This window comes from Chenopodium album, chromosome 20 (assembly GCF_948465745.1).
Source record: "Chenopodium album chromosome 20, dcCheAlbu1.1, whole genome shotgun sequence".
NCBI lineage: Eukaryota > Viridiplantae > Streptophyta > Magnoliopsida > Caryophyllales > Amaranthaceae > Chenopodium > Chenopodium album.
The window spans coordinates 28,928,373-29,044,854 of record NC_137853.1 but is presented as its reverse complement, the minus strand read 5'-3'; the positions used below and the strand labels follow the sequence as shown (position 1 = coordinate 29,044,854).

Genomic DNA, 116,482 nt, shown 5'->3' with positions numbered 1-116,482 from the left:
AGGTTTTAAAAAGGGCCCTAAAAGGGTCAGCCTTATAGGCTTTTAATCCTCAATATACTTTCAGTCATGTTGATTTTCTGATTCTCTATCTTCTAATTCTCTCTCCTCACTAAAATATAAATCCCCAAAATATACCCAAATTATAAACCCTAAAATTCGAGCATAACACTTCATACTAAATTTTACTCCCGAATTCCAACAAAATTCCACTCTAATCTGAGCAATTATCCCAGGTTTATCTCTTCACAATTCTTCAATTTTTATCAGTTTAATCTACATTGCGCAATTTTTTTTAAAAAATTTTAAAATTTCGATTCAATTGATTTAATAAAATTGCAATTGATGCCTAAAATGTCTTGTTATTGATGTTGATTGATTTGTAATTCCTTCGATTTTATGCTCTTTGTTAGTCTTTGAAATTTTATTAGGTTTTTGATGATGATATGAGTTGTATTGATTGAATCTCATGAAATTGAAGTATTATCTTTCTTTGATTTGCAGAAATTTTGATTGTTGACCTTGTTTGACCATGTCGAACAAACCTCAAATCCCTAATAAGAATTCTGCACTCATTGCTGTTTTTCCTTCTGTCTTTTACCATAAAGTTTCAATCTTTCCTTTGTTGTTATTAGCATTTTTGTTTTTTTTTGTGGGAAATTTCTGGGTTTTATAATGTTGGATTTTGGATGATATTGGGTTTTATAATGTTGGAAACAACTTGACAGGGGGACAATGGCCACCACTTGGTCAATCTTTGGCAGAAAATAATGAGTTTTTAATATATATATTTTTTTGATCATTTTATTGGCTGGAAATAGTGAGCTAGTTATTTTTAAACAATGCAAATACTCATTTTGGATGAATAACATCAAACTTTTACCTACTTTTGCAGTTTTTTTAACCATGGAAAGTGAAGCAACTACAATGTCAATGCCGGTAGATGATGAGGTTGATGAATCTAATGCCGCCCGTAAGCGTAAAAGGAGTAGGAAATCTAAAGTTTGGCGAGAAATGACGGAAGGAACGAATGCACAAGGTGAGCGAATCGCTATTTGTAAGCATTGTAAAGTGGAGTTAATTGCCCACAATAAAAGTGGCACATCTCATTTAATACGTCATTTGCTTGATGTGTGTAAAAAACGAACTAAGGGGCTTCCACTCGGTGAGGCGGTTGAGGATGAGGAAGAATTTGTTTTTTATATGAGTGAATTAAGAAAAGAGATTTTATTATATGTTGTTGAAGGTTCTCATTCTTTTTCGACTGTAGAAGAAAAAGGTTTTAGGCGGATGATGTTAAAGGCTAATTCTAAATTTAAACCATTTAGTCAAGCAACTTTAACTAGAGACCTTTTTTCTTTGTATGCCTCTTATAGAGAGAAAATTAAAAAAATTTTGAGGAATGCACCCGGACGAATATGTTTGACAACTGATAATTGGAAATCATCACATACTTGGCAACATTACATTTGCATAACAGCCCATTTTATTGATCATGATTGGAAACTTCATAAAAGGATTATTAAGTTCACATCATTGTCACCCCCCTTTGATGGACAAAGCATCTCCGAAGAGATTTTTATGTTTCTTAATCAATGGCATTTAGATGACAAAGTGCTTAGCTTAACGGTTGACAATGCAAGTTACAATGATGTGATGGTTAAGCACATGAAAAATCGTCTTGGGTCAAGGGGTATGTTGGTTAGTGGTGGTTGTTTTTTTCATATAAGATGTTGTGCTCATATCATCAATCTTATTGTCCAATCCGGTCTATCTTGTATTGAGAACATATTAGATAAGATTAGAAACTTGGTAAAATTTGTTACAAGATCATCTTCTAGAAGCAAGGACTTTTATGATACCGCTCAAAAGCATTTTCATTTAGAGGCTAAGAGGAAACTTCGCATGGACATGCAAGTTCGTTGGAACTCTACATATATGATGCTTGATAATGTGCTTTATTACAAAGATGTTTTTATTCATTTGGGGTCATTACATGGATCTTTCAAGAGTAATGTGCCTTTGGAGGATGAATGGGAAAATTTGAGTGTTGTTCACAAGTTTTTGAAACTCTTTTATGATGTTACATGTATGTTCTCGGCCAATAAGTCTCCAACTTCTAACATGTATTTTAAGGGAGCATGTTGGTGCATCGTCGTTTACTTGAGACATCTAAAGGTCCACATGAATTTTTAGCTCAAATGGTGTTACCTATGTTGGAAAAATTTGACAAATATTGGTCCGAGTATAACATATATCTAGCTTGTGCGGCAATTCTTGATCCAAGGTTTAAGTTAAAGTTTGTGGAGTATTGTTTTGACAAGATATATGGTTTGGATGAGGCTATGTGTAAAGTTGAAAAAGTGTTAAACACTTTAAGATCTTTGTATAATGAGTATAAGTCAACATTTTCGACTTCCCCAATTGTTGCTCCCTCTACTACAAGTAGTAGGATTGAAGATGAAAACTTCTTTGATGATTATCAAAGCTATAGTTCAAGAATTACAAGGACTCAAACAAAAAAGTCCCAACTTGAGTCATATTTGGAGGAATCGGAGCTTGATTTGAACATGGAGCTAGATATTTTAGAGTATTGGCAACAAAATGCCGTGAGATTTCCGGAGCTTGCAATATTGGCACGAGATCTTCTAACAATTCCGGTTAGTACGGTGGCTTCCGAGTCGGCTTTTAGTGTAGGGGGGAAAACTATATCTCCTAATCGTAGCTCATTGAAACCCTCAACGGTTCAAGCCCTAGTTTGTGTTCAAGATTGGCGTCGTGATGAATATAACATCCCTTCCAATTTGGATTGTGATTCTAGCTCGGATGATGATGAGGCCGTTGATGATGGAGATGATGATGATGATGATGATGAGGTTGATGATAGTTTCCTATACTAGGTAATTGTTTTTATTTTGCTTTTTATTGCTTTTATTTTCATTTTTCCTTTATGAATATTCTTTAATGAATTATGACATACTTAAAATTATATACACCTTAAAATTATAAACTTGATATATAATGAATATTGGCTGTTGAGAAATTAGATTTTTTTTCTTAGTTTTGTGATTTGACCTCTTAACATTATTACTTTTTGTTATGATACTTTCTTTGATGTGCTAGATATTGACATACTGTTAGATCTATGTTAATATTTAGAAAATATTGTCATACATCTGAAAGACTTGTCAAAGTTTCACATTATATGTATATTATATTCTGGTTCTGTTTGAGGAAGTTGGTTCAGTTAATACGTTCCCTTTCCTGTTCCTTTGCATATTCTGCATTATCTCTTGATTAATAATGCATATCAACAAGTAAAGCCATGGTTTTGCATTTATGTGTTATGGTTGTTGACTTCAAGCTGGAATCTGCAGGTGTAATTGAAGTGGAAGGTCTGAGAATAATTGATGCAGAGGCAACTGGAAGCTGCCAGTATGGTCTTGGTGCCGCAAATTCTAAGATCAAATTAACTCTTATCTTTAATAGTTTAGCATATCGATGATACTCTTTTATGTTAGTGTACTAAATGTGACTTAGAGACACTTTGAGTTTTAGTTAAGTATGTATGTTTTCAATTAATTGTTATTTGATTTGGACAAAGAAACATTATATTAGTAAGATTGTAGTTCAGTACTACATAATTCAATTTTAATTCTTCATAAGCATCTTTTAGGTAACAAAACCTTTCCTCTACTGATTTAAATGGGCCGGGCCGGGCCGGGCTTAATGGCCCATGGACAATATTGGCCCATTTTGGATTAGGCTTGGCCCGGCCCGGCCCGATCCATTTTAGATAAAGCCCTGTCCGGCCCGGCCCGTTGAACAGGTTTACTTGAGACCCATTGGACTGTCAGAAAAAAGAAAAAACATTAGAACACCTTCCTCACGAAGATAGTTTTTAATGCATCCGAAGAGAGGGTAGGAATTAAAGAACATTTGTTATAAGGACTAATATCCGTACCACTAAGGCACTAATATCCATTCTATCAATAACTAAACGACTAAGGGCTTGTTCTCTTACGTTGAAATTCAGTTCAGTTCAGCTGAGTTCAATTCAGTTCAGTTCAGTCAGTTCAGCTCAATTCAGTTCAGCTGAGTTCAGTTCAGTTCAGCTCAATTCAGTTTAGTTCAGTTCAGTTCAGCTCCTAATTTCCTTCTCTTATAAAATATTCAGTTCAGTTCAGCTGAGTTTAGTTCAGCTGAGTTCAGTCAATGAGAACAGGCCCTAAGTGATAATAAGTTGAACTAATATACATACCACTAAGTGATTAGAAGTTGAATTAAACAAGGCCTTAGCTACTTTGTATGGTCATGTTCACTTCACCTTTAAAAATAACTTTAAAGAAGAAATAGGAATTATTATCGCTTGTGATTAGGTAATCCCGCCAATCAACTTCCCAAGCCTTCAAGCTAAATTGCATTGATTTATCCAGTTGCTTGTTAATGGATAATCTATAAAAATGTTTTAAGTTCAACAAATAATTTCGATCACTAAAATTAATTTTAGTTTAAATAAAAATTAATTTCAGTTTAGGAATAAGGTGATTGAACAGGGCCTAATGAAGCCATATTAGTCATAAGAGCAACTCCAATGGTAAGCTAATTGTCAAATTAGCTTGCTATGCCACATAAGCTTCTAAGCTAATTGTCATATTAGCTCCAATGGCTAGCTAATAGCTTACTATTTAAATGGATCACACTTCCTTAATTTATGTTGATAAATTTCATTTAATTTATTCTAATTTGTTTTATTTAAGCAAGTTTTTTTCCAAGCAAATTAGCTTAACAAAGCAAATTGCATATTCTAGCTCCAATGGTTAAGCTAGTAGCTAGGGATTATTTAATATTGCAAGCAAGTCCCTAGTTACAACCATTGGAGTTGCTCTAAGTTGTATATGAGGTTTTTTTTTTGAACAAAGAATCGCAAGGACAAATGAGACTTGTACCTATGCGTTGATCAGTGTCGCCCCTCAAAAAATTTCACCGATAAGCTAGTTGATAATTCATGTCAAAAATGAATATGACATGGACTGACATCAGGTCACCCTATAAATGAGTAATAATGACATGTGGAGTAGTACAAATTCAAACTTATTTGAAAAAAAAAAATTTGAATATATATATATATATATATATATATATATATATATATATATATATATATATATATATATATATATATATATATATATATATATATATATATATATATATATAAATGAAAAATCACTAGTTTGGAGAGTATGGTTTTATGTGAACAAGATAAAACAAATGAATTAAGCACAACAACAATTGGTTTTGGCATCAATTTTCAATCATCTTCTAACATAGAGATGTGCCAAAATCAATTTTTGATGTGCCTAAATCAGCTTTTCAATTTTTCCACTCCCCCCCTACTTGGCTTCTTATACTGTAGATATTAAAGTCATATGATTTACGGTACATTATTTTGCTAAAAGTATAGCACTTAAAAAAATACAAGGAATAGGCAAAAATAAAATTATTTGACTAGAATGATGGGGAAAATGAGAAATGTCCATTGGTGGACAGATGATGGCCCTATTTAACGTTAATATGTCATGCCCCACATTTTAAAATTAATTGATTGACATATAAATAGGGAAAATTGGGAGGGTTTTTTGGTTCCCTCTAGGGTTTCTCCCTTGGGAGGGTTTTTCTAGCCTCCATTGCTAGATTTTCTCTACTTTTTTTTGAAGGTTTTCCTTTTATCTTCTTCTTCTCTCTCTTTCTCTTTCATCTCTTTTTTTCTGGTCTCAATTGTAAATTTTGTAGGGGCTTCCATCGGTTTTTTTACCGGTGGTAAGCCCCAAAAAACTTTTTAATTGCTTACAATAAAGGATTACATTTTTATGATGGAGTTTATTCTATTAGGTTTAATTTATTTGTTTGTTCATCAATCAAAGTTTGAAGATTTAGGGTTTCACAATCTCCAAAAGTGTCTAGAAGGCCGTATGAATTTTTTCACCCAAACAACTATTCATATGTGGATCTCAAGCCGAATTAGTGCTAACTCACAGATTGTATTGCTCCAGATGAAGATTTTTATAAAGGCGATCGTTGATCAAATCTGCGATGTAACTAGTTCTAAGGTGAATTGTATTTGTATTGGAATTTTAGATTTCCTCGGAATTGTTTGTAAGTGCCGTCTGGCTATCTTTCATTAACGAAATCCTTTTCTTCTTGTAAAAAAAAAAAAAAAAAAATAGGGAAAATTGATTTTCCTAACTTTGCTCGATATTCTTTTAGTAATTCTAAATTTGGATTATTCTGGAATAATTGGAACTTTGGGGGTGTTTACTATCTTCAATTCTGTAGTACTAGCATCAAGTATTTAATGGTATCGGAATTAAGTGTAAGTTCCAACCCTTTACCATACTACCCTAATCTCATTCCTGATTTTAAACTCATACCACTTTACAAAACCAAATACCTCGCACTTCATATTTGAATAGTGTCCATTTTGAACATTTATATATTCTAAGGCGGCTAATGCGTACGCAAGAGCTAGCCATGTCCGAGGCTAGTCATGTCCAAGGAGCTAGTTTAGTTTAGCCTTATACCACACGTTTAGTTATTGCCAATTATTCAATTAACATTAATTAGGAAAAATATAGTCTAAAATAGTTTTAGAGGTATCACACTTTAAGAATCCCAAACAAAAGAAGCGTTGTTAAAAAAAAAAAAAAAAAAAAAAAAAAAAAAAAGATGGTGGCAAATAAGTTTACAAACAATTTTAGGGTATGTGCTTTCATAAAAAAATATATATATAAAAAAAAAAAAACAAAACAAAAAAACAATTTCAGGGTAATGTATATTGTATAAGACTCTGCTTTGAACGCTGTGATAGTTAGGAATAGGAAAGAAAAAAAAAAAAAAAATTAACCTTCAACATTTATAAATTTCATTAATTTGTTTTTCACATTTTAGGGTTTACAAAAATCCCAAATCTTAGGATTACTTATCTATTTGTGGTGCGAGAGCATGCATGAGTGAAATGAAGGTGGTTAGTTTCTCTCATCATCTCTCTCTATTTTGGTCTTTTTATTCATTCTTATTTATTACTGTTTTTTATGGAATTATATGACTTATGATGTTATAAATTGTAGTGCAACCTAATTTATGAGCATTTTTCTTACAGATTTTGATTTAGAAAATTTAACCTAATTTATGAGCATTTTTAGTGCAAATTTGATTAGGATTATTGATGAGTTAGACCAATTGCAACGCCAATTTCTTGCCATTGGGTTCAAATTGGAACCTAAATTCTGTTGATTAATTTATACATGGTACACAATTGTTAGACAGTCGTTATTATTATTATTATTATTTTTTTTTATTCTGGATTGATATAAATAAGAGGTTAATTTGATATTCTAGGTATTTTATGAATGAATTTATATCAAATACAAATAAAATTTTATGAGTTGAGATATGTTGGGGTTAGTTTATTAGCAGTAATTGTATTCCAATTTCGTTTTCGAACGGAGTTAACATGTAATCAGAGGATATCGAGCTATAACAATCACACCGGCGCTAACCTTATTGATAATAGCTCAAATATTGTTATGAATAGCTTTCAATCATCGAGTTATTTATGTAATACACTAAAAGTGAGTTTGAAGAAGAACTGTTTTTGTTTCGGTTCGTTCCATCTGAAATCATAATATACACTAGTTAAGCTATTATGAAAATTAAGATATATGAAGGACCAATATTAGCTAAACCGATTTTCCGTGAGATAGCTACCCAACAACCCAAGCAAATGGAAGAAAAGGGTTCAAACTTCTTGTGTAGTTACATTACACCTGCAGAAGTGCAGAGCATAAGACACAAGATTCAATTGATTCTTTGGGAACCCTGAAATTTACTGACCTTGGAGTAATTTATGACTTACCTTATATCACATGAGAAACTTTAATATATGAGGTTTTCTGTTTTTCCTTTATATATGGAAGTTAGTTGATTTAGTTGCAACACTACATTTCCTTCTAGAGCCCTCCTGACGAAATGCGAACAAGATTTAAAACTTTCTTCTAATCAATAGCTGACTATTACTTTAACACTTGTTGGAACCTTATAAATCATGTGGAACATTTTCAACAGGAGGATAAACAAGCTAACCGTGGTGAAAATCCAGCTCGGTTTCAACGTACAGATCAGTGGCGTCTGTAATGAACTGACTTAGGGGAGGGTATTATGGGTAGTTTAGTATGTTAGTAGTTATCAAATGTAGTATGGGCAATATAGGAAGTCTAGTATTATTAGGTTTGTAGTTGTTAGCCTTAGTATAAATAGGTAAAGGAGAGAAGGAAGCAGTAGGCAGAAATTTGGTATGAACCCTTTAGAGAGTTGTGGCCTAAAGCCATTTTGGAGAGTTGTGAGCTAAACTCACTTTCGAAGATTGATAGCCTTAAGCTATTAAATTATCGTTTGTAACCCTTTTACTATTATTAATCAATTTAAAGCTTTCACCTTTATTAATTTGCTGTTTAAAATCTGAAATCACTAGGTGACCGAACTCAGTCCATTACACTACTCAGTCCATTACAGCGTCCTGTTTATTCTTGGTTGGAAGCATTGGATTTGGATGAGGTTATTAAGTCCAAAGACATTTCTGACTGGTTGGCTGCAAATCCTGAGGTCAATGAAGAGTTGGGCTCAAGACATTCTCGTTATCATTTGATGCACTACATCAAAAAATGTCATATGAAGATTCTGAAGAAACGGAATGTAATTATTTCATTTCTTGCTTTCATTTTTTAATCAGCTCATGCATGTGTAACTTTAAGCTATTTGCTCATGTGTGTGTACTTGTTTATGAAATTTGTTGGATAGGGTGGGCTGCAGAAGCCTAGTGAATCAGCTCCCTTGAGTGTTGAGCATCCCAATGTGCCAAAACTGGCAGCCACAATTACGTGTATGTTTCTCCTAGTAAGCACATAGTTCTTTTTATATTGCTTAAATTATATTTTTTGAGGATGCCTCTGTCTTCTATGATTCATGTTTGGGATTTTTTTATGAATTAACAGATTGAAGATGGATTGAGAACTTGTTATTCCATTTCTGATATATGCTCTTGGATTCTCTGTTCCTCCCGTACTTTTGATCATCATCTCTCATAAGCTATTGTTATTCTTCTGATTTAAGGTTGCAAGGAACTGATGGATTAGTTTTCCTCTGTATGTTTATCTAAACTTTTAGGCACAGAGACCTCAGACCTGTATGCAGTAGATTTTAAAGGCCAATTTCCCTCATTGATATTCCTCAGCCCCTGAGATTGACCTATCAATGGTTTCAAATTTAAATATAATTGAAGACTTATAAAGATCCTATAATCTTCGGATAGTGTTAATTTGTTATGGCAATTGAACACTTCTTATGCACTCCACTCCATTACAGCTTCTTTGCTTGAATAAGACTAATTATCAGTCTGAGAATTATTCGAGTCTATGCTAGATTCCTAAAGATGTTGATCAAATTTCTTTCATTGTTGACTCTCTAGGCTTTAGGCGAGCAAGAGCTTCTTATTAAGTTCCTGAGATTGGTGGTTGCTCAATAGCCCCTTCTTACTTTTTATTTACTCGAAGCATGACAGCTTCACTTGCTGGCTGCTTGAAGATTAATTTATTTTCAATTCTCAATCAATCTAAGTTTTTGCTTCCTGTGGTCTGCAAGTGATTATCTTGCCCCTTTCTGTGTTTTTGGGATTCTGCAACTCTGCATGTTGCATTAACTATCTACCACTTTTATTTATCTAAGCTTTACTGATATTGGAGGGATCGGGAAGACAGGAACTCTAAATGGAGATCGTGGTTAAAGTTTCCTTGTCAATTATGACTATTTGTTTTTCGCTTATCTTATATATATATTTTTTTTTTATTTGTTCATCTCTAAGTCTCTAACACCCCCGTGATTATAGTAAAGGTCATCACAGTTATGAATTGGGCAAAGCTAGGATCATATACGGCCGATTCTTTCAAGTTACTTATTATCTATGCTGATTACTTTCTTCTTGTTATCATTTGACAGCTAATCCTTTGCCAAACGTCCCTGAAGACAGTGACCTTTATCATGTGAAACGACTGGAAGCTTTGCGCAAATATGAGATGTTAGTACTGTTGCTTGTCTTGCTTGATTGTTATCATGCATGTGTCCATCTCCACTAAGTATTATGATATCCAGTGTATATGCATTTTTAATACTCACCCTTTTTCTCTCTGTATATACTGACATTTCTGCAGTCTGGTGGAATTTGAGAAGCAACTTTCTTCCATCGTTGCAGAACAGAACACTGCTCAGGAGTCTTGATCAAGCTGGATGAACCCGCAATTGTTTTCTCCTTTTGAGCACAAATTCAATGGATAACGTGGAGCGGATCCTTGGAAATCTCTGACAATCGGGGGCTCCCTTTTCTCATGATGTTCCTGTAAAAATTATGGTAACAAAAATACAAAATGTGGCCATACCTGTGTATGCTTTAGAGTGTTTAGACACCTTCACCACATTCTATTTATGAATCTGAATCCATGTACAGATTAGAATTGCCAATTTCATTTTTCTATGCTTTTTTAATACACGAAGTATGGAGTATCATAATTTAAATTGTAATGAAAAGAAGGTTGTGAGAACTAACTTCAGCAGCTGTTTTGATGGTAGGATAATACTAACTACCTGATTTCAGGAGATACTAAAGTCCCAATTCCTAGTTGAAACTTATAAATAGAGTTTGTACACTATTATTAGATACTAAATAGTCGATTAAATATGCTCTTATTAGATATTGGAGTAAACGATTTAACGGTTCTTTGTACACCTAGGATATTTTTTAGTTATTACATTACATACATAATTGAAATTTCTTATTACTCCTTAGTTGAAAATTCTTACATGCACAAAGTACACGGTGCACTTAACAGTATATTTTTTTGCTCATTTGATAAAGAATACTCCCTCTATTTCTTTTTGTCCCAATTTGACTATGCATGATCATTGACTCTTTGAGATGCACTTTTGATCATTGATATATTTATGTATTACTAAAAATTATTAAAACAATACATCTAGAGAAATCTAATAACAAAATATTACATGACTATTTTTTCATATACTGGGAAAGCTAACGCGGCCGACGGATTCTCACATATTGACAATTTGACATAGTTCTAGTCCTCGATTTGCACGCTTCTACAGTTTTACGTACACATTTTATTTTGGGCTCACGTGTGTTTAATGTTACTGGCTATCCTTTCACCACGTTGGATCACAAAACAATCATAATGCAATAGATATCTTTTAGGTGTACTAAAACAAAAACAGTCCTCATATTTGAGGAAAATTGAAGAGAATGAAAATTGGAATAGTCCTAAAAATGGAGAACATTAATTACAAGTTAATCCAAGTTTTGCTGCTGACAATCTTATTCTTGAAATCTCCAAACTATAGTTATGGTCACAAGCATGGTGATGGTGTACAACCATTGTCTCAGATTAATATTCTCGGCACAACTCTTGATCTTCACAAACAAGTTCATGTTGACGTTTCTCATACTCTTTTGGACTCCAAGGTAATCATTTTCTTCTTAATCTTAGTATATACGAAGTACTCCGTATGTCACTTCCTAGAGTAGACATTGCAATTAAGGTTGGATATTATACCCGTACTTATTTACAAGTATAAAATTGTGTGTATGGCGAATAACCCGGGTAGTCACTTCCTGCTTCACCCCTACCTTGTGTCCTTGTATCGCAGTTTTTGTTTAAATTAGATTATTTTATTTGTGAAAACATCAAGTAGTTAAATACTACCTCCGTTACAAGTTATGTGCAACGATTAGACATTTTCCCTCTCTGCTTTATGTCAAATCGTTGCACATAACCTGTAACGGAGGTAGTAATTTTTGCGCTATTCATACTACGTTTTTTATAATTTCCTAATCTCTAATACTCCATAATGATGTTATATAAAGTAGTCAAATATGCTTAAATAATATCATTGTGGCATTGATCGTTGACAATTTTTGTTAAACATTAAGCAATTTTTTAGGACTCCAATGGGAATTCAATCATGACATATTAGACTAGAATAATTCTTTTTCTATTGATAGTTAAAGAATGTATATATATTCATGTAATACACTCCCAAATTTGTTTTGTATAAGGGAAATGAGGGTAAAACACCTAGTAGACGTGCATCCCTGGCCGAGGCCGAAATTAAGTTACCAGTTCAAACAAAGGAGAAGACCAAGCTGAACGTCTTAAAGAATGAAGGAGATGAAGTTCAAAGTATAACCACCAAAGAGGTAGTTTTTTGCAACTGAGATACCTCTGAGTTACTGTTGAGATTTTTTTTTTTTTTTTTTTTTTTTTTTTCTTTTTGACAAGTACTATTGAGATATTCTTCACCATATACGTTTTATTTATGACATGTGTTGGGTATAATGTTGGTTTTTTGAGTTTGTATGATATATGACGCTCCAAATGGTATATATAACACCTTCTTATGTTAGGACATTCTGCCTACAATTCTATTACGAGTATCTGTTTCTATGTGAACTTTTTCCTTACTAGAAGAGTACACGTGGTAAAGCAATTATACAAGGGTCTTTTATGCTTTTAACGTAGATGCCAACTAACTTAGTTGATTATAGTCTTGAGGATTGTAGTCATTAGTCAAAAACCTGAGATCAAGTCCTGTTTTCATCACGGCCCTTAATGACTATCTGTACACTTTGAACTGTTACAAACTCTTAGCATTTGCACACATTGGCTCAGAGACTGCAAAGCAAGATTAAACGTAGTTTGAGTGAAGCGATTAAACCTCTACTATAAGCATCTAAAATGAGTTAAATTGTGGGAGTAGTGTCCCTTTTCAGCTCAAAGTTCTGTACTTTTGTGTTTAATACTGCGTAGTACGAGTATATATGGAAGGGTTGGAAGCTGATTTTGATGTTGTATACACTCATATGATCTTGAGAAGGCTTGAGAGTTTTTCGAACAGACAGTTTAAGAGAATAAATCAGGAATCAGAATATTGTGAGTTGAAAAGAAGATTGAACCATTATGCAAAAAACCACTTAGTATTCCCTCTTAAATGACTTGATTGTTTCACCTCAGGACTACTTTAACTGTTTGTTTTTTTAATGCAATCAGCTAAGAGACTTTTAACTTCCTAATCTGTTTATACTGGTGTTCTGTTGTAACATTAAGCGCCTGTTCTCTTCAGCTTAAGTTCAGTTCAATTCAGTTCAGTTCAGTTCCTAATTTTCTCCTCTTATAAAATATTTAGTTCAGCTCAGCTCAGCTCAGTTTAGTAAATCAGAACAGGCCCTAAGCTTAAAACTAAGGTGAATAGGAATAAAAAGGTGCAACAAACTTCAATCGAGTTTTTGTAATAATTTCACATGAACTGAGCTTTGAGACTTGTTAGCCTTGAGTTTAGAACTTGGATATCAATTATTCACGGTTAAAATATACACAACTGTCCTACAATTTGTTCTGTTCTATAACTAACACGATCTTATTGAGTTAAGCAGTTGAGCAATTATTTTATTAATAATTTGCAGATTACAATGTAAATTGTACAACAGGCTGTCCAACACTTCTTTCGTATACTCTTAATATGCAATACAGATTTCGTTGTAATTTGACAGACTTATGGCCATCTTGCAAGGGCAACTGTGAATATCAACACCGACCATCCATCTCCAGATGATTGGGTTGGAGTTTTCTCCCCTTCTAATTTCAAGTAAGGCAACAAATGTCCAACCACAATTACATAGAAAGTCTTATATACTGTATATATAGATGTAACAATGTAAATTTGAAACTTAGTAACTCGAGAGCACAAGAACTATGAAACAAGTATTTTGATTTTTGTAAGACTAGACTTGCTTAACAATATGTAATTGGTTTCTGTGATTGGGTAGTGTATCTGCATCTTGTCAAGAAGTTGGTAACAAAAGAGTCGAGGAGCCATATATATGCACCGCGCCCATAAAGGTTAGCATTATGTAATACTACAAGTCTTACACGAACATGAGGTACATACCAATAACTTATTGAGAGACATAAGAAGTTTAAGACTAAAATCATAAAAAGTCATTGAACTACTCTCACAAGTTATTGGTAAGTTAGCCTCATACAAGATGATGCAAAATAACAAGGCGACAAGATAACAATAGGCTTAATCTTTCTGTCTTTCAGTATAAGTATGTAAATTACTCCAGTCCTAATTATCTCAAAACTGGAAAAGCAACTGTGGAATTTGAATTGATCAACCAACGAGCTGATTTTGCATTTGCAGTATTTTCTGGAGGATTGTCTAATGTAAGTTCAACATATCCTCTTTTCAAATTGTTACAACTTTGCCTATCATATTTTTATTGTGTGTGACAGATATTTTGCCTATCATACTAATACATTACTATTTGAGTTTTGAAGCCAAAACTTGTGAAGATTACAAAACCTGTATCACCTTTTCCAAATCCTAAAGCGCCACTTTACCCACGCCTTGCTATGGGAGAGACTTGGGATGTGGTAAGTTTCAATCAACCTACTGTTTTCTTGCACATATGACAGGCAATCAGAATTATTATTTCTATATATTGTTGTTGTATGCTAGTAATTTTTGGTGGTTAAAGGCAACTCAGGGTCAGGCTATTCATTTCACCTCAAGTACTTACATTAGATTTTTAGCACTTCAACATGAGTATGGACACTTGACACTTCATCTTGGACCTAAAATGATGAAGTAAAAATACAATAGCCAAGTTTGACAATTGACATGTATACTCGATTTTGAATGACATAGAGTACAACAGCATATCGTGACTTTCATCACTATTGTTTGAGTAAATTTTTTCTTAGATGGTTCACTCCTATGGTCCTATACTGTAATTGATCTCCTAAATCCCAAGATTCAATATTAGTCTTATATATCACTCGTGTGATTTTTACAGATGACAGTAACATGGACAAGTGGTTATAACATAGATGAAGCAGTCCCTTTTGTGGAGTGGGGGCGTCCTGGTGGTGCTACCATGCAATCACCTGCTGGAACTTTCACATATATTCGCAATCAAATGTGTGGTATGCAAATTTTATCTATAACATCACCTTGATCTTTATCTTCTTGGTTTATATTTTGTCATGTTAATATTGATACATAAGTTAATCATGTTTTATCATCCTACTTGTTCTGTTTAGTTCTGTCTGAGTTTTCTTGTCTTGTAACCTTTTCATAATTTGTGCATTCTTGTATACTGTTACAAAGTTATTTGGTTGTAAATGTGATGAAGGTTCACCTGCACGAACTGTTGGATGGCGTGATCCTGGGTTTATACACACTAGCTTTCTAAAGGATCTGTGGCCAAACACAGTGTAAGAATTGACAAATGCTATTCATTCAGCTGAGCTATAGTACTAAAAGTCGTAGAAGATAAACTACCACTATAAACTCTCACCTTCACAAACGATTATGTTCTTTGGTTATTTTTCAGATACACATATAGGATGGGCCATCTCATATTATCTGATGGCTCATATGTTTGGAGCAAAAAGTATAAGTTCAAATCCCCTCCAGTTCCCGGAGAGAGCTCATTACAACGTGTTGTTATCTTCGGTGACATGGGAAAGGTACAATACATTAGTTCAATGTAAACATAAAGTATATAGCACAGGGATAACAGTCAGGCATGTAAAATACCTTCCTGCTCCTGCTCTACGTGAGAAGTTATGTTGGAGTTTGATAGACGAATGAATTAACTGCATATTTCCTGTCTTAGGGAGAACGAGATGGATCAAATGAGTATGCTAACTACCAACCAGGAGCATTGAATACCACAGATCAACTTATTAAAGATATTGACAACATTGATGCTGTTTTTCTTATCGGAGACTTGCCTTATGCCAATGGATATGTCTCGCAGTGGGATCAATTTACTGCACAAGTAGAGCCTATTGCATCCTCTGTACCTTTTATGGTTGCAAGGTTTGTGTGCTGTATCATTTGAATCTTTGTACGATTTGTCATGTGAAAAAGGTGATGTACATCAACATACACGAAAGAATGCTAATTTGCCTAGTAACTGACTGTTTTTCAGTGGTAATCATGAACGCGATTCACCAGATTCAGGATCATTTTATGCAAATAATGACTCAGGTGGTGAATGTGGTGTTCCTGCAGAAACAACATTCTATGTTCCTGCTAAAAACAGGGCAAAATTTTGGTACGCGAAAAATATAGAAATGGCTTTATTTGTCACACAAGATGTGGCCTATTCACATCATTTGGAAGACCGAAAGTATGACAACAAAAATAACACTTTATACGTGCATACAGGTACTCAGCAGATTACGGAATGTTCCACTTCTGCATAGCTGACACTGAGCACGACTGGAGAGCCGGCACTGAACAATACAAATTCCTTGAGGAATGCCTTGCATCAGTAAACAGGCACAAACAACCCTGGCTGATCTTTGCTGGTCATCGCCCCCTCGGTTACTCCTCTAATAAATGGTTTGGCCAAGAAGGCTCTTTCGAAGAGCCCATGGGTAGAGATGACCTACAAAGACTATGGCAGAAGTACAGGGTTGATATTGCATTTTGGGGGCATGTCCATAATTATGAGAGAACATGCCCTATATATCAGGTACGTAATTCTTGTTTAGTATCTGTTAAACGACCATATCAACCAAAAATTTAAGCTGATGGTTGAAGCCCTAGAATATGTTTTATACGTATGTAAATGCACACACTTTAAGTTACTTGATTTTAAAATTGCGGTCATTTGTTGAGTGCAGAATCAATGTGTGAAGAGTACAGATGAGACATCTCATTACTCTGGTGTGGTAAATGGTACCATTCATGTTGTTGCTGGTGGAGGCGGTGCTCACTTGAACGAATTTAGTCCTATAAAAACTATCTGGAGTATTTACAGAGACTACGATTTTGGATTTGTTAAGCTCACTGCATACAACTACTCGCATCTAAATTTCGAGTACAAGAAGAGCAGTGATGGCAAGGTTTATGATTCCTTCACTATATCTAGAGATTACAAAGATGTCTTGTCTTGTGTTCATGATAGTTGTGCACCGTATACATTGGCTAGTTAAGATGAACGAAAAATCTTGGACAATAGTGGGCTAGACAACTAGACAAGAATTCCCTCAGTACATAGTTGGTTGTTCGTACATTATACTATCAACGTGACAATCAATTTTAGACGGAAGAAATATGATTTCACTTGGACCACTTTGTAATTTGCTTTAGCTGGCTTGTTAGTCAATCTATGTAGATATATTCTTAATGCATGCGTCAATGTTCAAACATTTTATGTAGGTTAAACAAATAAAGCATACATCACAATCAAACGTCGGGGAAAAAATTGTTCAACAATTAAAGTATATTCTTAATAAACTTGCTTATGCCTTTCATTTCGGTAAAACTTATGTATTTTACTTTGGTAAAAATGTAAAATTATAATGGCCCGTTTAATAGCCGATAATAAATAGTGCTCTCAAAAGTATATACTTAGAAATACTTTTCACCAAAGTAGTGATATCCTAGACATTTGATACACTTATTGGTTTTAATACTTTGGATTATAGTGTGGGCCTCTTTTTTATTGACATAGTATTTGTAAATAATTGCTGGATTTACTTTTTTTGATAATCATGAGTCATAAGCATCATGGTTTGTGAATATACTAATACACATTATTGCAAAAACATCAAACTTTACTTTGAGTATTATTACACTGTAGCTTTTGTCTAAGTAGTGGATGCCCACTGAGGTCGAAAGAACAGCACCCTCGTGATTCATGCTAAACTGCTAATTTTAGACGTGTTTCATTTAGCAAGATCTATTATAGTATTATGTACTTGGAAATTTTGGATAATGGAACGAATATCGCTTTCATATTGAATATCCAAAAAATAAAAACGTTGATAATGATAATATTGATAAATAGTGATCAATGAATTGAATTAGCGAATTTTGATGATCAATTATAATAACTCGAATATATTCCCATCTTTTTTAAATAATTGAAATATTTGACTTTTTTTTTCACTATTTATATACTAATTTTGACCATTAATTTCATATAATCATATAAAAAACGAATTTTATCATAAAAATTGTTAAATATGTATTATATTATAAACTTTAATAATATTAAAATTTTATTATATTTACTTAATGTTAAGTACTACGTGTCTATGTATATGTTTAAGTTCAATATTAATAGTGCAATAACATGTGTGTCAAGTTTGACTATATTAATTAACGAGAAATGAAGAGAGTATATTGGCATCATGAGTATCATACTATCATAGCATAGTGTTTTTTTTTTTTTTTTTTTTTTTTTTTTTTTAAATTTTATTTTATTTTTATTTTATTTTTATTTTTAATTGAAATATTTATCCATCTCTAAAAATGGGTAATGAAAAGCATAACTACAAAGAAATGATATTTGCTCAAAAAAGGTAACTAATAAAATTCTTGTAAAAAAAAAAAAAAAGGTAACTAATAAAATACTCAATGATACCACATGTTTTATATTGCTATATAAAATTAATACAAATGTTAAATATTAGGTGCACTTTACTATAAAGATTGAATTTATATATTCCTGATTAGGTAGTTGTAAAATAGTTTTACACATGAATGCGCATAGATCTTGTAATAATCCATCCATGAGCCAAGAATAATAGACGACATTTGGGCGTTACAACTTAGAGTAGTGAATTACAACTTGCAACAATGTGTCTATCATACGTGGAAGGAATATATGTGTAGCAATAACTAATAACTTCTATTTAAATATTTGATCATTTTTAACCAAAAGTATTTAGTTACTATAAGTTGAATAGTAAGTATAAGATTAATCAATCAATTACATACTACTAAAGCGAATTTAAAGGGACACTTTATCAAAAAAATTCCAACCAAAATTACTTTTTTTAAAAATAAAACCATCGCTATATAAAGATAAGGTTACATTTAGATTATGACTTTTTTTTTTAATTTTTTTTATTTTTTTTAATCGAAATATATATATATATATATATATATATATATATATATATATATATATATATATATATATATATATATATATATATATATATATATATATATATATATATATATATATATATATATATATAAAAAGTCATAATCTATTTTTTAAAATATCAACTTGCACATTATTACCATTACATATTTAAAGATTTTTTTCAACTCTATAACATGTATGTTTTTATTGATTAAAATTTATTTAATGCGTTTTAATATTGGGTTAATCGATTAAATTATTTTTTTTATTATTATATTTTATTATAATTATTCAACATCCATGCAATAACGGAATTTAATCTAGTGAACAATTAAGCATGAGAACTAACAAAGTACGCTGCGAGAACTGTTATTATTGTTAACAAATCTTATAACTAGGGACTTGTTCTCATTGACTGAACTCATCTGAACTGAACTGAAATGAACTTATTAGAGCTGAACTGAACTTAAAATAATCGTATGAGAACATGCCCCAGCTTTTGGTGTCTAGTCATCAAGTTTAGGAAGGAGGTTGAGGTGTTACAGTCACAAATAACGTAAATCATTTTAAAGGTCTTGATGATTATCAGTGGCGGAGCTAGGATTTCTAATGCGGGGACAAATTTCGGAAGTTTAATGTTTCAACAAAGATTTCAAGAAAAAATTTAATCACATAAATTGTTTAATTAATATTTATTTGAAATCACATTGACAAGTATTCTTATAGGGTAAAAGAGGTATACAGAAATTTCATTATATATTAAGAAAATTATCCAACAAATGAATAAATTTATGTTTGTAATAAACCCAATTTCAAGTTATATCTAATCCAATAATTGATGAATTTTAATCAATTACTTTACCATTAATTCAAATAGATAGCCTTTAAACTTAAACTAATTGATAGGTATGAATGAGTTTGGGTTACATTAATCGAAAAAAGAGAAAAAAAAACACAACTTTCTCAAATCTATCATATTATTACAATTGTACTATGTATATATAAAAAGTAAATTAAAACTTAGTTGCAAAAAATCAATTAACGTTAATTTATTAATTATAAAATAAATGTATAAAAAAATTAAAGCACACTTAAATAGTTAAAGAGAATACGAAGTGTATATATATATATATAACTATGGAGATACGTATACGTACGTATGTAACCCATCAATAATCATCATCATCAATAATCAATAACTTAATACTAAAACAGACACCGGGAGTGACACGTGTCATATCCAGGTGCTGTTTTTTCCCTCCAAAACTTCCCTTCCCTTTTTAACCAAATTCTTTTTGTGAATAATATTTGATACAATTATAATAATATCATTCTAAATATTTTTTTATTTGGTTTTCATTATTATCCACATACTACATTTACCAAAAATATTATCCAACTCTTTTTTAATTATCTGATAAACGGAGTAATATTAGATTTTGCTAAAAAAAGTAATATTCCGTAATAAAATTGATTCATAATATCGATATTAAAGAAATTACTTTGAAGCATCACTTTTATTTGTTAGTTATAATGATTTTTTACAAAACAAATTACACTTACCGTGCATGGCACGGGGCCTAAGCTGGTTAATAATCAATTAATCACTATTAACAAAGTAGTACTTTATATAAACTATAAAAGTAAAAATAAAATGAAATCCTAAAACAAGAAATAAAAACAAAACTCTATCTATCTATCTATATCTTAATACTAAATGCGAACTTAGAGATGACATGTGTCATCTTCTGATTAAAAAATTTCCCCCCTAAATGTATATTTATACATGTTCTCAAAAAAAAAAAAAAAAAAAATGACCATGTATTTTTTTTTTATTTAATACTATAGGGAAATTAGATATAGATACACATTGACTATAATCATAACAATATACTAATAGAACAAAAATTAAATTCTCCACTATCCACTAAAAACGAAATAAGTAATCAATTAAATTACGCACGTGTCTATCAAAGTGTGGGACTAAAAATGTATGTATCGCACGGGTATTGACCTTGGATTTTATTGTTATAATGTATTCTATCTAATGAAGTTATTTAAAGATATTTAGTAATTCATTTTTTAAATTAATTATTGTAGTAACAAGTATGTTGTAATTTGTAATTAAATTTTGTAAAAACCGTGCATTGCACGGGAATACTAGCAAATAAATAAAAGCTATTAAACATTATAGTAATCCGAAAACATTAAAAAGGAAGGGAAAAAAAAAGCTATAAAACCTCAAAGTCAGGATTCAAACCTCAAACCAAGTGTATACCTTATTCAAAACTCAACCAGTAAACCATATTCATATTTCTTATTTTTATTGTAAGTGTATTTTATTTATATCTTGTTACTATATTTGCTTAAATTTAAAAAAAAAAAAAATGAAATTGGGGGGACAGTTGTCCCCCCATGTTCTAATGATTACACTTTAGTTTACATAATGTTATCAAAATTGATAACTCTAGCTTCACTAGGGACGTGTTCTTTAGAGTTACTCTCCTCTGCTTTGCTAAGTCCTGCTGTGCTTAAAAATAATAATTAATAATAATAATAATTAATATATATACAATAATTAATATTTATTAATAATAGTTAATATTTAATAATAATAACTAATATTTAAAGATAATAATAATAAATATATAATAATTAATATTTAATAGTGTAATAATTAATAATTATTAATACTAAATAATAATAATAATAATAATAATCTGCCTTGTCCTACTCTGCTCTACTCCGTTGAAATTTGCTCTACTCTGCTAATCCTACTTTGCCCAGAAACTCAAAAGAAAAGGGTCTTAGTAGTCAATAGTATTCGTTGATTTTTTTATAAGCTCGGCGGCATTTGGTAAATTTGTTACCTTTCGTATTTGGTAAATTTGTTACCTTTGATAAATTTTTAAAAGTTAATTAAATACATTTGGTGAAATCGTCGTAGTATATCATTATACCTATCTAGCGGAATAAAATGAATACCATAAGCTTTACTTCTTATTTCCGTCATCTGTGGTTTTTACCCCTTACCACCATCTCCATCTTTGTCGTCATCCCCCTCCCCTCGTGTGTTTTTATTCTCGTCTTTTTCCCTTCTCTTTTTATCTATTTTTATGAAGGTAAGTATTCTTGTGAACCTCAAATTCATCATATCTAATCTTGACGAATTTCGAAACACCAAGAATTATCTCGCATTTCTCAACAGTGTCAATGCCTAATTTTTTCATACCACCGTAAGCGTCCCATCTTTCACCAATAAAATAGAGAAAAAAAGTCCTACAAATACCTTTCCAATTTCTAATTAGAATTATTAAATTGGCTGATAATTAAAATTCTCTATTCATCTAATCAAAACTATCTGTCATAATTAAATGTTAAAGTGACTTGATCTTATATATATTTATTACGAGAACTTTTAATAAAATGTTCAAAAATATCAAGAAAAACATTAGAAAAACTTAAAACACATTCCCAACCTCCCTCATTTTTAAACCACATCCCGTATAAATTCCTTTTCACACTAAAATGGAAACCTAAACTTAAGAGGAAAATCAATCTCTCGTAAAAAACTAAAAATTAACACTATTATTTTTACAATTTGTTTATTCATAATGAATTCACATAATTTGTTAATGCACGTATATATATTTTACGGTTTCATTTTTATATGTATTTGACACATGTAAATGTATATTATCAGTTAATGTATTATTATTATTATATATACTTGCATAATGTTGAGTAATTCAATTTTAATCCAATTATAATTTCAATGATATTTACAATTTTTATTACAAAAATAAAATTAAATAGAATATGCATTGAAATATCTTGAAACACATTGTAATTCTTATTATTTTCATAATACAAGCCACAAAATTTTCTTTAAAAAATTATAAGCTCAACTTATAAAATTACATAATTATTATCTCAAATTTAAATATAAAATAGATTAAATTTTATTTTTTTTATTGATTTTTTAATTTTATTTTTCTTAAGATCAACTAAGTTACATTATCATTATATGAAATATAAATATATGTAGAATTTTATCAATTTTTCTTTTTCCATTCAATATCAGACAGTATCGATGTGCTTAAGAAAAAATATTTCGAAGGGTAACAATGGTTTCAAATTACCGAAAATGCATCCAATTGTGAATGTCATATGAAAATCGTTCATATATATTATCTTTTTCAAAAATTATCTATTTAAGATACTGATTCGGCTTTAAATTCATTTTGAAATTTATGTATCTCTATTATTATTCCATAAGATTTATCTATTGTAAAATTTATCTCTAAAGCATATGTACACTACAATTCGCACAAAAAAGTTAGGCTTATCATAAAATAGTTTTGTGCCCGGGCGATGCCCGGGTGGTTTATTGAATTTTAAAATAAAACTTTTTATGTTATTTGTATCTTCTACACAGGGATTAATAAATCACATAGATAATCATACTTGTAAAATAATAAAAAAAACAGATATATAGTACTACCTCTCATAAAGATATGGGTGGTTTTAGGAAAGAGTTTGGGGTATCCAACAGTTCTTGAAAGTGATGCAAGTAACATGCTCAGAATTATTAGAAGATTTAGTTTGGATTTGTACCTATTTTCACATTAATGGATGAAATTTCTAGGAAAAATTGTGATTTTAATATATACTATGGTTATCAGCAACACTATTTTCCCCTGTCAAAAAAAAATAAATAAATAAATAAAAAATACAGCCATATTTTCACAACTTCATACAACAGTGATCACAACTAAAAAGAACTATTGTCTAAAGTTGTGTTCTCCTTTTCATTTTGTTTTGGTTGCATTTTTAGGTTTAAGATATCGGTTATATACTTGTATGTAATATCATGTCTCTTTGATTTTTCCCCTTTTTGAGGGAGGAGAATGAGAGTACAATTGTACCTCTATATACTGTCCTTTTGGATTCATCACTTGTACATACTACGTATAAAATAGTGATATTTTATTGAAAATAAAATTCTTAACCAAAACTTTTATTTTTATAGACTCTATTCAAATTTTATTGAAAATAAAATTCTAAGATGATTCATCACTTGTGCATACGTGTAAAATATTGATGTTTTTATTGAAAATAAAATTCTAAACCAAAAGTTCAACCTTTAAACTCTATCCAAATTTATTGAAACTAAAACTCTAAAATAATTTTTTATCCTACAAAATCTATTTATATTTATCCCTTTTTTTTTCCTATTTTAAAAAAATATTATTTAAATCCTATATGTCATACTGATATCCAATTGTCGCCTATGTGACATGACACTTGGCGAACAATAGATACGCCAAGTGTCAATGTCTTGTGGCATGGCTAAAAGGCTAAAATAAAATATCTTTATAGTAGCAAACTAGTTTGAAGCCGTGCTATGCACGGTTTTACATTACAAAAGTAATTTCATTATTTGTTTATTAAACAACTTATAAAACGAAATGATTGTTAGTAAAAAAAAACATAAAAAATGTATAATAAACATTATATTGTGATATTTTATTGTACAAGTAATATGAGAAGGTAGGAGTACGAAATTATAATACTTTTAGTATAATATTATTCATAATTTTAAAACTTACTCTTATTCTCAACTAGGTTAGTTCCCGTGCCATGCACGGTTATTTTAATTACCCATATTTTCCTTTGATAAATTAATTTATTTATAGCATAAAATATAAAAATTGTTTAAAATATCTTGAACAAAATTGAATAAGAATGGTAAATATTATTGCTCATTTTATATATTTGACAAAAACAAACATCTTTTTAAAAATAGTTTCCTTAAATAAACTATACTTCGTAGTAATTAATTATTAAAAAAATAATATACTAAGGACACACCAGAAATTGACATGTGTCATTGCTAGTGTGTCTATTGACCTTTTATTATATATTACTAGATTAGGTCCCGTGCCATGCACGGTTATTATAATTACTCCATATTTTCTTTTTATAAATTACTTTATGCATTTATGGCATATAAAATAAAAAGTTAATATCTTTGTAGAATAAATTATATTCCACCATAATTACACTTTGTAAAAAGATTATTTATTTCCTTTTTAATCCGTACTTAATTGAGTAATAACATAAGAAAGGTAAATATATTATTGTTTGTTTATTTGGTTGACAAAAAAAACTTTTCTTTTAAATAACTTCTTTAAATAAAATTTTCTACATTAAAAAAAAAAAATACTAAGGACACACCAGGAGATGACACATGTCATTGCTGGTGTGTCTTTTAGTATATAGTTACTAGATAAGCCCCGTGCGATGCACGACATAAAAAAATTCATTGAAATAAATATATATTTTATATATGTCCCTCATATGATATAAATTATAGAAACATAACCATTAATTGCCATTTGCAATGATATTTAGATCTTATTAATTTTGTAGAAGAGAAAAAAACTTAAGCAAACTATGCATTACGGGGTACCCTATAACCGAGAGTAATTATATTTTGAAGCCAGATAGTCACTCATAAATTCATAATATAAAATATGGAGTATAATATAATATAATAATAAAAATAATTGTCTTACAAAAATATTGTTATAATTTAAGGTAAAAAAAATAAATAAGAATATGATGTCAGCAATTAATTTAGGCGGGAAAAATTTTAACAACAGCTTGACATGTGTACAATTTTAAAAAGTGATGATGTTAGCGGTCGTTGTTTTAGTTTATTTATAGATTGATTATTATTATTATTTTTTATTTTAATCTTTGTTAAGTCTTTTTATTAAAGGGTATCCTTCTTAATAAGTCTGCAAATTTAAAATTAAATTTTCCTTATTTGTGTTAAATCAAAGATTTTTTTAAGGGAAAAATTACATAATTATATATCACTGTATATATGTTAGGATAATCATGGTATATTTAGTAAATATTTCCTTTGTGATTATTATTGTTTCTTAATTCTGTGAGATAATTGATGGTGGGAATATATAGTCATATCTTTGTCATTATTGTATCTTTGTCATATTATTTGTTTCTTTAAATAAATTTTTATTTTTTTAAAAAAAAATATACTATGGACACACCAGGAGATGACACGTGTCATGGCTGGTGTGTCTTTTAGTATATAGTTATTGATTATTGATTGATTGATTAAGTAGTATTACGTAATAAATTTTATTCTTTACTACTACACTTTTTAATTTTATTTAAATGATTATGGTTGTGCACTTGTGCATCATTCCCTTTCCTAAATATAAGGCTGAAACTTAATAAACTACTTTCAAAAAAAAAAAAAAAGTAACAAACTTTTAGGCGGGAAATTTTTTTATGAGGTAACGACACGTGTATTTTGGGATAATTATGGGGATTACTTTAGTATCGAGTAATAGATAGATAGATATGCAACTCTTCATTAGTAAATTTTTCACCTAATAATTTGTCGTAACATTAGGAATTTTTATAATGCAAGCCATTAAAACAAAAACAATTATGGGAAAAAAATAAACCATTTCAAAATGTGTAAGATGACTAAGATCTAATAATGCCATTCAATTTCCAATGAATGACTATATGTTTCGAGCAAGTTCGTGCCGAAGACTAGTATTTTTTATTTTAATTTATTTTTTTAAATTTTTTTGAATGGAAGACTGGTAATTTTTTTTTTTTTTTGAAACAAATGGAAGACTGGTAATTGAATACGCATCAATAATCAAAGGGTATAGTAGGTGGTAGAAAGAAGTTTCATATTTGTAAATTCTATTTCTTTTCCTTTTACTTTTTCTTCTTTATTCCCTTTTCCTTCTTATAAGTTTACAACCTTTTCAGTTCGTCAAATTTAAAAAAAAAAAAAAAAGTTGTATTGTTTGAATATTTCATTCCCTTTTTTACAACTTTAATTTTTCCAGATTGTTTGCATAAATCATGTGCTTTATTTTTTTTTTTTTTTTTTTTTTTTTTTTTTTTTTTGTAATTCTATAAGTTAATTACATTGTCTTTTCTAAAAGATACGAATTATATGTATGTATTATTTTATTTCACCTTTTCTTTGTAAAGCATAATTCATTTCACAAAGTATTGGGTGTGGCAAGCTCAATGTTTCGTCAGTCCAGAAGTATTATCGTCATCTTCTTGCGACGATAAAGAACAAGTTTCCATCGATGAGAAGTTGGTGGTAGTTACGGCGAAAGAGTGGAGTGATGAGGTCATCCATGGCGGAAGAGAGAAAAAGTTTAATTGCTTGACATTCTCGGATTTTTCAAAAAAATGCCCAAAAAATCAAATTGGGGCTTTCTTATGTGATGTATAATTGTTGAAATTGATTATCCCAGATGATTTTATGTTGAATTGTGAGCATATTGATAACATATGCATGTATTTTGGTTTAGAAATTAACAAGTTATATTATACTCATGAATTCATGATCTTGAATATGAGATCTTCAATGGAGGTTCTGCCATTGTTACACATATCATCAAACAAATTATACATATCCTCAAACAAGTTATATATCCTCCGATAATTTATACATATCCTCTACTAGCTAGATGATATTTTTACTGGGTGGATGATATTCTCTATTGGCCGGATGATATCCTTTATTGACTATATGATATCATGGTAATTATGATTGTGTCGATATCCTTTATTGGCTGGATGATATCCTCTATTGGCTATATGATATGATGGCTGGATGATATTCTCTATTGGCTATATGATATCATCTAGCTAATAGAGGATATCATCTAGAAAATAGAGGATATCATCAAGCTAATAGAGAAAATCATAATAAAATTATCATCCAACCAATAAAGGATATCATCTAGTTAGTAGAGAATATCATTTACCCAATAGAGGATATCATTCAGCCAATAGAAAATATCATCTCACCAATTGATGATATCAAAAATCCGCATTTCGTCAGTCTGGGTAGACGAAACATTTCGTCAGTCCAGACTAACACAATACTTTCTCATTTGATTTTTATTTTATACTTCCTCCATTTTTTTAATACTTGTAATACTTTTCTAAGACAAAAAAGTAATTTTACATGTAACACTTTTTTTTACTTTTTTATTTTTTTATTTTTATTTTATTTTTATTATATTTTTTTAATTTTGCCTTATTTAATCTCATAGCCCATGAAATTATACTCTTAACAATCTCTCACCCTCATTTTTACATTTTAAATGCATTTTTTTAAATAAAAAAACAAAAATTTAAATGTATTTGATAATTTGAATTCCACTTTTTTAAAAATATTGTGAAAAAATGTGTGTAGAAACTCTAACAAGTATTAATAAATGGTGGAAATATCATCCTTAATACTATTTTTTTTCTAGTCATCAAGTGTACATATTTTCAAAATGAAGTTCAATCACAAATAAAAGGAACATGAATCACTTTCATACTGTAAAATCTCCTGTCACACACGGTAATTTTTAACGAAAAAAATTGAGTGAGCTGGACTCACGGTGAGTCCAATATATCTGACATTGATAATCTAATATCCGACATTAATAATCTAATATACTCATGTCGTATATTAGATTACTATTGTCAAGTTTTAGATTACTAATGTTAGATTACTATTGTTAGATATTAGATTATTAATTCCAGAATATTATTAAGTTAGATATATTGGACTCACCGTGAGTCCAGTCTCACGCACAACGTTTCTAATTTTTTAATATTTATTTTCAATTTAGCATAATTTAATCTTCTATCTTTAAACTTATATTAAAGGCTTAAACTTTCCTCTCTTCTAAGGTTTTCTAAATTATTGCGGTTTTTTAGTTGAAAACAACTTTCTTCGAAAAGTAGACTATTTCCTATCCTTTTCCCTTACTTTTAATCAGTTTTGCAATTTAGGTTTTAATAAATCTACACATGTAGTGAAGATATTCACCCGTCAACCTGTGGCACAGAGTGTCTCCCTATGGTGGATTGGAGTAGTTAGTTTTGTTAGTTTAGTCGTTTATTTTTGTTTATTGTTTTTTTAGTGTTAGGGCTAATCAAAATAGTAATTAACTTTTGCCCTATTATCGGTTGATTAATAAAGAATTGTTTGAGATTGCAACGGTTGTCAAATTTTCATATATGTTCTAGTTAATTAAATGAAATAATCACATTAGTGTGCGCAACTACTGTAGGGGCTATAGGGCGTGTAACGGTGTAAGTACATTCAATTTACTTTTTCTTTGTAAAAAGTAAATATAGTTACACACTTGCACCATGGATAACTTGTAAACAACTTATCATTTGCTTTCATCAAGTTTGCTAGGTGTAGACATTGTACATAGTTGACTAGGGATTATGCACCTTATAACCTTGAGGTCATATATAAGGTTGAATCCTCCCAATTACGGTATGTTGTATGTTCCTTGGGGTGAGGATTTCTTACTCTTCATTCGCTCTCAATTCCAAATGGCTAGCTCGCAAAAATATATGAAGAAGAAAAAAAAATCAAATGCAATTTGATATATATATCATATAACTAATATATAAAGCTAAACTTTTAGCCAGGCGATGAGACAACGACACTTGGGCGTTCCAACTTTTCGCCAAGTGTCACGCCACGTAAGATAGAGTTATATAGAATTCAATTTGTAGGATAAAAAAGTTAGTTTAGAATTTTATTTTCAATCAAATTTGATAGAATTTTATGATAAAACTGTTAATTGGATGGTGCGAAATTGGAGGAGTGCAATGCTTTGTCTTTGGAGTTAGAGGCCTTGTACAGAATGGAGGAATCATATTGGTATGCTAGAGCAAGGGCTAATGAGCTCTGGGATGGTGACAAAAATACAAAATATTTCCATCAGAAGGTGAGTCAGAGGAAAGCACAAAACAGAATTAAGGGTCTTTTTGATGATTCCGGAGAATGGTTTGAGCAACGTGTGGACTTGGAAAGGCTGATCTCGGCTTACTTCTCGAATCTTTTTGCCACTAGTTCTCCGACGGGATTTCAGGATGCCTTAGAGGGAATCGAGAGGGTGGTTTTGGATGACATGAACACCATGCTTGACTGTGAGCCGACTGCAGAGGAAATCAGAGCTGCTCTTTTCCAAATGCACCCTAATAAAGCCCCCGGTCCGAACGGTATGCATGCTCTTTTTTTCCAAAAAGTTTGGCATATTGTTGGTCCTGATATCATAGCTTTTGTGAAGGGTTGGTGGAGGGGTGACGTGAATTTATCGGATGTTAATAATACTTGCATTGTTCTTATTCCGAAGTGTGATTCTCCATCTCATCTTACGGAATTCCGACCTATTAGTTGCTGTAATGTATTTATAAAATTGTGTCGAAAACAGTGGCTAATAAATTGAAGGGTATTTTGGATAAGGTGATTTCCCTTAATTAGAGTGCATTCATTCCGGGTCGGTCTGACAATGCTCTTGTTGCATTTGAAATATTTCATGCTATGAAGCGTGGAGGGGAGGGGAAGGATGGTAGTATTGCTTTGAAGCTTGATATGAGTAAGGCGTATGATCGGGTGGAATGGGTCTTTTTGGAGAAAGTTATGTGTAAGATGGGTTTTTCGTTGGCATGGGTTAGTAGAATTATGAGCTGCCTACAAAGTGTTCAGTTTGCTTTCAAGATTAATGGGCAAATTTCGGGTTCGGTGACTCCTACTAGGGGCCTTCGTCAAGGTGATCCGATTTCCCCATAATTTTTTTTATTATGTGCTGACGCTTTTTCGTGTCTGATTAATAAGGCGGCTAGTGATGGTGTTATTCATGGGGCCAAGGTTTGTAGAGGTGCTCCTCGGGTGTCTCATTTATTCTTTGCCGATGACAGTATTCTTTTTGCTAGAGCTAATACTCAAGAGTGCTCTGTGATAGCTAATATTATTAGCAAGTATGAGAGAGCGTCGGGCCAGAAAATTAATTTAAACAAAACTAAAGTGGCTTTTAGTAAAAAAGTTTGCGTAAATCGTCGGAAAGAAATTGTTGATACTCTGGAGGTGCGGGAAGTTGAGAAACATGAGAAATGAAGCGTGCTATTTTTGCCGGGTTGAAGGAACGCCTATGGAATAGATTGCAGGGTTGGAAAGAGAAGCTTTTGTCTATGCCGGGGAAGGAAATGTTAATCAAAGCGGTGGCTCAAGCAATTCCAACTTATATGATGAGCATTTTGAGGATCCCGGATGGTATTATTGATGAAATTCATTCACTTTTGGCTCGTTTTTGGTGGGGTTCTACGGCTTCGAGGAAGAAACTCCATTGGCAAAAATGGGAGGACTTGTGCAAACCGAAACGTCTTGGTGGAATGGGCTTTCGTGATCTAAAGTGTTTCAACCAAGCTCTTTTGGCGAAACAATGTTGGCGTTTACATCATAACAAATGTACTTTCTTACACTCTAATTTGAAAGCAAAGTACTTTAAAAATTGTGACGTATTGGAGGCTAGTAGGGGTTTCGACCCTAGCTATACTTGGAGGAGTATGTGGGGTGCTAAGTCTTTACTTCTTGATGGATTGAAATGGAGGGTCGGGAATGGTTGTTGTATTTCGGTTTGGGACTCGGCATGGCTGCCAAGTCGTTCTTCTGTGTGTGTGCCAACTCCGTTGAATCATAGCAATATGGAGCTGCGTGTGTGTGATTTAATAGACCATAATGCTATGGTTTGGCGTGAGGAAGTGTTAATTGAGAACTTCAATGCTGTAGATCAGTCTCTAATTATATCAATTCCATTATCTTTGAGAGCTGTGAATGATGTTATGTTTTGGTGGCCGTCAAAGAGTGGGGAGTATTCGGTGAAATCGGGTTATTGGTTGGCTAAGCAAGGGGTTGTTGGTGCTCATTCACAGCCTCTTGTTGATGTTTGGAGATTAATTTGGAGGATTAAGGGCCCTCCGAAGCTCACTTCCTTTGGAGGGCCTGCAAAGGGTTCTTAGCAGTCCGGGAAAGGTTGTTCTTTCGACATATGGTGGACAATGCAACGTGCTCATTTGCTGGGGTGGGGACGAATCTGTGATTCACACTCTCTTTGAGTGTAGTGCTGCGAAGAGTATTTGGGCAGCAAGCAACTTTCCCTCCCTTATCTCCAATGCCCCGTCTTCTGGTTTTTGTGATAGGCTCCTTTGGATAGCTTCGCAAGTCAGCTGCGATGAACTAAGAACCATTGTGACACTTGCTTGGGCTGCTTTATGGTGCCGTAACACGGTAATTTTTGAGAATGCAAGTGTGTGCCCAGTGAGCGTTGCTTCAAACCTCGTGAAAAATGTTGCTGAGTATGGTGTGTACGCTAAAAATGTGTTCATGGGGCAAGCTGGGCCGAGACAACAATCTTCTAGTTCGTGGTCTAGGCCTTGCTCTGGAACGGTCAAGATTAATTGTGATGCCCATGTTGGTAGTGTGACTGGTTTGGGGGTGGTGTTTAGAGACGAGCATGGCAGTCTCCTTGCTGCTGCTGTGCGTAGGGAGAAGGCAGGTTGGTCGTCTGATGATGCTGAGGCTGCGGCATGCCGTTTTGGTCTTCAATTGGCTGCAAGATTGGGCTACAATTCGGTTGTTCTCGAGAGTGATTCTGCCAATGTCATTGATGGAGTGAAGAAGAATTCTGCAAATTTCACTCCCTTCTCGTTGATTGTGGAGGATATTTGTTCCCTTTCTTATAGTTTTAATGCTTTCTCGTGTTCACATGTTAAACGTGCGGGTAATACTTTAGCCCACAATGTTGCTAGGTGGGACTCTAATGGTTGTAATGAAAGAGTTTGTGTAGGTCATTTCCCTCAAAGCCTCTTATCTTTGGCGGAAATTGATCTCCTTTAATAATAATATCCGCAGGTGCTTTAAAAAAAAAAAAAAAAAACTGTTAATTTAGAGTTTTATTTTCTATAAAGTACTAATATTGCATATGTATAAATTGAATTATAATTTTATTCAAAAAATAATTAGATTTTAACGACTCTCATAAATTATCATAAAAATTTATTTTTTGTATCATAATTTTTTTTGGAGCGAAGGAATCAATTCAAAATGTACCACATCCATTGTTTATACCTGTCAATCGGGTCGGGTCATGAGTCATTTTGGACAAGGTCATTATTTCAGTTTACGAGTCAAGAAATGTTTTTCATTAATATTATTATTATTAGTCATTACATGCCTACTACATTGTTTATTTTTCACCAATATTATTATTATTAGTCATTACATGCCTACTACATTGTTTAAATCGTGACAAAAACAAATCAATTCCTAACTAATTTTGTATCAATATGTTTTAAAATTTGACATATAAATTAAAAATTTATTTTAAAACAATAAATAACCCGGGCATCGCACGGGTACAAAACTAGTTTGTAGTTAAATGCAATTAGTGTCGCCACCTTAAGCCCTCTATATAAACGACTATTTGTTAAGAACGACATTAATGCTTCTTGGAGAATCTGGCAATCACTTTGGATCTTACAACAACGCTATTACAAAAAGACATCCACTAGCTCGATTGTCAGCAGTGAGCACCAAAATATAAAGTAATCATAAAAAAAAATTTGATCCAAATGAAATTAATTAAGTTCATATTAGTACATTAATACCAAGTACTATATACAAGTAATATTCTTTACTATTCCCAAAGTTCTTTTTCGACATATTTGGTAATAAGTCATAAAATTTCAAGAATGGTGATGAATTTTTTTTTTTTGAGGGGAATGGTGATGAATTTGTATGTAATTTTACAAGGAGATAAATCAAGTCACCATGTCAATAAACACTCCTTTTTTTTTTTTTTTTTTTTTTCTTCTTCTTTTCGGATGGCATTCTATAACAGAAATTCATCAACATAAGGTATTTGGGAAGTACGGAGTAATTAGTTTTATTTTATATAGACTTGGTTCACACTAATTTATTGTGTACCATTAATATTAGGTCACTATGTTTGAATGTTGATATTTTAAAATAAAGCCGTGATACTATATAAAAATTAGGGTCACTATATATTCAACATCATGACAACTGACACATCAGGTCCACAATAATATTATTTTGAACAGGTCTACACAAGTCTTTTCCGTTTTATTGATATGCACATAAAGGTATACATTATTTACATTTAATTATTGGCAAGAGATAGTACTTATTAAATAATACTCTAAATACGGAGAAAAAGATCTCAAAAAAAAAAAAAGAATCTTAATAGAAAATGAAGGAAGTAAGTATAAATAAAGCTAAGAGCAAGAACTTGAACACAACCAATTAAACATCTATTATTAATAATGGAGAAGAGCTATTCACTAGGGAAAGCTCTACTATTTTTTACAACCATATTATTTTCTTCTTTCTTTTCAAAATCTTTGGCTAAAAATCATCCCCATCATGGTGTGCAACCATTATCGAAGATTGATATTCTTAGTACAACTTTAGCTCTTCATAAAAAAGCTTCCATCAAAGCCTCTCCTTCTTTGCTCGGTTTGAAGGTATCATAACATCTTCTCTTTAATAATGCAAGCTTATTTATGCTTCATCACTTTCATCACATTAATATATTCCATTCATATATGTTAAAATTCTAGATATACTAACTTTTGCATAAATTTTAGGTGATAACAAATAAGTATTTGTGATTTTATATCCACCTACAATATATTACAATGGGTGATAACTAATAAATTCTCGCTAATGTGTGATTTTATATCCGCCTACAATCCCTATCATGCTAATTTCAGTAATTTATGTTTTTGAATGGAATGCTATTAGAAAGGAAATTTAGTAAGAGGTTTTTTTTTTTTTTTTTTTTTTTTGAATAATAAAATTTAGTAAAGATTAGTGGAGGATTTTCATACTTACTTTATGAGAGAGTTACTAACAAGAAAGGGATTATTACAATACTGGTGGGGCCATTTCTAATACGGAAGGGTAACAGCCAAGTAATTCAAAATTAACTTATCAGTGTTCAGTTGTTCACTTGCACGGTTGCACCACCATGTTTCCAAGGTTCTTATTTTATGTACTACATGATTGTTGAAGTATAGATATTTTATACTACGTGTGCAAGTTCTTTTTTTTTTTTTTTTTTTTTTTTTTTTTTTTGGGGGGGGGGGGGGGGGGGGGGGGTATATGCTTTTTTTAAAAAAAATACTCCGTATATGTTTTTTTTTTAAATATGCAATACTCTGTATTAGAAAAAAAATAATAATAATAATTTGTAGATATATTCTCAGCTTAAATATGTACATTGAGCAAAAAAAGTTGCACATCTATCATTTTCATTATTTTCAAGAAATTTGTCATTAAATTTCTTTTCTATATGTGTTGTACATGTAAATTATGATGTCTACTCACTCCGTAATATAAAATGTACCTAACGTACCTACACAGCTACATTTGTTTGCTAGATTGCTTATTTGTCTCTCCCCTAAATAACTAAATATTAATTAATTTTTTTTTTCTTTTTGAAAGCAAAATAAATAATAATTAATGTAATAGAGTAACTATTTTCTAAAACAATTATTTGCTTTAATTATTATTTATTTAATTATGCTCATATAATTGATAATGATCTTATTAATGTAATTGAGTGTTCCCAATTGGGTGCAGAATGAAGATACTGAATGGGTAACTGTGAAGCTCCGATCACCCAATCCGTCTTCAGATGACTGGATTGGAGTTTTTTCCCCGGCTAAGTTCAAGTACACCATTATTTTTTTTCCCCTTTAACAATGCTTTATAATTTATAATACTGCTTGTTTCTATTTACATAAAAGCAATTTAAAATGGGATTTTCTAATGTGTGGCTAAGACTGAACTTACATAACCTTACCTTAGTGGAAATGAGAGAAATACGGGGCAAAGAGGTTTTGGTGATTAAAAGTCATTGTAAACATAATTATTGATTTGGACCCTAAAAAAATTCCTTATCTATATAATAATAATTAAATATATATCATGAACATCTTTTCATAATTAAATAATTAAATCAATGATTATTAAAATAAATTCCTTTAGGGTTCACCTTTTCTTTATTTACTCCCTCTTCTTTAAAAGTGTTTTCTTTTAATTTGGCAACGACATTGCCGAATTGTAGTTAATTTTGTAACTTAACATGAGCCCTTGGCTCGGGCATACGTTAGACAACCCGTTATAAAATTATGTCACAGTAGATTAAGTTCAAACTTGATGATTTGTACCTAAATTTACTATTTACAGAAGTTAGATGGTTAAAAATTTAACTATTGAGGAATTTATTCAAGATCTAGAGTTAAATCTCATCTACTACATATCATTTGAAAATATATATATATATATATATATATATATATATATATATATATATATATATATATATATATATATATATATATATATATATATATATATATAAAATTAAATAAGTTGAACTAAACTTAACCTTAGTGGAAATGACGGAATGTATGTATAAAGTGGTAAAGAGGTTTTTGGTGATTAGAAGTCGTTGACACGTTCAATTTAGGCACGCATATTAAGGAGAATGAGAGAGAATGTTAAAGCAAGTGGGGCACACTAAAAAGGCAAGGTAACAAGGAATATGTGTAACTAAAAAAACGGAGGTAAGTATAATTGATTATGGATCCTAGAGAGAAATTATGTTTTTATCTAGGTATACGGAGTATTATTTATGTACTATTTTACAAAAATTGTTTTAGATTTATAATTGTTGGAATAACATGAAACATATAAATACTCTTTGAGGTTAACTGTACTATATTTTTAAATTTGAATAATTTCCTAATTTTAACTTACATGGATTGGAATTCAAATATCATTCTCATCTTTTGAGTTTAGTGATCAATTTTATTTTTTTAACATGAGCAGTGCATCTGCAAATTGTGAAGAAGTTGGTAACTCAAGAGTTCTAAAACCTTTTATTTGCACTGCACCCATTAAGGTTAGTTAAATGTATATCAAATGACATTTTAGCTTATTAATTAAACATTATCAAGTTTAGATTAACTTAATCTTTTTTCTTAATACTGAATTTCAGTATCAGTATGCAAATCACTCGAATTCAGATTATACAAATTCTGGAACAACCACTTTGAAGTTTCAATTGATCAATCAAAGAACTGATTTTTCCTTTGCATTATTTTCTGGTGGATTATCTAGTGTAAGTTCTCTCAATTTTGAATGATATAGTTATATTATTATTGCTACTATGTGTTTCTATTGATGTTATGTGTTCAATGTTGTAGCCAAAGCTAGTCGCAGTATCGAACACCATCTCATTTGCAAATCCTAAAGCCCCTGTCTATCCACGACTTGCTCTCGGAGAAACTTGGGATGTGGTATGTTTATACTTCAAAGCTACATTCATCTTATACTCGTATCATCATGTACTTACCAAAAAATCACATAGACCATTGTGTACTTTTTTTTAAAAAAGGTGACTGTTACACGGAAATCCTAAAATAGTACGAGTGACATTAAGTGTCTGATGTAGAAAATTGTGTTCTGTTATTTTTGTAATTTTATCAGATAGAATAACATGAATTAGTAGAACATTAAACTTTTTGAAAGATAATGTTCTGTAAAATTCATTTTCCTATAGTCTTTGGTGCAAAATAATGTACTAAACCATTAGCAGAGTGCAAAATTTAACTATGATTTCCTGTAATTGTGCAGATGACAGTAACATGGACAAGCGGCTATGACATAGATGAAGCGATTCCTTTTGTCGAGTGGGGTATGCCTGGTGCTCATACTACACGATCACCAGCAGGAACTCTGACATTTACTCGTAACCAAATGTGTGGTAAGGTTTATCTTCAGTATATCTTTGTAATAATTTATCTGGAAGTCTCTCTTTCATGAATTGAATTCTTAATCAATGTTAAATTTTATGAAATTAGTGTATAATTGTCTTTGGCTATCATGTAGCTACACCTGCAAGAACTGTTGGTTGGCGTGATCCTGGATTCATACACACTAGCTTCTTGAAAGATCTGTGGCCTAACATCAAGTATGCAAACATTGTTTTAGTATACACTAGCATGCTTGTCGTGACTAATGTTTAATTACACATTCATTATAACGATTTTGATCCTTAAATATGTCATTGATTGTATGTTTTCCAGGTATACATATAGGTTGGGTCATCTCTTAACTAATGGTACATATGTATGGAGCAAGAAGTATCAGTTCAAATCATCTCCATATCCCGGACAAAGCTCCTTACAACGTGTTGTTATTTTTGGTGACATGGGAAAGGTATTAGATTTATACAATATACAAAAAGTTGGTTAAATGTTTTGAATCTAACCATCATAACAATACGGAGTATTGTATAAGCAACAAATAGTATTGCAGACTGCAGTGCCTGAAACAATTTTTGGTTCTTTTAGGCTGAACGAGATGGATCAAATGAGTACGCAGATTACCAACCAGGATCGTTAAACACCACAGACCAGCTAGTTAATGATATTGACAACATTGATGCCGTCTTTTTGATAGGAGATATGCCATATGCTAACGGATATATCTCTCAGTGGGATCAATACACCGCACAAGTAGAGCCAATAGCATCAGTTGTACCCTTCATGGTGGCAAGGTTTAATCTATTCTTAAAAACAGATTTTCCATCTTTTTAGTAATAATATTATTAGTGTTCTGTAAAGTTTAGAAATATGTATAGTATATTAGTATGCTAATGCATATAGCTTTTCTCTATCAGTGGTAATCATGAGCGCGACTCACCAGATTCAGGGTCATTTTACCAAACTGATGACTCAGGAGGTGAATGTGGTGTTCCTGCAGAAACAGAGTTTTATGTTCCTGCTAAAAATAGAGCTAAGTTTTGGTAAGTACAAACGACGTAATTTCATGGTGGCATAGTGTTTGTTTATTTCCTGTAATCTCTTGTCAAAGAACACTTGCTCAGTTGCTCACTAACTATGCATATACATATATATAGGTACTCAGCAGATTACGGAATGTTCCATTTCTGCATAGCAGATACAGAACATGATTGGAGAGAAGGCACTGAACAATACAGATTCCTGGAAGAATGCCTTGCATCAGCAAATAGGCACAAGCAACCTTGGCTTATATTTGCAGGCCATAGACCCCTAGGATACTCTTCGAATTCATGGTATGGCTTGGAGGGATCTTTTGAAGAGCCAATGGGTAGAAGTGACCTTCAAAAGTTATGGCAGAAGTACAAAGTTGATATGGCATTCTGGGGACATGTCCATAACTATGAAAGAGTTTGCCCCATTTATCAGGTATATAAAACAATAGGTTAATTTTTATCCTGTTCTCGTCACCTGATTTTTACTTTGCAAAGTATTTACCACCTAAAACTGGCTTTTACAATGTCATTTGTTTTATTATATGTAGTTATTGTTTGTTTACTGATTAGAGCCATGGTTTGTTCATGCAGAATCAATGTGTGAACGACGAGAAATCTCACTACTCAGGAGTTGTAAACGGAACAATCCATGTAGTCGCAGGAGGAGGAGGAAGTCATTTGTCAAAATTTAGTACATTGAAGACAGTGTGGAGTATATACCAAGACTATGATTATGGGTTTGTGAAGCTCACAGCATATAACCACTCGTCTTTGCTGTTCGAATACAAGAAGAGTAGTGATGGCAAAGTCTATGATTCTTTTACTATCTCTAGAGATTACAAAGATGTTTTAGCTTGTGTTCATGATGGTTGTGAACCTTACACTTTAGCAACCTAGGAGAGATTAGGGAAAAAGTTTGTAACTTGAAAAAGGAGGCAAAGGTCAATAAGTGCCTCAATCAATGTGTAAAATGGAAAAAAGGAAAATAATTATTAAATTGAATTGATGAAATGGGAAGAGAGCCAATTAGCCTAAAACTATGACATCACATTCAATTAATTAAGGAAAATTGTGTTGGATCTCTTTCAATGGTTTTACAGTTTCATTTGTATTTCCATGATTTTATTTCCGATGTTAAGTAACTTTTTTTAAAATTAAAATAAGGAAATTTCTCTTTGATACCATTTAATTTTTACTAGTAATTTTTCTTTTAATTAATTTTTACTAGGGTTCATTAATTGTCGTTGCTAGTTACTTATTAAAAACATTAAAAATATATATATATTGTTACATACATGTATATATACACTATATATATATAAATATATATATATATATATATATATATATATATATATATATATATATATATATATATATATATATATATATACATAAAAAAAAAAAAAAAAAAAAAAAAAAACACAAAACCCCCCATCACTGCCAAACCCTAACCCCTCCCTAAACTTGCCGGAAAACAAGCCGGCACTCCACCTTAACCTTTTAAACCGGCCAGCGGTACTATACCTTCCCATCTGACCCATCCCGACCCTCTTCCTTTCCCTTAACCCCCAGCGCATCCACCTTACCAACCTCATTACTCCGTTAAACCACCACGAAACAACCCCCAACTCCCTTTCCCACACACCGAAACGACGAGGGAGGGTCGTTTCGAGGTGGGGGAACGAGATTGTTGGTTGTTTCATTGTGGTTTAACGGAGGAATGAGGGTGGTCGGTTTTCTAGGTTGCGTCACGTTGTTGTGTTCGTGGAGTGTTGAGGAAGGAATGAGGTCGCGGGGGAAAGGGCGGGGGGTTCACTGGTGAGAGTAATTGTCTGGGCGAGGGTGGGCAGCTGGTTGCCGGCGATGATGACATGAGCTGATGGGCTGAGTTGTGGTGGTTGGTTTTTCTCAAATTAATTCTTAATTAAGTTTTAATTATTTTATTTTCTGATTTTTTAAACTTTTGTTTAAGTGTTAGATTAATTATAACAGGATTGTGTCAAATTAATATTACCATTTAACTTTCGTTGATGGATATGGCTGTCAAAGGATATTGCTAATAAAATATTGTGAGGTGGAGAGCACATTTTATAACTTTGAAAAAGCATGGGTATGGATACAGCTTAGAAATTCAATAATTTGAGGGGCATAGCTTAGAGAAACTACCATTTTTTTTAACACCATATATAATAACCATTTTAGTTAATATATATAACTATGATAAGATTATTTATTTTTGGGAAATTCTCAATGGTGCTCATGAAGTTTTAATTTTCTCAATGGTAAATAACAAAAATTTTAATTATCATTGGTAATCATCATATTGATATATATATATTAATAATAGCATTAATGATATATTTTGGTTAAAATCTTTAAGTAGCTAGGGTTAGTGTATGATTTTTTAATAATTAAATAGTTTTAAAATTATTTTTAAAAAAAAACCCAGCCAGCCACCCTTGCACCCACCCATGCCCCCGGATCCCTCTGCTCGCGGCTCGGCACCGGTTGCACCCCACTCAGACCACCTCCCCAACGCCGCAATTAACCCCCCTTCTCGTCGCAACCCTCTGAACCACCCAACTCCCCTTCCTCTAATGCCTAAACCCCCTCCCTCCGCCACGATAAACCACTAAAATAACCCACATAGAACTTTGACAAATCTTCTGGTGACCCACGCCCCCGGATCCCTCTACTCGCGGCTCGGCACCAGTTGCACCCCACTCAGACCACCTCCCCAACGCCGCAATTAACCCCCCTTCCCGTAGCAACCCTCTGAACCACCCAACTCCCCTTCCTCTAATGCCTAAACCCCCTCCCTCCGCCACGATAAACCCCTAAAATAACCCACATAGAACTTTGACAAATCTTCTGGTGGAAGGGTTACACTCCGGCGGTTTCTCTCTCCTTGGACGAGTCGGATCAAAGTCAACGCTAATTGTGCTTATTGTGACTGATTGAATCAGATCTTACCATTGGGACGTCCAGTAGACCAACAATGGTGAGTTTGTTGTTCGGGTCAGATTTCGTAGATCGACTGTGGTATGTGGAAATATTAACGGCTACTGGTTTGTAATGGCGCGATGGTAGGAGAAGAGGCGATGGGTTTTCTTAAGGTGGGAGGAGGAGCAATTGGGGTTTTTGAATTGGGGGAAGGGTTGTTAATGGGGTTTCGGTGAGAAAGAGGGAGTTTTGAGGATGGGTGGTGGTTTAGGGGGCAAGGCGACAGCTAGGAAGGCCGGCGCACCGACATGGTAGGGCCTGGGTTCTGGGTGCCGGCGGTTATGGCGTCGGTGGTGGCAGGGCAGGGAAGTGGGTGGCAAGGAGGAAGGTTGGTCGTTGGTGGTGGCTTTTTTTTATTTAATTGTTAAAAAATTAAAATAAACCTAACCATAGTTAACTTTTAATTAAAAATTACATTAATATTATAAATAACTTTATGTAATAAATTCATGATTACCAAAGATAATTTTTTTTTATTTTTTTTTTTTGCTGTTTACCATTGAGAAAAGAAAAAACCTTAAGAGCACCATTGAGAATTTCCCTTTATTTTTAATTACTATAAAAATAAGAAAATAAAAAGAATCAACCCACCACCCTTCCCTCACCAATCCACCAGCAACCCCAGCCCCTTCCCTTCCCATCGGTGCCACCCTCTCCCCCGAAGCAGGCACCCAACGGTGACCCAACTATCCCCTCCTACCGAACCCCAACTCCCAGGCTACCTTCCTTCTTCACGCTCGGCCTCTTCACCCTACCATAACCGCCGCCTCCAATTCATCTTTCTCTTAGTTTTAGGCTCACCTCCAGCACTACATATGACACAACCACCACCACTTTCAAAAGGTTTCTTCTCTCCATTAGAGCAACACCCCCTTCTATTGCCAAATTCCCCCAAATTCAACATAAAATCCTAGAAATCGACAAAAAGTGATCAAGAGTAACAAAATCACAACATCAACAACCCAAATGAGCAAATACCCCAAATCAAATTGGGTATTTGCGAATCAACGCAAAGAACAACCTGGATGGCTAAGGTATTCGAGGGTGTGGGATAGTGGGAGGGGATTTCTAAGGGAGGGAGGTGGGTTTCGGGGAAGAAGAGGTGGTTCAGGTGGAAGTGGCAGCGTGCTAGCGGAGAATGGGGCTTGGGTTGCCGGCAAGGTGGGGCGGGGGAGGGGTGGTTGGTTGGTGGGAAAGGAATTTTAAAATTAATCTAATCTACTATAAATAAAGTAGGCATTTTTCGTGAGCATTTAGCGCGCCACATAAGCAAAGATACTATTTCGACCGATTAAAATAGAGATTTGTATTTTATTTTAGAATTAAAAAATTCATCCGCCACCTAAGCAAAATTGATGAATGAGATTTAAGAATTTTGTCACTTACGTAAAACTAACGAACAGTGATTTATCAAGCTTTTAATTATTTTTTAAAAAAAACTAAACCTTATCTTTCTTGAAAAAACTAAAAATTACCTTTAGATATTAAAAATTATATTATTTAAAAAATCAAATTTATGCAAAATTATTTCAAAATGATTTATTAAGAAAATCATTCATCTACCGCACGATATTATTTTGACCAATGACAAAATTAAAATTTTGTTTTTTTTTTAGAATTAAAAAATTCATTCGACACCTAAGCAAAATTAACAAATGAGATTTAACAATTTAAATTCAACTTAGATGTATTTACACATCAAAAAAATTCATGATAATAAATGTATTTTATTTAAAATCTATAAAATAATGATTGATGCAGAAGTGCAATAAAATGGTATGAGAATTCTATTTAACTTATACCTTAAAAAAAATTATACATTTCTAATAAAAATTTAATCACAATAATAATATTTATAAAAAAATATTAAAATTACAAAATAAAAATCACATTCAATAAAAAATTATTAAATTGTAAAGTATGAAAATCAAGTTCTTTCAAAAATTTAAAAAAAATGTTAAATTTTGGATGTGATCGAAAAAAGACAATAACATATAAAATGATTATAATACAATATAAACATTAAAAACAAAATAATAATAATAAAATATTAATATAACAATTTAAAAATCACGTTCAATTAAACTTAAAACATGTTTATGATAACAAAATTAATGATGAAGTATGAAAAGCTAAGTTATTATAATAATATATATACACTATAAAAAATAAAAAATAATAAAAAGAAAATTGATAATAAACTACATTCAATCAGAACATAAAGGATTTTTTTTAAAAAAAATCAAAACAAAAAAAAAAGTTAAAATTTGAATTAGACAAAAAAATAAATATATAAATCTTTAGATTAAAAAAACAAAATATTCTTTTTCATTATCTTGCACAAACAAAAAAATCGTTCATCATTTATCATTTATTCGACTAAAAAGATTAAGTACTCCAGTACAAAGTTTATTATATTCATGATGATTGTTTATCACCACTTTAAATTCAACAGATTTTTTCATAATTAGGAGCCAAAATGTTAATTTTGGAAAAGGTGTGGATTAGAGTATGCGACTCAACATCTAGCACAATCAAAGATCCATAAGATAAACATATATGTTAGATATGAAGAAGGTCATTCATTTTTCACCGTGTACACGCTATAGGGGTTGTCAAAACAAAAAAAAAAAATCCTTTTTTTTATTTTAAGAACAAAATAATCTTTATTTCTTCTATTTAAAAAATATTATGTAAGAAAACTGTGCAACGCATGGGTTTACATCTAGTTATAGTATTAAAATAAAAGCACTAAATGAAGTTAAATAAATAGTTAAATTTATCATTAATTTTTTTTTTTTTTTTTTTTTTTGCATTTTTTGCATGTTTTGCAATTTACAAATGAGAAAAAAAAAGTTATTTTATTACGAAAAATTATTTTATGTTTTGATTTTATCTGCTTAAGAAAGTGTAAATGAAATTTGATTATTTAGTCAAATTCTATCTTTCTTCGATAAAAAAAAAAAAGAATTAAATTACTAAATGCATTTATTAAATTTTTATCTTTCATTACTAAATACATTTATTAAAAAAAATGAAAGATAAGATTCATTTAATAATGCAAATACAGTAAATTATCAATAAATTCTATCTTTCTTCAATAATGCAAATTACTCGATAAGATTAATAAATTAAATACAGTTATTATTTAACCTAAAAACTCTAAATCTCAATTACCAGTAAATTCAATTTTATTGCTAAAAATGAAGATATATTTTATATTTTTAAAACTTTTTATAGTTTTGAATTTATGGATTTATTTTGGGTCTGGACATACACCCGTTTCTGGTGAACAACCCCTTCAAAGATTAATATTTTGAGTACTACTCTTGCCCTTCATCTACATGCCTCTATTATTGTTGCTCCAATTCTTTAATTTATTGTCATACACTGATATGGAATATGAATTAATTTTAATGAAAGATTTAATCTTTGATGATATGGATCTTTTTGGGATTGTCTTGAGTTAATAAATAATTTGAATTTTTAAAGTAGACAAATTTTTTTTTTTTTTTTGGTGTTTAGAGAGCCACAAGAATGGGGTGAGAATCGATCCCATGATTCCTGTAACCAGGAGAGAAGCTCTAACCACTTGAGCGAGCTATCCCTCAATCTCTAAAGTTGAGACCTTTGTTGTCAGTGTTTCTATTCATTATATTACATGATCATTAAAGTGCAGATTGCTGAAATACATAGATATAGACAATGCTAAATTATTTATTAGAAAATGGTTTTAATCCCAAATATTAAAGACAACAGAAATTAAATGATTAAAGAGTCTAAAGTATTTTTATTCACTTTAATGCTGAATTAGTGAATTGTCTAAACAATCTTCTAAATTTGATTAGGAAATTCTATATTATTCCCTCCATTTAGAAACTGTTAGGGTTGGTGAGTACACAGTGAAAGAGATTGATAAAATAATTAGGAAAGTAGTAAAGAAATGGACACGCGGAAGGCTAGTGTGTATGGTATGGCTTTTTCTGTGTGTATGTCTTTAGTGTCTGCCGTGACTCATATTTATAGTTGGAGGTGGAGCTTGAAAAAAATAGTTAGACGATTCCAGAAATTCCTTATCATTGTTATCCATGATGTTTTAGAAAATTCATGAACCATGTATTATATTTTAAATTTCTAATTGCTTCCAATGTCAATAATGCTTTAAATCATGAACAAGTAATGACCTTGCTTGATCATTTCGAAAATTTCTAGAATATGCACAATTCTCTACCAAAATAATGGGCCTAGAAAATTTGGGTCATACCCAAAGGAAACAATTACTGTAGTGATGGTGCATCCCATATGAATTATATCATTTACTTGGACTCGGGTACCCATGTCTAACCAAGGTACGTGTCCAATTCCACTACTTTGTGAAAAGTTCCATGATTTTGAACTAAAAGTGAAGTGTACGGGTGTCATATTCATGTCCGAGTGTTAAAGGTTTGACATGGGTACGTAAGGTGAAATGAAAAGTCCGAGTAACGTAGTATAGATATAGTAGAGAATTTTATTATTGGCCTCGGTGTCTTGTGTATATACGTGTTCAGTATAAGGCTTTAATAATTTTTTTGTGTCCAAGTGTTATAATATCCATGCTGGAGCATATTAAATCTTAGCTGCTTTACTGCATTGCAATTGTGGAATGAGCTTATTGAGACAAATATATTAGGCCGGAAACCACCTGCATCGCCCACAAATTTGGTTCAATGACCAGGGCTATACACAGTTTGGTTTGAATTGTAACCAAATCAGACCAAATTGTATTATGGCGATTGGTTTGCTTTACGATTTATTTCGAATTTTTTGTAAATACGGTTTACAGTTTGATTTGGTTTTTCAAAAATTATAAACCAAATCTAACCGTAAACCAATAAACCGTATTTTTTTTTTTTTTGAAGAAACCAATAAACCGTATTTTATATTTATATAATTTTTTTTTTAAAAAAAAAAATTTATTTTATATTAAAAAAAATTAATAATTGTTATTTTTATTGTAACTTTGTAATACAATGTAATCCATTTGGGCTAATTATTTAGACTTTAGTATAAGTTAATGAATTATTATTTGGCAACTTTTTGGGAAATATATCTTCTAAACATAAATTGCAAACCAAACTATAATAATACGTTTTGGTGCGGTTTGGTTTGGTCTGGTTTCAATACTATTATGGTTTGGTTTGGTTTGGTTTGAAAAATTGACCACATTGTGTTTTGCGGTTTGAGGTTTGGTTTGGTTTGGATTCAAACCGCACCAAACTAGACTATGTTCACCCCTATGTGTGACTATTGCTGTATTTGCGACCACATCTGAGATTTAGAACCATGTGCTAATGTCTCAGACTTAACACTTTATCTTTAGGTGAAATGAAGAGTCAAGCTAACAAAGGTAGTAATCAATGAGGGAAATTGACAAAAACTATTTCCAAGTTTAACATGGTTTGTCAAATTATTCTCACTTTAGGATTATTTGGGATCGATCCAATGATCTGGATGAAGTATTCTTTGAATTGTGGTAAATAGTGGCGTTGAATAAGAATTGCCGTCATCAGAAAATTCTTGTATTGCCAGAACTACTTTTGTAAGCTGTAGGAAATACGTAGTATAATATCCTAAAACAACTCTACTCATTGAAAAGAGCAATAGTGTTGCTATCATAGATATGATCAAGTAAAATACTAGAAGATTTTTTTGTTAATAACTACAGTACGTAATATCTTATGTTTTTGGGTTGGTATCCCTATTTGATGACGAATTTCATCAAATTTCAATTAATGGGCTCACATTTATGGAATTCTACACTTCTCCTTAAATTAAGAATCCTGATAAAAATTGCTCCGTGTAATTATCAAGTTTTTTTATTTTATATTTATTATTTTTTAAAAAAAAAAAATTATCAAGTTAAAGCATTTGAAAAAAAAAAAATATTCCCTCATCTTACCTCAAAATAAAAAAATAAAATAATAAAGCAAGTTTATCTGCTTGTGAAAGTATAACTGTAATTTGATAATTTGACTGTTAGTCAAATTCTATCTCATCACCAAAAGAATTTTAATCTCAGTATAAAACGAAGACTTATCATAAAAACGAAGACTAATCAATACTATTATATAATCCAATTGTCAATTAGTAGTAAACTCAATTTCATTGCTAAAAATGAAGATGGGTTTTGTAATTTTGAAGCTTTTCATAATTTTGAATTTATGGGTTTATCATGGGTCAGGTCATAGACCTGTTTCTGGTGAACAACCCCTCTCAAAAATTAATATTTTGAGTACTACTCTTGCCCTTAATCCACATGCCTCCATTACTGCTGCTCCATTTCTTCTGGGTTTAAAGGTATTAAATAATCCATACTTTATATTAATATTATTATCAATTTTTAATTAGACTATTTTTTTTTATATATATATATACATATATTTTTTGTGATATACTGATATGGAGTTTGGATCATATTGTTAATTTTAGTGAAAGATTTAACCTCAGATGATTTGGACCTTTTGGGATTGTGTTGGGTTAGTCAAAAGTTCGGATCTTTAAAGTAGACTGTCTAAAGTTGAGAACTTTGTTATTAATTTTTCTGTTGATTATATTATATGATCATTAAAGTTGTGAAATAAAGACCATGTCTGATAATTTGTTAGAAAAATGTTATGTTTTTTTATACAAAAATGAAAACTTAAGATATCCTGTAATTGAATGATTATAGAGACTAAAGTACTTTATTAATGCTGTTTACTTTAGGCTGAATTGTCTAAACATTCTTTACAAGTTGCACATTGTTAAGCAAACCCCTCTGCATATTAGGAAACTGTGAATTTGTGTAATCCCTCCCTCTAGAAACAATTGCAGTGCATTGCTGCATTTTGGCTGATTGACTAGATATTTATTATCTGAACTCGGTTTTTTGTGTGACTATGTGTCCCAGTATCAAACTTTTTATCAAGTGTTAACATTTATATTAGAGCATACTAAATCTTGGCTGCTTCACCACATCATGATGGCATTGTAAAGGTTTTTGAGCTTACCATGACCAATAAATTAGGCTGCAAATCATCTGCATTGCTCACAAAAGTGGTTCTGTGACTGTTACTGCACTCGCGACCACATAGAAGATAAAAAAAACCATGTGCTAGTGTCTAGGATCTAACACTGTTTTCTTAGGTGAAAATGACGAGTTAAGTCAAGCTAGCTATGGGTTAAGAAAAATTGACTACACATATTCCAAGTGTCACCTATCTTGTCGAATTAGTTTCACTTGATTATTTAGGATTGATCCCATGATTTGGATGAAGTATTCTTTTGAATGATGTTAACTAGTGGCATTGAAAAAAGAAAAGCCATTATCGGAGAATTGTTGTTTTTTCCCAAACTACTTTTGTAAGTTATGGAAATAGGACATCCTAAACAAAATTTACTCATTGAAAAGAAGAATGGTGCTGCTATCATAGAGATGATCGAGTGATATAAATTGCGTGACAATGAATCTAATGTATTTGCATCATTCAGAAATTATTGAGTGTCCTGTATTGGATTATCCATTAGCAAGCTTAGGTCTGATGGACTGCATGGAAATTTGGCTAATGTAGTTAGATATTTTGAGAAAGAAATAATGGGGACATAAAACTTGTGAAATTGTCGGACTCCAAGACTTTTCAGTCTATAAGCTTCTCAAGCTATGAAGTGGTTCTGTTAGTTTAGTGCCATGTGCCACAATTTCATTAGTTGTATGTTTATTGATTGTAGGGTGAAGACACTGAATGGGTAGACGTAACCCTTCAGGCCCCAAACCCATCTTCAGACGATTGGATTGGAGTTTTCTCTCCTGCAAAGTTCAAGTATGCTCTCTTACTGCCCGTACTGTCTTAATACTTTGATCATATTGTAGGTTATGTTTGTTTAACAATCGGTTTTCAGCATGATTCCTTCTTTACTCTAGCCACATCTCATGAATGATGTCCTCAATTTTGTTGATACATTATATTACCAAGTTTTTACTTTTTTGGCCGAAGCTGTTTGATTGCTATGATTTAGTATTTTAGTGACATTATCCTAATTAACAAATTGCTTGCTTCTGAAGCTCATCAACCTGTTATTCAGAAATTGATTTGAAAGATCAAAAACCATATTTATGCACAGCACCAATAAAGGTAAATATACTGCAAAGAAGCTCTTTTGTTCAACTAAATATATTTTCTTCACGAATGCACTTGGATTGGCTATGAACTAAATGTATTATTTCAGTACATGTTTGCAAACACCTCCAACTCAGATTACACAAACAATGGAAAAGCCAATCTGCGTTTCCAGCTGATCAACCAGCGTGCTGATTTCTCATTTGCTTTGTTTTCCGGAGGCTTGTCCAATGTAAGTAGAATTACTTTATTTGGGTATCTATAATCATTACTGTTCTCATTATGTTATGTATATCACTTCATCAATGTCTCTGATGTACTTGTTCTCTGCAGCCAAAACTGGTGGCAGTTTCAAATTCTGTCACATTCGCAAACCCTAAAGCACCACTTTATCCACGTCTTGCTCTAGGGAAGTCATGGGATGAGGTTAGTCTGTTGTCCTCGTAAACCCTGTGTGCAAACAGTTTAACAATTATTCTCAAGCTTTGCGCTTTTCCAGAATAGTCATCTCTTTCTATTTTTAGATTTTCATGCAGTTTTCACTATTTTCTTTTAGGTGTTATCTTTATTTAACAGCTTTTAAAATAGAGTTGGGATATTTAAAGCATTATGCCAACATTGTAAGGTACCAATACAAAATGGCTCCACTCCAGTATAATAATATTATGACAAAATTGCATAATGTATAAGTGATTAAATAGGTTATTAAAAAATAAAAAAAATACGGCTTATAGAAAGCAAACATTCATGTCATTTGAAAACTACTCGTAGGGGTTAACAATTTTATTGTAATGGAAGGTAAAATCTTATACTTTCTTTTCTCTAGGCAATATGATACAGCACTCCGTTTGACTTACTGACTTTGATTCAAACTGGTGTGATGTTTTGCCTTTTTTTGGGGTCATGCATAATCAGTACATCCATTTTTTTGTGTATTACAAGTTTGCCATTTATATATAGTGGTGTTTGGTTGCAAAGCATTAACATCACCAGAACATTTCATCATTTGTAGTTGAATTGAGGATTGAACTTTCTCTCTAGATATGCATGTGTCATGTATAAATATATATACCATCTTTGTTCTGCAGATGACTGTAACCTGGACAAGTGGCTACAATATAGATGAGGCTGTTCCTTTTGTCCAGTGGGGCCCTCTAGACTCAAGACCAAAGCGAGCACCAGCTGGAACATTGACATATACCCGCAATACCTTGTGTGGTAAGGTTTAATTGCTGAACTACTGTTATGTTGTAATTCTGATAATCATAAGTGTCAGTTTACTTTCAAGAGCACAGCTCCATGACTCTATTCTTTGTTTAGATTTCAGATCCATTTATTATCTAACTGTACAACCATCCTCTTTCATCCTTTCTTACAATCTGGAAATGAGCATCTTAACCTCTTATCAAGAAGCATGACTTAGATGAACTTCATTGCCTTCAAACTGAATATTTGATCTTCGTACTTAAATGCCTCACCAAGGAATGCTTCCTTGTTCTGTCTGCCTCTTTCCCTAACCCTCGGACCCTCCCTACCTTCTTCTACCTGTGTCTTTCCTCTTTTTCTATCTCCTGCCCCCCCCCCCCCCCCCCTCCCTTCAGTTTCTTGAAGAATAATCCCAAGAAGAAAATACTCCATATATTATAAGTCTCTTTTACTGGACGTGAATGACCAAATAAGATACTTATCTTGGCACTCCCTAAAGGACTATTTATACTACCTCATAATTAAGTGACCGGCATCATACAGTGTGCTCTGATATGAAGGACTGCAAAATGTAAAGTGTGTTAATACTATCCGTAACATTGAGCTCATGATTGATTTTTATTGATGAGGAGGCTTCCGTTCAAGAAGCATTGTACTACTGTGGTGGCAGATCGTTATTCAAACATTGTTTGAGCCGGTTAACTGACCTTTGGGATCACATATTCCCTTGCTTTTATTTTATTTTATTTTATTTTTTTTATCTTGACTTGGATGGAAAGTTTCAATATATATTGCTCTGCCAATCTCTTAAGGTTTATAATCTGTCACATCAAAAACATTCTCTATTCTCTTACTTCCTACTAAGAAATTTGATTCACTTTCTTTCCAAAATCGATAAAAACCTGATGAAAATAACTATACACCGAGCTTATCTAGGAAATGGTTTGAGGTCATATATCACCATGGATTGAACAGCTTATGAGTTGTGCTTGAAGGGTACCACTATAAATGTTGGTGCTTTGTGCTTTCAACCTGACTATAGCAGAGGACACATGAGTGTCCATCATAATGACTGTGTGCAAAGAATGAGCAGATATAGCTTCTCTCCGACCTAAATTGCACATAAGATTGCAGTTCAGTGTCCATTGAATCAACTTATTGCTTCTAGAAGCATATTCTGGACTGCTTATCAAGTTACAGATATGCTCCGAAGACTAGCAGCATTATTGAATTTAATCCTTTTCCAGACAACCTTAGGATCAAATTCCCAAGTTTGTTTGACATCTTCTGAATGCCGAAATCCTGAGTATTCTGAAGATATGTCACTTGCTGTTCACTAAACTTACATTGTACAATATTGCAAATTCCCTTAATTTTCAATCTGGATTTTAGTGATTCTCAAACCTAGATTAAAATGGTTCAAGTTTTTTCTTTTTTTTTAGTTGAACAATAAACCTGTGTGTCACTTGTATTGGCAACGCTATTTTTCCTTATTGTACTTAACTTGCTTGTAGGTGCACCTGCTAGGACAGTTGGTTGGCGCCATCCTGGCTTTATACATACAAGTTTCCTGAAGGATTTGTGGCCAAATCAACTGTAAGTATCTAAGAATCTTACTTGCTATAATTATCTAATCCATGACTTTGGTCCTTATGCTTGTGGCTATTATTTTTCAGGTACATGTACAAGATGGGCCACATCTTGTCCAATGGTTCATATGTTTGGAGCAAGACATATTCATTCAAAGCTCCTCCTTCTCCTGGGCAGGACTCGTTGCAACGTGTTATAGTTTTTGGTGACATGGGGAAGGTATGTCCATTTTGTGCAAATGATCAGCTATGCAGCTGACTGATATATTTCACTTAATAAATTACATCCATAATGGTTTAAAAGTAAAAGCTCTGTTCCTCGAACAGTAATGCTATGTTGTACACTTGTACTCTTTTTCAGTTTCACTTGGCTTTCACAAGTTTTTTCCATTGTGTGGGGCAAAGTGTTTTGCAGCTGGGCTTGCATACAGATGACTTTCAAATTAGAATAATTTTGCATGTAGCATTCATGATTCCTGTAATCTTGATTACCTTGATTGATTATATAATAATATCAGATGAGAACTTTGACCCAACACTTGTTGTGATAGACTTGTAGCCAAATGGTTTTGTCACAATGAACCTATAGTCTCAATTCATGCTCATGTGTGTGCTACCTGCTTTTATTTCCTCTTTATCTTTGTTAATGTGTCTTTTTAGAGTCTTACTGTCATGAGAAGAGTGGCATTATTAGATTATGTTCTGCTACCTCAGTCTTTAAAAGTTCTCATGCTCTGACAGATATTGTCTCACAACAAAAAATCAAAATAGAAAGAACTTTTAGAGACGGATGGAGTACAATACTTCATCGCTACTTGTTTTTAGCAGTTGAAGAAATAATAAACTTTGTAGTGCTACTCAAGGAAACATATCAAAATCGAGTCTTGAAGTATTGCTGTTTTTCCCGTTTCTGTTAATATTGCTGTTTATTTTTTATCCTTTTAATTTTAATTTTAAATTTGTGAAGGCATTACATTTTTATATGTCTCCTTTCTAATTCAGGCAGAGCGTGATGGATCGAATGAATACAGCAACTATCAGCCAGGATCACTCAACACTACAGACCAACTCATCAAAGATAAAAAGAACTTTGATATCGTATTTCATATAGGAGATTTATCATATGCAAATGGATATCTCTCACAGTGGGACCAATTCACCTCTCAGGTGGAACCTATTGCATCAGCTGTTCCATACATGGTTGCAAGGTCTTTAAGCCATTCTCTTCAGTGTTATTCTCTGCACTGTTATTATCTTCAGTCTTCGTTTTCTTAACTTGGTTACCACACATATGTAAAATCATTAGATGGTAATTAGGGGCTATCAATCTAATTGAAATAACAAACCTTTGCTAGCGGAGATGCATCACCTTGGACATACATTTCTGAGGGACACTGCATGATTACACAATCTTCAGACCATTTCCTCAATTAACGTCATATTGTCTTTTTTTTCAGTGGTAATCATGAACGTGATTGGCCGGATACTGGATCATTCTATGGCAAAACTGATTCAGGTGGCGAATGTGGTGTGCCAACACAAACCATGTATTATGTTCCAGCTGAGAACAGGGATAAGTTCTGGTAAATTTTTATCCAATCTTTCAATTTAGCTTCTGCATCTTTCATTACAACTATGACAAATAAAACTATCATTCAACTTGAAAATCTGCACCTAACTGGCTTTGGAAAACGGCATTCAGTATGAAAAGTAGAATATTTCCTCTCTCTACCCAATCTGTAATGAGTTGGCTTGTTCAAGGCACTCAGTATGATGCATGCATAAAATTAATAATTACACCTACTAGAGCAACAATTAAGCCAGATTCGGCTCAGAGTCTGACGGTTAAAAGTTTCCATTGTATAATTTTTTCTATAATTTTCACTAACTAATGATGCTATTATTTAGGTATAAGGCAGACTATGGAATGTTCCGCTTCTGCATTGCAGACAGTGAGCATGACTGGAGGGAGGGAACTGAGCAGTACAAATTCATTGAGCACTGCCTTTCAACAGCAGATAGGCAGAAGCAACCTTGGCTCATCTTTGCTGCTCATCGTGTTCTTGGTTATTCATCGGACAAATGGTATGGGCTAGAGGGCTCGTTTGAAGAGCCAATGGGTAGAGAAAGCCTTCAAAAGCTTTGGCAGAGGTACAAAGTTGACATTGCATTTTACGGACATGTACATAACTATGAAAGGTCGTGCCCAATATACCAGGTATGGGTCTTATATCCTCCACATATACATTTACTATTGCAATGGCGCTGTTATTGTTTTAGACTTTTAGTAATATATTCTTTCTAGTTATCTGAGTTTTCTCCCTGCTTGATTGATGCAGAATCAATGTGTAAACTCGGAGAAGTCTCATTACTCAGGCATTGTAAACGGGACCATCCACGTTGTTGCAGGTGGTGGAGGAAGTCACTTATCAGAATTCAGTGAAGTGAATACTACTTGGAGTATCTACAAGGACTATGATTTCGGGTTTGTGAAGTTAACTGCATTCAACCATTCATCTCTGCTTTTCGAGTACAATAAGAGCAGTGATGGCAATGTCTATGATTCCTTTACGATATCTAGAGATTATAGAGATGTTTTGGCTTGTGTTCCTGATGGCTGTGAATCAACTTCCATGGCATCTTAACTTTTCAGGAACTTTACATAAATTCAACATTATAACTGGGAAATTCTGAAGGTACTATTGTTTTTCTAGCGTAGGAAGAATTAATTGCATACCAAAAGGATATTTATAGTCATATAATTAGATATCAAAGGAATACGCATTTTTCAGGCACCAGCTATATAGAGAAGGGTGCTTGTTTGGGACCTTCAGTCTCTAAAATGCTTCTCCTATCAAATGTTCCAATTTCAATCGATCAAACTTAAACTCGTAGCCTTCTTTCTCTCGATGGCTCGCTACTTTGATAAAACCAGCTTTATGAAATGGCTTGAGGAGGCTATCTATAACAAACCTCGTGATAAAATAATTTTTTTTTTATTCAAGCATGCCCTAGTCAATCTTGATAGATGAAATATGTCAATCTTGATAGATGAAATATGCAAATCAAGGGAAACACTTATAACAGAGCCCTATATTAAATGATTAATTACAAGTTTGTCACTTGATTTGCATTTCAAAATTTTAAACTATTAGGGTAGTATGAACTAAACATTGACAACAACTCAAAGAGTAGTTTCATAAATAACATCAACTTTTTTGTTGAAAAAATATACTTCGTATGTTAATATGTACATACTACAAAGTATTTCTCAAAAACAAAAAAAAATGTACATAAGTAAAGATATGAATAATCAAAGATAAGTTATTTGACATAAATACTAGTATATACATAACACATAATATATACTTACAAAACAATTAAATTCATAAACTCCAGCAAATTGACAGGCATTGACTGATTTTATCATTAATATAATAATATAACATCAACCTGAATATGACTTGAACTGTTCTGAAAACAAATGGAATGACTTATCACCTGAATATTGTTAAATTTAATTGACATCTCTACAACAAAAAAAAAAAAATCAGCATAAGGTGTCAAGGAAAAGGATCACTGAACTTTCCTGAGAAGCAAACGAGGGTAGCGTTGAAATTTATCTCCAAAGTATCATTAATAATCATCATTCATCATACTCAATCTAGAGTAAAATCTCCAGTGGCAAACCAACAGAGGTCACACATTATGTATGCACAAGGCAGCCTTCACGTTATTCTTATCTGACCGATAAGACCGTGATGCATAAAATTACTTGCTGCATCAACTTTCCTCAACCAGGCCAAAGTTAATATATTTTGCCGAGTTAAAGAATGATATAGTTGGTCTTGTGTGGATTTTCATCAGCCCGACATCTCAACATCTTTATTCTCTTGGTCACTTTGTGAATTGATGGCTCCTAGCAAATCATCAATCCTAAGAGGAGAATGTCGAGCCATGTATTGAAATACAACCTGCAAGTAGTGATCAAAACAGTTAGGAGACAAAACTATCCAATTTAATTAACAGTTAATCAATTAACTCTAATAACTAGGGAGCAAAAATCATCCCAAAGTTCTTTTAGTGGTAAAAGATTTTGATATTCATGTAGCCAAAGCAGAAGCATTGCCCCTTTCAAGGGGCTTCCAAATACAGTAGTGAAATGCACAAGTATATACTTCAATTTACATTTATAGTCAACTTATAATCCTAGGGCTTCATTTTGTGGTAAACTGGCAATATATTATGTGGTAAGCACTGGATGTATAAGGCTTCAAAGCAGAAAAGTAGGCCTTGGAAAGGTAAAATCACAGTGGAAAAGGACCAGTTCTTCCAAAATACACTCTCCTTGGACAAAGAGCAGGCAACACTTGGTTGTAATGTCAGCATCACAAAACCTTAGTTTTAAAAGGCGCAAGGCGCAAATGGTCCTTGCAGCCTAGGCGCAAGGCAAAGGGCGTGCCTTTTGTATGCAAGGCGCATGTATTTATAAATTTATTTCAAATTATTTTTTACATTGATTGTCCTTAATACCAATTAAAAAAATTCAAAATAAATTAAATAATGATATATGTAAAGCTAAGGTAGTCTGAATTAGAAAAAATGTCCACTATTCTTCAATTTATAACTTAAATCTTAGTTATATTTTCCTTGAGGTGCAATGGCACACCTTACCAAAGGCGCTTTGAGGCGCGCGCCTTCCACAGGTGACTGAGCCTTGCCTAGCTAAAGCCCAATTCCCAGAGCCTAAGAGTGAGGCGCACCTAGGTGCGCCCGAGGCGCGCTTTTTAAAACCACATTCCTCAAGTTTAACTCTATAAGAAGCTAAGTGAGTATGAAACAGCACATTCTTTGAGCCCAGGCAAAGCAAAGTGACTATAAAGAAGAGTTGGGCATGTAGGAACAGCTCTTGATTCATGCCATATCTATAAACATGAGATGGAATGTCACACAATATTACCAATTTGAATTCATGATCGCACATTTTTTTCTCCAGCCCCCAATATAGCTTTTTTTTTTCCCCTTCCTTACCATATCCTATCCTCCGTGTCTTAATCGGCAAAAACATAGAGAAAGATCAGGAAGAAATGAATATTAAATCCTCAAAATCAGATTAGACTCATGAGAGAAACTGGAATGACATAGATTTTCAACGCCCCAGAGAGGGAGAGAGAGAATAAAAGATAACCAACGTGGTTCTTATAGATGAGTGTAAAAGAGAGCTAACCTGTATTTGTTCTTCATATAGTAGCAAGTAATTTGTTTTTCAGATGTATAGCATGACACATAAGGATGAGAGTACAATTTGTTATACAATGTAGCATAAGATCAATTACTCCATTATAGGCTCTTCAATATGCTCCCCTGGTTAGCATATCAGAAAATAGAAGATTAACTAGATACTACTCTTTACCGAACACCACCTTATAGTTGAGTGACTTATCAAATAAACTGGAATTGAATATACTCTTTTTGGCCCGATCAACTTTATATAGAAGAACCAAGTACAGCTCAAAATCTGATTCAGATCTAACTCACATCTGCTAGTGCCAATTAACTTACCAAGCCACCTGTACTCTCAAGATTCTATTTTACTAGGTCTTATGATCCAACCATTCTTACTGCCCATTTCTGGACAGGAACACTAATGGTGCCTACCAAAGCTTCTGTAAGGATATATGTTACGTTCAAGCAACTTGTGCAGAAAAAGGGATGTAACATTCTCAATAACAATTGGATTAGTGGGAGCCTTAGAGGATTTAGAGGTAGAGTGTCAGGTAAATTAATGGCTATGGGACTATGGCATTAGCTCAAACCTCAAGGATGCGTGTGCAATTTTGCATAGCTGGCACAGAATGAAGGCAGTAACCCTCACCTAGAATAGTACTCCCTGTGCGTCAAAAAAAAAAAAAAAAAAAAAAAAAAAAGGAAAGAAAAGAAAAGATAGTACTCCCTGTCCCAGATTGAGAGTAAGATCTTTTTGGTAGTGGTAAGAGAGATGAATTAATATAATGGTGGGATCGTTCCTAAAGAGGTTGTGTGAAAATTAATTTGAGACAAGTGAAAAAGCAAAGTGTAAAAACCACTTTGGGACGGAGGGAGAAGGTAATAATAAAAACAATTTTAACTTGAACAATGATTGTCACATAAGCTGAACAGTAGACGAGCAAGTGTAATGTTTTGCTTATTCCAAAACTGGGTCTTGGTGTGGCATTTAACAAAAGAGCACATTTTTGGTATACTCTCACTCCAAATGGGTAAAGAAGAGACACATTGAGAACTTGTTGGATGCAAGACTTGCAGACCATGTTTACCAAAATAGGCTATGCTTCTAGTGCAAGCGTACTTACAGATCTTTTACAAGTGTTGGGGCTAATAGGTTCATCATCAAAAGTGAAGATGTTACACACAAATAGAGTTAGCAAACCCAAAGTCCAAGGTAACTGTGACTCGAAGTCACGAGGTAGATTTCAATTTTGGGTTGTGAAGGAACATCACAACCACCGTGTCGACCATCCCGCATAGGCATGCAGGGCCTTCAAGGTTCTGCAAGCAGCAAGAGCAAAGTGAGATCCAGAGGGATCACACTTGTGTTTAAGGGTTGGGAGGTTATGTGGAATGACCCCATATATTTAGACCTTGGTGCTTAGCCAACTAAGTCTTTGCCTTGTGGCTAGAGCACGTGTGCGAGCGCAAAAAATACTCAAGAGTATTTGAGTGGGCAAAACTCCATAACAACCTATGATATTGATTGAGGGGACTCGTTGGGACCCCGATCGAAAGGCCTTAGGATCAAGGTTGGGTTCAAGGTATAGGCCCAGGAGCCCATTATTGAGTTACTGTTCACTAGAGATTCCTAGCCACAAAATAAAAAAAAAAAAAAAATAAAAAAAAAGCTCTTTGGGAGGCGAGTGCTCCCTTGGCGGCCGACCAAATGGTGGTGGCCCTATGGCTATGAGCCATGGGCATAGGCTTGGACATAGGAAGGCCTATGGGGGCTATACCGCTATAGCACATGTGGGTGGCTAAGTTGAATATTTAATAGGACCGATTGCCTCGGTGATCGCGACTAAAGTGGACATAATGGATTAATGGTTAGGTGCGAAGCATGCCAGCCCTCGAAACTCACAAGCCTCGCAAGCTATAATAACATTGGATCTTCAAATTTTAGCAAGAGCTAAAGATATTACACGAAAATTAAAAGGATAGATCCCAACTCTCGCAATAATTGAATTTTTTTTGCCAATCACAGTCAACAAGATGCACAAAGTCCGGTTTTGTGCTTATTTTAACTCCCTAAACCTATGATAACAAAATCTCATCAAACAAACATTTCATCACTAAAGGCCTATTCCGATTTACTCAAAACAACTGAACTGAACTGATTTGAACTGATTAGGGCTGAATTGAATTGTTTATGAGAAAAGGAAATTAGGAACTGAACTAAATTGGAGCTGAACTAAAGTGAACCAAAATGAAATGAAATTAAACCGAACTTAACAGGCCCTAAATCTCTCTAAAAAAACCATTATTAATATGCATCCATATTTATAGGGTGAAAAATCGTACAATAATACGATAGGAAACTATAATCATATCTTAAGATAAGATGGAGAACTAAGAATCCTAATTTTTATCTCCCCATCAGATTTGTAACCAACTACTAATTCTATCCTAACATAAATAAATAAAATTAAAAAATTAAAAAAAAAAAAAAAAAAAAAAAAAACCAAATATCCTAATAACTAAAACCTTTAAAGCTTAAAAATAAGGAAAACGCTTTCAAGTGAAAGGTAAAAAACTAAGAATAGAAGAACATTATTTTCCTGTGGATTCGACCTTGTTTCCTTGCCTACCTTGTTAGTGGACTCTAGAATTACTTTCAATAGATGATACAAATTAAGTCAGGTCGAGGGAAGACCAAGGGTCACTAGAGTACAAGACATCTCCAACAAGGTCTCCAAGATGGCATACAAGGGAACTTCATCTAACGCATCCTCAAGCTCCTTCGTAAGATGAGGGGATGACTCCTTTGGAGAGGCCATAGTCAAGCATTGCCTCGAGTGAAGTCTGATGTTGCGTGACACCACTAGCACTTGATAATACCCTTGGGATATCCCTAGTGTAAATGAGCTTTCGAGGCGTTGATATTGAGTTTGAGTTGTGAAGGAACTAAGTAGGTGTAGACACCTTCCCAAAACCAAACCCGATGATGAGCAACCTTTCACCGCCATTATTGGTTGGGTCAAGTATTTAATCTCGAGAGTGCTTAAAACCCATGTTCAATCAAACTCAGCTCACAAATAGTCAACAAATCAGTCCTAATTTTTAGTCAAAGCAAAGTCCAATTTATATTTTAGCCCAAACCTTTTTTATTCATTTCATATTACTTATTAATTTAGCCCAATTAATCAATAATAAACCTAAATAGCCCGAAATTATAAAACGGCACTTACAAATGCCGAGCGTAATTAGGTTTTTAATGAATTTGGATGCAAAAGTGGGAAAAATGTCCACCGTGTCACGACATCACGTGCTGCGCCACAGTGGAATTTGTCGTGTCGCGGCAAACCCCTAACGCCCAAATTTAGGGTTTTATCTTTTTAAGGTTCCGTGTGTTCCCTCTATTCATTTTCCCTATAAATATGACCCTCACTTTTGCAATTCGGGGCATCAATTAATTCTCTCTTCTATGCTATAACCTACCCTATTCTTCCACAATACCTCCCTTAAGCACTCCCAGGAATTCGCCATACTTTACCCGAGGTTCTGTCCTTAAACCACGGCGTGAAAGGTAGAATTGGTTGAGGGTTTGGCCCTAAATCAACTCTATTATTTAATTATATTATTGTTTTATTAATTTTCCTTGAAGTTACTAACACGTTTATTGTTTTTATAGTTGCAAGAAACCAAAATCAAAGTAAGGAATCATGTTCCTTTTATTTCTATTATTATTCTAACAAATTTTATATTGTTGGATTATTGTTCAATTGCTTCCAATATTAATGTTCAATTATTAATATATATGATCACCATATTGCATGTTTAAAGAGAATATGTAATTGAAAATCACGACTAAGATAATTTGGACAACCGGTTTAGGTTTCTTTAATCTTGTTATTAAATCGAAGTGATCACTAATAATTAGAATTATGTATGCATTAATATTCAACCAATTTCGCATAATAATAGTTTGGAGCGAATTGAATATTTTGTTTGTATGCCTTTGAGATCAAAGGAATGATTTTCACAATAAAAATCGAGTAGAGGCCAATACGGGCAAATATGACTCCATGACTCACTTCGTACCATCATCCCCGATCCTCTTTTCGTGGTTCCGAACCATATGGAGTTAGTAATCTTATGGATTATGAATGGGGTGTAACCTTCACGGGTCAATTGTTGTTGCCTATCGTTGTCCCTTATTCATGGTTGTCTTTTATGATCAGTGAACGGTCTACAAGTTCCTAAAAAACTTGTTCGCGGTTCCCTACTTTGCTTTGTCCCTAATCGTATGTCAATTTCCATTTCCTATGAGTGCCAAGCATATTCACACATGCTTAACGTAGGCATACTTCAAACGACGCCTACAGTAGGCAAGCAAGAAGAGGTTCATAAAAGGGGAGGCATCCAAGTTTGCAGCCTACCTAGGAGTCTTACTGGTTAGTTCGCTGCTAGCACCCAAAGGCCTTGATGATGCGGTTTTTTTCTTACGGATGAACATCTTGCTTGTTACTTAGTTTCCTTAGCACTTTTTTACAGAATAGTTTCCTTAGCTTGGTTTGGTCGAGGACTCCAACAATAGTTTAAGAAGATAATACTTGGTTTCCTATTATCCTTCATATTCTGGAGCTAGGATTGAAATACACACCTCTAACTCTATATAAAGAGGTCATGGTGTTCTCTATTCAATGCACAACAAGGAGAGATTACAAACATTCTTAGGTTTTTAAGTTAGAGTTCTTGAGAGGTGTGGGCGTTGTGAGGATCACCAATAATTAGTGACAGTTCATGGTTTTCCCCCCTACTAGTTTAGGAGGGGTTGACCACATAAAATATTGCTTATCATTGTCTTTTATTTTCCACACCTCTAATTTGTTCAGTTAAATTTTGTTTATTGTTTGAATTTTTGCTTCTGCTATTCTCAGTAGAAACTGCCAGTGAGTATTTTCCATGAGGAATATTTGGTAGATAGAGTTTGGATGAGTGATTCCTAGCATTGTACCGATCATAAGATGTTGAATGTCTGCATGACCTATAACCAATCAGAAGCTTCTTCCAGGAAATACCATCAAAGTTATTCATTCACAGTTCTTGTTTGTTTTTGGTGAAGAATCTTGTCTCAAATGTGTGATTTCGATAATGTGGAGAGTAAAGAATTTGATATTAATCTATGTCTCGGTGTTGGAATTTCCTAGCGTCTTACTCAATTCCTCAACTCAAAAGTTCAATCAACATCCATTGAAATCTTAATATTTAAGTTCAATATCCTAAATTTTAGCGGTAATGAAGAGCAAGGGAACTGGAAGGTAAAAGAGAATAGGAAATGGAGGAGAAGATAGGAAGAGAAAGAGTAAAGACTGAATATAGTGGTAATTGAGGCCAGCATGGCTGGTGATTGATGATACGCAATGAAGAAGAGGGGAGGAAGGGGAAGGTTCTTTGGATCAATATTGTTGATTAATAACAACTAAGGAAATGGCACTTTACTAAAATAAATGACAGCTGGATGGAATATTTCAACTGATAAATAGCATTGTTTGACAGCATAAAATATAAAATATAAAAAGAGGGGTAAATGCGGATGAATTATTTCATTTTAAAAATGATTTTGAATTGGCTTTCTCATTATATTACCTTATATTCCTTTATCCCCACTCTTTTTCTCCCATATGAATCAAGGGTAAATAAAGGTCATACAATGGTTTACTATGGATGATGGTGGCTTGATATGAATTCTTCCATTGACACTACTATACGGCAAGAAGAAATACACAACTGTAACAAATCTTGCTAATTAGATCAACACAGTCATTTTCTCTCTCAAAAATTCAGCAAGGAAAGTAAAAACCACTAGAGGATTATATTGAAGTTATAAATTAAGACCAAAAAAAAAAAAAAAAACACTCTAAGGTTTCAATTGTAAAATAAAATTGAGCGGATGAAGAATAATACAGCAATTCTGATTTACAAAATGTATTCATTCACCAACTTTATAAATATATAATCTTTTCCAACTGACCTTTGAGTAACTATCAGCAAAAGCACGAGCACGGTTGGGCTTATCTTGGAATTGTAAATCAGCCTTCTCAAGTTTCCCATCAACGAAAGTCAATCCTCCATCATTGATTGAAAAACGCAGAAGATTACCTGGACATAATCCTGACTGAAAAAAATAAGTCAATGACAAAATAAAAAATACTTTCAGCATCATTAACAGCAACAAATGAGAACAGTAGCACGGAAAAGAATACAAGCAAATGATCCATCATTTAACATGTATGGGATTAAGGCTTTGATTGTTTGGTTGATACATCATTTAACAAATAAATGACCACACAAAACAAAATTATCATCCGTCTAACCAATAGAAAAAAAAAAGTTATGACAGATAATATTAGATCCTCAGACCCATCTATGAATGTCCGCCTTCCTTGCCAACAATGCCTGATGTGTTAGTGATCACATCACAGGAAAATGCTTGATGTCTTTATCAATTCAAAGTATTAAACACATGTTTTCTCTTTATCTCTGTTTTCCTTTTAATTCATTCAGAGATCCAAAACTAAGTATCTATTAAGAAATTCGATACCCAGTCAGTGATAGAAGTAAAAAGACTAAAAACTAGATAGTTGTTTGGAATAAGCCTGGCACATATTTCGGAAAAACAAAAATTCGTAATGTCAAACACAAATCCATAGTAGGCAGCAGTTAGAGGAGTTAGGGTTGCTTAATTGGTGATGGAGGCTTCGATAAAGAAAAAGAAAATTATCTCTTAGTTTAATTTTGCAGGCAAATCAGGCATTTAGTTCAATTAGTTGTCCCTTCCCTTTCTACTTTCTCTCTTCCACCTAATTGTATTTAATTTTTTCCACCAACCACCCCAACCCCTTCAACCAAAAAAAGGAAAAAACATTTTCAATCTTCAATAAATGAGCTCTAACATTTCCGCTAACAGCTCACACATTCATTCCTCCAGAAGCCCATCACTAGAGCCCATTTCTCATCCCACCACGAATTTCATTCGATCCCTCTCACCAACAGTGTCCCACATTCTAAACCACCATCACTGCCACTGTAGCTAGATTCCATCAAAACACCCACCGAATATGATATTCATACACAGTAGAAAGGAGGAATGCAATATAATGCAAGACCATATTTCATGGTGGCAGCAAGAAACGACATTGGTGATGATCAAGGTTCAATCCTGTAGGGTCCAAACTTCACCCAAGCCCGTTCCCCCCCCCCCCCCCCCACCCCTCAAAAGGGTCTAAGATCTATACCACCACTTAAGGCTGACCAACCAAGCCCTCATTCATCGTGGTATGCCTGGTGGCTAACAAAATCATTAAGTTAGTGGTGCTCACCGGACACATGGAAAATGTGAAAGTGAGATATTAAGTAAAAAGGAACCATGGGGTGATGCAAGACGGGCAGCATTGGTGAATACAGAATGCCTAGGAAATGAAAATGAGCACCTACCACTCACGGGAAATCAAAGGAGAATGCCAACTGAGTAAGGTGGTGAAAAGAGTGTACATGGTGAGCAGTAGAAGCTAGAAAGGAAGAAAGAAGAGGAAGGAACATTAATCATTTAACTGTATTTTATTTTATAAACTAACATATAAAAAGGAAGATCAAGTACATTCCAAACTGAAATAAGCATTAATTCAAATTTCAATTCTAGAATCTCGAATCATTTCCTCTTATCTAACTTTATTGATTCCTTTCCCTAACACTAATGTGAATCAAGTGGCCTCTTTATAGGTATTTTTTGGAATAAAGACATACAAGAAAATGGCAAAGTATTCAACTTTAGGCTAATAATGAATCCTATCTGATCAACACAAATAGGAATAAAACATCACTCAATCATAAAGAAATTCAACACACAAATTTTCAACTTAAAGCTAACGATGACAAACAGCAGTCTTTCCACACAAAGAGTTATATAGCATAGCTCAATTATAACGAAATTCATCAATATGAGCTGAAGATTGAAACCTGTGGTACCATCTTCAACACTAGACAAGAATAAAAGTGAAATTTCACAAGTACCAAAATGCACATACCTTATGTTGAAATTCCTGGTCTAGGCAGCCAAATACAACAGGAGGATCATCTGAAGTAATCACCTTTCCATCATTTTGTAGCTCTAAGACCACCTGTTCATAAAGATAATTGATAAGTATTGAAACACAAGTATGTGAATAACTAAGTACAGAGGACTGATACAATTGGCACCAAAGATAAGAGGAGCAGCTGACTATTGCATCCAACTGGACTAATCCCACTCTGTTTTTATGACTCCCCAAGAGGCCAAGAGGGAAGAATTTTTTTAATAATTCAAATTCATCCCTGTTTCTGCCCCTCAATGCATCGAAGATAGCCTTTCTAGTTTCTACATGGTCACAAAGAGTATCTTTTCCCTGGAGTATTTTCCTTTCTAAGATGCAATTGTAATACCTATTTCCCTAAAATGACTTAACTGATAGCAGTAGCTCGGGTACTGCCTCCAAAAAGTTGTTACCAGAAAGGCTACTGGCTCAACAGCAACAACAACACGAAAATAAAAGGGGAAAGTGAGGATGGTTACAAATGTCCAAATAAAAAGTTAGAAAATTCAAACACTTGCAATTGAGTTCCAGGCAAAATCACATCTCATAAATTCTGACACATCAATAAAATCTCTAAACAACAAATTCAGAAGACAGTATCAAAATGTCATGATAGCAATACAGATCCAATGCCATTCAATGGCACTTCTAAAAGCCAAGGATTGAAAGGTGAAAATGTTCCAATAATTACCTGTTGTTTGCTTGGAACTTCCCCTTTGTTATCTGTATCAATAACATATTGGCTACATTTTTCATCCTTCCAGACTAACGTCAGCGGTGTATTTCCTGGTTGATAGTGTGCATGCCTAAGAAAGGCAGAAGTACCACAGAACTAGGTTACTGGGAGATCCTAATAGGTAAAAATATGCAGTCAAACAAATGGAAATTTGAAGGCCATTTAAGCAAACAATAGGCAGTACAGTATTACTTGTTATAGAATAAGAGACCATCTTTTACATAAGGTACTTGTCCTGCATATGCTGAGAGCAGTCCGCTCTGGTCACAGCTGTATACAGGAACTGGACTAAACCGATACCTATGATATTGTGAAGGTGGTCCACAAGCATCACTTTCGGCAAGCTTGGAATTCAACCAAAAAAACCTAAACTCCGCATTACAATCGTAAAGAGAGTATCCTCCCCAGCATATCATGTCGATCACATAGTAAGTCTGGTCTACCTGTATTCACATTCATCAAATAAGAGAACAAACATACACTGAGAATCACAAACATGAATATTAAGAATGATAACCTCACCTCATGGAATATGCAATCAAGTATACAATACGACTGGCCAGATCCAGAATTCCCTCTCGTTCTGGCTCCACAAGGTAAAGCAGAGGGGAAATGATGCAACACTATGCCATTACGTTGTCTACTAATTGTTGTCCCATTGGTGGAAACTACAAAGCATCGCTTTCCAGCCGGCCTAGCTAATACAAACCTGCAAAAATATATATCCAAGACATATGGTTGTAATATCTAATCCAAACAAATTAATTAGATATCATATTGGATATAGTGAAGCCCTGCTCATATGAATAGAGTTTGAAAAATCAAACTAATAATTTTTTGAGGAAAAGATGAGCAAACAAATTATTAATTCAATACAATTTCTACTAAAGCCAACTTTGAAGAATAGTATTCAAATAAACAGTCCGTACAACCACGAGTATCCCATCTCACGAGTCACGACCAAGCTAATCTTTCCCTAACATAGAATTACCAAATTTTTGCCTGCTCTTTCCTAACCCTATTAATATTTCCAAGGTACTAAAGTTTTAAAACTGAAAACAATAAACAAAAACAATGCAGCATAGATTACAATCATTTCATCATTTTAAGCACTAAACCCTTGTAAAACCACTCCACCGCCATTACTACCAGAGTTCAAAATTACCCAGCGACAAAATTGTAGCAACTAAACCCTTATAAACTCATCCGCAACAAGGGGTGTTCAAAAAAACCCGACCCACAAAACATTCCACTACTAAACCCTCAATTCTCCCAAAAATGCACATTAAACCCATCACAAAATCATTCAATTCCAAGTAAACCAAACAATACCCATCAACAGAAATTAACAAAAACCACTAAACAAAATTCAAGAAAGAAGCAAAATAAAACTCGAACCAGTCTTGAGAAAGGCGATCAGGGACATCAATCATCCACTCAGGGAGCATCAACTGACGAGCAAACCAACGCCGAGATTCTTGACCACGAAGCTTAGAAGCTTGTCGAACATCCTTAATATTCTCAAGCTGAGGAGCATTCGGATGATCCTCCTGTTCTTCGGGTTCGGTATCAATATCGATATCGAAAGCGTTGTCGTCGTCAATGGCGGAGGAAGTGGAGGGGGTTGGTTCATTGAAAGAGAAAAGGGTGGAGGCGAGACGGCGAGCATGGGATTGAGCGTCAGCGCGGCTTTGTTGCTGGCGGAGGAGAGAGAGGTCTCTTCTCTTTTGTTGGTCGGAGATTGCTGGGCGTTTGTATGCTCGCCGGATTTCGTGCGTCGGCATTGTGTTGCTACTGCTACTGGGTTTGGTTTTGGAGATTTTGTTGGAATTTGGAACTCAAATTTTCAAATACAGTTTACTGGGTTTTGAAAGGGAAAATACAAATTATTGATAATACCTCCGTTTATTATTACAAAAACCTTTGCATGCCCCTGCTTTACAATAATTTTATGGATAGGAAAATTTGTCAAAAATAAGTCAACCTTTACGTAGTTCGCTCAAAATAAGCCAATTTTTCGATTAACTAAAAATAAGTTGACTTTTATAAGATATATTCTCAAAATAAGTCAAAACATGTTAGATTACAAAGTCACCGGTTGAAGAGGTAAAGTATAACACGTGTCGTTATGTGGTTGGTCCTTTTTTAAAAAATTAAAATTTCTTTTTTTATTAATTATTAAACTTTTTTTTAAAAATTAACAATTAATTAATTCTATCAAATTAACTTAAAAACTAATTAAAAAAAAAAAAAGCTCAGCCACCTCTTCCTCCCATCCACTGTCAGCGGTCGGCGGCCGACGATCACATCTGTCTCCCAATGACAGCGACCACCCCCCTCCCTTTCCCCTTTCTGCTTCTCCCACCACCACCCCCTCCCCCCTTTTCCTTGTATTGGAAATTGCCCCTTCCCCTGCCTCCTTTCCCTCAATCGTGAGTTTGTGACTGTTAAGCTTCATTCAACTACACAAAGCTTAACAGCGACATGGTGAGTTTTCTTATCGAAATTTTTGAAAACGCTTTGGGTGAATTTGGATTTGCTTGGTTTGCCCGAACACGATTTCGGTTCACCAATTCTCTATATTGTTCTACTTTGGGGCTGCTATAGAGTTTGTGGCGGTTGTTTCTAAGTGCGGTTGTTGTGGTGGAGAGGCGGGGCGCGCGACTGTTCATTTGGGGTATCAATAGGCTGGCAGCGGTGTGTGATTTTGTGCGCGAGGCGGTTCAATTGGTGATGCGTGTGGGTGTTGCCATGTTGGTGAGTTTGTGAGATTTGGTGATTTGTTGCGCGTGAGCTAGTGCAAGAAGGTGAGGGGTGGGTCGCCGGCGTCGGGGAGGGTGGTGGTAACCGGCTGCCGGCAGGGGGGCAGCTGGCAGTGGGTGGGGGAGGGGATGGCTGGGCTAGTGGACTTTTTTTTTAAAATTTAAAATTTTGTTTACATGTATATTATCATTAAACAATTAATTAAATTAAAAAAAAAATTAATTATAAAAATGACTTGTTTCGTAGGTTGCAGGTCATTTGACTTACTAAAAGAAAATACTTTTAAAAATTGACTTATTTTGAGTTAATTAAAAAGTTGGCTTATTTTGAGCTAACCACGCAAAGGTTGGCTTATTTTTGACAAATTTTCCTAATTTTATTGTATATCGAACCTTTTGCGAAAAGTGACCCTTTTTTTTACAAAAGTGACCATTTTTTTTCCACAAAAGTGACCCTTTTTCTTACAAAAGTTATCATTTTTTTATACAAAAGTGACTTATATATTTACAAAAGTGACCCTTTTTTCACAAAAGTGACCTTTTCCCCCAAAACAGAGTATCAAAATCAACAAAAAAATAAACACAAACGCATGCAAAAGTATACTTGATTGATGTCGTATGCTTAACGAAATAATGACAATTAACTTAGCTTGTTTCTGAAATTGGGGCTTGAATAGGGAGTTTCTCCTCCTTTTTACTTGCTAGGTTGTAGAGTACATAATGCTGAATGATGAATCGAATGTCGAAGAAGATCGAAACCTGTCAGTCACAAAACACTATTGAAAATAAAATGCACACAAACTCTACTACCAAATGTTGAATTGAAAATTGTTGATAATAATGATTGTATGCTCCTTTCGAGTTTAATAAAACTGAGTAATAATTATGTGGGATGTAGTGAAATTGAGAAGTAAAATAGAAGAAGTGATCATACCAATTGCTTAGAGTTGAGTCAAGAGAGAGAAAATTGAAGTTGGTGGCGATGATGCGGCTGATTTTAAGGTGATTCCATTGCTTAGAGTTGAGCTAAGACAGAGAAAATTGAAGTTGCCCCCCGATTTACACTAATTTAGTGTAAACCGGATGTTATTAAATATTTGTGTTATTATTATGTGTAACTTTTACTATTTTTGTCTGATTGCTATTATGTGCAACTTTGTATATTGTTTCTGTTTTTAGTACCAAAAAACCAATGAAATTACGTTTTTACCCTTACTTAGAAAATCAGAATTTTCTTAATTTTACCCTTACTTTGTTTTGTACTAACATTAACTAAAACTAATCAAATTACACTAACCTAATTACTCCCTCCATTTATTATCACATTTCCCCCCAACTACTCCCATTTACCAAAAATCCCAACCACCCAACATTAATTGAGATGGTTGGGTTTCTTTATTTCTTCTGGAGATTCATCTAGAAGAACCCTTGTTTTCGTGTTCTTCATTCTCTTTCCTCTTGAAACCCAGTTCTCTTCATCTTCTCTCACCAGATCTGAGTTTTAATCTTCTCATCTTTCACAGATCGAGTCCCTTATGTTCACCGTGGTTTGCTTGAAGATGCTTTTATAGCTACTGACAGTGAAGGGGAGCAGAATTTGATCCTCTCCCTCATTCAGTCAATTGAGAGTTATTGAGACCCACTCACCTTTTCCTCGTCAATTTTATGAGTCCGGTGAGGCTGGTCCTTACTATGCTTCCACCATTTACAAGGCTTTGGATAAGGTGCTCGAAAATTTGGAGGAGGAGGAACACGCTGCGAGGGCTGAAGGGGTTGGGGAGTCCCAAGGAAAGAAATCGCTCGATTTCAAAGAGATGGTTGTTGATGGGGTCCCTGAGGTTGGTGAAGGCAGCTCTGCACCAACCAAGAAGCCCAGATCTAAGAGGGCTAGGCCACCACCTAAGATCCGGGCTACAAGGAAGGCAGCTAGGGTTGCTCTTTGTCGTATGAGGGGTTTGCCTGTGAAGGGGGGTTCACCACCTCCTCTGATGACGAGGGTGAGAAGGGGGGTTCACCACCTCCTTCTAAGGAAGCTGATGTGGCTCCAGCCTCTACTGTGAAGCACTATGTGAGGAGGATGAACCCTGTGGTTCAACCCTCTAAGTGACTGCTTGCACAACGAACCTTAACCCTAACCTTTTTTTTATTGCTTACAGTCCCTTGTTGATTATTGTTGTTGGCTTGTTGGTTAATTGTTGTTGGCTTGTTGGTTATTGTTGTTGGCTTGTTGGTTATTGTGGGCTAGTCCCTTTACGGTTGGATTTTTGGTAATTGTTGGCTTGTTGGTTATTGTTGGCTTGTTGGTTATTGTTGCCTTGTTGGTTATTGTTGCTGGCATGTTGGTTAATTGTGCCTTGTTGGTTACTGTTGTGTTTGCCCTGTTAGTAGGCTCTGCCTTGTTGGTTAATGTTGTTTTGTGTGTTGGATGCCTCTGCCTTGTTGGTTAATGTTGTTTTATGTGTTGGTTGGCTCTGCCTTTTTGGTTAATGGTGGCTTATTATTGATGGTTGGATTATCTTGAGCTTGTTGGTTAATGGAAATGCTTATTTTTGGTTGATGCCAGTATGTTAGAATTTTATTGATGAATGATGAGACCTAGTATGCTTTATTCATAAAGCACATTATCTTTTTGGTCCCTTTAGTGTTCTCAATGATCATTTATGTAGAGAATATTGTCAGCCCCTATACATCTTTTGAATTTATTCATTTAGAAGTCCCTTTGTTTCACATAAAGACTGTCCTTCCTTATATTGAGTCCCCTACATGATTAATTTGACCTAAAGGATGTTATGATGAAGGGACTCCATTGAATTACACTACACACAAGTGTATTACTCCAACAACTTCTTCAAAGGAGTTGTTGTTGAGGTAACCTTGTGATGAGGTGTTGTATTCAAGAAACATGTTGTATTATGATGGATTTAAACACTATAATAATCATAGATTTTGTTTCCATTTGATTTCAAAAGATGCACAAAGAACAACATGATACTCAAAATACATTTGACAGCCATTAAGGTATAAACTATCCTAATACTCAAAAAACACCTAATCACCTAAAACATTAACAAAAGGAAAGATGAATCCATTGACAAAATGATGACTTAGTGGTTATGTGTGGCAGTCAATGTTGTTGTTCTGATTACCCCTGCTTCTGCTTTAGTCTGCATCTACTTCCATGTCTTCCTCTGCTTCATGATTGCCTTGAGTTGCTGGCCTAAACATAGTGTTTAGGTAATCAACAACCCCTAACACAACTGCACTATGAACCTTAACCTGATTTAGCAGAATGCCAAGATTTTAAGCTTTTTTTTGTTCATGTGTGGAATTTTGTACTTGTTCCCTCCTTGATCCCTCAAAATTTTAATCATGCATCTTTGTAAAGTTACCCAAATGTATTTGTTCACTTTTGGTTTGAATGTGTCATATGACTCAATGATTTTGGCAACAAGCCCATCTAGGTTTTTTTGGAAATGACTGGTACTGTAAAGACTGAATTGACCTAAACAAACCTAAATCTAACACATTCAAATCAGGTGATTGTGGTGGTTGGAATACAAACTGAATGTTGAACCCATTTGCTGTTGTGGCTGCAATGAACTCCTCATCTCTTGGAATCTGATGAGGCCTTGCATTGTCCCACTGTACCACCACATTTTTTGGCAGATTTTCTGGCCACTTTGCTATAATTGCTGGTATAACCTTGTTTAGTAGCATATCCCTGATGACTTCTCTGTTAACATTCTGATGTGCCTTTGTCTCCCATGTGCCTGCTACTCTGTTCTTGCTTGACTTCTTAGCTTAGTCCTTGTATGTGAATGAAAATGTTCCATACTTTCCATCATGTAAGTGTCCCCCATTTATGTCATAGAGTGGCTTCCTAATGACTGCCATGAACATTGCCTTTAGTTTGAACCTTTTAAACTGTTGTGCCATGTATGGGTCTTCTTCACTTAGGAGGAGATAAAACCTTCTCTTATCAGGGTTGAGATAGAACCATTTCTCATCTATGTGTATGTGCTGGTCCATGTCAACAAATGTGGGCTGGGTTTATATGGGACAGAACCCATTTCAACCTTGCCACTTTATGATCTGAGCTGAGTGCAGGCTTGTTACTTGCTGTGTGTGTCCTAATTCTTCCCTTTTTCCTCAAATTATGAAGTGCCACATGTGAAATCTTCAACGCAGCAGCATAGCTTCTTTCTCTCTGCCTTAGATGTAGGGGGACTGACTGTAGGAATTATTCATCTGTGATATTCTTGATGTGTGTCAGTTTCTTCTTCATCTTCTTCTTGTCTGTTTTCATTTTCTGATTCAAACTCCTCTATGTCTTTATCTTGTCTTGCTTCTTCCTCATCAAAATAAAGTTCAGCTGTTTCATCCTCTGTCAATAGTTGCTCTATCCCAAAAAACAAATTTTCATCAAAATCTGCCATGCCTTGTTTTTTTTTTTTCCAGATTGCTGTTGACAGAAAATAGGGTAGGCTGATGAAGGTTTTTGAGGAGATGAAGCTGCCCTATGCTGTTTTGTTGTACATAAACGCCCAACAATGTATGGAAGGATGATGAAGATGGTAGATGTTGCACTAACTGTAGTTAAGGGGTAATTTTTTGTGTAATTAAGGGTTAATTGTTGTAGTTAGTGCTAACCTTTTGGGTTTGAGAAAACAATGTTAAGGTTTGAACAGTTTCATGGTTGTAAGCTTTTGTGAACATTTATTGCTTTGGTGAAAATGGGGGTTGGTATTTATAACCCTCATAAATGATGAATGATGAAATTAAATGAATGTCAAAAATTTGAATGTCTTCCTTTTTTAAAAAAATTTCAATTGGAGGGAAATGAAATTTCCTCCCAAATTCAATTGAAACGAAATTTGGGGTGGAAAAGAAGGACGGAAAACACTTCCCTCTTACTCCCTCCGTGTTTTTTTTAAGTGATAAACTTTGACCGGCACATAGTTTTAGGCAATTTAATTGACTTAAATAAAATAAGAGGTAAGTGGGGTAGTAGAGTATTAAAAAATTGTTAAAGAAAGATAGTGGGGTTAATAGTTTATTGAAAAGTAATGAATGTGAGAGGAAAAATATAATAAAAAAGTAGTAGTGGGTTTGGGTGGGGACCATGAGAGGAGAGAGATATAATATTTTAATGTATTTTTTGCCAAAAAAGGAAGTGTATCACTTAAAAAAACACGGCCGGAAATGTAAAGTGTATCACTTAAAAAAACACGGAGAGAATACTTTTTTTGATTTCCCCACCAAAATGCAAGTGGGGGGGGGCTACTTTCTCTCTCTAACCCCTTTAATTACTTACACAATTATTCTTCTAATCCTTGCCCCTCATTTTTTGCCTAGGTAATCGTAATGTGCTTCAAAGTTGCACTTAATAATAAACGGTGGTAGTAGATGAAAAATTAACTAGAAAGGTCCCAACTATTACATACCGGTCGGTCTTCTTTAAAATGGCCAATCTTTTGATTAATTTTGGACAGACCTAACTATTTTGGGTAGCTCACCCACATAGACTCATCCTGTATCTGACCCGCTATTTGTAGGTAAAATATGTCACGTGCATATTACGTGACCTTGAATTTACAGAAATCAAAATTTTCCCTTCTTTCTTATTTCGATAAAACCTCCCTTCAATATGGGTAATGCTTAGCCTTGCAACGTGTTGTGCTTACTAATCCGTGCACAAGCAACAAAAAAAAAAAAAGTATCAAAATTCTAAACTCTTATCAGTAGGATTAATTTAAATCTCAAAAAACATTGTCGTTTCAAAAGTTTTATTGTCATTATTTATATTATAGTGTCTATGTTGCTCAAATTATCTATATAACCGTCATAGGTTATAATTTTATTGTCACTCAATAGTATCAAAATATTGTCATTCCGCACTAAGTTTTTTATTTTTTTTAGTGTCAGTAAACAAGTTTGATGTACATAAATGGTAAGAACTATATATATATATATATATATATATATATATATATATATATATATATATATATATATATATATATATATATATATATATATATATATATATATATATATATATTGTCATTAAGAGTCTAAATATTGTCTATTACTATTTATTATTGTCTGGGATTGTCGATCTGGTATCAGAGCTATACGGTTATTAGTAAGTAATTAATTAAGTAAAACTGGAGAATTCTAGACCCTCTATTATTGAGTATAAAAAACCAGAGTTCAAACAAAACTATCACATTCCTGAAAATACTAGTAATTTGGTCTAATCCTTAGTTATATAGTAGATCAAATTAGTGAACTAAAAGTAGAAGTTGATAGTATACATAGTCGTTGCATTAACAATGAAAATAAGCTGTTAGCAACAACATATGATATTAATAAAAAATCTAAGTGAGTTAAGAGAACAAGTTAAACAAGTACAACTTGCTTTAACAAACGAGGTTAGACATCAATTTAAAAGTATCACCTAACGTTCCTTAAACATATAAATATCCTTTTCAAAATTTAGATAAAAATAAGAAGTTTTTTATATCACTCCCTAAAAGAACCACTAGTGAAAAAGAAAAGAACAAAGAGACTGAAGATGAGCCATCATCTTTAGGAGAAAACGATTGAAGAGTTATAAACCTTATTTGATAAAGAAAAAGACCCTGATAAACTAAATGAAATCATGAAAATAATCATTATTAATCTCCCATGAATAACAAAGCAATTAAAGAAAGCATAAAGAGAAAAGAGAGTAAGAATGCTCATTGATATAAGATGAAGATCTTCAAATCATCAAAATCCTCCTTTGATTATCCAAAATCCATGAAAACCATTTTGTTTCTCACTTTCTCTCTCCAAAATTTGAGAATACCTCTCTCTTAAAACCTAAAATTAATCCAAAAAACTACTGAAAAACGAATTCCTCCCTCTTAAATGAGCAAAAAAAATATATTCATACTCCTTACTAAATTGCCTAGGAAGCTCCGCAAAAAGTCGAGCAGCACATATAGGAGCGGGTGCTCCAAATGTCGTGCACGAGCGCTCCTAGATACAGCAAAATGAGGAAGAATCGTTCCAGAAAGTTTGGAGCGGGCGCTCTTCATAGGGTGCACACCCGCTCCTATCGGACTAAGCAAACTGCTTAGCTTCAAATGGACATATCATCATGTTTTACATCGGAATTGGGCATATGACCTGTTGTTGGAAAGCTCTCGAGATAAGCTTTCATTTCCAATTAGAATCACCCCAAAATGTTTAGTAGATCAAAAGATATAGGCGTTTGAAGTTCAATCTTTGCAAATCAAGTGTACAATTCTTCATTACTTGTTCTTTTATGTTTTATATTTATTCAATCTTGAGCAATGAACTTATCCAAGTGTTCCTAAACATAAGAATAAACCAATAAAGTTTAATCTAATGCCATAAGCAACCAAAATATGCAAGAAAAACCAAAATTGAGCAATAATAACATTTCACACGCAAACACGACAAATGTAATAAAACGTTATTAAATCCAAGTAAAAAGACATCAAAACTATGAAAAAATGACTAGAAACTCCTAAAATATAGTGACATATTTGTCTCTTATCAATAGGGTTACACCTACACAACGAGATGTTACACTTAGAAATTCTGATTGCGAATCATAATTAATAGATCAGATAATCAAGCAGCAAGAAAATTTATGTGAGAAATTATATTCAACAAACCCATTAGAACATTGGGAAAAGGATAAGGCATTTGCTAAGATAACTCTAACAAATCCTAATAAGATTATCATATTAAGACAAATGGTTTATATCTACCAAGATATATTAGAGTTTGATGAGCAAATAAAAGAATTGTTGAATAAGAAGTTAATTAGAAACAGCACGAGTCCTCATAATAGTCCAGATTTCATGGTAAGGAATCATGTAAAAGAAAAAAGAGGTAAAACTAGGATGGTCATTAATTATAAGCAACTAAATGATAATATTGTGTTTGATGGCTATAACATTCCTAATAAAACTGTATTATTCAATTGAATACTAGGAGCCACATGGTTTTTTAAAATGGATTGTAAAAGTAGTTATTGGAAAATTAAAATGGAAGAAGAAAGCATTTCATACTGCATTTAGTGCCCCTCAAGGACACTACAAGTGGCTAGTAATGCCTTTGGGATTAAAAAATGCCCCACAAATATTTTTGAGAAGAATGGATAACATCTTTGGGGAACTAATAAATCATTGTTGTTTGGTCTATGTAGATGATATTAATGTTCTCAAAAGATTTAGAGCAATATAAGGATGATCTTAAAGCAGTAACTAATCAGAAATGTGCTGAACATTGTATAATCCGTGGGAAAGATAAATGTGTCTATGCTAAACAAGAAATTGAGTTTCTTTAAAGCAGGACAAATGATCTTACAAAAATATATCCTGGAAAAGATTGAAAAATTTCTAAACGAAATTGAAGATAGAAAACAACTAGAAATGTTTGTAGGATGTTTGACCAATGGTTCTGATTTCATTGAAAATCTTGCATTGCTTTGTAAAGAAAACCATTACAACAAAAACTCAAGAAAGAAATAACTTGGAACTGGAAGAAAAGTGATTCCAAGCTTGTTCAAGATTTAAAAGCTATGTGTAAAAATCTTCTGGTACTTAATCCTTGAAACCGATGCTAGTAATGGGCACTGCAGTGCTGTGTTAAAAATCAAAGAAGGAGAAATACTTTGCAGATATAGCAGTGGACGTTTTAATAAAGCTGAGTTAAATTATCCTACAATGCAAAAAGAAATCCATGCAGTCATTAAAGGGATCGAGAAGTTCTTAATCTTCTTAGCCCCAAAACTATTTCTAATTAGAACTGATTGCAAAGGCATACTTGGTTTTGTTAAAAAGAATTTGTCTAATATACAAGCGCAAGGGAGACTCCTGCGTTGGCAATTATGGCTTAACCAATTTTCATTTACTGTCGAACATATTTAGGGATCAAAGAATTTTTTGGCACACAGCTTGACCTAAGAATTAGCCAATGTCGAAGAAGCTCAAGGCAACACAGTACAAAAACCTCATGCACACCAACTTCAAAAGATGGATGTAGAGAGAAAAACTCTCATTAATGAAATAGAGAAAGCAATAATGGAGCGGGTTTCACCCTCCAGTTGGGCCCTAATGCAAGGCTTGTTCATTTCAGCAAAACAATGATCACGAGATGGTTTAATCAAGGGTTGCCATCAAGCAATCCAAATGCTATTGATGTTTGAAGTAACAATTATATGTTATTTCAACTTATTCCTGATTTAAAAAATATAATACTTAATAAAATAAGAGATAATGATTTCAGAACATGGTACAAGCTATTAGTAACACGATCAAGGCGATTCTTTGATGTTCGAATCTATGAGGAGAACGAGTAAAGTTTCCTACAAACTCTAAAGTAGCTTTATTACGCATCAATCCATATATCCTTTGAATCGGGATGCTCCATTTATCGGGATACATTACAAAGCTTGGGATTATGGGATGGTATTACATGCCTTTTATGACTTTTCTACTCTTAATGACTCATTCTTTCCAAAGCTTACAAAGTTCCAACATTATGCTTTCAATAAGGTCCGAAGGTTTTGTGATGAAAAAAAGGAAAATCTTCAAGCAAGGGTGCAAATGTAAATATTGAAGTTATAGAAAGTCAGTCCGACTCATTACTTGGTAATGTTTGGGAAAATGGCATTTAGTAGTCAAGATCCTATAACAGTTCGTTAAAAGACTGTTAAAAATCCTATAGATGCAAGAGCACTGGGATTCTTCTACATCTCGTAATATCTCAATGATTTTATAAAAAGAATCAACAATCCTCCTGTTATATTTCATGTTGGTAATACCACAATTGTAGCACCAAACGTGATGAAAGAAAATTTAGTAGACGACATAAACAATACTAAGTCGATCTACAGATATATAGAAGATGTTGAAAGTGGAAAGTTCCCATCATTTGAAGGACATGAGTATTATTTGAAGCTTTCATGACAGGGATGAATCATATGCAGCCAAATGTGTTAAAGATCTCGGCATAGAGGATGATAATCCAATGTATGTCCATTATGAAGATAGTAAAGACAATGAGGGTGGTTTATAAGATATAATGATGGATGAGATAGTGGAATACTGAGCCCACAATAACAAAATATCTTCTGTAAACTACTATAACCATGTTTATTTATCTTCTGTAGTTCTTTTGAAAATATCTTCTATAAAAGCAGTGGTTCTTATGAACTTGTTGAGTCATGAGTGTCGGTAGAAGTTCAGAATCCTTTACTATATAAAGGATGGTAGAATAAGAAGAAAGGCGGAGTTGGAGGAGTGAGCAAGAGCATTTCTTTGAAAACATTAGAGAGTCCTTTAGAGAAAAATACTCATCTTAAGAGACTGATTGGTTCTCCAGACCATCTCTCTTAAAGTAGTAGAGAAAACTCTAGTTTAGCTTATGTCTGTTTAAGCTTTCAGTTTGTATGTTGTAAGATATGAGTGTTGTAATCTTTCCTTATTAAATAAAAATTAAAGATTTCTTTCAAGAGGGAATGTTATCCTCTCGAACCTTATATCTCAAATGAATTACTTATGTAGTTAAAAAGTACATCAGATTCACAATATAACTTGTTTAAGTAGAGATTACAGTCTAAGGTAGGAAACGAATTAGATCTGTGCCGAGCTTGATCAAAGGAAGGCAGGGTTGAGGTTAGCTACCTTGGTACAGCCGGCGGGCCGTCTCCGGCAATTTGGTGGCCCTGTTCTAATTATAAAAGGTGGGCCCTTAAATTTTTAAAGTATTATTTAAAATAAGTTAAAAATGTTATTATTATAATTAAAATGATTTTTTTTTAATTTTTCACCACCAGAATCATATTTTCAGATTGAGTCAATTCTTCAATTTTTTTTAATTTATTTTTTTTAACAACCAGAATCATATTTTTTTTAATTTTAGGAGCCATAATTAAAAAACAACAATTTATATTTCAGAAATAAAAAAATTATGCATAAATTAAGATAACAAATATATATATATATGTATATGCATATATATATGTATATACATACATATATATACAAATATATATATGTATATACATATGTGTATATATATACAACCCGCTCTTTAATCAAGTAATCAACCTCTGCCCACTCCACTGCTCCAGATCCACCGTGCAAGAACAGTTCGCCAAAATTTTGAGTGCTTCCATTAACGTTTTTTCCACCTTTTGAATTGAGTTAAAATTGAAAGAAAACTGAAGATTGTAATATTTTGTGGGTATTGCTTGATCTTGAAATTGGTATAAATAAAAAATTGGCTCAATTGCATCGTCATTGATTTTGATAAGAGTATAAATTGCTCTTCAAATTTTGCCTAAAAAATAGAGAAAAAATTTAAGTGAATTGGAGATAATTAGGCAAATTAGCCGTTTATGAGTGATAATTATTGAGTGAATTTAATTTTATTTTGGTAATCAAAAGGCAAAAGTCAAAGATTGAATTTTGGATAGGAAGATTTTTTGGGTTTTGGTTTCAAAATTGAGGTTTTTACGAGAAAGAAGATGTATAGGTAAAGTAGATTTTTTTATTTTATTTTCATTTTTAAGTCATCGATATTTTTTAAAAAAATTGTGGGCCCCTGATCTTTGGGGCCCTGTTACGTGTGTGAGAAAAAACCGCCTTAAAGCCGGGCCTGAATGCCAGAAGCTGAAGAACGCCGGAGGTTCCATTGCTAACTAAGTTCAGTATTGGTAAAAACTTTCTTCTTATACAGTTATAATTGCATAGCATGGTGGGCATTAAACTTGAAAAAAGGCTTCATTATGGTATATAAGTAGTAGGGTAGTGACAGCTAGCACTAAAAGTGATTTTGTGTTGATTAAACTCTAAAAACTATATTGTTAGTACTAAATATTGTCTTTATAATATTTATCCTGTCATTATTAGTATTATTATTGTCATTTGCTCACAATATAATATCACAAACGGACAAAGGTTGCCAACTAAAGGACAAAAGTTGTGTTGGTCCGTGCACCTTGCTGGGTTGAGCCTGGCTCTACTCCAATATTGCCCTTAATTCTCATTATGGTAGTTGAACTTACGATGATCCAAGTCACACAATACTGAAGTCAATTATCTTGCCTAAAATCTCACATTGATCAAATCGATGCAACTAGTTCTTGACATCAAAGTTATAATTTAACATAGGGAGTATAGATGGGATGGTGTGAATATACTCCCAAGTTGAATTTGAAAGTATGAAATGAAAGGGTGAACTTTGATTAATCACCCAAAATTCAAACCTAAATAGTCCAACTTAATTTAGTTGTTGATTACCAAATTGAGTATCTTACACGCTCTTTAGGACAAAACAATATTGTAACAACACAACCAACAAACCCTTGTTACCATTTTCTTACATCATCTCTTTTACTCTAAAACATCTCATTTTAAAATCCCCCATTTTTCTCTCTCCTCCCCAAATTCCCCCAATTTCCTCTTTGTCTGAACCAAAACACCAATTCCTTGAAAACCCTAACAATGGCGACGACGGTTGAGGGCGAAGATAGGGTTCTCGCAACAGCTCAACACATAGTCAAGTCTCTTCGAACCTCCAAAGATGTCACTGACGACATGCTCCTCATCCTCTCCACCTTCGACAATCGTCTCTCCAACATCTCCGACCTCATCGGCGGCGGTGGCGTCGGCGGAGATGGTGGTGGTGCTGCCGGAAGTTCTTCGGCCATGAATTCGAATTCTATATCGCCTGAGATCAATCGACTCGATTGCGCTGAAAAAGTCATTCTTCGCCATGAAAACCCCTTCAACGATTCCCCTGATGATTGCTGCGAATTTCTCGCTGCTGTTGATGAAGTTTTGGATTTGTTTGCAGATCTTAAGGTTCAGGAAAACCCTAATTTCATGGATCGCGCTGAATCGGCAGTTCAATCGGCGATGTCGAAGCTTGAAGACGAGCTTCGGAGGGTTCTAACGAGGAGCGCGGTTCCTTTGGATGCTGATAGGTTATACGGCTCGATTCATCGGAGGGTTACGCTGTCGTTCGCTTCGCACGACGGCGATATAATCGACGAGGAATTCGGTAATTTCAATCACCCTTTTCACGAAAGAGGGGGTAGTTTGGCGGGTGATGTTTCGGTTGATTTGATTCATCCTGACGTGATTTCGGACCTTCGTGAGATCGCTGATCGTATGATTCGAGCAGGGTATGAGAAGGAATGCTATCAGGTTTATAGCAGTGTAAGAAGGGATGCATTGGAAGAACATTTAGGGGTTTTAGGGGTTGAGAGATTGAGTATTGAAGAAGTTCAGAGGATTGAGTGGAGTGCTTTGGATGAAAAGATGAAGAAATGGGTTCAAGCTGTTAAGATCTTTGTTAGGGTTCTTCTTACTGGGGAGAAGCATCTTTGTGAGTTGATATTCGATGGGGCCGATTCGGATTTGATTAAGGAGGTTTGTTTTGTTGAGACTGCGAAAGGGTGTGTTTTGCAGTTGTTGAATTTTGGGGAGGCTGTTGCGATTGGGAAGAGATCCCCTGAGAAGTTGTTTCGAATTCTCGATATGTATGAAGCTTTGGATGATACATTGCGTTATTTGAGAGCGTTGTTTTGTGATGAATCAGGGGAGTTTGTTTGCGCCGAGGCTAGGGGGGTTTTGGATGGGTTGGGTGAGGCAGCGAGGGGGACGTTTATTGAGTTCGAGAGTGCTGTAAAGGGTGAAGTTTCAAGGAAGCTGGTTCAGGGAGGTGAGATTCACCCGCTTGCTCGGTATGTAATGAATTATGTTAAATTGCTTGTTGATTATAGTACTACCTTGAATAAGCTTTTGGAACATGATATAAATGAGGAGGAAGCAAGTCATTCACAGAGTAGGTCTGATGGGGACGAGGTTAGGGAAATGTCGCCTCTTGGGCATCGTTTGACATCGTTGATAAGTTCATTGGAATCGAACCTTGAGGAGAAGGCAAAGTTTTATGATGATAGTGCAATGCAGTATATATTTCTCTTGAATAATAAACTCTACATATTACAGAAGGTGAAAGACTCAGAGCTTGGCAAGCTTTTAGGAGATGATTGGGTTAAGAGGCGTCGTGGGATCATTCGAAAATATGCTACAAATTACCTTAGAGCTTCTTGGAGCAAGGTCTTGGCTTGTTTGAGGGATGAAGGAATCGGGAGTGGATCAAGCAGTGCCTTCAAAATGGCTTTAAAGGAAAGGTTTAAAAACTTCAATGCTTGTTTTGAAGATATATATAGGACTCAGACTGCTTGGAAAGTCCCCGATCCCCAACTTAGGACTGAGCTTCGAATATCTATATCTGAGAAGGTTATACCTGCATACCGTTCGTTTTTGGGGAGGTTTGGTCCCCAATTAGAGAATACAAGACATGCTTGGAAGTACATTAAATACACAGCTGAGGATTTAGATGGATATTTGTCTGATTTGTTTGAAGGAACACCTGGTGTTCTCAACCATATGAGACGCAAAAGTTCATAGAGCTCTCACCTGTATAGTAGGTAATGCCCTTTTCTCTCACAAAAGGGCTTGTTCGATCCCCTTTGTACCTGTTGGGTCAGGCTTGATAACATGCTTTTTTTTTTCTCTTTCTTTTTCCTTTTTGTTGTATCTGTTAATGTTAAAAAAACTATGATCACAGGTTTTTTTCCAGTGGAATATGGCTGTTGCACGACATAATGTAATCATATTGTAAATTACATATATAACTCTCATGTTTGCTTTGTCATACTTCATGTTTTCATCACTAAAATGCTCAAACACCCTAAGTTTTAGGTTGGCGTTAATGCGTTATGCTATTCTGTTTTTTGCCCTACGCTAATGTGTAGCATGACTTGAATAGCAGCTGCTGTTTATCAGATGTTATCGAGTAAGTTTCTTCTGTAATTTCATAGCTCTTGGGCAATTTTTTTTTTTTTTTTTAAGCTTTTTAGTTTTTAGTTGTATTTGTTACTTGCTGCTGGTCTTGCTGATTATTCCATGCTTATTTGGCTCTGTGTACACACAGTTTTGCCTATTTTGTTCAAATAACAATACCTAGCGGCTGCAGAAACTTGGACTATGTACTTGAATTTGAAGTTTGAAGTGTTGAGAATCTATTGGGTTTTAACTTTAACAGTGTGCTTGGACAGAGTAATCTCTTGTTTGGATGTAATTTGAGAGAGTTGGGGGGGGGGGGGGGGTGTAAAAATCTATTTTCCTTCTTTTAATAAACCAAATCTTTCCAACACATTGGAAAGATATGGAAGGAAATTACAAGCTCACTTGTTCCTACCCTTCCCTCTTTCCCCTTCCGTCAGGAATCAAGTATAAATATAGATTTGTTCTCTTCACTAATTAACAATACAAGTGGTTTTCTTGTAATTTAAAGATGATTTATTACGTGTGTGTAAACATGGAGGACTTTGTGAAGTGACCAGAATACAGAGCTTGCAGCTTAGTACCAGCTTAATCTATTGTCACTGCTTTTCAGAGTTTTTGAAGTTTTGGAACTCATTGCAATGCAGTTTAGGTTAGAGCCCTTGTTTCTTGCTGGTTGGTTGAGAAAATTGTCAAGAATGGAAAATTCACAAGTAGCATGCTTTCTTATATATGTTGAGAGGATTTTATGCCTTGGAATCCATTTACTTGTTGGTTTGGCTTTAGTACTTTTTTCTTTCACTGGATAATTCTTGCCAAATTTCCGCAGAAATGTATTAAATTGAGCCAAGTTTTACTCCTAGGAATGTCTAACCCTTCTCTGTGGTTTTATTTTCTTGAATTAAAGCTGAACTGAAATTCTGTAATTGATTTCCTGTCTATGATTTTCTTGACTTTCTGTATTAACCCTGTTTCTGGTAGGCAGTCATCTAGAGATGTGTAAATTCGATGTATTCAGCGATGATAGGCACCCAACAGCCTTGCGTTGTTGGTCCAATAAACTCGTTACTATATATGTAAACTTATGCATGATCCTTTGGTAATAAACTAATAATTTACCTGTGTTTTAAATAACATTGCCTGTAATTTAATCATTACAAATTCTGTGCTTTAGATCTGCATTAGCTGGGAATTGAACTAATCATTTATCTTTGTTTGGGATATAATCTTTCACTGTGACTGGGAGAGTGCCTGAGTAAATTAAATTAGCTATTGCTGTAGGAAAATTTCTTAACTCCTAAGGCTAGAGAAATCATGTCGTTGCTGAAGTCTGTAACTTGTCTGTGGTATATGCTGAATTCAAATCTCAGCGGCTGTTGCTTGTTGGTAACGTTTCGAGCATTAGAATTTAGATTAGGTGTAATGTAGGTGTAAAGTTACTAGATTTAAGCTTTCTTTTTGCTGCACTTAGTGTGTAAGATTAACTCTGTCGACGCAGTTTTAGTGTTGGTATGTTTGTTTCGTGATGATGTAGGGTTGCTTGTTAACACACTCCAGTTTGATGGCTCTTCTGATGTGTAATCTGCTTATTGACTTTGCTGCTTTATTTAGTAAAGTACGGACTAGTATCATAAATTTCAATACTTTAAGAGGGGTTAATAAAGAACAGCCTGCCTTCTTTAACACTTGGGTATAATTGTAGGTGTTACATTTTGACTTCTGACATAGGCTGGTATTGTTTTATGCTGTACACATCTAGGTGTTGATGCTGCTTTAAATCATGAGAGAATTGCGGAGTAGCTATTAGCGTCATGTCTTTGTCATCTTGTTTCCGAGGTTTTGCTCTCGGTTTATTTCCATTTATTTTATGAATACTGAGTATAAGCTGGGTTTGGGGTTAAGAAATTTATATGAGCTCCATTAATTTTAGTAGGCTTTGGTGTGACTTTAGTCCCTTGCCCTCAAGTACATGGGTGTGGGAGTGATTAGAGCTACTCCCTCTGTGTTTTTTTAAGTGATACAGTTTGACCGACACAGAGTTTTAGGAGATTGTATTGACTTTAATAAAATAAGATGTTAGTGGGGTAGGTTAGAGGAGTGAGAAATGAAAAAGTAAAATGTGAGAGGAAGTGGGGACCATGAAAGGAGTGAGAAATAATAAAGTAAAAGATAGTGGGGTGAAGATATATTATTAAAATGTAAGGAATTTCTAAAAGAGGTAACGTCACTTAAAAAAACACGGCCGAAAATGAAAAGTGTGTCACTTAAAAAAACACGGAGGGAGTATCAATTTGAGTGTACGGGTCGAGTCAATGCCAGTCGGAGCAACTTGGGTTAAGTCATATTGAGTTCAATTTGGGTCATGTATCCTATTGAGTTTTGGTTGGTTTCGTGCAAAGTCAAGTTTAGGTTAGTTCAATTCGAGTTAGGGTCGAATTAGTTCGGGTTTGAATGTTTGATATCAGTTTGTACTCCCTACGATTTCTAACAAGTGCTTCATTAGAATTGTTTGCACTATTCACTTAGGGTCTGTTCTCTTACGTTGAAATTCAATTCAATTCAGTTCAGCTCAGTTCAGCTCCTAATTTCCTTCTCTTATAAAATATTCATTTCAGTTCAGCTAAGTTTAGTTTAGTTCAGCTGAGTTCAGTTCAGTTGAGTTCAGTCAATGAGAACAGACCCTTAATCTCTTCTGACTAATGCATGTGATTCATACATGTCTTGTGAATTGTCTCAGTAAGTTATTCCCGTGCGATGCACGTTTTGTTAGTATTTTTTTACAAAATATCTTTCATATTTATGTGATTAAAATTGTTATTATATTAGTTTTAAAATATTAGATAAAATCCTAATCTCAAAAGATAATATTTTGTATTTAATTAATTTAAACTTTAAAATCTGATTCGTCAATTTTGCTTACGTGAAATTTAAATTATTTAATTGTAAAATAAATTAATAATTTCTTAATTAATTGGCTAGAACTTAAATTTATAATCCTACATGGCGCACTAAGAAAATTAGATCTTATGTGGCTCTCTAAAAACTCAGGGAAAAACTCCCCTTTAAATATATATATATATATATATATATATATATATATATATATATATATATATATATATATTAGATTGTTACAATTTATTTTATTGACAATTAAAGTTATTATTGATTTAAAGGTTTGTATCCGCATATGTGCCCAACATTTTATATACACTCTGGTCAATTTTTTTATCAAGTCATTATTGAATTTGAGTCAATTTTTGGTTCGGCATTGCTGGATCGAGTTGAGTTTGGATCAAGTCAAGTTTTAGTTGGCTCATTATCAGATTGGGTCATTATCGTTGTGGTTTTATGTTTTTTGGTTTTATGTTTTAAGAATCATATAGTATATGTCATATAATGAATTGAAAAATGTCAAACTTATTAAAATTATGATAATTTTGAAAACTGATGACAAAAAAGTGGAAATATTTTTTTTGTTGTTTCTTGTATTTGGTATTTAGATTATTTTTTTTTTAAAAAAAAAAAATAGGAAATAGAAAACAAAAAACAATGTCAAACAAGTCCAGATTAATTACTTTGTGTATGCCATTGGCCCATTATCTAACCAAACTTCGGGACGTATACTATTGCCACTTTGTGTATGTAATTTTCTAAACAAAAACTTTGTACTTCGTATATGTTATTTTCTAACCAAATATCAGGACAGTAAAGTCGTGCCCAAACTTGCTATTTCGAGCCAAAAATAGCAAGTTTTACAGACTAAAACCGGGCTGGGTATAATTTTTAACTAAAAATAGGTGTTTTGGGCTACCAAAGCCTGTTTTAATTTTTTTGAAAATCAGTTCAAGCCTGAGATTCAACCAACCAGATTTTTTTGGGCTGGACTTGGTCTGATTAGGTCTAATTTTTATGCATACATTTGAATATATTTTATTTAACATTTTTTTTTTTTTTTTTTTTTTTAGAAAAGCTTAATTATTCTTTATAAGAGATACACTAATATTAAAATAATTTTTAAGCTCTCTAAATCCCTAACCTTTTACAAAGTATGACTAAACAATTATGAAGTTATGAATAGTGTTGAGACAATTATGTCCATTGAAATGTTTATTTACATATTTACCCTTATTTAATAATTATTGGAATTGGTTTTAAAGCATGTTTGCTAAATTGAGTTTACTTATCTTGCACTTATCGTACTTAGCATATTTTGCTAATCTGTATTTTTTATTTGTTTTGGCTCGCCCTGTTTACCTTAATGGTAAGCATTGTTGACTACTTTCATGTGGAGTCAATGTTTGAGCATTTAGGAGTCCTGGGATGTTCTTCGACTAGATTACAAATGTTGGTCCTTGTTTATTTATGAGTATTCGTGACAATGGTTACTATTGTCATTATACATGATCAACTGTTATTATTACCATTAATCCCGATTATCATTAATTGTTATTATTACCATTAATCCCGATTTTGTGTGACATTATTAATCAATTCTAAATTAATTTTAGAATTAATTTATTGAGGAAAAATGAAAATAATAACAAGTCTAACTTAAATAAAATTCATTCAAGTGCATTTAACCAAAATTATTTCCAAGAACCATTCTTTAATAAAATTGGTTTAACTTGGTGCAACAAATAAATTAGGGCAATTACTCACTATTAATTTAATCAATTTAAATTAATTTTGAGATTTTGACAAAATAAGAGGGAGTTGGAAATATGAACTTCAATGTTCAAATAAAGATTCCAACTTTTACACTTGTGAATCCTTGAAAATCATCTTCAAACATGAAGATTTAATGAGATTTCTATCCCAAGATTGAAACTTTATGATTTCAATCAACTAAAAAATGATTAAATCAACAAAGTTCAACAAAATTCATGTAATTTAGTAACTCAAAGTTTCAATCACTTAACATAATTATAGATTGAATCTTTAGTACTTGGAAGCCTCAAAAAACAAAGATTTCACACTTTAATACAATTAGTTTGCAATTATGTGAAAACTAATCAATCTTTCAAGCACAAAATACTACCAAGTAAATATGCTTTAAAGAGATTAAAATTGCAGAAAAATAATGCAAATAATTCAATACATAATCACCATAATTATGCAATAAAGATTCAAGGTAAGAAAGACTTAAAATTTTTTCGTCAAAACGAAAAATCCCTCGAAAAAGGCATTTCTGGTTCGAATTTGGCTAAAATCACAGCTCTGAAGGAAAAAAAAACGTTTTCAGAACACCTTTTCCACCCAAAATTCACTATTTTGGGCGAAAATCTGGGTTCTGGGCCAAAAATCGCATTTAAAACGAGATTAAAATAATAAAACCGAGCCACTAATCTAATTAGCAACTTAAAACCAGAAAAATAAGCCATAAATAACCTTGAAAAACATGATAATAAAAATAAACAAACCTGGCTCTGATATCGCCATTGGGGTTTGGTGAGTCCGACTCACCGCGGAAGAAATTAAACCCGAGCCAAGATCTCGCTCGTAATAATTAAAACCACATAAGATTAATTAATATAAAGACAAGGGTAGAATAGTAATTATACCTTTGTCGCGTGCTTCGCCTGACCTCTAGGGCTGTTACTTCGAAAGCAAGTCTCGAAAGCTCAACGATCTCCAACTATAATCCACCCAAAACCCGACCACCGACGCGGGTCTAATGCTTTGGGGTTAGCAAGGCCCTACCAAACCCGAGTAATAATGAGTTCAAGGGTTTTCACAATGGTGATGCCCTTTTCAACTCTTACTCAAGCACCTTTCCCAATGCCCCAAGTTGGGTATTTATAGGGAATGATGTGAGTATGAAAATCTCTCCCATTAATGTGAGACAATGTGATTTTCACATTTTATTTTAAAGCTAAAATAAAATTGTTAAGCAAACTAGTAATAAATCAACAAGTGTCAAACTTACATGAGGGAGTAGGTGAGGACCACTTGGAGATGGAGACCAAACTTGCTCCCCACTCTCTCCCTCACCTTGCGCCACATGGCAACCCCCACTTGGGCACCAAGGCACCCCAAGTGGGCTTCCATTTTGCTGTTGACCATGCCTCGGCCTAGCTAGCCTCACACCAATATGTGCGGGCTGTTGCTAGCATCCTCGGCCAGCAGGCCCTTGCACTTGCGTGTGGGCTGCTAGCTACAGCATGCTAGCACGCCACGCACTAGTTGCGGGCTGCTAGCAGCAGCTTGCTAACAAGCCCCACACTTGGTGCGGGCTGCTAGCTCGGCATTGCCCCTAGCACTCGGTGTTCCGACACTAGGGGAATTTTGGTCATTGTTGATTTATTAGTGTTTTCTCGTCTTGTCTTCTATTATTTACGAGTCGATTTCTGGCGCTCGATTTCGACGCTCTAAGCTCGAATTTCCGACGTCTAAATATTAATTACTCGGTCGACTCATTAATTCCTTCCGAATTAATTCGTCACTTCGGCTCGTTAGTTGTTTGGGTGTGACCCGAAGGGTTTAGTCAAGATTAAGCTGTAACATTAATTATGCATTAATATTACTGAGAAGTAACCTCCACCCAGGCATTCCGATCACTTGACTTATTGAATTTATTAGCTTTCTAATAATTCTGAACCCACTATCAGAATAATACACTTGTTCAAAGGACACCATTCCTTTCATTCACTTGGGGAATTAGAAAAGGAGGTGGTTGCATTGCTAAAGTGGATCTAGAAGTTCTCGAAGACTCAAGACATTGGGGCACATGCTGTTGTTCATATCTTCACTACAATAGGATTTGCTATAACTCGAGGAGTAGGGGCCTAGATTTTATCCCGGCTTTTCACTAAATTTTTGTAGTTGTATGACATTGTCTATTTTTAAGATATACTTGGGAATGACACTGCTCTTCGACCAGCAGATGTGTTGCTTTATTCCTGAGATAGAGGCCTTGATGTATGTGTTGACTTGACACACAATCGAGGTTGTTAAACTTCGTTCCTGGTCGTGTTGTGTCGGCAGCGGCTCAGCGGAAGCGAGACAAGTATGGGCGCGTTGCAGGGCTATTGGCTATGGTTTTCTTCCTTCTCCTTTTCTTCGTTTGGGAAATTAGAGAAGGATGCTATTGCGTTGTTGAATTGAAGCGAGTTCAGGCGTTCGCTAAGACTCGGGATATTGGTGCTTGTGCAGCTGCTCACATCTTCAATTGGATCGGGTTTGCTATAGCTAGAGGGGTGAGGACCTAGATTGTATCTCTGCTCCCCACCAATTCCTTGTAAATTGATTGACTTTGTAGGTTTATGATATTTTTATTATAATAATAATAATAATAACAAAATTTAAATGTTATAGAGTACAATCTGGGTGATCATCAGATTATACTGCATGATACTGAAACTTTTTCACATGATCTTTACACACTATATATTGACAAAAATGTTTTGCCCTAATAATGTAAATCAACTTTAATTTCAATTTCATCCTCAATTCGTCATTCCCAGTTACTAAACTTATGGTCAATATAAAATAAAAAAGTTGTTTATCTTAATATAGTTTCCACCATCTTTCTTCAAATAAAAAAGACCTTTTTTCCATTATTTTTTTTTTAAAAACTTAATTCTTGTAATATAGTAGAATGTAAAATAATTTTCAAAAAAAACAGTGCATAGTAGTAACATAAATTATTACTGAGAACTATTTGGTACGAAGTATATATAATAACTTAGAAATAGAATAATAGTTCACCAAAAAAAGAAATCAACTCACCAAAATAAATACATTTTTTTAAATAACTGTTCTTCAAAATTGACAACTTCTAGAGATAAAACTAGGAAACGGTATACCAAAATAAAGCTAAATTGTTACCCTTATTTAAAACTTACTAATTCAAGCACAACTTTTTACCCTCTAAATTTGACTGTATCGATAAATGTGAAAAGTAACGCAAGGAGTAAAAAAAAAAGGAAATATTGCAGTTTAGGGAAACCTAGGGATGTTTATTACACTGTTAAAGTATTATTCACCTAAGTTAAATATTATTAAATATAAATTTTAAAATTATAGAGTACAATTTGGGTCATCATCAGATTATACTGCTTAACTTTTTCACATAATAATCATACACATTATATTATGTTTTGCCCTAATATTACAATTTGGATCTCAACTTTCATTTCGTTTTTTACTTTAATCCTCATTTTGTCATTCCCTATTGCATGTGCCCACTAAACTTAGAATAAATAAAAAAAATTATTTAAAAAATAACTTTTAACTTAATATAATTCTAGTAAAACTATCAATGTATGGTAGTAAGTAAAAAAAGCTAATGTACAGTAGTAACAAAAAGACATGAATTATGATGACATGTAATTTGTTAATATATGACTTGATTAGTCAAAATAGTTATACATATAAAGATAAATATAACGATAAAGAACAAAAATTAAATTTATTGTAATTCTTTCATAGAGATAAGACTTTCGACGTAAGTTTTTGCGCAAAGATCTTGCGTCAATCTCACAACGGAAATGTTGTCTTCAACGTGGAAATCCCTATCAAAATTTGTGAGCTGAACGATCATATCGATAAAATTTCTAAATTGATACAGATCAAACTTGATTCCTTCAATCGGGTCATTACCTACAAATCTATGTAAAATTTCTTAGTTAAAAATTACATTATTAAGTACTTATTATACGTACTTAATAACCTCTTAAAAGTGTGAAAAAACAAATTAAACAATAATACACACTTACTACAGTATTTTTTTACTCACCCGTCATACAATAAGTTTCCTTGCTTCACAAACTCGTAGGGGAGCGAAATTTCAAAAAATTATCATTCACATGATGTTGATACATTCATGTTCCTACTAATTTACCCATTTTCCTTATTCCGGGAACAAATCCTAAAATCTACTTAATTCAAGTCTGTTTTCAATACTATGTTTTTCTATTCTTTCGAACAACTATAACACAAGAGGCATAATAAATACCAACCCCCACAACTTGATCTCCTATATTTTTTATGGTAGTTTGTCTTTTGGACAAGCACAACGAAAACAATATATCTCCATCGGCATTTTCAGACATAAAAAGAGAAAACTTGTGTAATGTATAAATATTATGGTTGAAATAAAATTATTTAATAAAATATGAAAAAATAAATTGATGAATAATATTTAAAATATTATATATTAACAAATTATGTAAATTTATTTATAAATTAATAAATTACATAACTACAATACATATAATATTGTGTTTTGATCGATTAGTCATTTACATATTATTCAATAAATCATGATTTCTTCATATTAATATATTACATAACATCAAAGTGTTAAAAAATACACATATTCAATAATACATCGAGTCCAAATGTCCAACATAAACTAACATAATAAACTAAATTAAAAATCCAATAAAACTAGATAGTATATAGTAGTTACTAGTTACTATAGCAGTTAGGATACAATCAACAAATAAAAAGACTCGAAACTCCATGAATAGTTATTATATTTCAATTTTCTTAGTTGACAACTTTAAAACTCGATTAAACTTGGTTTAATAGATAAATCTTGGCGGTACAACGCATACCAAGCTTTTGGTATGATGCCGGGATGCAGTTCTTGAAGATCTTTGTCGATTTTCTCTAGCTTGGTAAAATTTGATCCTTCCTACAATTGTAATGCGGGAGAGTTATTATTATTACTAGGTTAGGTCCTATACCATGCATTTTTTTTAATAATTATTATTCTTAAATTAAAAGTATATTTAATTATATAAAAAATCAATTTGTCTAAATTATTATAATGAATTTATTATGAAAGATGCTATTAGACAAATATACTACCTCCGTTACATATTAGTTGCAACTTTCCCCTTGACACGGATTTTAAGACAAAATTTCATAATAGGTGATTAATGAATCAAACAATAGATAATTAAGGGTAGGAGAGAGAAAGTAAAGATAATTAATAAATTGACCACCCGTCCACCACCACCAACAACAGTCACCCCGCAACCGTCGCCCAACATCAACCACCCTGCCATCGTCGCCCAACACCCTGAAACCACCTCCTCTCAGCCATAGCCACCCAGAAACCACCCACATCCACCTTCTAACAACCCATAAACTACCCACACGCACATCGAACAACCCAGTAACCATATTTAAGTGTAGATCTGAGGATTTTGTGACGATTTCGTGGTTATTGTAATATGACAAAATTGTGGGTTTAGTGACCAATTTGTGAAAATTTCGTGAGGAAATTGTGGGTTTTGTAAGGATTTGTGATGAATTCGTGGGTTTTGTGAAGATTTGTGAGGAATTCGTGGATTTTGTGACCAATTCGTGAAGATTTTCTGAGGAAATTCATGGATGAAGGTGAGAGAAACTGATGGAAGAAGAAGAACCCAAAACTCATGGAAGAAGAAGAAGAACTCAAAACTCATGGATGAACCAGGATATTGAAATTTCATCAGATCTGGAAAATAGCAATGAATTGGTTAGATTCATTGAAAGAAGATGGGTGGTGAATAATTAATTTGGTGGGAATTATTAATTTAATAATGTTGGATAAATGGTTAAGGTGATCAGATTATAATATGTAATTGAGATTATGATTTCTTAAGTAAGGGTAAAGTAGTAATTTTATATGAAAAAATTTACCAAAAAGGAAAGAAATAGAAAGTTGCAACTAATAGGTAGCACCCCTAAATGGCAAAAGTTGCAACTAATATGTAACGGAGGTAGTATATTTTTTTCCCTAGCTTGTTGGACATAACTTTATGTTTTAATTCAATAACTTTATCTCGATGAATAACTTTACCGAGACAAGAAGTGAAAAAAAAATGTCCAACAAACTTACATAGTCTTTGAGATGAATGTGACAATCTCGGTGAAAGAACATTAGAGCGATTGTAGTATTGAATGACTGCCTAGCCTTCGAACGTTATTATATTAGTGTGGAAGCAGTGATGACAAATCATTTGACCAATTAGGATCAATACTTATTCTGTATTGTGAATAGTACTGTAATTGACTCGAGATTCCACGAAATTTTTTGCACAACTGGTAAAATGCACATGAAAAATCCCTCTTTTGATCATATTCCCAAAATAAGGGAGTATGACTCACAAAATAAGAAAAGTCCCTATAAATCAGAACATATAACATTACACTCATCTTTTATCTTCATATTTAAACAAATATACATAAACCAATTATATCAAAATCAGAGGTAAACAATCACATTATTGTAACAGTTTGTACATAATAATAATAAAGGTGAAAGTACCGTAAATAGAAATTTTCAGCGAAATAAATAAGTTTACAAGTTGTAATTTTATTTTTTGTTTGCTAATGTGTTATCAAAAAAATCATTTATATACATATACATATGCATATTTCTTTAATTAATTACTTCTTTAATTTACATACTTCGTTAATTATTTCTTTAATCTACATACTTCTTAAATTACTTTTTTAATCTACGGATATTTCACCATATGCCCCTGAGTTTTTTGTTTATTCATCATATACCCATGAACTTTTTTAAATTCATCATATACTCATGAGTTTTCACAAAAATACACAATATACCCTTGATGACTTATTGTTGTTAATTTCGTCGATCATTTGGATTAATTATGAACCGGAACCACCCTAAATACATTCCTCTACCCCCGAAACCACCCACATTCCTTAATTCCACCTCAAAACTGCCCTAAATTTCATTTTCTCATCCTCAAAATTATTTATACGGTTATGATTATGGAGATTTGGAGTGGTTTCTAGGGCTAGAGAAACAACAAGAGTGATTTTGGGGATGAAGGGAGATATCTGAGGTGATTTTGATGTACAATTAATCAAATTCTACTCATCTTATCTTCATTAAGGATATATGGTGCATTTTTGTAACAACTTAGGGGTATATGCTGAATTTGAAAATTTTCATGGGTATACGGTGAATAAACAAAAAACTCAAGGTTATGTGGTGAAAAATCCGTTTAATCTAAGTACTTTTTAAATTAATTCTTATGAGGTTATTATCAAAAGAAATACTACGTAGTGAGGATTATTATTGGTAAAAATGACTAAGAAAATCTTACTGCAATTCTTTTAAGGCAATTAGCTGATTGACTTGGTTTTTTCACATATGTCTTGCGTCAATCACACCAGAGACATATCGTCTGCAGTTTGATATGATAAATAAGTATCCAATTTCGCGAGTTGCACAACTCGATTGACAAATTTGCCAAATTAAAGTATATCGTACATCATCCCATCGATCGGGTTTGTTACTAATCTTGGTTGTTAATTAAGGTATCGATGATTTTTGCTGCGATCTTGGATGTCAATTAGGATATTGATCATAATAAGATATGAAAAATTAAACTGATAAATAGGGCTAAAAAATTATATATTAACAAATTTCGTAAATTTATTTGTGAATTAACAAATTACATATATAACTTTACAAAATTTATATTGCACAGAGTTAATACATATAATTATGTGTATTGATTGATAACTCATTTACATATTATTAGATAAATCATGATTTCGTCATATTATAAATATTTGAAATAATAATGTTTATTAAAAATAAGTGGAAAAATTAATTCCGTTGCTTTGAGTTTCGATATGCCCTATATATGATTCCATTCGCAAACAATATAGTAAGGATTTCGACAATGTTATTAAGATGAGTTTTTCAATATATTGTATCGGTGACCCTTCTTAGTAACTATCGCTTATTAGAGGTATATAATTACATCAAGTGAGGATTGTCTCACAATCGTTTATTGATATTAATATTTATACAATAACTGTATAGAGATAATATCTCACATATATTTGCTTTATTTAGATTTTAATAGAAAGTTAATATAATTTACCTATGTGAAGATACACTCTTTTTCTTTTTAGTAACCTTAGTGAAGAATTATTGATGATATTTCTCATTTCATTTCATTTATTTTTAGAGAACTAGCATTAAAATTCAATTTTTTTTTCTTTTTATAGTATCTAAACTAGATTTCCTTAAGCATTTTTAGTGTGCCGAATTAATTTACGATTGAGGTAAATTTACTAATTATCTTTACAATTTTCTTTCTTAAAATTTTTTTTGACATGGTTATTCTTTAAATTATGGAGAATTATTGTGTTTTTATTTGCGTAATTTTATTAGTATGAACTATCGATGTTACAATAGTTAGTGTGTGTTAATATATTCATCCAAAGTGACGAAATTTGTTTGTTAATTTAGTGGAGTTTCCTTATGTAAATAAAAGTTAGGATTTGTTCGAAAAGTAGGGTTTATAATGGAAAACTTATTATGTTGGAAGTAAGAATTGATTATGATATAATATTATCTAAATAGCACTACTATGAAACTTGGATGCGAGGGGCCGAAGATACTCTAGCGAGAGTAGAATGTAAAGTAGTGAAAGTTGGATGAAGAACATATGCGTCAACGGAACTCTCTAGCCATCAAACTCTTTTTTGTGATGTGATGCATGTAGAAATTGTCTCTTTAACCATGCTGTGATGTGATGCATAAATTGTTTCTTTAACCATGTCTAATAAGAGTAGATGCAATTTTCGAAGGGTGGTACGTGCACCAAGGGGGAAAAGTTAAAGGAATTTTTTTTCAAAAACTGCCCATATATGGGAAAATCTGGGTTGAACTACCATAAAGATAGCCTGTTTTGTGAACAACTACTCATTTTTTTTTTTAATATTGTTTAAAATTACCTGTAAGATGGCAAAAGTTTGCCAATATTGAAGTTTTGGCAACAAATTATTGGTTTTGGTTAGTAAGTTTGAGTAGCCTTGTGTAATCACGTGGCGGTAATACGTCTAAGTCTATCTCTACGGTATAATTATACGTATTATACTGATATTTCCGTAGAGGGAGATTTGAGGGTGTTACACAACACTTGGCGAATAACTGGAATGCTACGTGTCACTATCTAGTGTTCTGACTGCGAGACCAGCTTTATTTTATTAGTGATATTAGGTTATCCCCGTTAGAAATTAATCTTTCTTGTAATTACATTCTATATGAAGATTAATTATAGATACAAAAATAGTTTACATTTAAGTAAAGTAAAAAATCGAAATCACGATAAAATATCAAACAATTTAGGTATGTGAAAGTATAATTTAGGAGAAAAACTTGGTTAATAAAATTTTATATACACTTATGTATTGAAGTCAAAAGTGTAAATTAAAAAAAACATAAATAATTGATGACATCATACACATAGAATTGGAGGGAAATTTTTTAATGAAAATGACACGTAGGATAGTAGTTTGAGGGTCGATGATGGCAGCAATGTTTTGTTTTAGTAATAGTTAATAGATGATATGATGTGATATTAGATTACGAAGTAACTTAATACGATTAGTTTTATTAATAAGTAAGTGAGATTTTGTTTTAAAAAGAAAAAAGAAAAAAAAAATGAACTCCACCATTACTTACAGAAGAAAAAGCATACAAGAATGCTCATATCATGGATTGGTTAGGTAGCATCCATCTATTATTACGCATATAATACAACAGGGGTGCCGATGATATGAACCCTTAGCTTAGCTAAATACAATGGTCTCTTTCTAGAGACCTAGATTTATCATTTCTGGTACCACCACTTACATTATTGTCATTCATATATATCATTCTATCCTGTTAGCTGATGATGATCTGAGTTCAGAATCTGACCGAGTAAACATGCATGTTAAGAGGTTGGTCGCTCATACTCTACTATTAGCTGGCATTGGTATCACTCCATCAAAGAAATCACCAAAGTAGTTGCGAGGCTCATGTACAAGCCTTGAGATGATGTCCCTCAGCGTAATGACACCTTCAAGACATCCACCTTCATCAACCACGTAGATACGATGGATGTTCAGAGAGTCAAGGGTGAGAATAACTTTCTTGAGAGTGTCATCCTTTTTGCATGTAATCATTCCACTAAGTGGAGGTGATGACCCCTCATGGTGCTCTTCTCTGTACTTCTTTGAAGCAAGTAAAAAGTCCTTCGCAGTGATGGATCTGCAACAATAATTATGACATTAAATTTACGAATAAATGGTTCGTTTTTATAATAATCTTATGTGCCCTGCCATCTCCAGGAAATGAACATGAGTTTATGCAAACAATATGCATTGGTGTTTCTAGTTGTATGACTAAGCCTTATATCAGGTGCAATTCTCAACTAAGATCACCGCACTTTTTTTTCGCCCTTACTAGACATAGGATCTAAAAATAGTAGACATACACTCTCAGTCCAGAATTAACACACATTCTATTCTGGGACACCCGTAAAATTTGTCACATTTCCTAATAGGTTTCCAAATATAACCAACTTAAATGAAGCAGCAGGGACAGAGGGTAATAGCAGACCTGCAATCCTTATATATCTCTGGAGCAGTCAAAAGAAATTGAACATCTCTTATGCTAATATTACCAACTGCTTTAGCTCCATCGCGTTCAACAACAGGAATTCCTCCAACACCCTTTAGCCTCATCAGTTTGAAGGCCTGAAGAACCGGTTCATCTTCATAGACCTAGAAGAAAACAGAAACAGCAAGTCAATACAAAGAATGCCCTGAAAGCTAGGAAATTAGGAATGTGTCTTTTTTGAGGGGGTGGGGTGGAGTGTGGGACTGTGGGCTGGTATTTCAGAGAACCGAGACACTTCTGTTGAAATTTATCACAACAAACGGCATGCAAAATTGGAGTGTAGTTTTCCAAATTAGTGCCTTGACAAAAGAAACGGTTTCAGAGATTCAAAATGAATACTACCCTGCACTTAGCTTACTACCTAGTGCTGAGTGATGTTTCAAGGCTTCAATTAACTTATCATTGACCATTCAATAATACTGCAATCTAAGAAGGAAACATTATATCTACAAGAAAAAACAACACTGCCTTTTGCTTTATGTAGGAAATATAGCCAGTAAAGAACCACAAACCTTGACTACTTGCTTAGGACCCATCAGTGGAAGACCAATTTCAGAAAGTTTTCGGGTTCCAAAGTTTTCAAACCAATGAAGGCCAGCACACTCAGCTAGCATGTGGATAACAGCAGACTGAGTTATTATATTTTCAACCTTTGCACCACCAACAACAGGAACACTTTTCATTTTGTACTTTGAGAGCAGCAGCAGGACAGTCAACATAGAGTTTGTATCTTGTAACGCTAGAAATGGAGCCCACCGAAATGACCCTGATATATCTCGTACCTGTTTAGATAAAAGTTAGTTGATGCAAGAATTATTCTGACAATTGTAGAATGTGTAAGAAACTTGACAAGATTTACCGTTGTTTTCTTGTACAGCTCCGATGCAGTAAGTGCCCCAAAGAAATTTCCAGAAGTCATTGCAGCAGATCTTGGGCTCATGGTTCTTTCTAGTTTTTTAACCCTATTCACTCCATTTGTGTTAACTGCAGCTGCACTGCTATTGCTCTTTGGGGATGGTAAAACTCGGTTTGACTCGTCATCTTCTGACTGCCAGAAAAATCATTATAAACCTCAAGAGAATATCAATAGAGTTTAAAATTCATTAATACTCCCTCCGTTTTAAAAATACTTGCTCCATTTCTCCATGCGTGGAGTTTTAACACTGCTATTGCTCTTTGGGGATGGTAAAACTCGGTTTGACTCGTCATCTTCTGACTGCCAGAAAAATCATTATAAACCTCAAGAGAATATCAATAGAGTTTAAAATTCATTAATACTCCCTCCGTTTTAAAAATACTTGCTCCATTTCTCCATGCGTGGAGTTTTAAGAGAAATTGGAGAAAGTAATAAAATGCAGAGGTAGCGTGGTTAGTGGAAGGTAAATTGGAGGAGAGAGAATCTAAAAGTAATAAAATTTGATCCCACTAGTTGAGAAAAGTTAATTATATATTATAAAAGCTTTCCAAATAAGGAAATAGAACAAGTAAAACAGCCGCAAAAAGAAAAGTGGAGCAAGTATTTAAAAACGGAGGGAGTAGTAGTATGTTGTCAAAACACAATAAAACCTCACACACGCCCTGCCCCCCCCCCCCCCCCCCCCCCCCCCCCCCCCCCCCCCCCCTTTCAAATGGAGCAAGGTACAACCAATTTTAAATCACTGCTTACCCCATAAATTTGATTTCTGCTATGCTCTTACTTCAAAAGCAAATGTGACAGTCAGCTTACATACAATTGCTGAAAATGGACTGTACATAGACAACTTCTTTGACTAAAACAATTTCGTGATTTTTTTTTTTTTTTTATAATTTTTATTGTATTTTTTTTTTTTTTTTTTTTTTTTGTGGTAAAAGTCAAAAAAATCTAAAAAATAAAATAAAATAAAAATAAAAATAAAAACTCAATTAACAATGCTACATAATGTCCTTTTCCTGGATCCCCTACCGTAAATCTAAAGGGGTAGACCGGACAGAACATAGACAAACTAGTATGAGTTAATTAGAATAAAAAGTTAAAAACTTCTCAATTAGCAAGGTTACATGTATAAGCAACATCCTTTCCCCGATCCCTATAGTAACTCTTAAGGGAGGGTCAAATAGAAACATTTAAAAACAATTGAGCTGTGTCTATCAATACTAATTAAAGAACAATTGAACGACTTTTCATGCCAAATATTTCTTAGCAACAAGCAATAAAACTACAGGGCAATACTACAGGCTTTCACCTCGAATTTGTATAAGGTAGCAACTAGCAAGTCATCATACTCGACAACATGAAGGGAAGATTAACTGATGAATAAAGACGGAAAAAAGAAGGGATATTCAACACTTTTGAAGCAACCAAATGCACAAAGCATACAAAGTTCAGATTGAAAATGCAATAAATCAAATGTAAAATGTAGCGAAATTGCAATTGGTCAATCCTAATCGAGCATTTACATACAGACCCTTTTTTAAAAACAGTCAGAGATTGAGCTAAGAGGCTAGCTGACCTGATGCAGTATCCATACAGCTATCCCAGCAAACTCCACAATCCCAATATATCTCTCAATCCAAGTAGCATCATCTGATGCTTCAACATCAACAACAGGTGCGCTAAGAAGTTTATGCTGAGAAAGTATGCTAACAGCCTCAGCCAAACTGCAGTTCGATTTTATTTCAACTGCATAGCACAAAATTATTAGGAACTTGTCGCGACATAATGGAACATCACTACATAGCAAATCTCTGAACAACCAATCGCAATATGTAAAGAATGTCTTTCATATAAGCCGAATTGTATTATCATGGCATGTTCAATCAATACATCAGAAGTTCAGAACTACTAGTGCTACTTTTATCACCTAAAACTTCAAGAAGAATTTTGATCCTAAGTTCCTAACTCATCATTCTTACAAAACAAACAGCAATAGACCAAAATATTGTACTTCCATTTATTTTTCTCTTACAACAATTTGAATTTTGCACTTATCAATGAATCAACATTATAAAAGTTGATATTTTGATAATATATACTGAAACAAATCGGACAAATGTCAACATGTTGCAACTGCAACTATAAGAGAATGAAGTGGTATTTTAAAAAAGTTGGTGTGATAAATAGAGAATATATAATATATTTGCTCCAATAATCTAAGTTCCCCGTAATCATTTTTTGCACTATTTATAACATACATTATGTGGGTTTATCCGTTTATGTTAGAACCGTCTTAATATATATTGTACTCAATATATATTCTGTAATAATAGTACGATTTATGTCTATTGATAATTAAAAATAAAATATAATTTTTGTGTTAGCCAGAAAAGTCAAATCATTAAAGCAAAAAAACAGAGGATGTATCAAATATGTACTTCGTTTTTTCCTCAATATCAGACAAATTTGTTGGACAGTGATCGAATGAGTAGTAAATAAGGATAATCAGAGCTTTAATCAACAAATTAAAACCCAAAATTCACAACAACAATCTTAATTTCTCATAATCTACCTTAAAAATGAAATTAATAACCTGTATAAATCATCAACAAATAAAATAATTCCATCTAATTATCATCAAACAAGTTTTTAATTATATTTTATTAAACACTGATAAACATAATTAATGAAACACCACAAAACAAATCAAAAATAAAAATAAAAATAATGAACGAACCGTGAGAAGCTTGAGCAAGAGGAAAGGAAGAAACAGGAATACTCTCAAAACAAGCATTAAGTTTATCAGTAGGACTAAGTTGAGCTTCTAGATTGTCCCAAATATCCTCCACTCTCATCCCTAATTTCGCCTCTGGACTCGACGACTCCATCATTTTTCCTTCTATCTCCAAATCATTTCTCTTCAACTGCACCTCCATTTTTGATCTAATCAAATCAAATCACACTCTAAAATATCTTCCTTTCTTTTTCTTTTTGTTTTTCTTTTGTTTTGGTAATTAATAAAACAAAAAAGAAGAGTGATTAGTTAGATGAAAATGATGGGTGTATGAGTATATATATGATTGATGGGGGTTTTATGCTGTGTGTTGGGGAATATGGGGTTATGATGAAGGTGAGTGTTTTGATGGAATCAAAGGGGTTGGAATGTAATGATTGAGGGGTGATTGGGTCAAAAGGGTAAGTATGAGTATGATGGGGTGTTGACGTGGTATGGGGTGCTAAATATGGAGACTTATCCGTTTAGATTTATTTGTTCTGGATATTGATGGGTGTCACTGTGTCAGTAATTTAAGATAGATGGATTTATATGAACTCTCCTATGTTTATGTACATTGTACAAGTACACTATTGTCCAATTGTCCGCCCATAGTTATAGGTTTTCTTAATCTTCTTAATTTTTCTTAGGACAGATGTACTACTCCTGCAATTAAGGGATTTCTTAATTAATTTTATCATTAAACAAGTATCTAATTATAAGGGTGTATAAACCTCACCCATTTTAGGTACATACCCAATATGTTTTTGGAAGAATATACGATGAATTAGAATATGCTCCCTCTGTTTCCAATTGTTTGTCTTATAAATATATTTCACTTTATTAAGTTTTGATTGAATAGAATTGATGAGAGAGAAAAGTGGTGCGACTTGAAGTGTTTTTGTGAGAGTAAAATAATGTACCCTATTGTCACGGATAGCGTCTAAACCAAGTATAGACCAGCCTAACACTTAAAGAATGATGAATGCACACACAGGTTGCATGATTACTTGGATGCATCTGGACTTGTCCACATACCAAGGGGAGTTATACATGCTCAGCATAATTCCATAACCGTCTAGTACGTAACCGTTAAGGCCCACTATGCCATTGTCCTACATTTTATTAGGAGGCATGCATCAGTGCGCTGATATGTGGCGCCCAACCACATGATATGCGTAACTACCCACTCCCCCTTAATGCTCCTATTTTCTAGGAACATTAAGTAGTGACTGGCATAACTGTTATATGACGTGGCATTCGTTCCTCAGAATAACTATCCACGTTATAGGCAACACCCCACTACTTTAGGGCTTCTATTTTATAAGAACCATCTTAGTAATGGCTTAATTGCGTTCTAGTTTGACTTCGATGAAAATTCCGATCAAGGTAACTATTAGTCAATCCACTAACATCATGGTCCTATGTTTTAGGAATCATACTTAGTAACGTGCCACTTGTAATACCCCTCATGATTGCTTTAAAAGGAGTTTGATATTCTACTCATATCAACAAGATGCATCTTCCTTTTAGGGAGCTCATATGCTAAGAATACTCCATAGTTAAGCGTGCTTGGCTGGGAGTAGTCTTGGGATGGGTGACCTCTTGGGAAGTTTTCTCGGGGTGCGCATGAGTGAGGACAAAATGCGCCGGAAGGACTCGTGTTGGTTTGTGGGGACAGTTGTTGGCCCTCGATGCGCATTTCGTGACAATAGACCCCTCCCTAATCTGTTTGGGGTCGGGGTGTTACACCACCTCATCATAACCGTCTCGACACCTTAGGGAGAGTGGTGCAACGTGGGTGGTTACCATGACCGCCCATTAGCCCCACAACTCAGCCTATCCCTAGAATCAAGGCTACCGCGTGCTATCCACGATGATTAAGTTAATTGTCAAGTAATTCCTACTAAAAATATTACGCTAAAGGTAGACATGGGTAGACCATTCTACATGCCAAGGCTCTTCCTTAGCAACTACCCCTTGGCCGGGCAATTAAGTCCATGGTTCCGCGGTAGGAACCATAGTTATCGTTGACTAGGTCGTGCTTGCTCCTCATGAGGAAGCTCTCATAGTCTCCACCGTATTAGTGACCGTGGAGGCTTCCTTACATGATCCCAAGCACATCCCTTCATCAAACCACGCTCCATTAGGCTAGGATGCACCGTATAAAGCCATAGACCTCTACTGGTCAACCTACTGTAGGCACTTAAAAATGTCTCCCAACCAAAGCCCGATGACGAAACAACCTACATTGCCTAACTTGGTTCGGTACGTGTAATGGTTCCAAGAGTTACTTGAATAGACCTTTTGCTCTAGATCACTATTAGTTTTTAAGCCATTTTAGCTATTTTAATAACTCAAACCATTTTCTTAGCCTAAAATCCGCATAAACCTTAGCCTAATTTCCTCTTTTCATAATTGCAGCCCATAACCAAGCCATTCGGATTTTCGTGTCTCATGATTTTTATCCAAATCTTGGATAGTTGCCTTTGAATATATCTTTCCAATGATATACTTCCTCCGTTCTATTAATATTGCAACAAGGAGGAAATTACGCATCCCAAAACACATTTTATATGCTAGATATCTATAATTGTATAAGAGTAAAAATTATAAAAAGTTGATATTGTGAAATTCTTTTATGAGACGAATTCAACAAGATCCCGCATGACTATATTTTGCTTAACGTATAAATCATATTATATGGTCAAACAAGAGTGATGAATAGTGCAAAAAGTCCATTGTTGCAATATTAATTGAACGGAGGAAGTATTATAAACCAATTATGATCTATGACGAAATAAATATGATCAAAATGCTAAATTCTATCAAAAACTAACACTGTTGCACTATTTGGCCATGTATTTAATTCTACAAAACATATTAATCCGATTCTGATTGAGTTGGAAAGTAGAATTCCAGAGCTTTCCAACGGTATATTATTATCTTATTCCAATTTCTCGGTTCGGTTTAAGTTCAAGTTAGTTTTGGGTTGAGTTCTAGTCGGGTCAAAATCAATGCCAGGTTAAGTTCGAATCGAGCCAACTTCAGAGTTAGGTTGAGTTTAGTCGGTTACAAACCGCGTTTGGGTCCTGGATTACTTGAATCAAACCAGATTGGTTACAGTTCGAAACGGGTGATTTCCAATAGATTGGTCAGTTTTGATACCTTTAAACACACCTTCACGTAAGAAAAACTCTCACAATAGCTGTGCCAAAATTAATTATTGATGTGCAAAAATCATTTCCCGAGTTCTCCCACAATCATCTATGGTCAAAGTTTAGTCTCACAAAAGTCCATACCAAATTTACCACGACACCACACAAAATCCCCCCAAAAGTGACAGTTTTACTGCGCCCTCCTCTCTCTCTCCCTAGGCTCCGTCGGTCCGCGTATATAGGCTCCCAAATGTTGCATCGTCACTGCAAATCCAAGTCTCTGATTCCAACAATGGAGGAGGGTTCTTCTTCTGCCTCTCCGCCGCCATCTGATTCCATTCCGACCACCACCTCCGCCGCTGCCAGCTTCCTCTCCGACCTCCCTTCTCGCGGCCTCTTCTCTTCTACCGCCGTTTCTTCTTCTAATTTGGTATTCTTTCCATGTCCTTCGCTTTAATTTGCCCTAATTTTTAATGTTTTAAAAGAATGTTGTTATTATTTTTTTTATTTTTTATTTTTTATTTTTTTTTGTGATTTTTTTGGATTGCATTTTCATTTTGAAGTTTGTAGTGTATTGAATTTGATCACCACTATTCAAAAAAAAAAAAAAAAAAAAAAGATCACATTTCGTTGCTTAATCTGGTTGATTTGCGTCAATTGAAGTTTGGTGATTGTTTGCAATTTTTATACGGAGTAATTAATTGATGTGCATTGTCTATGGATTTTCTATTTGTTGCTGATAATGCCTTGATTTGATGCATTTGATTTTTTAGTTTTGTATATTGCAATTGGGTTTTAATATAGGGAAAGTATCTTGAAATTTACAAACTTTGAGTATTTATAAACTTTTATGATGATAAAGTTGTTTGGTCTCTAAATATATGGTGAACTTGAGAATGTGTGATGAAATCATGAAAAGTAACTCTTATTCCATCATAGGTTTCTTTTGCTTGAAATGATGATGTAACAAGGTAGTGTTTTCATTTAATTACGAGTTTTCCGATGCATGCCATCGTTTATGAATTGAATTTTTGAAGAAACTTTATTGGAGATGTTTATTCTATTTTTACTGAGACTCCACTGAAGTGTTGCTAAGTATTTTATCATGCATTAGGTGTCTTTTGGCACTATAGCCCTGTGAAATTAGATTTAAACATTGACTTGATTGCGTATTATACTATTGTAAGAAGATTTTTGGTATTAGACCCATGTCTGATTTTCAGATGTCACTGCTTTGAGGAGATTGTTTTGGTATGTATACTATGACTTGTTGACAAACAGCTAAATGTATTAACAATATCAACTCCGAAGAATATAGATTCTTTCGCTTTACCAAATTTCTGTCAATACATTTTACTACCAAGAAATGAATAGGTGCTCATATTATTTTATGTTAGATTGGATAGAATGAAGATATGAGTGATGTTCTAATTGAGAGAAACAACTGAGGATCCATTGCCTGTTCTGTCCATCAAACTACTGAACTATTGGATAAATACCCAGTGGGTAGTGGCAAGTAAAACCTTAAGAAGTACCATCATTAGGTCTCAAGAAGTACCATTCTTCTTCTTCTAGATTTTTAAGATTTATTAATTTTGCGTCTTTATTGTGTTTGAGAATAATTAAGGAAAGACTATTAGTGATGATGTCTATATTTGCTCTTTCAATTAAGGATATGTGAGTAATGTACAATACAAGAAATTGTGGCACTAATACTCAACTGTGTAGACTCCACCTAAGGGCCCTCTTTTCACTTAAGGTTCCCTGCATTCCCTTGTAGTTTTTGTAGAGGTGGAAAATAGGACAATTAAATCGGGTCATCTACACATTCGGTGATTTTGGTTTGTTAGGGAACTATTGTCCATGATGATACTTGGCAAAATTGACGTGGTTGACGCTACCTAAAAACCTTCTTACTGGATTATTATCCAATTGGAGTAGACCCATCCCACACTTATACCAAACGACTCGTGTGTATCTCTGCTCATGATCTAGTCTATATGGTGAAATAAGCTAAATGAACTTTATATAGTCGATAGTTTGACAAAGGAAAGTGTACAAGATAGTGCTAAACATGAACAAAGAAGGTTCAAGGAATTTGGTTTTAACCCATTATCTAGATGGTTATTGGGGTTTGTATATCACTATATCCAAATTGAAGCTTTATTATTAAAATTTAAATTTCTATGGGGTAGGGTGATTTTTACTTATTATTATTATTATTAATAATTTCTAGTCCATATCCTTGTTATTATCTTCTTTTAATAAAAAAAAATTATCAGACAAATTGTAGTCTCTTCTTGCTACTTTTTTAAATTTAGATTTTCGCAACATCTCAGTCGACTTTCTTGTCTATAAGGCTTTATTTTTGGATGTATAGTATCCACAAAATGTTTGAGAGCTTCATTTTATAATTGACAGTATTTCTAACAAGTTTGTGCCTCTCTCTCTCTCTCTCTCTCTCTCTCTCTCTCACATGAGTGTTGTTTAAATTTAGAAGTATAAATCAAGGCTTTATCTGTTAAATAATTGGTTTACTTGGTGCATGTGAATTTCTTCTTACGTATAGGGTTAGTGTTTAACGTTGAATATTGGAGGTTAGCGTCCTATCCATGATTTTCAATAATTGAGGGAAAGAAAAAGGGAGCTTGTCGTGATGGGAGGGGATGGCCACCATAATGTATAAAGTGGGAATGTTGAGAGGGAGTGAGGAAATTAATGTAGAAGTGGAAGATATTTTATGGACTTCAAAGAGTATGGGATGCCGTTTAGCTTTAAAAACTAAATGGTCTACCAACTCGAACTGTGAAAAGTAGGAATGTAATGTACTAATGTTTAAATTTCCCAATTAATTGAAATTGTTGCACAGGATTTTTACTCATGCATTGAAACTTTTTTGCAGGGTGGCATGCGAATTTACATCTGTGATCATGATACAGCACCCCCAGGTCTGCTTTTGAATTTATTTTATAAGCCTGATGTCATGACTTGCATGATGTTGCATACATACTTTGACATGGTTTCTTTTATCTGCTAGACTGTTACGAATTTGTTGATGGAAATCAGTAGTGGCTTTTAAGCTCTCTGATAACAGTGTATGTTTTATGGGTAATTTCCTCTCTTTTGCCACTTTCAGTTGGTATCTCCCATGTGGTGATCCTAATGACATTCTATCCAATGACTAATTGGCACTTTTGCAACAGTTGTCTTCACAACTGAATGTTAGCTCTACAGTTTCTATGTACAGCCATACACGACCTTGAATAATCCTCATATTTAAATCTCATCCTTGTCTCCTTGTTATGTTCTTGTTCAATTGGCAATTTTATTGTCAACAAATTTAGCTAATTAATGTATTTGTAGATCTTGTTTAGTTCTTTCCCAGAGATAGGGCTTACTCATAAAATTTCAAATTTATCTAGATAGCCTTGTTTTCCGTTCTTTCTTTTTTGGTATCTTCATTGCAGTCAAGTCTTTTTTGGATGTGTTATGTAGCCTTTTGTTTCAGTCATGTCCCTTGACTTTTCATGTTCTAAATGGTGGTTTTCCAGACTTAGGCCTAATAAACAATAGACATGACTGGTACAAATTGTTTTCTCATTGGTTTTCAAGAGAATTCTTGATTTTGTTTTGATGTACCTGATTTTTAAATTTTTTTTCTCATCAGTAAGATTTTATTTTATCTGCAATTCATTATGTATAGACTTAGAGGCAAGAAAGCCTGTTTTCTTCACCTAATTTTATCAAACCCAACTAGGCTTTTCTGATTCAAACTGATCCTTTTCATTTACATAAAATATTTTTCTTGTGTTTTTTAACAGATCAAAAGTAAAATCACCTTTGAATTTCATGAACTTAAGATTGAAGGCCTGTGGTACTTTTGTAGTTTTGTTCTTTTGCATTTTAACTGTATTGCTTAAAATGAATGAATTATAGTAATTTACATTTATGGCTGTGAGGTATTGGTAAATTTAGAGGAAGCAAGTCATGGTGTTCTTTATAATATTTTAGAGGTGCCCAGCTTTGTAATTTGTAGACCTTGATTGCTTTTGTTTACGAAAATTAAATAGGAAAAATGTTTCCTTGGATTGGATATCTCAGTTACATATTACTGCTGTGATGTACAGTAAATTATTCAATGATATCAATCTATCATGTATTTTTGAACAATCTTATTCCGGCGTTGCTGCGTTGTTCCAAACTCTTTCATTTACAGTGTCTTTAGTACAACTCGTGAGGGAAAGGAGAGAGAGAGAGAGGGGGGGGGGGGGGGGGAGGGAAGAGAAAGGGAGGTGCATGGAGGGATGTAGAGTGTTTCCATGTTTCTTCCAAGTCTTAATGATGTTATCTACTAAAAGGGGAAGATAATTGGTGCTTTCGAATTCCTTTCCTTTTACTTTCCCAATTTTATATGCAAACAAGGGATATAGATCCCTCCCACTTTCCGCCTTTCGCTCCCTGCTTTTTCTCTAAATTTCTCTCATCCAAACACACTGATATTGAGAGACATTAATGGTGCTAATAAGCCTTTACGTTTTTCATGTAAATTGTGATAACTGATGAATATGACCAAATTGATGCGTTTGATTATAAGATTAATTTATTATTGATCAGGTACATGCTGTACATCAAATGAAGTTGAATTGATCAAACTGATGTGTTTTGATTATATTTTAAATTGACTATACCACAGAATTTAAATCTATACTTATATATTAAAAAGCGTTCCTAAGAAAGTTTATGTGCCACGTAGTCCCCTTTATTATGCCACGTCATCCAATCAAATTCTCAATATGCCACATCAACGCCATGTCAGCTAATCACATTCTCATTATGCCACATTACCCACTTGCCACAACCATACACTTATAATTAAAAAATGTTCTAACCAAGATTCGAACACGCAACCTTATATTCCCGCAACCTTATGTCTTACCACCAAGCTATACAATACTTTGATGTTATCTTTATATTACAAAATATTAATATAGCGAATGATAATATGAATTAAAACTTTAATTACAAAAAAAATTGAGTCATAATTCAAAATGTATGTTAATATTTAATCCTATGAAATTACCTGGGGCATCGCCTGGGCCTAAACACTAGTTGGGAGATTATATCGTACTTCAAAATTGGGGTGCTATTGATGCCCTTCCCTCTTCTTGCCTTCAGAGAAGACCACTGCACCTGTTACTGTACTGCTCCCCTAGTAGCACCACCAAGTAGATTGAGGGGTTAACAACTCCCCTTTCTCTTTCTCTCCTCCCTCTTTCTTGTCTTTCTTCCCTATTCTACTGACAGAAACCAGTCTGAATCTAGGAATGAGTTTGAAATAGCTCAATTAATTTATTATTATTTTTTTTCATTTGATCAAGCAAACCCCTTTTCCTTTTTTTTTTTTTTTTATATTATTTTTATTTGTATTATAACAGATTATTGAATTGGATGTTGGAGGTGGTGTAGTTGGGGGGGGGGGGGGGGGACATGATCTCGAGTTCCATTTGAGGGTTTTCTAGTCCAGAATTGGTGCCCTCCGTTATTGAGACTTTCCTTCGAACTGTTTTAGTTACTCATTTATCTGCTTCTATAAGCTTTATACATTGAGATCTTTTGCTTTTCCTCCATGACTGATATAAGCAGTAACTGACTAAGAAGTGGGTCTTGAATTTTTTTAATGCAGAGAACCAAGTAATAAAGACGGATCAGATGAACATATTGATCAGATCACTTACTTTGAAGAAGCAACAGGGTGAATTGACTGATGGCTCAAGAAAGAGGTTTTCTCTCTTTCCCATTTTTTTCTCTAGCTTAGTTATTTTTTCATGTGCATGATATTATTCAATTTTTCTTGTGGTTGATTGAAAGAGTATGTCAGGCTTTTTTTGGGGGTGTTGATGTATATAAACTTCATTCTATCTGTTCAAAATTTTTGGTCTTATCTCTGTATATGTGGAACCTTGTTGGGGTCTAAAAATAATTGATTGCATTGGTAATTTGCATGTGCAGAGCTTCTGATAGATCTGCTGATGGAAGGGCTTCAGCGAAAAGGGCAATGACTAGTAGTCAGAATAAGGGTAAGTGGTGTTAGCTAGATTGCGAAGTAACATTTTTTCCCTTACCTGACTAACAACTTTGATTCTATATAACATAAAACCAGACCAGATTATAAAGATTCAGGCCACACCACACCAGAAAAAGTAAATTGAACAGTATTTTTTTTTTTTTTTTTTTTTTTTTTTAGAAAGAAAAAAAAAAAAATAGAACTTAAGAAACGGGAGTAGTAATACTTAGTGTTTAGCCATCTTGTTGCATCTTCTTATATGATGAACCTTAATCCTGCCGTGGTTTGAAATGCTACTGTTTTACATTTCCTGCTGGCCGGAGGCTTCTTTAATAACAGGATGCTGTTATAATTCTTTATGGCTACAATTATGCTACTAGTACTAATGTGAGGCTTTGTATAATTTTTTTTTAAAACTTTCTTATTAAATTATACAAGTATTCTTTAGACACACCTTTTTTTTTGTGTTTTTGGTGTTTTTGTGGTGTTGGATTCATTGATTTAAGTGATCATCCCAACTTTTTTACTTTTTTTTTATGGGGAGGGGTGATAAAAGAGGAAATTGAAACGATTGATGTAGGTTCAAGAATTCACTTAAACCTCTTCTCACCCAAACTAATGTCCAAAATGATTCATGTCTATCTATACATTCCAGAATTTCCCTTCATATATTTTTAATCCTCGGTTTAGGCACAAGTGTGTCCAAATGCTAGATTCTTGCTATACCACTGTATTTTTACCATATAAAGTCAAAATTCTTTCACTATCTTCATCCAATCATCCTATGAAGTGTTCTTTATCTAATTCATACCTTCCAAGTCTTACAACCTGCAATGTTAGTCAAGGAAACACAGTCCTTATTCGATAATTGATTCCACAATCAATAGTATATTATTTGTTCCTTAATGTTTTGATAATTACTGTTTGCACAAGAATCATGAAAAAAGATGGAAAGATAGTGAAAAAGTGAAGCATAGTAAGTGGCAAAATAAGCACGAGGGCAAAAAGTATTGATTATATTTTTTTTTGGGGGGTAAGGGAGGTAAAAGTGTAAAAATCCATTGCCAAAAATAGAATAGATTATAAGTGTAAAGAACTAAAGAAATAGACTTATTAGGAAAGTGTGAAGGATAAAAAGGAAAGGAGGTAGCACCTATGTCCTAGTGTCATTGCTCGTCACCTACCTCATAAGTTGGTTTAAGAAGACTAGCATCTTGCAAGTCTCAATCTATAGTGCTTGTTTAAGTTTAGCAGCCATATCTGATCCAAATGACATCCAGATTTTTACATGAGCTCTGGATGCTTCAAGGTTTTGTGGAATTATGTATGTTTGTCGTTTACTTGTTAAGTTAAAAACATTACTGAGTGTGGACGAGTCACCAGTGTCACCTCTATGCTGATTTTTTGGTATGAAGATCTAACCCACTCTCTAAATAATAATAACTGAGATTTTCTTGGTTCCATGGTGAGGGGAATATAATTTACATTTATCTTTTTATTATTCTTGGTTCCATTGTGAGGCTGCCTGTGATAAGGGGAATGTAAAAAAATTTCACCTTTACTCTCTGATGCATACCTAAATAACATTCTGATCTCTAAGCTTTTGCTCATCTAACTGTTTATCCTAATGTACAAAGAGCCCACTGCTCTGTCTTGAAATAAACATGAAGCATCAGGATCCACCCTGTAATGGTCTTATTCATTAGTGATTTATCTTTCGACACTTTGTGCCCAGACATGATCAGTGCTTGCCACACTAACTAAATGCAGACCTTGACACCATAAATCTTGGCACATTAGCTAAATAGTTATTATTGGGACACCCTTGGTTAAACACCCTCATCCTTGCCTAATCTTAAGTTTATAGGTGAGCTATATGTTGGGATCATGTTATTTCTCTGAAGCCTTGCATTTTGCAATGAATATGTGGGTAGGGGGCCAATTGTTAGGCTTTTAGCAAAGCCCAATTTTTAAACATCGATTATTAGGCTTCCTAGCAATGGCCAATTGGCAGTGGAGGCTCCTCCTCAGGGTGTTGGGGATGAGGGAAGTAAGAGCTGGGGCCATGGGAGGATGAGGATTTGGAGGACCAAGTTCAGATTTTTATTCAAGAGAACCTTTTTGGATATGGTTTTTAGGTTTCCTTATTCAATTAGTGCCCATTTATTTAAATAAAGAAAAAACCATCAAATTTTGGATTAAACCAAAGAACATACCTTAACAAGTATTAAGATTTAGTCCTCTTTATTAATGTAGTCATTTGACGTGTGGAAGTATCCTTTTTAGTATTATTAGCTTTCCTTGCTTGGTGGGCTGAGTGGCCTAGTGGGGAGGTACTTAAAAATAAAGCAGACAGGCCCTATTGTGGCTTTATTTCATGTTCAGTATAATGGATTTCTCATTTCTGTGGTTGATGTTGTGGTGGAAGGTAATTGGAAAAACAAGTCTACATAACAAATGTGTTCTTTTTAATTTTAAGATTTACCTCAGTTTGTAAAGTTTTATCACAAAGCATTCCTGATATCTGACCTATCCATTGCAGGTGCATCGAGTAGTCGTGCTGCAGATAGAAATTTTCAGGGTCTGACTGTGGAGAGGCTTCGGGCACTTCTGAAGGAAAAAGGACTGTCTTCCAAAGGGAAGAAGGCAAGTGACATTGCTTATGGCATATGGAATTGTTCTTATGTGACTTTCCAAATAATTTCCTTTGCAAACTTCTCACTTGTTTGACTTGCAGCTATCCTGTTTTCCTCTCTTATTTCTTTTTCACTCCATCCCTCTTGGCTGAGCACTTTACTTTTGGTTTAATGTTGGTACATGTAGTTTTAGGGTCTTCAACTTTCTTTTGGTTTAATGTTGTTTTTTGGCCTTGGGTTAACCAAATTAGTCTAATTGCTTCTGTTGGTAACCTTATTGCTGTCTCTGTTGTGCATCATGTAGTATGGTGAGTTTGGTCGTCATGGTGCTGACTGCTGAGGAAGCTCATCTGGTCTTGTGTGTGTGTGTGTGTGTGTGTGTGTGTTTATGTTATGCATGCTGATATTGTCACCTTTTGCAGGATGAGCTGATCGAACGCCTGCGGAATGCAAGTAAATGATTCTTTGATTGGAGAGGGAAGTAGAATCGCTTAATGCTAAGGTGTATACGCTGGTGCCAGGGGAGCTCGTTGACAGTGCAACTTCTATCTTCTTATTAAGTTGATCATATAAGGTTATGTTTTCGGCGTAGTATTTTGTGTTTTATGTGCATATATCTTATAGTAGGGATGGGACTCTATTGTTACAACTATTGCCAAAGAACCATTGCTTAGCACAAGTACCTGTGCTTTGTTGTGTCTTACTAACAGGTCTGTGATTCCGGATTTTTCACAAGGAACTATGCTCTACCTTATGTACCTTGGATTGGGTCATGCATATTTCTAAGCATTTAGGTTTTGCAACATAAACTTTCTGAGGGTTTAATGTTTTGTTTGTGAAGTAGAATTTTGATGTTAGACATCTAGATTGTCATAAATCGTAATTAAGTAGAATGTATTTTTGAAAGGAAAACTCGCAGTAGAGTCGCTATGATTTTTTATGGTGAAAATGCTCATTCTTTAGAGGTGAACTGGTGAACCATGGACACGGTCA

At 33.6% G+C, this 116,482-nt stretch overlaps 7 protein-coding genes and 1 pseudogene across 8 annotated transcripts; 6 read left to right on the top strand and 2 right to left on the bottom strand.

Annotated features, from left to right (window-relative positions):
• The first annotated feature begins 6,844 nt into the window (after positions 1 to 6,844).
• LOC145598751 (uncharacterized) lies at positions 6,845 to 10,974 on the top strand. Of its 2 annotated transcripts, none has more exons than XM_081655140.1 (6): positions 6,845 to 7,024; positions 8,125 to 8,188; positions 8,576 to 8,751; positions 8,857 to 8,938; positions 10,051 to 10,129; positions 10,263 to 10,974. In XM_081655140.1, exons 1-6 carry the CDS (start codon positions 7,007 to 7,009, stop codon positions 10,327 to 10,329), a joined length of 486 nt encoding a protein of 161 aa, XP_081511266.1. In that variant the 5' UTR covers positions 6,845 to 7,006; the 3' UTR covers positions 10,330 to 10,974. The 2 variants fall into 2 exon arrangements, with proteins under 2 accessions (XP_081511266.1, XP_081511267.1); XM_081655141.1 differs by having other exon boundaries at positions 6,849 to 7,021; positions 10,263 to 10,971.
• Positions 10,975 to 11,345: 371 nt separating this feature from the next.
• Positions 11,346 to 17,266, top strand: LOC145599403 (nucleotide pyrophosphatase/phosphodiesterase-like). Its single transcript, XM_081655793.1, has 13 exons — positions 11,346 to 11,584; positions 12,179 to 12,319; positions 13,670 to 13,764; positions 13,946 to 14,018; positions 14,223 to 14,345; positions 14,460 to 14,555; positions 14,978 to 15,107; positions 15,317 to 15,398; positions 15,518 to 15,653; positions 15,803 to 16,008; positions 16,121 to 16,246; positions 16,360 to 16,669; positions 16,821 to 17,266. The coding sequence occupies exons 1-13, from the start codon at positions 11,366 to 11,368 to the stop codon at positions 17,130 to 17,132; spliced, it is 2,049 nt and encodes a 682-aa protein (XP_081511919.1). The 5' UTR covers positions 11,346 to 11,365; the 3' UTR covers positions 17,133 to 17,266.
• Positions 17,267 to 34,297: 17,031 nt separating this feature from the next.
• Positions 34,298 to 39,825, top strand: LOC145596987 (putative inactive purple acid phosphatase 27). Its single transcript, XM_081653176.1, has 12 exons — positions 34,298 to 34,498; positions 35,619 to 35,710; positions 36,873 to 36,945; positions 37,042 to 37,164; positions 37,250 to 37,342; positions 37,680 to 37,809; positions 37,935 to 38,016; positions 38,132 to 38,264; positions 38,399 to 38,604; positions 38,728 to 38,853; positions 38,968 to 39,277; positions 39,436 to 39,825. The coding sequence occupies exons 1-12, from the start codon at positions 34,298 to 34,300 to the stop codon at positions 39,739 to 39,741; spliced, it is 1,875 nt and encodes a 624-aa protein (XP_081509302.1). The 3' UTR covers positions 39,742 to 39,825.
• An 8,152-nt stretch (positions 39,826 to 47,977) lies between these two features.
• Positions 47,978 to 55,732, top strand: LOC145596478 (putative inactive purple acid phosphatase 27). Its single transcript, XM_081652646.1, has 12 exons — positions 47,978 to 48,189; positions 49,600 to 49,691; positions 49,934 to 50,003; positions 50,098 to 50,220; positions 50,322 to 50,414; positions 51,077 to 51,206; positions 52,709 to 52,790; positions 52,871 to 53,003; positions 53,786 to 53,991; positions 54,241 to 54,366; positions 54,692 to 55,001; positions 55,123 to 55,732. Exons 1-12 carry the CDS (start codon positions 48,007 to 48,009, stop codon positions 55,426 to 55,428), a joined length of 1,854 nt encoding a protein of 617 aa, XP_081508772.1. The 5' UTR covers positions 47,978 to 48,006; the 3' UTR covers positions 55,429 to 55,732.
• Positions 55,733 to 56,170: 438 nt separating this feature from the next.
• On the bottom strand, positions 56,171 to 68,708 carry LOC145598944 (uncharacterized). The gene is made up of 7 exons (XM_081655344.1): positions 68,258 to 68,708; positions 67,382 to 67,568; positions 67,052 to 67,302; positions 66,815 to 66,929; positions 66,079 to 66,171; positions 64,026 to 64,169; positions 56,171 to 56,757 (listed from the first exon to the last, which is right to left on the bottom strand). Exons 1-7 carry the CDS (start codon positions 68,641 to 68,643, stop codon positions 56,647 to 56,649), a joined length of 1,287 nt encoding a protein of 428 aa, XP_081511470.1. The 5' UTR covers positions 68,644 to 68,708; the 3' UTR covers positions 56,171 to 56,646.
• A 13,330-nt stretch (positions 68,709 to 82,038) lies between these two features.
• Positions 82,039 to 84,433, top strand: LOC145597788 (exocyst complex component EXO70B1 pseudogene; annotated as a pseudogene).
• A 14,500-nt stretch (positions 84,434 to 98,933) lies between these two features.
• LOC145598710 (SNF1-related protein kinase regulatory subunit gamma-1-like) lies at positions 98,934 to 103,888 on the bottom strand. The gene is made up of 6 exons (XM_081655092.1): positions 103,596 to 103,888; positions 102,435 to 102,604; positions 100,805 to 100,993; positions 100,458 to 100,727; positions 99,886 to 100,049; positions 98,934 to 99,534 (listed from the first exon to the last, which is right to left on the bottom strand). The coding sequence occupies exons 1-6, from the start codon at positions 103,792 to 103,794 to the stop codon at positions 99,234 to 99,236; spliced, it is 1,293 nt and encodes a 430-aa protein (XP_081511218.1). The 5' UTR covers positions 103,795 to 103,888; the 3' UTR covers positions 98,934 to 99,233.
• Positions 103,889 to 106,983: 3,095 nt separating this feature from the next.
• Positions 106,984 to 116,224, top strand: LOC145598479 (protein LOWER TEMPERATURE 1-like). The gene is made up of 6 exons (XM_081654838.1): positions 106,984 to 107,219; positions 109,692 to 109,737; positions 112,473 to 112,569; positions 112,799 to 112,866; positions 115,396 to 115,499; positions 115,912 to 116,224. The coding sequence occupies exons 1-6, from the start codon at positions 107,040 to 107,042 to the stop codon at positions 115,948 to 115,950; spliced, it is 534 nt and encodes a 177-aa protein (XP_081510964.1). The 5' UTR covers positions 106,984 to 107,039; the 3' UTR covers positions 115,951 to 116,224.
• Positions 116,225 to 116,482: the final 258 nt, after the last annotated feature.

Excerpts from the sequence above, each read along its gene's own strand:
- LOC145599403 (XM_081655793.1), top strand. The coding sequence starts at position 11,366 with ATGAAAATTGGAATAGTCCTAAAAATGGAGAACATTAATTACAAGTTA. Across the intron at positions 13,765-13,945 it reads TTCTCCCCTTCTAATTTCAA|TGTATCTGCATCTTGTCAAG; the intron begins GTAAGGCAACAA and ends GTGATTGGGTAG. Across the intron at positions 14,556-14,977 it reads TGGGAGAGACTTGGGATGTG|ATGACAGTAACATGGACAAG; the intron begins GTAAGTTTCAAT and ends TGATTTTTACAG.
- LOC145598944 (XM_081655344.1), bottom strand. The coding sequence starts at position 68,643 with ATGCCGACGCACGAAATCCGGCGAGCATACAAACGCCCAGCAATCTCC. Across the intron at positions 66,930-67,051 it reads GGTCTCTTATTCTATAACAA|GCATGCACACTATCAACCAG; the intron begins GTAATACTGTAC and ends TGCCTTTCTTAG. Across the intron at positions 66,172-66,814 it reads AAGTTCCAAGCAAACAACAG|GTGGTCTTAGAGCTACAAAA; the intron begins GTAATTATTGGA and ends CTTTATGAACAG.
- LOC145598479 (XM_081654838.1), top strand. The coding sequence starts at position 107,040 with ATGTTGCATCGTCACTGCAAATCCAAGTCTCTGATTCCAACAATGGAG. Across the intron at positions 107,220-109,691 it reads CCGTTTCTTCTTCTAATTTG|GGTGGCATGCGAATTTACAT; the intron begins GTATTCTTTCCA and ends ACTTTTTTGCAG. Across the intron at positions 112,867-115,395 it reads GACTAGTAGTCAGAATAAGG|GTGCATCGAGTAGTCGTGCT; the intron begins GTAAGTGGTGTT and ends TATCCATTGCAG.
- LOC145598751 (XM_081655140.1), top strand. Across the intron at positions 8,939-10,050 it reads ACTGGCAGCCACAATTACGT|CTAATCCTTTGCCAAACGTC; the intron begins GTATGTTTCTCC and ends ATCATTTGACAG. Across the intron at positions 10,130-10,262 it reads GCTTTGCGCAAATATGAGAT|TCTGGTGGAATTTGAGAAGC; the intron begins GTTAGTACTGTT and ends ACATTTCTGCAG.
- LOC145596478 (XM_081652646.1), top strand. The coding sequence starts at position 48,007 with ATGAAGATGGGTTTTGTAATTTTGAAGCTTTTCATAATTTTGAATTTA. Across the intron at positions 48,190-49,599 it reads CATTTCTTCTGGGTTTAAAG|GGTGAAGACACTGAATGGGT; the intron begins GTATTAAATAAT and ends TATTGATTGTAG. Across the intron at positions 54,367-54,691 it reads GAGAACAGGGATAAGTTCTG|GTATAAGGCAGACTATGGAA; the intron begins GTAAATTTTTAT and ends GCTATTATTTAG.
- LOC145596987 (XM_081653176.1), top strand. The coding sequence starts at position 34,298 with ATGGAGAAGAGCTATTCACTAGGGAAAGCTCTACTATTTTTTACAACC. Across the intron at positions 37,343-37,679 it reads TCGGAGAAACTTGGGATGTG|ATGACAGTAACATGGACAAG; the intron begins GTATGTTTATAC and ends GTAATTGTGCAG. Across the intron at positions 39,278-39,435 it reads GAGTTTGCCCCATTTATCAG|AATCAATGTGTGAACGACGA; the intron begins GTATATAAAACA and ends TTGTTCATGCAG.
- LOC145598710 (XM_081655092.1), bottom strand. The coding sequence starts at position 103,794 with ATGGAGGTGCAGTTGAAGAGAAATGATTTGGAGATAGAAGGAAAAATG. Across the intron at positions 102,605-103,595 it reads TCTTGCTCAAGCTTCTCACG|TTGAAATAAAATCGAACTGC; the intron begins GTTCGTTCATTA and ends TGTGCTATGCAG. Across the intron at positions 100,728-100,804 it reads AGCTGTACAAGAAAACAACG|GTACGAGATATATCAGGGTC; the intron begins GTAAATCTTGTC and ends TTATCTAAACAG.